Source organism: Dipteris shenzhenensis, chromosome 22 (genome assembly GCF_047967505.1).
Source record: "Dipteris shenzhenensis isolate YYH24624 ecotype China chromosome 22, Dip_SZ_1.0, whole genome shotgun sequence".
Lineage (NCBI taxonomy): Eukaryota > Viridiplantae > Streptophyta > Polypodiopsida > Gleicheniales > Dipteridaceae > Dipteris > Dipteris shenzhenensis.
Window position 1 is genome coordinate 36,582,162 of NC_141617.1, and position 144,179 is coordinate 36,726,340.

The following is a 144,179-nucleotide window of genomic DNA, read 5'->3' on the forward strand; positions in this document are numbered from 1 at the left end:
AGTGCAGAAACTATTTGTGTAGTTGTAGATCCCATTGTAGATCTCGTTGCTGGTGCTGTCACAACAGGTGGAGTAGAGCTACTGGTGGTTGGATCATCCAATGGTCTCAATGTAGATCCATCGACATACTCCCATATGTCCTAAAGTACAAGAATGGTCTCCATTTGATATTTCCATGTGCCATCATTGGAGTTGTCTAACTTAATAGATGCCTCCAGATTGAGGTTGCTAGTCATAGACATGGTGCAAAAAATGTACTCAAAGTGTCATGGAAATCACTGTATGAATCAACTTGCAAAACATTGACTGTGCCAAGTGAAATCTGAACTGTCGGTGAAGATAGAACTACAATATATAAAATCTGATCTATATTACAAGGCTTGTGGCAATCATGATGGGAATAGCCAAGAGGCTTTACAAGGTTGAAATGATATGCACAATGCCGTGAAATAGCCATATCGGCTTTACAATGGTGGCATGTGTGTGAAATCAAATAATATGCTATCTGCCCACTTGATAATCGGCAATGCCTTTGAACTCTAAAATTTGCTCCTAAACTAATGATGAATGTTAGGTTTCACGTAATGTGATGATGTGAAACCATATGTGAGTGTATGGATCAGAGTAGGTACTGATTGGGAATTTTAGGCATGGTTTAGATTGGCAACTTGGGGAGATTCAAAGTATCCCCTCTATGGCAATCTAGTCTACTCTGATCTAGATCTTTACCAACCATCGATCGATGAAAGAACAACAAATAATTCCTTTTCTTTTGTTCTTTTTAAGTGTTGGGTCAGATGCATTGATGTAGAGGTGAATGTGCATGTAGGAAGTGGATTTGTCCCGCAAAGCTCAAATGTGAATGTAACTTGCACTAAAATGTGCACATGATGTGATGAGCATTAAAAATCGAGCAACTTTCCTTTTTGGAGCATCCTCAAATTCTTCCTGGATCAAGAGATACGACTTGATCTAGGTGGAGGGGCAAAAGGAGTGCAATGTGCTCAATGATGATGTGTCATTGTGGGTCACATGCAGCGATGATGTGGCACTGTGCTTAGCAAGAGGTGTGCCTATGAAGTAGTGTGCTAAGGTGGCAACTGTGTGCGCATGCAAGCTGTGCAATGTGCCTGCAGAGTGACAATTGTGCCTGCAGGGTGTCAAGGTGCCACATGGCACTAATGATGTGGCAACTGAATGGGATGCTAATGTGACAGTGTTGATTGGTCAACTATTGATTGATGAGGTGGTAGTTGACTATTAACTAGTCAAAGTGACGATGTGGCTGTTGACCAATTAGAAGATGACATGGTAGTTTGTTGACATGGCCTACCACCGTGGCAAATAGGGATGATGTGGCAGCCTCACGGGGCTACTAATGTGGCAGTCAGCTGAGGTGATGATGTGGCAGATAAGATCTACCACATGGCAGATAGGTATGGATGGCCACGTGTGACTAGGGTGTGGTGACCCTAGGGTAGGTGCCATGTGTCAATAAGAGAGCCCTTGGGTTGAGATAAGGTTTGATCTACCGGGTGTTGAGCTATGGACTACCAAAATCTTTAAAGATTCAAACAGAATCTTGAGAGATTTTTTCTTCTCCATTGAGTGTCGTTGAGCTCGTTGGAGGCTTGGAGTTACTGTCATCCATTGTTTGTCATAGGCAAAGCCTTCTAGAGTGTAGATTGTTGAAGGCAGCTCGTTGGTGCTGCTTGTTTCTAAAGAGGGTCGCACTGGGCACTGGGCACTGGGCGCTACTAGAAGTGGTCTTTGGAGCTCTGTGAGCAGCTAGGCTAGCACTATGAGTAGTGCTCCTTTCGTCGATGGAGGTGAGCGGCTATTTGCAAGGTGTTGCAGAGTTGCGCTGAAGGTTTGGTTGGAGCTAGGTCTCGCTAGAGAGGGTTAATGAGCCATTGCAGATCGTGGGCGTGGAAGGAGACCCGTGCATAGGCATTGATTGCGGGGAGCCTTTGCTATTAGGTCATTCTAGACTGTAGGCTGGTCATCATACAAGCCGCATAGTTGAAGAGGCTATGGCAATCGTTTGGCGAGGCAGGGCAGCGCTGGAGCATTGATGCAACCATCTTCATTCTAGGAGTGCTCGTGAAGGAAGCTGAAGCAGTTGATGGTGCGGCCCATCTACAGAGTTCATTGCCTGAAGGCTTTGAAGAAGGTCATTGCAGGCATTGAGCTACGAGGAGCTTGGGCTTAGAAGCTCTATTGGTGGCTTTGAGTTTTTAGAGAAGCATCGATGGTCATAGAAGAGGCTTGCAAGTGCTGGATAGCCTTACTCGATGTGGAGTAGGCGTATGGCTTGCCTTGCTTGTGAGTAGCAGGGTGAGCTCGCTGCTGAAGGCGGGGTCGATGGCGGCTCAAGGATAGCCTTTGTATGAAGGAGCTAGTTCTATCTCGGGCTATGGTTGGAGGCTCCTTGCACCATTGCAGAGCCACAACGGCTTGTTGATGGCCTTGTCTTAGAAGCCAAGCTTTCTCAAATGGCAAACTGAATTAGAAACTCTCTCTCAACTTAAGAAGCTCTCAAATCAGAGCTGAATGGATGAGATTCATGGAAATCTCAGTGGAAATGAATTGTAATGAACATAAGTCTCTCTCTCCCTCACAAGAAACTATCATAAGCACTCAAGCAATGAACGGAAATATGGGACATAAACTTTTCAAATGGACGGAAATTATATCACTCATTGAAAGTGAAAGAACTCTCGATCTCGATCTCTCAATCTCTCAATCACTCTCACAAGAAGGATGGTGCCTCAGCAAAAGGGACAACCATGCTCTGATACCATGACAAAATATGAAGAGGGGAGAGGAGAAGAGTGGAGATGAGGAGAGAGGGCGCAGCTAGAGAGCACACCACAAATGACTAATTGTACACTAGATTTAGTTGAAAATGTAGAATATATACAAACCCATTTAGGGTTAGGGTTAGGGGATCTAACCCTTTCCTTTATAGCACTCTATTGGGTTAGTGCTATGCACATACAATCATGTGATGGTGCTATGCACACATGATCACATGATGTTGAGTGTGAACTCTCAACAGGTAGCTTGCTGGAGGCAATGGAGCATCCCACGACCTCCACAATGCTTCAAGGAATGTAGCCTAGAATCGCCGAGTTCATAGAGAGACGCGTTGCTACTGGCGATGGCGTTGATGCAGAAGGCATTGGAGCCTGGCGTAGAGTCAAGGGAGCTTTGGTGAGAGAGATGTTGGACTGCTGGTCGTGGTTGTCGAAAGGAGCTCAAAGATCCACCATTGGCAGTCATGCAGCATGGGTTGGCGGACAGCATTGAAGGTCCTGAGGGTTGTGCTTTGGAGCTCTAGCAAAAAGAAGCTGGTGTTGGAGGAGCCTAAGAAGGCCTAGTTGTTGTCATCCATCTGATGTTGGAGGCCCTAGTTGTTGTCATCCATCTGATTGTAGAAGCTACTAGAGGTGCATTGTAGCCTTGTGTAGAGGCGCGTAGAAGCTGTAGTTGTGCTACTGAAGACATCGAAGCCCATGGAGGAGAGGCTGGTCGTTGAGTTTGTGGAGTGGTCATCTGAGCTAGTAGAGTGCCTTACCAAGTTGCTGGAATTATGGGAGCTGGGATGAGCGAAAGCAGCAAGCAGTTTGGAGAGGTTCCCTTGCTTAATAGGTGCTTCAAGCTCGAAGCTTTGCATTGTCGTTTTGATAAATGTCACTACTACAAGCCATGTGCTGGAGCTAGGCTAGTCGAGAAGCTATAGATCTCACTTCTCTCACTCACACTCCCTAGAATCTCTCACAACTCATAGAGGAGCATTTCCTCTCATAGGAAACCTTCAAAACTCTCTCTCAAATTCTAAGGAAATAATAACACAAATCTCTCAATGCAAGAGATGTATCTCGGATCTCTCTTTCTCTCGATGAACTAAGAATTCCTCTCAATAGAACAAAATTCCTCTCAATGAAATGAACAAAAATATCTCAATCAAATGGATGGAAATTCTCTCTCAATAAAGTGGAAATTCTCTCAGTGAAGAGAATCCTCATGATCACTCAAGAATACTCTGGATCACTCTCACTCTCTCAAGAATCGCAATGCCTTAGTGGAAGGCAAGGGAGCTTTGATACCATGACAAAATATGAAGAGGGGAGAGAATAAGAGTGGAGATGAGGAGAGAGGGCACAGCTAGAGAGCACACCACAAATGACTAACTGTACTCTAGATTTATTTGAAAATGTAGAATATATACAAACCCATTTCAAGTTAGGGTTAGGGCATCCAAACCTTTCCTTTATAGCACTCTATAAGTGTTAGTGCTATGCACATATGATCACATGATGTTGAGTATGATCTCTCAATAGAACTGACTCAATGCTAATTTGATGTCTTGTTTTGATCTTGCCTTTCTTCAGTTGACTGTAATAACATGACTTTGCATGAGGGGCCATCTAGTTCATAGGCTTAGATTAGCATTGAGTCAAAATCAGAGTGTAATAACAATGACTTTTCATGAGGGACCGTCTAATTTGCATGCTCAGATTAGCATTAAGCTAGAGATAGAGTGTAAGAACATATCAAACTATTAGAATTTTTTGATGACCAAGAAATTCTCCCATGGTAGCCATCTAATCGTATGTCATGGCTAGACGATGATGTATATGACCACCTACGCTAGGTTGGGCTACCAGCAAGCTGGGTGTATGAGCCACTGATCCTTCCCCCTCATCTCATCGAATTATTATGATCTTGGCTCCGCCGATGACTGAGAAATTCTCCCATGGCAACCATCTAATTGAATGTCATGGCTAGACAATGATGTAAATGACCGCCTATGCTAGGCTAGGCTACTAGCAAGTTGGTTTCATGTGCCACCACTCCTCCCTACTCATTCCATTGAATTATTATGATCTTGGCTATGATGACTGAGAGATTCTCCCATGGCAACCATCTAATCGCACGAAAGGGCTTCTAGAGGAGAGCTAGCATACACAGAATCACACCAGAGATAGGATTTCATGAAACTAACAAGAAAAATTAGCTCATTTGATGTGTTTTGATAATTTTGATACCGAACATGACTAAATTTAAATATTTCCAGCAAAAGTTGTGAATCTTTTATAAGCCCAAATTGGTGTCCAGAGGCGACCTCCTCTGGATGTCAATTTGGGCTTTAAATAAGTTCTTTGATTTCTTTTTTTACTCTCTCTCTCTCTCTCTCTCTCTGCCTCCCATCATGATTATTTGTCTTTTTTTCCCACTATTTTGGGTAAATTTTTTACACTAAAAGGGCTTCTTGAAGAGAGCTAGCATGCACAGAATCACACTAGAGACAACATTTCGTGAAACAAACATGAGAATGAGCTCATTTGATGTGTTCCAATTGTTTTGATAACAAATATGACTAAATTTGGATATTTCTAGCAAAAGTTGTGAATTTATTTTTAGCCCAAACTGGCATCTAGAGGAGGGCGCTGGCGCCCTCATTTGGATGCAAATTTGGGCTTTAAAAAAATTCATTGATTTCTTTTTTTAGTCCCCCTCTCTCTCTCTCTCACACACACACACGCACACACACACACACACACACACACACACACACACACACACAGACAAATGTCCATAATGCTAAAACATTTGCCCAAAATGGTGGGAAAAAAAGACAAATCATCAAGGCAAGAGAGTCTCTCTCTCTCTCTCACACACATGCACAAAGGCCCAAAATGCTAAAATTTTTGTCCAAAATGGTGGGAAAAAAAGACAAATCATCAAGGAGAGAGAGAGAGAGAGAGAGAGAGAGAGAGAGAGAGAGTAAAAAAAGGAATCAAAGAAATTTCTTTTAGCTCAAATTGGCATCCAAAGAAGGGCACCGACCCCCTCCTCTGGATGTCAAGTGCATGCATGAGAGTGGGGGTAGAGAGAGATGTGACAGAGTTAGACATAAATGGAGATAGAGGTCTATACGTAGGATGAAGAGAGCCTTATCTAGACGGAAATAGAGAGCCTCATATGAAAGCACTATCTGTGTTATATGAGGATTTATAGGTTGAGGATTGCCCCATACATGGGTTGTCTAGGTGGAGGGTTTTAGAAATTTGGCAGTCATCATCATGAACCATTGTCTGGTCTTGCCATAGGCTTAGCCTGAAGGCATTGGCTTTCTCTCAGTCTCCAATATTCTTGAATGTTTCACAAATCTATTTAAATATTTCTACATGGGACACTGACCCAGCCCACTGGGCACTAGAATTGGATCACAAAGTTGGCTAGGCCTTATAGCTTGCATGGGTGGTGCACTAGGAATCAGGATACTTATGTTGGGCACACATCTATATGGAACCAATGATGAATATGGAGTGCCTTCTAGGCCTCCTTCCCAAGTTGGATATGGTGGAGGCTAGGACACTGAAACCTAGGAAGTGTATCCTCCCTTGCTTCATTCAGATCATTCATCTATCTTGCTAAGCCTTGTGGCTAAAAGAGGGAAAGATCCCTGGCATTTTGGGTTCAAGGGTGCCACTGTAAGAGGGCTCTCCTTCAAAGAAGCATAGATGTGGTGTGGGATTACTAATCGGTACCATGGGAATTGGTGCACTGTGGATGTCTCTGACATAGGTGGTTGTATTGGGGCATGCAGCTCCACTAGCACTCTATTCTACCTAGCACAAATGGGTTTACCATATATGTTGATTCTGTTAGACCTAACATTCCCAACATATTGGAGATATTCTCTAGTCTCCAAGATGTTGTGGTGGAAGGGGTGGGGGACTGAGAAGCTAGAGTTAAAGAGCCATTAAGGTCCCAACATTTGGATTCTCTCCCATCTCTCCATCGAAACTCATGGAGTCTTCAAATCTAGATATATTAGCTTGGGAGGGTTTGTGTATTGAGTCTGAGATTAGGAACGATTTCTAGGATTGGATTGACACAAAACTAGGTAGGTAGCTTGACAAGATTTTGTTAGAAGCATTATCTTCAGGCTTAAGCTCTACTGCAAGCACCCTACCAAATCTCATGTGCATATCATTATGTGAGCACCTCAAATAGACAATGATAGTCAAAATATGCCTACCTGGAGTCAAGATGCTAATTTAGCACACTGTTGGTGTTAACTCTGCTTATTATCTACCCGATGGAGAGACATGTAATAAAATGTTACATCTACTAGGAACCAATTTACGTTTTTGAGAATGATATCTACACAAGGGGTGGCGTAGCACATAGCTCTCTCCAAAATATTCTAATCTTATAATCATCTAAATCTGAATCTGAATAGACTATAAATGTTCATGGCTATGTTTTCCTATCTTTGGTTTACTTCCAATTTGTTCTTCATATTGCAATCTGAAATGAGAGAGAGAGAGAGAGAGAGTTTGTACTTGATTGTCTACTGATACTTATTCTAAGACAAGAGAAGATTGCAGAATGAGGTTTAGCCTTTGCATTGTAACCCATTTCAATTGAGTACAAAGTTGGATTGTTCAAGCCCATCAACATTGGTGATCCTGGTTGTTGATCTCCCACTCAATTTTGGTTCGATGGGTGGCTTGGAATTGAGGCGAATGGAAAAAGTATGTGGTCTACGCTTTTGATTTTAGAGGCATTGAGAACCACAATAATAGAGACTTAAGAGCTATGACAACATTGGTGCAGCCCTTTTGGTAGAACAGTCTAGTCAAGGCAATGTTTGTGAAGATAAGCAGTTGACGAGGGGATCTGTTCACAAGGCGGCAAAGAGAGGTGGCTCATTTGTGCAGACAAAAGGCACATAGTTGCTAACAAGCAAGCATCACCAACCCTTCAGTCATTGACAAGAGCAAAGATCTTTGAGTACTAGATTTAGTGTTTATAGAGGTATGTCATTACCAAACTGTAGTGTTGCTATATTTTCTAAAGAGCATATGTGTAGAAATGACTTCACTGTTTAGGTGGAGAATTGGTGGATCCTACAATCTGAGAAGCAGTGACATTGTAAGTGCAGTAATCATATAGGACCTACCAAATTCCATGTAGCACAGGAGGTCGTTCTTTATAGAGGATCAGCATTATGACACACATGAACTGTGTGATTGCTCTGAATGTATTCTCATTAAGGACATATGGGAGTGTTCATAGGAGGTCATTTGGCGGTGACATGACCAAAGGGTGTGATAAAGGAGAAGCTATCTAAAGAGAAGAAAACAAAGGACAAGCAACTATGTTAAAAAGATTAGGAAGAGGTACCAACATTAGCATTAAAGGAAATACAAAAGATGCATGCTAAAGAGGTGAAGACTCCAATTTGGCAACCAAAGGAGAAATTGTAAGTTTGATGGGTGATCCAATAAAAAGTTTGACACCAAGTCCGACTAAGAATTTTGACACCAATTCCAAAGATTGAAATGTGGAAATAAAAAGTAGGGACCTCAGGGAGGACAACCTCTCAAAAGAATTGTTCCAAGCCTTGAAATAGGCATTAATCAAGATCACACTAAACAAGTTGTTGAGCTTGGCTCTAGCATTCCAGGAAATTTTTATCAAAAGATTTTAGAATGAAGCTAAGGAAGATAAGGTCAAGGAACCTCTACATGAAGAAGAGGACCCTGACAGTCAAGAAGACCCACCTGTTTGCAGGTGGAATCAGATAATGTGGACTATAAGGTCTCAATAATTAAGGTATATTCTAAGGCTAGGAGATAACAAGAACATTGTTGGATGGGGGATCTGGTATGAACATTCTGCCTAAGAGCATGTATGAAAAAACGGGGTTGAAAGAATTGGAAGAAGCACCATTTCAAGTCAAAATGGCATATCAAAGATGATTTCAACCACCGGGCATTATCTGGAACCAGCAAATCGCATTCAGGGCATGGCATTTCGATTGTTTTGGCATGGTATGATGAAATATTCCAGTTTGTGGAAATTGACATCCCTGATAAGAATCTATCTAGAGACAGACACAAGTAGCTAGCTATGCAAAACCCAAAAATCTGCATTATAGTAGGGCAGTTGTATCACTCCAGAACTTGATACTTAGGCATTGTGTGCCTATGAATGAGCAAGAAGTAGTACTACGCATAAAAGCACAAGCAAAGAATCACTAACAACCCAAAGTAATGAATCTCAATTTTTATGGAAATGTTTTAAGTGGAACTATCTCTAAAGCAAACCCCAGAACAAAAAATTAGACCTAAAATCAAACTTCAAGCTTCACACCAAAGAAATCTATTATTATGCATACCTAAAGGCATTGTACAAAGTAGTTTGTATCATTTGATGGAATTAAAATCTTGGCCAAATTTTGTGGTGAATGTAGATTCTAGGACACACAACAAGGTCAACACTCTAGGTCCTAGATCATGCTATTGCCACTTATTGACCATTGGATCTGACCTTGACCCCTAGCAGTATTCTATGGGAAACTTCATGGCTTGCCCACCTCTCGTGGCAACACACATGATCCCAACCTCTAGATTCACTCTAAGTTGCATTGGCAGTTGTTGTCTTTATGCCAACATGGACTTAGGTAGAATAGAATGTGTGTGTAGAGTAGCAGCGGCAAAGCTCCGCTTGTACTTGCATACGGCAAGAAATAATCCCTATTAGAAATCCAAGTTGCATGTTCTACATGCAAGTTCTACATGCAACTCCTACATGCAACTCCTACATGCGAGTTCTACATGTGAGTTGTACATGCAACTTCTACATGCAACTCCTACGTGCGAGTTCTACATGCGAGTTCAACATGCAACTCCTACATACAACTTCTACATGCAACTCCTACATGCGAGTTTTACATGCAATTCCTACATGCGAGTTCTACATACAATTCCTACATGCAACTCCTACATGCAAGTTCTACATGCAACTCCTCACTACGGGTGAGGATTTGGGTGAGCAACATGAAGAGGATGGAGAATCGATGTCTTACATGATAGCATTGGCAAAAAATCTCCAATCGAGCTTCAATCCACTAGAGTTGGAAGAAGCCAAACAGATCTTTCAAGCAGAGGTTTCTCAACGCGAGGGAAGTTGCCACCAAAGGGTGGTATGAAGTGGGTTAGAAGCATGTTGCAAACTTTGAGCCCCAGGTTGAAGACATCAGGCCCAGCTCAAGCGGTTGGCAAGAGGAAGGTCCTACTTCTTCTTTACAGGCAAGGTACCAACTTTGGAGGAGCTCGAACAGGTCCTAGCTAGTTTTTGAATGTGATATTCCAGCCTTGGCATATATGGAAAAATTCATTGGTAAATGATTTTTTTGGTGCGCTTTATTTCGAAAGCTCTTTGCTACAATGATTTGAGTAGTTCCTTCATGTTTACCAGTGCTTTAGTGCTTGTTATGATCTCTCCCACCTACCACCACTTGTCTCATGTTGCAAAGTATCCTCACCATTGACATTTTCCAAAAACCATCAATAAACACTTTTGATGTTGTTATGGCTCCTCTTTGAGCTTAAGCTTCAAGAAACGTCTTTGATTGACCTCTCTTGGTCGCAAAAAGTATGTATTTGTGCTACTAAACTCAAATTTGTGCACACAAAACATGCATATATTCCTTTTGCTAAAGAACTCCTAACTCTATAGACTTTTTGCTCATACTTATTGACCTAGTTGATATAAAGATGTACCATTCACAATATGATGAAGGGTGTGTTTGCAGATTTGCTTTAATAAAAATAAGCATGAAATTGCATTTGTTTTTTTAAATTGCATTTTGAGTTGGTTTAAACTACACTTGTTTTGCATTACAATGTAGTTTATCCATTGTCCATGTGGCACATTAAAGATGTCCCATCAATTGGATGGGATTTTTGGATACCCATTCTCAAATACAAATAGAAGATGATAAAGGCAATAATCAAGGTGGATTTTATATATCTTGTATGAAGGTGATATGAACTTTATATATATGATATTAACATGATTTCCAATTATCTTTATTAGCACCACTTTATGGTACGCACCCTATGGTATGGCATGAATTGCAGGAAAGTATGCATTTCTAATTGCTATTTTCCAATGATAAAGCAATACTAGGCTTGTATGGAGCTACCAATGTCCAAGGAATATTACCTCTTAATCCAATTTCCAATCCCTTGGTTTGGACGCACAATACAATAGCTTTGTCTTGGTAATGATATTTGTGACATCAAACTCATATATGCTAACTAAGCAAGAAGAGTGGGGGTTGGTATATTTAAGGGATGGGAAGGAATGTATACCTATAATAAGGGGTTATTTTTGTTGCATGCATAGGGAAATGACATACCCTTATTTGGCGACCTTTAAAATGTGAACTTTTTTTCTCTTATGAACCTCTCTATCAAGGCCCTTCACAATGTATGAAGTCTGACCATGTCTGTGCACGTTTTATTCATTTAAATAACTAAGTATAATATATTATCCACAATATATGACTCATGTCTTTAATTCCTATCTCTATGTGATGCTCATTATTATATGGTACATCATAGATTTAAAACAACTGAGCAAGAATTGTTTTTGTCTTACATAGGTACTAGCATGCTTCTTGATGCACCCTAGGTTTCTAGCCAAACCAACAGCCTTGGTAAAGGTTTCTAGCCAAGCCAATGGTCTTCTTAAAACTGAGAAATCTACCTAGTAAATGATCGCATACTAGTAATTTGGCTAGTAATGATCACATACTAGTCTATGACAAAATGCTCGCTTCTTTAGACAAATAAGTTTATTTTCCTAATAAAAAAGACACTTGTTTAAGATCATGAATGACATAGTATCTTTGAGAAAAAACCATGCTTTATCATATGAAGATTGGAATATTCATTTGGCTTCCTATGAAATAATCGCAAATTGAAGATCATTTGTTGGTTTTCTCTGAAAGCTATTTGCGGACTCAAAAGTGGGATATGTAGGTGTGTTAATAGTGGATTTATGGAAGTATGACATGTAGTCTCAAAATTCAATGCCAAACTTGGCACCTAAATGCATGTGCCAAGATTATTTAGAATTCGGTGCTTGCCTTGAGCACAAAATAATCTCCCTTGGTAGAGAGATCTTGTGAGCTTCCATGTGCTAATTCACTCCCTCACGGTCAATAGTTTCTTCCCTCTATTTTGATGAAATATGTAGGAACTAAGTTTTCCAAAAGAATGTGAAAACCAAATATTTTCTTATTTATCTTTTAAACACCCTTGCGTCAATGCACTTGTGCTCCTCTCTAACTGGTTTGACAAATTTGGTCAACTATCTCATTACACAATTTTTAATTTTAGAAAAAATCAATAGGTGTGACATTCTAACTATGAAATGAGAAAGTATTTATGTACATTTTTATAGTGATCCTTAAACATAGCTTGATTTGGTAGGTGTCCTTTTTGCAAAAATAATGGATTTGGACTTCTAAAGAGAAGATATGGTAGTTATGTGGCTTTAATACATTTTTCCTTTCCGATTCAACTACTAATACCTAGTATCCTCTCAATTTTCAATGAAGGCAATTTCAATGACCAACAATGCTTGTTCAAGAGTGCTTCTTTCTAGTTGTTCCACACGATATCATTTCAATCACTGATCACCTATATTCAAGAGTCAAAATGCTCTCAATTTACTGCAATAAAATTTTAAGTATTTATTGATTGTCTGGATGACTTGCCTTTCTCCTTTTATGTGGATGTGGTAATTGCGTGAATGAGTGACCATAAATGGTTACACGTGCAACCTTGTGGCAATGGAGAGCATTGAATGGTGAGGGGAGAAATGAATAAGTATTATTATTTGGTAGGCAAGTTAATGTCTAAGGGATGGAAGTAGGTGGGTGGAAGAAAAGGAGCATGAAATCTATGATGTAGGGGGGTCAACATGGGGAATTGGGCAATTGGGGGGAGAGAGAGAGAGAGAGAGAGAGAGAGAGAGAGAGAGAGAGAGAGAATTTTGTTGGTAGGTTGGAAGTGAGCTAGAGATATATACATGATTATACATTGTCACCTAGGAGTGGCTTGTTTGCATTAAGCGATCATCAAGGAAGATCGTAGAGTGGTAAGGGGGCTTGGTTGCATCGGCCGATCATTAAAGAAGATCCAAGAATGGTAAGAGTGGCTTGGTTGAATTCTTAAGACACACTAGGGATCAATATGGGGAAAAGACTATTTTACAGATAGATAGATAGATATATATATACATAGAGAGAGAGAGAGAGAGAAAGAGAGAGAGAGTGAGAGAGAGAGAGAGAGAGAGAGAGAGAGAGAGAGAGAGAGAGAGAGAGAGAGAGAGAGAGACAGACATATGTGATAAGGTATAAGAGGGACTTGAAGGCTTGAAATTTGTTAAGGTTCAAAGCTTAAAAGTCAAGGGCTTAATGGTGAGGAGATTAAAAGTAAAAAAGATGAGGGTACATGATGCGGTGTTACAACCATACATGTTGCTTAAGATGTAGACCCTTGGAGCTCTCACTTACGATTTGCAATGCTAGGGTTGGCAACCATGTTTTCATTAAGGGTGCAGGTTGACTGTGTGATTTGATCTTTACCCTTTATCTAGTGAATGGAAGTTTTGTGAATGTGTTGTGAAAGGAGGGAAGGTGAACTGTGGTGAGGAAAAGAAGCCAACTATCGTTGTAGCTACTCACCCCTTGATTTGGATGTGTATGAAAGTTAGAGTGACTTTGATTTCTATAATGTAAATTTGTGGAAATCAAGGAAAAGGTTGCTTGTAAAAAAGTTCACATTAAAGGAGATAATAGTTGATATATAGCCACTCACAATGCTTTGGAGCTAATATAATATATAGTTGCTTGTGAAAATGAAGATAATAAGTCAATATCTAACCACTTGTGAAAATGGTAACCGCTCGTGATGCTTTGGAGCTCCTTTGGAGGCCAATCACGCGCTGCTCTTGGTTGGCCTTGCAGGGTGAAACAATGTTTTGTAAAGTCACGCACATGGGAGCACCTATGGATAATCGAGGACAACTGATGGCAAAGGAGTGTGGATGCCTTGGTTTTCACATAACACGAAAAACAAATTCGTTGCGAGTGTGGACTAAGTGCTATTATGGAATCCTGTAGCATGCCAAAGCTTGCACAACAGATGATGTTGCCTAATGCTTGGGGGTGGAGGAGGGGTGGGCATCGTCAAACAATTCAAAATCGAGCCAAGGGAAGGGACACGTGTGTTGTAAGCTGGGTGTCAGAGCGACCACTCTATGACGAGGGTGTGTAGTGGGGGATGTTGTCAGAATTACTAGACTATATTATAAAGATTTGCGGTAGGCACTCTTTCCATCGTAATTACTAACACGAAATTGAAGCCAAATCCTACTATCTTATCAATTGTTTAAGGAAAAAAAAGAATGAGTAAAATAGTGGACAAAAGACACGACACAGGGTCCATTAGGACCCGATCCTCCTTGCAAATGTCGGGGGTGGTGATTTATTATTGATTTTGTGATGTCCATATTTTGGAAGCTGAAGTCTAGCAAATACATGAATAAGGCGATACAATAATTGATCCTTGTTGCAATTTTTACAATATTGTCACATGGACTACAACCATATGAATAAAGGTGCAGCCATCCTTTAATCTTGCATCCATTTTGGATCTCCTTAATCCCTCACATCGATAACATGCATTAAACAAGAGGAATGTTGTAAGAATTCAGATTGAAAACAAGAAATTTTGAATCGACCAGTAATTGAAAATATTTATATTATAATATATAATATATAATTATTATAACCACACATAGTGTGGGCGGGGAGGCGGTGCGCTTCCTTTCCCAAAGAGTTATAATCCAAGGGAACGGGCCCTTCCCTGGGTGCCGAGATAACGTCGAGAATATAAACGTCGAGAATATTAGTGCTGAGGATAAGTATCGCGAATGGATAAGAAATTGGCATATTACCTGAATGTCAATAGTCGTAATCGTAGTCGAATGTCGAGAGATAATATCTGAAAAACTTGCCAATGTGACCCTGAGAGGATTTGCGTGTGTCCTTGAGCAGGATGATTCCAACATTCTCAGATCGTTCAGTAGGCTCTGGACAACACAAAAAGACAACTATCATTAGAGGAAGTCCGAAGTAGAGCAAGTAACATTCTCACTCTCCACTTAGCCACTCCACTTAGCCAGCGTTACGTGTCTCAACCTTGGGAAAATAGGAGTTTGATCACTATAGTAAGTCGAGCTTTTAGGCTTGTGAGAGTAGAGCACAAGGTCATCGTGAGGCTCTCCAAAGCTTCACATGCCAATAAGCCCAAACTTGCAAATCAAGTAGACCATCTCTTGAAATCGAATAGGTTTGAAAAACTTTTATATAGTCTTTTTATTGTGGAAAGCACCTATATGCTTTTAGTGCTTTAGTCAAAAGCTTAGCTTTTACATAAAAAAGGATATAAGATGAAAATAGATCAAGGGCTTAGATTCATGACAAGTGGCTCACGGGGGTGTGAGAAAACCCAAACATCTCGCTAGGCTGGTGCCGAAAATATATATAGACAATGATGTTAGAATTACTATACTCTATAATTAGAAATATATAAACTATACTACAAGTAAGAATATATATATTATAGTATAGAATATATATATATAGATATGTTGTTAGAATGTGGAAGTGGAGCTCACCTAAAAACGCACTTCCAAGGGGGCCAGGGTGACGGGCGATAGCCGGTGGGAAGGCCTGGGGTGGAGGAGGAGCGACCGGCACGTGGCAAGGGGGGAGCGTTTTGAGGAAGTCTTTTTTTTTTCTTGAGATCTTGTTCTTCGTTAGGCTTCTTCTTCAATTCATTCTTCTTCTTCTTCTTCTTCGTCGTCGTTTTGATTCCTGATTTTTGTTCATCTCCATCGCCATCTCTGCCCCTTCTCCTCATCTCCATCTCCATCTCCATCTCCATCTCCATCTCCATCTCCCTTCTCCTTCTCCCTCCCCTCCCTCCAACCTCTCCATTTCTCCCTTTTCCTGCATTTTTCTCCCCCTTCCATTTCGCACTTCCTCGCTTCTCCATCATCCTCCCCCCCTCCCGTTTCCTCTTGCCCCCTTTCCCGTATCTCCCCGTAGCAATCGCGTGCCGTTTCGGCACCTTTACGTTCTGCTTTCAAGAGTTGTTCTCAATCGTACTTGCTCGAATTTAATGTCTTCCATTTTCACTACATGAACTCCATTCACACTCAACCGCAGACATCGCTTTGCACGTTTCTTGACGACCAATTGCTAATCGTTTCCGTAATACGACCCGCTGTGATAGTAGGAATTCCACGTGATAACATCAGTGACCGGTTTTCGGTCTGAAACATTTTGGGAACCAATTTTTTATAACATCAGTGACCGGTTTTCGGTCTGAAACATTTTGGGAACGTGTTGCACATCCACGAAAGTACCGAGAGCGGGCGAAGGGGCAGTGATAGTTAAGCCAACAAAGATGGCCGAACACTGCTGCGGAATCACGTTTTGGCTTTACCTTCTCATCATTACGGGGCTGGTACTTTTCGCTGGCATGATGTCCGGGCTTACACTTGGTTTGATGTCGTTGGGGCTTGTCGACTTGGAAGTTCTCATGAAATCTGGCACGTCGCAAGACCAAAAATATGCCGGTAAGCTTAGTGCTGATGGTTGATGACACTCGTGTTAGTATGCTTGCAAATTGCACCGATGACTCTCCCGTCTCTATATTGGAGTAGCGTCGTAATTAACTGCATTACGTTGGGTTCGCATCTTAAAGTACTAAATTCTGACAATTGCGTGCTATCTACGAATGGCCAGCTAAAATTCTCCCAGTGGTGAAGAATCAGCATTTGCTGTTGTGTACACTTCTGGTTGGGAACTCTCTTGCTATGGAGGTACGCTGCTTTTTCCGACTTCCCACAGAACTTTCACAAACTTTTTTCCTGGCGAAGTAAGCAGTAGTTTTTTATGTTTTACAGGCTCTTCCGATATTTCTTGATGCACTGGTGACCCCTTGGGGTGCGATCTTGATATCAGTGACCCTGATTCTAATGTTTGGCGAGGTGAGTGCTTTCATGCCTTCTATTCACAGGACCGCATCAGCCTTTTATTTGTCGTAAACAAAGTGCAGTCTGAATCTATGAGTTTCATGGAAGGATTGGATAATTTATTGTCGTTCTGGGGATTGGTTGTCTCAGATTCTCCCTCAAGCTGTATGCTCTAGGTATGGACTAGCGGTTGGCGCTGCAATGACTCCAGTAGTTCGTGTGCTGGTCTGGTTGTTCTTTCCCGTAACATATCCCATAAGCAAGGTATCTGGCCAGTTTGGCTCACATGTCATCACTCTTTTTGTAGTCTATTTGGGCACTTTATAAAGAAAAAGAAAAGGGTCCGCTATTAGCTAATTTCTGTTACAACTTTGTATGACCAGCCTTGCGTCTTAGTTAAAATTTTGTCAAAAACAAAAAAGGAGCTTGTCAAAATTGATAGATTTATTCCTAGACCAACTAGTGATCCAAGACTGATCCTGCCATTGCCAAAGACCAATTAGACTGGACAAAAATTATAAATATTCCTATCATTTGATCAAGCAGAATGTGCAAGATCAACTCAAAACAGTCAAGACTTCCAAAGAACTGAACAGGATCTGCATACATGGAAACTTTCATCATTCAAGGCTTGAGTACAGACATTGTGACGCAACGCTTGTTGGTACACCTTTTATAAAGGCACTCTGTATTACTAGCCGTTTGTCTTAGTTAAAATGTTGTATGTCAAAATCAGAGGTCTTTTCTGCCAAGAGAAGGTAATTCATTTTTTGATTGTTAAGTTGTCTTGTAGATCCCTTTTTCCATACGACTCCCTGTTTTTAGAGAGATACAGGGCTTGTAAATAGAGAGGAAGTTCAAAATTTTTACCATAGATGGAGCAGATACTCGTGAAGTATTTGAGAACATATGTTCAGAAGCTACATATTTAGACGATGTTCTGATGCATGTCTGTCTAATACACGTAGCCACACAACATTTTTTATTTGTACACACTTCATGGCTCCCAATAGTGGCATCTGGAAGTTACAAATTTCTCAATTACTGTTTCAATGAATAGCAGTACAGCACTTGGTGTTGCAGAAAAAGTGAAAAAAGAACACACAACGAAACAAGTCTTATATTTGAGTGTGAGAGAGAGAGAGAGAGCGAGAGGTTTTTATATTATTAATTAGAAATGACAGCACTATTTTACAAACAATGCAAGATCTGAAGAATCAAAGCCAAATTACAAAGTTTATAGTCAAACCCCTCTCCTAGTTCATGTCCAATACCCTATACTAATGATTCATTCAATTCCTATTGGTATTATATTTCTGTTTTTTTTGAGTTTGTTTTTTTGCCCGTGTTTAAAACTAGTTTCCCTTGTGCTTGAAAAGCGGTTGAGAATGAAGCCCCCTTTGTTTTATGCAAGTCTCCATGATGGCTGAGAGGAAATTTCAATTTCAGCTGTGTTTTTTGTGACAGCATTTTCTGGAAGCTTAATAACACAGTTTCAAGATCTGAACTGAAGGCAGAAAAGGTATTGTGGGGCCTGAACGTTTCAAGGCGCAATGGAACAGAATAGGATGACTCTAAACGAGTGCCGAGTTAGCTGAGACCGGGCAAGTCCGACGTGCTTGACAAGCCGGATTTCTTTAGATTGTTGAGGTTTTACTGTTATGATATCCACCTGTGTCCCACCTTGCAAAGCTGGAGCCTGGTCTATGCCATAAACCTTGGCGTCCCATATATAAAGCTGCCCGCCTGTGCCACCTGCACTCATGGGAAGCTTCCCAACATGGATTTTAAAAAATACAATCTCATAAAAAATTTATGACTGTGGTGACATGATCGTACATATATCAATACTTTTACCACTTACTTTATTTTGCAGCGTAGGGCATGCCATTGTTATCTGAGTGTGATGACTGTGTATTTCACTGAATAATGCATTGACATGAAAAATTTATTAGCAGGTTTCTTGGTGATAGATTGCAAAGCCTGATAGAATTGGGACCAAGCTTTTCTTTATGCTAATGAAGTTCCATTTTTGAGGAGAACGAACGCCTCCTTTATTAAATGCACCTCTTTAGTTTGCAATTATGCCTTCCAAAAAGACTGCTCTATGGTGCGTCCATGCTATTGCTCTTTTGAGGTCATGATTGCAGATTGCTGCTGCTGTATAGTCTCTGCTGCTTGCTGGCATTCGCTGCTGCTGAGAATCATAGTCTGCTGTAGGGCTGGCTGGTGGGGCTGTGCAGGATGGGTGGACCTGCTATATAGTGCTGCCATGTATTGCTGACATCACCCCTGCTGATCCTCACTGCTCCTGCTGGCCCAGCCTGCTGGCCCAGCCTGTAATGAAGGGGAGAAATGGGAAACTAGTGAGAGTTTTAGTGGGAAATTGGGGACTAAGGTTGGGGACTAAGTCAACGCGCCAACCACTCATGTACTATTGATTGATTTGAATCTTATTGTACCCACCTCCCTCTACGTGCCTACTTTCTCTCTCTCTCTCTCCCCCTACTTTCCTTTTTTCTCCTCCCAATCTCTCCCCCCTTCTTCTCTCTCTCTCTCTCTCTCTGTCTCTCTCTCTCTCCTCCTTCCTCTCCCCTACCCTCTCCCCCTTTCTGCCATCTTTGGCCCTTCACCAATTCTGGCCCTTCCCCTTCGCTACATTGGTACCTGAGCACTGACCCTGGCACCAATGCTTCCCCAATTTCACCTTCACTTGCCCACTAGCTGTGACAGCAACGTCAAGCAGCATCAGGAACAGCACCAGCTCGCCAGCAAGCGTGCCAAGTCCAAATGATAGGCTGAGCGGGCTTCAGCGCACAGGCACCTGCAACCTAACGAGCAATGCCAGGCATGTTCAGCCAACCTGCTAATCACAGAGATTTCCACCCGAATCAGCAATTTATGAGCAGCATCGAAGTCTCTACGAACCAAACGACTAGACTAAAGGAGCTGAATGGCGACAACGAACTATACTCGCCCTGATATTTGCTGCTCTCGCATCCATACGCCCATGTCACCATTAATCTCCATGGCCGCCGTCCCCTCGCACGCACTGCCATCGCGCCCTATTCTGCCCAACTCCCGCACCATCTTCCTCCTCCTGCGCCACTTTTCAGCCCTATAAAAACCTTAGAAAACAAAACTAATTAATTCTTAGGTTACATTAGCCGGGGTTAGTTTGTGGTTCAGGTTAGGTTTAGTTAGCTAGGTTAGTTGGGCCAACTTAACCAAGATTAGGTTTAGGTCTAGTTGGTTTAGTTAGTGTGGGGATAGGTTAGGTTAGACTAACCACCTGTCCTAAATATTCTAGAGGTCCTAGGCTAGGAGTCCTAAGTGTCTTAGGTGACTTAGGGACTCCCCCTTTCCCAAAAAAGAAAAAAGAAAAGGGAAAAGGAGAAGCCTTTTCACAGCCTCTTTTGAAGGCCAGCTCAAGGATTGGTTAGGTTTAGTGTGCCCACACCCCCATTTGGGCATTTGGGCCCCATTTCGAAGCCTCTTTGACGACCTTTCTCTCGAGCTTCTCCATTGGTCTTTTCATGGTTCTACACACTATATTAGATTGGGAATTTCTTTGCAGGGAAAGCCACATTCGGGCTTCCTCTCTCTTCCGTGATAATCACCATTGCACGCAAGCGTGCTCCTCGTGATGCATTGCATGACAGTGATGAGGCTGCTTAGCATGAGCAATTGACTTCCATAATGGGTGCATCCACTGGCGGTACAATGATCCCTTCAACCTCTCTCTCTTGCATCTTGAGAAGCGCAGGCACATTTTTTGGATGCCCCTGGTTCTATGCTCCAGGGTGCTTTCTGCTAGATTAGACAACAGTTCAGCCAACAGCTCACCACGGCCATGGCTATGGAGGATACTGAGTCTTGCCTAGATGGGACAGCAGATTGGTCCGCAGATCACATCTGCCATTGTTATGCAGGATAAGGGTAAGCAGCCCGCACCCCCGCATGGGGATCAAGTAGATAGCCATGATGAGTTTTCGAGCCCACGTAGCAGAGGGTTTATGGCTGATGCACGTTGTGCCTATGAGCACCCGTTTTCTGGACCCTTGCATGTATCCTAGCATGGGGATTATCTTGATTTCGGTGATGCCTTTGCTGTGCCGCAGAGCACTTTCTTGATGGATGCTAGGCCACACAGTTTTCTGCTTCTACACAGGCCGACCCGTCTATATTGGGCCAACCTTTGGGTATGCATCTGTTCAGTACTGCACCAATGAGTATGTCTGGATTTAGTTTTGGGTTGCAGGGTAGTTGGGAGCGAGGTCAGTCCTCTTCTCAAGCTTCTACTGCGCCATCTTTAGAGGGATGCCTTTGGGAGGTAGATCCAGCCAGGGGTCTTCTATGGCTCCGACAGTTAACACTTTTAGCCAGACACACCCTGTGCCTCAGGCAGTTGGGGTTACTATGCAACATAATGCTGTTAATGGGTACCAATTGACCACAGATGATATGCTTTTAGATGCCTTACTCTTACCGGACTTTGCCTCACCTAAGCACACGTCAGATACAATCCGTGCACATGACGTACTCCCCTTCCTCTAAAAGCTCACTCCTGAGTTCAAAAGAAAGTCCGGAAACTCTCTTTGAAGGTTAGTCAATGTCTCCCATGTAACGTCCTCCTCGACACGATCCTTCCACTTAATCTTGTATTCAGTCATAGTCCTATTTCTAACTTGACGTTCATGAAAGCCAAGAATACTCTCAAGCTCGTGTGGAATAAAGGTTAAATCTTCAACCTCTACAAGTTCTCGAGGAGTAACTTCTTGATCCTTAGCACCCAGCACGTCTTTCAATCTACTGACATGAAAGATTGGATGAATCCTTACATTAGGAGGCAAATCTACTTCATAAGCAACTTGGCCAATTCTTCGGATAACCTTGAATGGACCACAATATCTTGTGGATAACTTCCTAACCTATCCAGTACAGAGACTCTTGGATTCCTTGGGAATACGCAAGTATACCATCGTTCTAATAGAGAACTCTCCAGGCGAACGATGTGAAACTGTAACTAAACCAAAGAACAGCCCTCAAACCAATTGCAAATTCCTCTTGGGCTCCCGGGCACGTCTTGCAGGTGCTTACAGGCTTCAATCCACGCGTAGAAACCAAAATTGCAGCAAAGGGAACACTCTCGAGCTCAAAAACTTGGCACACAATCCAAGACAGTGTCACGATCTGTGACGTATTACTCTCTCTTTCTAGACTTATGGATGCTTTAATGAATGGACACTTGTGGAAGGGTATGACCTTTCGACGGGACACTTGCCCTTTCGACGGGACACTTCCTAATGAGGCACAACCCTTCACAAGAGAGATTCTAATGAAGAGACATTCCTATTGTAATGTACCCTCTCATCAAGGGTCACACCCTTCACAAGGGGTACACACCTCTTCATGCACATACCTTTTTGGAGTACACACCTTTTCATGTGTGACTCTTCACTCTCTATATAAGAGAGGCCCAATTGTATGGATGACACAATCACATCCACCCTACAGATATTCAAGCAATACAGTTATTCCTTGTTCTCTGCTATCTCGGTCTTTTTTCTGTTCCTTAGCACATTTCTAAATATAGTAAATCTAGGATTTCTTACAGTGGTATCAGAGCAAAATTCGCTCCTGCCTGTAGGAAATGCCCCCACCTTCTAGCGCTGATCTGATACATTTTTACCGCTAGAAGGACATCCGTGCACATTGTGCATGGAAGAGATGGAGAGGATGAGCGTAAAATTTTTAAACGCCTAACCGGCCTAAAGTCATCCTGGCCTCTCCATCTCCCTCACATCACAAGTTGATGTGAATGGACACGACCAAAATCGTGTCCTTTCAGGTGCTTGGGCTGTCCCAAAACGAAGGGACACACCTTTTCCACCATGGGACACACCTTTTGGTGATGAGTCTCGACTCCTCACTCATGGGACATACCCCATCGTGGGCAAAGGGACATACCTATTCATGCAGGGTCGCATCCCTTTTAACAATAGGGACATATCCCCTCATGAATAGGTGCACCTATTCCAAGGGTCACACCCCTTCGAATAGGCACACCTCCTAGGCCCCAAGTACCTACAAAAGGGTACCTAGAGGGGTAAAAAGGGACAAAAATTAAACCCATCCCCTACCCCTAGGTTTACCCTAGCTACCCTAGGGTTAAACTAAACTCCCAAATTAATTTTTGGGCAATTAACCCATTGGGCAGCCCCCAACGAAAAGAGGCGACCCTCTTCATTGCACCGTTGCACCGTACGGATCTCGAGAAAATCCTTGCGCAACCAGCCGTACAGCCCTGTGCCATTTTTCCGTACCCTCCCTGCGCAGTTATTCCGTACAATCTGTACGTATTTTCGCTGCCCTGCCGTACAGCCTACGCAAGCCTGTGCAAGCCTGCCGTACAGCCGTACGGACAGCCACCCTGCACAGTACGGACCTTCCTGCGCACCCCTGCACCAGCCTGTGCCGTACTGCCCGCAGCCCTGCGCCGTACTGCACGACCAGCCCTTGCGCATTTGATTGGCCTCGCCAGCGAAGCCCCGCTCCTGCCTTTTTCCTGCGCAGTCCAGCCCTGGGCAATGCTCTAAGCCTCGCCAGTGACAGCCTGCTGCCCTCTCCTTGTTTCGCCATTTTTACCCTGCCATTTCAGCACCAGTTGCAACTATTCTCGCGATGAAGACAGCCCGTTGACAGCCCGGACCAAACAAGCCTCGAGCACTCCTCGCAAAACACTGCAACATGGACCTCCGGACAACGATTTGCAGCCTTCTTCTACGCAATCACTTGGCAGATTAAAGTATTGCCAGGTGGAGTCTTTCCAATCTGCTTTTTTACGGATTCTCTTTAACAAATTACAGCAAATGAAAGAATCCACATTAAAGCATGGAAACCCCTGGTAATTCACCCGGCCATTCAAGGACACCTCAGGCACCTGCTGCTACACAATATCGTGTTCAAATTGCACAGCCAGCCCATTTTGGAGCCTTTGCATCTTGGGTCTTCTGTGTCACGTGCCCTCCGAGTGACTTGGATCACATCCTCTACCTTCTGCGTGAGGCACCTCAGTTACATTATTTCCTCAGCACAGTACAGGTTGTGTTCCACGAGACACAAAGATATCCGGAACACGATATTCCTCAGGAGTTTGCTGTTCATTTTTGGAGAGAGTTTTACCCTTCACCTTCGGCATCCCCAGGGTACTCTCCACCTCCTTCAGCTCCCCGATATCCTCCTCTATAGGGTGTACCTTCTCCAAGTGAGTATTTACATCCTGAAGGCACTCCCTCTCCTGGATATCCTCCTCTTCCGACAGCAGCTCCTTACCCTTTTTCAGATCCGTGGACTCTGCTACCTACCCCTGTCTTATCACGAGCAGTAACACCTTTTTCAGAATCTCCAATGTTACCTCAGACAGGACCTCCCTTATCAGATTTCCACGGGTGGTTCCATCCTGCCTCGCCTGCCCCCTCCAATATGAGCAACCTCAGGGAGCAGCCCGAATCCTCTTCCAGGAATGGTACAAACTAGAGCGCAAGTTCGCGCTTTTCTCACAGGGATTTCCGACATGTCGCACCGCTCGCGTGAAGCCTCTCCCGAGATTAAAGAATCAAGTCCCAAAAAGACCCCTGAAGGCAATGTCCAAAGTGAATCTCTATTACAACTTCAAATATCTCAGCTTCAGGACAACATCTCCGACCTGGTTCAAAAAGTTCAACAACTCCAAGATTCTCGAAGTCCAGCACATACAGAGGACGACGTGACGCAACCCGACGACGATGCGGACTCTTTCCCACCAGAGGTAGAAAACACTGAACTGCGTACTCTCTACCGATTACTTCAAGCTTCCAAAACAAAACGACTTGACGTCAAACTTTCGGAAGCCTACACTGGTCAACGTAATCGCCGAACTGTTGACCAATGGCTCGCTAAAATGCGCATGTATTTTGACACTGTTGACCTCACGGAAGGCAAAAAGATCGCCTTGGCAGCCTCCCTCCTGAAGGATACAGCATTTCTATGGTGGCAAAGACGCTTAAAGGACGGAAAAAGTGTGTTAACATGGGAACGTTTTGAACACGTGCTCCGTAAGCAGTTTGTACCTGCCAATGCGGACTTCCAAGCACGTTCAAAACTCCGACAGTTGGAGCAAACGGGTTCCCTGTCTTCTTATATCTCTCAGTTCACCACATTGGTGCTGGATTAACTGAGGATGATCGCCTTCATGCTTTCATCTCAGGCCTAAATCCCTCGTTACGCATTGATGTTCTTAAAGCAAATATCACCACCACAGATGGCGCTATTGCTTACGCAGAGCGCATTACAGATTTCCTAAACACAGGGAAGCTGAGTGCTAAACGCACACAGAACTCTCCTATGGCCAAAGGTGCTCGCCCTCAAGATAACACCAGGTTTCGCAAAAACTTCGGTAATCAAGGTCAGCGACAGTCTCAAGATCCCCAGAAGCCTCAGAAATCATTTGCTGGATTCCAACAGAAGCACTCCCCCAAGGATCGTGTTTCTTTTTCTTCACAAAGTCATTACCGACATCCCCCACATAAAGGTGCGGCCACTGACAAGAAGAATAGCTCCAGCACAAAAGGACTTTGTACCATCTGTACAGGCGACCATAGATGGTTCGATTGTCCCAAGCGACCAAAGCAAAATTCTAATATGGAACCTAGCACTTCCCAAAAAGAAGATGCTACCTCAGCACAAGACAAGAAAGGCAAAGCTGTTCGAATGGCGAATACCATCCACCTGAGCCTTGCCAGCAACCCCGAACCTTCCCTGGCCACTCAAGTACTTTGTGTTCAAGGATCGATTCGTGGAACAACAGTCACCATCCTCATCGACAGTGGCTGTTCTCATAATTTCCTAGCCAGTTCTGTGGTCGATAAACTTCGGTTGACCACCAGTCCTAGCCTCATGGACTATCAGATTGAACTCGCAAATGGAACTACTTTCTTGTGCAACACCAGGATCAAAAACTTGTCTTTTCGCATCCAACATTATACGGACAAGTTAAACTTCGACATTATGCCTCTTTCTCGGTACGATGTCATACTTGGACAACAGTGGCTCTACGACTATGATCCATCAATCAGTTTTCGCAGCCATACTATCCAGTTTGTCCACCAGGGAAAACTTATTAAGCTAACTGGTTCTAGGGATTCTCCTTCAACCCCAGTTGCCTCTGCCCTACAAGTAAAGAAGTGGGTTCGTAAACGCCAAGCAAAGACTTCACTTCTGTTGGTTACAGCAGTAGAGGAGACACCAACAAAGGATCCTCTTGAATACCTCAACCAACCTTTTTTCCAGCCTTACCTGGATCTTTTTCCACAGGAATTGCCAAAGCAGTTACCACCTCGACGACCAGTGGATCACCCCATCGAACTTATTCCCGGCAGTAATCCACAGTCGAAACCTCCTTATCGGGTTTCTTACACTCAAAATGAAGAAATCCAAAGACAGGTCACCGAGTTACTCGACAAAGGTCACATTCGGCCCAGTCGCAGCCCTTTCGGATCTCCTGTATTACTTGTGGAAAAAAAGAATAAGTCTATGTGCCTCTGCATCGACTACCGAGCCCTCAACAAGCTCACTATCAAAAACAAGTATCCATTGCCTCGCATTGATGACCTTTTCGATCAATTTCTACATGCAACACACTTCTCCAAGATTGATCTTCGTTCAGGTTATCATCAAATTCGTATACGAGAAGGCGATGAATACAAGACAGCTTTTCGAACAAAGTATGGACACTATGAATGTTTGGTCATGCCTTTTGGGTTAAACAATGCCCCGGCCACATTCATGACATTAATGAACGACATCTTCAGGCCTTTCCTCGATAAGTTCGTCATCGTTTACCTCGATGACATCCTCGTTTTCAGCAAATCCCTACATGAGCACAAACAACATCTTCACCAAGTTTTGAAGTTCTCCGTGCAAATTCTCTCTACATCAACATTGAGAAGAGTGAGTTCTTCAAGACCCAACTTGAATATTTGGGACATGTTATTTCAGCTCAAGGTATCTCTGTGGATCCCAAGTCGAGGTAATCCGAAATTGGCCTACTCCTAAGAATGTTCATGATGTCCGCTCTTTTCTCGGATTGGCAAACTTCTACCATACAAAGGTCTATCAGTTTTCCAAAATCGCAGCTCCTATGTCCGAATTATTGAAAAGCACAGCAATTTTTCAGTGGCTTCCCGAAACAGAGTATAGTTTCCAACAACTCAAGCAAGCACTCACTACCACACCAGTTATGGCTATTGCTGACCCAAATCTTCCATTTGAGGTCATGACCGACGCTTTTGACATCGCTACAGGAGCAGTCTTGATGCAAGAAGGCAGAGTTATTGCTTTTGACAGCCATAAACATTCTGATATCCAAACCCGATATCCGGTTTATGATAAGGAGTTTCTTACTGTTGTACATGCTTATCGCTCTTGGAAACATTATCTCATGGGTGCCGACTCTGTGGTCAAGACAGACCATCACTCTCTCAAGTATATCTTTACTCAGCCAGTCATGAACGCTCGACAAGCACGCTGGGTTGAGTTTTTGGCCAACTTTCACATGACCATTGAGTACATACCAGGACTACGCAATGTAGTTGCAGATGCTCTCAGCAGGTTACCTCTAGCATCAGCCATGGTAATCTCTACATTATCTGTGGATGTTCCGAATTCATTCAAAGGAAAGTATTTCAATGATAAAGACTTCGGCACCGCAGTACAGGTTCTTTCCAAAGATCAACCTTCGACTTCCAAACAAAAGATTTTCTCATCCTATTCTTATACGGACGACCTTCTGTATTATCAAGATCGCGTCTGTGTACCACATGACAAGGATGTTCGACGTCTTTTGTTAAAAGAGCATCATGTAGTTCCTTATGCTGCCCATCCAGGCATCAATAAGACTTATCGGTTACTCAGTGCAACATACTACTGGCCTCAGATGAAAAGAGATGTCATCAAAATGGTTACATCTTGCTTATCATGTCAACAAATGAAAGCAAGTCGACGACTTCCAACAGGACTTCTTCAGCCTCTTCCAGTTCCAACTGAAAGGTGGGAAAGTATTTCCATGGATTTCATTACAACACTACCACGATCTTCCCGAGGTAATACTCAGATTATGGTAATTGTTGATCGCTTGTCCAAAATGGCACACTTTGTTGCTTGCAAAAGCAGTGCACAGGCCCCGGACATAGCCAAACTCTTTATACAACACATCTTCCGACACCATGGATTACCCAAGAATATCATATCCGACAGAGATCCTAAGTTTACCAGTCACTTTTGGATTTCACTGTTCGAATCTTTGGGTACAACTCTACTGTTCAGTTCAGCTTACCACCCAGAATCAGATGGCCAGACTGAAAGAGTCAACCAAGTTCTGGAAGAAATGCTTCGACATTATGTTCAGTCACGCCTCGCAGCCTGGGAAGAGTATCTACCACTCCTTGAGTTTGCTTATAATAACTCTTTCCATAGTGCCATCAGCATGACTCCATTCCAAGCAGCTTATGGACACACTCCGATTGTACCAACAAATTTTGTACTTCAACATCGAGTGGCCCTAGCTGACCAATTGGTTCAAGAAATGCAAGACATTCTACTGCAAGTCAAGGATCATATGCGAAAAGCGCAAGAGCGGTATCAACGGTCTGCCAACAAACATAGACGTCACCTGGAATTTAACACTGGTGACATGGTGCTATTATTTGTAGCCCCACATCGCTATAAGACGGTTAAGTCTGTGTTTCCTAAGTTGCGACCAAGATACTATGGACCTTTCCGGATCGTCAAGAAAAATTCACCTTTAAGTTATAAATTGGAATTACCACCATCATGGGGTAAAATCCATCCAACATTTCATATTTCTTGGCTAAAGACGTACATTCCAGGCGATGAAGCAGTTCTTCCTGCAGGTGATTATGTCCCAGAAATCGAAGACGATTATGTTCTCCTTATTCCTGAGCGTATTCTGGACCATCGACAGCGCGAGACTCGACATCGACTTATCACGGAATTCCTTGTTCTTTGGCGAGATCTGGACGACTCCGACGCTACTTGGCAGTCTGATGAAGACTTACAGCAGTACCCTGATCTTTTATAGCAGTATTTTCAGAATCTACCATGATATTTTCTACATCAGTTCATTATCTCCACCAGGGTCTTCTTTTGAGTGGGAGGGGATGTCACGATCTGTGACGTATTCCTTTCTCTTTCTAGACTTATGGATGGTTTAATGAATGGACACTTGTGGAAGGGTATGACCTTTCGACGGGACACTTGCCCTTTCGACGGGACACTTCCTAATGAGGCACAACCCTTCACAAGAGATATTCTAATGAAGAGACATTCCTATTGTAATGTACCCTCTCATCAAGGGTCACACCCTTCACAAGGGGTACACACCTCTTCATGCACATACCTTTTTGGAGTACACACCTTTTCATGTGTGACTCTTCACTCTCTATATAAGAGAGGCCCAATTGTATGGATGACACAATCACATCCACCCTACAGATATTCAAGCAATACAGTTATTCCTTGTTCTCTGCTATCTCAGTCTTTTTTCTGTTCCTTAGCACATTTCTAAATATAGTAAATCTAGGATTTCTTACAGACAGGCTCTGTAGAAGAAATCGCAAATTGCTCCTGCATTAGAATATATAACCAAAACTTGAACAAAGCATGGAAACTTTGAAGAGCTTGTTGAAACGTGATTGCTGACAAGAAGAGTAGCTGGGAGATGAGGGAGAGAAGCAAGAACATAGCACTAGGGGCCAGAAAGAAGTGCTGGCCCCCCCCGAAGGTCTTTATTGTAATAGAAAATAGTCTTTGTACAACTGGCTCTTCACAAGAGCATGAACTGAGTACAAAATTGAATGATCTTGAGCTCTTTGGCTCTTCTTTTATAAACTTGGCCTAGCAAAAAGCTAAACCTGCTTTCTGAAAGCTATTTCTAGCTTCAGTGCTTTTTAAAAGCTACTTTATGCCTTTGTTCTTCCTAAAAACTACTTTTATACAAAAACCAAGCTTTCTAGCTTTTTCTGCTGCTTTTAGGGCTTTTCTTGAGAATTGCGCTGCTTTTTCTACTTGTTTGCCTAGTCGGGGCCCTCCTCCATATAAGCGCCCACTTTTTAGATGCATTTTGCCTTTGGTAGGACCTGCTTTTTGCACTTTTTCCCTAATTCTAGGGCTTCTTTGCACTTTCCTTGGTCCTACATTCAACACTTTAATCCGTTAAAGGTTAGTCTAATGCATGCATTCTAGTTCTTGGACTATTTGTAGTCCCTTGTGGCGTCCCCACAGTTCTCTTTTTACTGATGCAAAGCAATATAACTTATTCTTAGTTAATTAACTTAACCATTCTTTGACCAAAGTCAATTCTAATAAAGATTATTCTTTATTTTCTTGGAGAAGCCCCAACTGGTGACATCCCCTCGGCTTCTAAACAGTTGTTCTCAACTGAAAAGCTTCTTGATACAACTGTAAAACTTGAGGATACTTTGAGAAGTAGTCCTCATCTACCCACTTGGCATCAAGTGCGTTCTTAAACTTGACAAGGTATCTACGGATCACCTTGCCTTTGGGTCCTTTCTTTTCTGTATGATATACAATTTGTTCTGGTTGGATAATCTCCTCCATCTCTTCCACCTTAGGTGGCTCTTCTCGAACTGGTTTTGTGGGTTCTGGTCCTTGATACTTCTTTAGAAGACTCACATGAAAAGGATTGTGAATCTTCCAAGTCTCGGGCAGCTCTAGTCGAAAAGCGACTTTGTTTATGGGCTCACTAACCCGCAATAGCCCATAATATCTTGGAGACAACTTGGGATATACTTTCTCTTTTCCTTTCATCTTCCTGAGACGTGCTTTTTCAAACTTTAGTAATACTCAATCTGCTTCTTGGAGGTTCATCTTCCTTCAGTGCTTATCTGCTGCCTTCTTTTGCTTGTGTTGAGATCTTTCAATTGCTGTCCGAACTTGGGAGAAAGCTGTTTCTAAGTCTTGGACATACTGGTCGGTTGCAAATATCTCATCCTTTGTTCTGAGAATAGGTGGCAAAATCACCTTTCCATAAATAACTTCAAATGAAGCTTTTCCAGTGGAACTATGAACAGTGTTATTGTATGCAAATTCCACAAGAGGAAGATACTTTTCCCCATTCAATCTTTTGCTCGGAAGCATAACACTTGAGAAGATGCAATACCGTGGTCTGCCTAATGGTTTTTCTTACTGGAATGAAATGGGCCTGCTTGCTGAACCTATCAATGATAGTCCATATTCCATCATTCCTGTTTCTGGATCTCGGAAGATCAAAGATGAAATCCATAGCAATACTTTCCCATGGTCCCTGTGGTATGGGCGGCGGCGGCATGAGAAGTTCTGGGGTCTTGTGCTTGTCATACTTTACCTTTTGGCATGTAAGACATTCCGTTACAAACTTATGAATGTTTTTCCGCATCCCTGACCAAAAGAATTATCTCTCAATGGCCTGAGTAGTAGACAAAATGCCTTGATGCCCTGCATAAGGAGGAGCATGACATTCTTCCAAAACTTTGGCTCGCATATCTTGAGTCACACAAAGGTGATCATCTTTCATGAGAAACCCGTCTTTCAATGTATATAGACTGGATGATACTCCTTGCTGAATATTTCTCATGATCTCTCCGAAGTCTGGATCCTGTAAGTAGAGCTCTTTCATGGCCTCCAAGTCCTGATGATATGCTATGGTGACATTATTCGCTTTAGGCCTTCTGGATAAAGCATCTGCAACACTGTTCTGAGCTCCTGGTGTATAAAGAATCTGAAAATGAGACATGGACAGGAAATTTGCCCACTTCATCTGCTTTTCGGAAATCTTGGTCTGAGTCAGGAAATACTTGAGACTTTGGTGGTCAGTCTTGACCGTAAAATCAGCTCCAAGAAGATAATGCTTCCAAATAGTTACAGCATGAATAACTGCTAACATCTCTTTCTCATAAACACCGAGAAACATCTCTGCACCACTCAGCCTCCGACTTTCATAAGCAATGACTCGGCCTTCTTGATGAAGAGCAGCTCCCACACATTCTCCACATGTATCGTAATCCACATCAAATGGTTTCCGTAGATCTGGAACAATGAGAATGGGCTCAGTTGTTAACTCTTCTTTGAGAGCATTAAAAGCTATCCTTGTCTTTCTCCCCATCGAAGACTACATTTTTCTTGGTCAAATCATGTAAGGGGGCTGCTATTGCAGCAAAGTGTCTGATGAAGCATCTGTAATAAGAACAAAGTCCAAGAAAATTGTGTACTTCATGTACCGAGGTGAGCTCTGGCCATTCCTGTATAGCTCTTATTTTAGCTAGATCCATTCGAATCCCTTCCTTGGAAATAATGTGTCCAAGATAATGAATCTCGTCAAGAAATGACTCACTCTTTTTGGCATTTATAAAAAGCTTATGATTTCTGAGTTCTTGAAACACAGTAGCCAAGTGCTCTTTGTGCTCTTCTTCTGTCTTAGAAAAGACCAAAATGTCATCAAAGAAAGTACCTGTAAAGTGCCTATGGGATCTGAAAATTATGTCCATCATTCGATTGAAAGTAGCTGGTGCATTGGTAAGTCCAAAAGGCATCACCAGAAACTCATAAAGTCCAAAAGTAGTCCAAAAAGCTGTCTTGCGGACATCTTGGGGCTGAATCCTTATTTGATGATATCCACTTTTTAAATCAATGCGGCTGAAAATAGAGGCTCCTTTCAATCTGTCCAAAATATTGTCCATGTGAGGGATTGGAAACCGGTTCTTGACTGTCATTTTATTAAGAGCTCTATAATCCACACACGTGTGATAAGAGCCATCCTTCTTTTGAACTAAGAGCACTGGAGAACAGAAGGGGGGAGAACTGGGCCTGATAAGTCCCTTTGAGAGCAAATCATGTACTTGTGCCATAATTTCTTCGGTCTGGGCTGTGCTCACACGGTAAGGCAACCGATTTGGAGGCTCACTTCCTAGAAGGAGCTCTATGACATGATCTTCAGGCTCTTCTGGTGGAAGGTCTCCTAAAGAATCTGAAAAGCAATCTTTGAAAGATTCTAAAAACTGAAATTTTTCTTTTTCCAATGGACTTATTTCCACATGGGGTTCACCCTCTTTTTCTTTAACAAAAACCATGTACGCAGAAATTGCAGATTTTTTTGACTTGGCAATGGAAATATTTGATACAACTGGAATGGTCTCTCCTTTTCCTTTCGCCAAGATTTTGTGTTGCTTTTTCCGATGCTCAAAACTGAGAGTTCTTGCTTTAAAATCAAGAACCACCTCCTTTCTATTGAACCATGGCATACCCAAAATTGCATCATAATGCTTGAGAGGTGAAACATAAAACTCCTCATGGTCCACATAATCCTGTACATGAATCCTAAGTTTTCCAATCAAAGGTGTAACTTTGATTGGATCCCCTTTGAAGACATGCTCTGCATCCAAAGATAATCCCAATTCTTTTGTTTTAGTTCCTAGCCTCAAAGCTAGATCTTTTGAGATGAAATTATTGGTAGCTCTTGGATCAAAAAGAATCAAGGCATTCTGATCTCTTACTTTACCCATGCGAGGCAAAGCTCTCTGTTTTCTAGTTCTGTGGTTCTTCCCAGCATATCTGGGATTCCTCTTGTCACGGGCTTTGGCGGTTCTTTTGGTGTTTTCTCCTCCCTTGGACCCGCAGTCCTATGGGGGCACTGGGCAGCCACATGCCCTGGTGTTCCACAACCGAAACACCCTCGGCTTCTAAGGCTGAAATATTTTTGAATCTTGAGTTGGTGGTACAACCCTCACACCCTTTCCTTTTCCTACCATAGTCTGAAGAAGATCTTCCCTTAGCAGTTGAACCATTGAAGCCGAATGCATCAAATCTCGGAGCTTCGTCTTCTTTGGATCAATGCTTACTTGTGTCCGTATGTTGGGAAGCAATCCCGCTCGATACTTCTGAAGCTTTGTCTTTTCTGAAATTTATTTGAAGGGCGTGATTTGAAGATAGGCTGTCCAAAACTTTTGATTATATGTGTTGATGGTGTCAGTGGCTCCCATGCACATACTTTCCCATGCTGTATGAACGTTGTCATAGAAATTCTTAGGCAAGAACTATTCATAGAACTGCTTCTTGAATTCTTTCCAAGTCTTTGGAGATTCTTCCGCAACACGAAGAGCTCCCCACCAAGCACTGGCACTATTTGTCAGATGAGGACTCACAATTTTTAACTTGGACTTCTCATGATAGTGCCCTGTTTTGAAGGCTATGTCAAATTGACGGATGAACTACAAAGCTTTCTAAGTGGCTCCATACTGTCCATCGGATCTTCTTATGCGCTTATGATGGGAGCGTCCTTGGGATTTAGAAGAAGATGAGGAAGAGGAAGAGGAAGAAGATGAAGAAGAACTAGAAGAAGATGGGCTTGAACTGGGAGTTCTCCTTCCATGCTTTCGACTTCGTCTCCCGTGTGGCTTCAAACTCCTCCCTCGTTTTCTTGAAGTTTGACGCTTCTGGCGTGATGCAGGACTCCGTGAATTCTCCCTAGAGAAAGGAGAATGCTTAGAAGACTCTTTCAATGGAGAAGTATGAGAAAGCTCTTTGTCTCCCTTTTCTTTTCGTGGCTTTGACCCTGGATAGGACATCATCTCCTTGAATAATTGCTGAAATCGAGGTTTCTTCTTAACATAGTTGCACGAAACGCCCGTTTCATGGGCAGAAACGGAAATGCCGAAACGAAAACGGCGTTTCGTATTTTCTGTTTTTTCACTAACCCTAAAAACGGGATTTCTTTCGCCGCCTTCGTCTTTCGCCGCCTCCCGCCTGTTCTACTCCTCTTGTGCATCCTTCCTCCTCTCTCCACCTTCTTCAAGCTCTCTCCATCCCATCCTTTGCTCTTGGACCTACCCTCACCTCCATCCTTCTCTGAGCTCTCTCCATCCTCTTCATCCTTTGCTCCATCTTCTCCATCCTGCAAGCTGCAGCCTGCAGCTTGGCAGCCTGCTCTCCTGACTCCATCCCTCCATCCTTCTTCTCTCCATCCTCTCTTTAATCTTACCTTCTACCTCTCCATCCTCCTCCTCTCCATCCTCCTTCACTTCTACCTCTCCATCCTCTCCATCCTCTTTTACCTCTATCTCTCCATCCTCCTTCTACGGTCTATCTCCCATCCTTTCTCACGAGTCACTTGTGACCTCTCCATCCTCCTTCTCACCTCTCCATCCTCTTCAATGCCGGGAGATGCTTATTGGGTCCATGTCTCCCTCCTGGATAGTTATAAAGGAGGCGGTGACTCCAAGAAGTGGAGATGCAACTATTGCGGCATAAGCAAGACGGGGTCTGTCACACGGGTGAAAGACCATCTAGCAGGTGTTCCCAGCAAGGATGTAGGACCTTGTGAGTTCGTGCCTACTGCAGTGAAAGGTGGCCTAACAGAATGGAAGCGTGCGCGTATGGCAGCCTTGGCTGCAAAAAGTGGAGGACAAGGGCTGCAAGATGAAGAAGAGGTTGCTGACACTGAGCCATTGGATGATGCCAGCACATTGGGTTCTGCAAAGAGAAGTAGAGCGGCATCAACTACATCGAGCGCGGGTCCTACTGCCACAAGAACACCCTTGCCACATGGATCAATTAGTGTGGATGCTAGTGCAGGGAAAAGAGGATCACTGCAAAGGTCTAGCATTCAAGCACGCTTGCAAAAGCAAGCAGTGAAGGAGGCCACTAGTGAGCTCACAAAGCTCTTCATACAATGTGCAATACCCTTTCATGTGGCGAAGACTACACGATGGAGGAAGGCCATGAGAGCCGTAAGCCGCATTGGGTATGAATGGGAAGGGCCTACATATGAGGCCTTGCGGACAAGAGAGCTAAGAAGAGAGAGGGAATGTGTGGAAGACCAAATGAAGCCCTTGAAAGAGACTTGGAAAAAATATGGATGCACACTCTTATGCGATGGATGGTCAGATGCACGCAAGAGGAATGTGTACAATATTTTAGTGTCTTCTTGCAAGGGAACCATGTTCTTGAGAGCCATAGACGCTTCCACTGCAGGTACAGTGATTACAGGGCTGTATATTTGGGAGCATTTACGGGCAGCCATTATGGAGATAGGTGTTGAGTATGTGGTGCAGGTGGTGACAGATAATGGCAGCAATTGTGTGTCAATGGGTGCCATGTTAGAAGATGAGTTCCCTAAGATTGTGTGGACACCCTGTGCCTCACATTGCCTTGATCTTTTGATCAAGGACCTAGGGAAGATACCTTGGATTGATGCCATCTTCTCCACAGCCCGCAATATCGTGAAGTTTGTCATGAAGAGACCCAAAGTCCTCAGCATCTATCGGGCTTACAGTGACCTTGAGCTATTGAAACCTCCAACCACAAGGTTTGCTTACATGTTCATAGTGGTGGAGAGGCTTGTGCGAGTGCGCCAGGGCTTGTTGCGCACGGTTGTGTCTCGGGAGTGGGGAGATTGGGATGATAGAGGCCAAGCAAAGTCTATCAAATTTTTTCGCATGATCATGGATGAGTCTTGGTGGAATCAGGCGGAGGCATTAATCAAATCGATTAATCCTATCTACACGGTGCTTCGCATCACAGAGATGGAGGGAAGCACATTAGGGCTCTTGTACGAGTTTATGGACAAGATTGGAGAGGCTCTCAACAGAAACACTTCCCTATCACCTGATAAGTAAGAGTTTTTACTTTTGTAATATGTATAATTATTGCAGTTACTAAATGGCAATTTGTTATCATGAAGCCTGGAATTTTCAGATATATATTATGTATGTACTATTATCTATAGTCTATGAATTTTGCATGCATAATGCATTCTAATTTCTTGTGGCATGATTTAGGGTTGAGTCCATCCGTGCTATATGGAATAAGCGGTGGAATTGGTTCCACCGCCCAATCCATGCGGTGGCACATGTATTGCATCCGCTCTGGCGCAGTCAAGAGCAATATGAGAATGACGAGTTGGAGGAGGGGATGCAACAGTATCTACAAAATTGGATGGGTGGTGACTTGGAGATGCAACGAAGACTAGAGGATGAACTTCTATTGTTCCGCAATCACAGCCTCTCCTTTGGTCGACCTACGGCTAGGCTCCGAGAGACACATTTGCAACCTGTCTCCTGGTGGGAGAAATATGGCAACTGTACTCCTACTTTGGTAAGAGTCTAAGAGACAAGTTCCAACGCCACTAGTTGGAGCTTAGTCGTTAAGTAATTTGAAGTTTTATCTACTACAAATATGTTTAAAGTTATCAAGTTCCTGATACTTATCTCGGCTTAATTGGCTTATGGCAGAAACACCTTGCTATACGTGTTCTCTCACAGGACTGCAGTTCCGGTCCTTGTGAGAGGAACTGGAGCACTTGGGCCCTCTTTCACACAAAGAAGAGGAACAGATTGAGCACGGCTCAATTGGAGCGGTGGGTGTTTTGTCATTGCAACCTTCGTCTCCTTGAGTTCACCGCCGGCTGCCCCGAACCTCGCCAAGTGAATGTAGACAAGGTGGACGTGGAGAAGATGAAGGTCATACCACATGAAGGCAAAATTTTAAGAACGCATGAGATATCCCATGGGAGGAGCTGGACATATACACCATGTTGTATGAGGAGCTGTCAGCACCAGCACACCACACACGATCATACACTCAACCATCTGGAGATGGTGCTAGTACTTCAGTTGCACCCGATGGTCCTGATCGTGATGTTGATGATTCTTCTTCAGACAGTGACACAGATGCCTCGAACTTATCTGAGGACGCAGAGGATGACGATGACGAGGAGTCCATGGATGATGCAGATGATCAGTAGTCCTGCTGGTTTTTTTTATATCATCCATGAGTGCTTTTATTTTGAGTCTTGCATGACTCATGAGTCATGATCATGAAATTTGTGGACCATGAATCATGATCATCTATGGAGTCTGGACATTGAATACTTTCAAGTTTCAAGTTTCAAGTTTCAACTTGTGTGCTAAGTTTAAACTTTTAAGTACTTCAAACTTCTAAATTTCAGATTCTTGTAATGCCAAACTTGTTAGTCACGACTCATGATACATGTTGATTTCAGATTATTGAAGCATCATTCAAGAATTTAGAATCATAGAGGCATGAATCATGAATGATGCATTGATGCTTGAAGGCTGAAGCCTGAAGCTTCAGCCTTCAAGTATAGATAATTGTAATTTGTATTATGTATGATTTGCACTCTATTGATAATTATATTATGTATAAAAAATAAATTTTTATACATAAATTGTATCATATTGCCGTTTCTTCCGTTTCCGTTTCGGTGGGGCCCGGAAACTCCGTTTCTTCCGTTTCTTCCGTTTCTTCCGTTTCGGCTGGTAACTATGCTTCTTAAGAATCTGGAACTCCTTGATCTTTTCTTTCATGAATCCTTCACTAAGATCGTCCTCAGGTCCCTTAGATTGCTTCTTGAAAGCTGAACCGGGCCTCTTGGAAGCTGAACTCCCTTGCTCTGAAACCACGACTTCTTGTTCTGACACAACTAATTGCAGAGCTCCACTCCTCTTTGAGGTAGTAAATGCGTATGGGTGAAGATGGGAGCCGGCCCAATGCGCGATGAAGTAAGGGTGGGAGTGGCTTTTAGTTGTATCTGATACCACTGAAACCGTAACTAAACCAAAGAACAGCCCTCGAACCAATCGCAAATTCCTCTTGGGCTCTCGGGCACGGCTTGCAGGCGCCTATGGGCTTCAATCCACGCGTAGAAACCAAAATCGCAGCAAAGGGAACACTCTCGAGCTCAAGAACCTAGCACGCAATCCAAGACAAGCTCTGTAGAAGAAATCGCAATTTGGTCTTGCACTAGATTCTGTAACTGAAACTTGAACAAAGCATGGGAACTTTGAAGAGCTTGTTGAAACGTGATTGTTGATAAGTAGAGTAGCTGGGAGATGAGGGGGAGAAGCAAGAACATAGCACTAGGGGCTAGAAAGAAGAGCTAGCCTCCCCCGAAGGTCTTTATTGCAAATAGTCTTTGTACAATTGGCTCTTCACAAGAGCATGAAATGAGTACAAAATTGAATGATCTTGAGCTCTTTGGCTCTTCTTTTATAAACTTGGCCTAACAAAAAGCTAAACCTGCTTTCTGAAAGCTATTTCTAGCTTTAGTGCTTTTTAAAAGCTACTTTATGCTTTTGTTCTTCCTAAAAGCTACTTTTATACAAAAACCAAGCTTTCTAGCTTTTTCGGCTGCTTTTAGGGTTTTTCTTGAGAATTGCGTTGCTTTTTCTGCTTGTCTGCCTAGCTGGGGCCCTCCTCCATACAAGCGCCCACTTTCAAGATGCTTTTTGCCTTTGGGGACCTGCTATTTGCACTTTTCCCCTAATTCTAGTGCTCCTTTGCACTTTCCTTGGTCCTACACATTGCCACAAACAACATTCAACACTTAAATCCGTTAAAGGTCAGTCTAATGCATGCATTCTAGTTCTTGGACTATTTGTAGTCCCTTGTGGGCATCCCCACAATTCTCTTTTTATTGATGCAAAGCAAAAGTAAAACAATAAAACTTATTCTTGGTTAATTAACTTAACCATTCTTTGACCAAAGTCAATTCTAATAAATATTTTTCTTTATTTTCTTGGGAGAAGCCCCAACTGGTGACACGATGCCTATTAGCATAGAATCTATCCCTGTCGTGGGCACTTTTAATAGACTCCTTGGCAAACTGCAACATCTCTTGCATGTCTTGCAAAAATGTTTTTGTAGCATCACTCTTGATTCCCTTGAATCCGACCATTACTAGAGATTTAGGTTGAAACCCGTACATAAGCATAAAAGGACTAAAACCAGTACTAGAATGCTTTGCACTATTATAAGCAAACTCAACCATGGGTAAGCAATCTTCCCATCATGACTATCTCTTGGAAACATATGCACGAAGCATATCCTCTAGAGTCGATTCACAACTTCCGTTTGACCATCAGATTGTGCATGTTCAGAGGAACTCAAACTAAGAGTGGTATCCAACTTGTCAAAGACAAGCGTCTAGAATTCACTTGTAAACTTAGAGTCCCGATCACTTACTATGTTAGCCGGTAACCCATGCAGACGAAACAATCGGTCAACAACTTGTTGAGCCAACTCAGTCGTCGATGTAACCATGGATCTAGTAGGTATAAATCTAGCCATCTTTGTTAAGCGTTCCACGATAACCCATATGGAGTCATGACCCTTGCGTGTTCGTGGCAATCCCATCCATGGAAATGCTTTCCCACTTATTACCAGGAATATCCAAGGGTTGTAGCAACCTCGCGCTTCGAATGCATTCTGCCTTGGTTACTTGACAAGTACGGCAACCTACCACATAGTCCTGAAGAAATTCTCTTATCTTAGGCTAGTTAAATTGTGTTTCACAAGAGATAGTCCAAGGTGTCCCACACTAGGTGCTTCATGACACTCTCGAAGAATCCAAACACATTTGGTACATAAAATTTTCATTTTGGGGCTAAGTCAAAACCTTTTGAATTCGATCTTCATCAATGCTAACACCTTCGCGAGTAATCTTGTGTCCTAAGTAAATGATATGTTTCATGAAGAAATTGCATTTACTAATCTTAGCATACAACTTATTCTGGCTTAATAGATGATCAATAGGATCCTCTAAAGTCTTGTTGTAAACTAAGATATCATCCAATAACACAACAATAAACTTGCCAAAGAACTCTCAGAGCAAGTCATTCATCATCTGTTGGAAAGTCGCAGGAGCATTGTTGAGATCCCAAAACTGCTTCCTAGCTGGAAGCTGCACCTCGTAGGTCTGATCACTAGGCGTCTTCTGTAGCTTTTGCACAAGTTTGTGGTTAACAAAGTTGTGAGAACTACCTAGCTCAAAAAGATTGTGAATCCGTGTCCCTTGGATCTCACCATAAGCCCGGTAGAGATCATGGGGGCCAAACATTGAATTATCAAAAGAACAATCACAAGAATGAGGATGGGTGAGGACATTGACACAAATACCTGTCAAAGTAGTATGAGCAGCTGTCTTTGATTTCGTAGGTGGTCCTTTGATCTCCGGTGTAGGTCCCTGTGAGGCTCTAGGCCTCTTCGAGCAATCAGCCCGGGTATGCCCTTGCTCCTCACAAATGAAGCATCGCCTTTCCTTCTGAAGCCGAAGCGAATGGAGGAAGCACTACTTGCTGCCCTTAGCAGATTTCTACTTCTTCTGACGAGGAAGCGCTACTTGCTGCCCTTAGCGGATTTCTACTTCTTCTGACGAGGATCAGAAGATCTCACTTCTCCGATGCTAGTAGCTACATTGAAGAACTTTCTTTTGTTCTTCCCTTGGGTCTCGGGTGTAGTCAGCGTCTTGGTTGAGGCCATTGTATCATCATAAATGCGCGCGAAATGTATGGCTTCCTTCAGGGTTGAGCTCTTATTGTTCTTAACTTGCAACGTGTATGAATCGGGTAAGCCGGCCACAAAGAAACTCAAAAGGGTCACAGGATTCATCTTTGTAGCGCGGGTCTGAAGGTCATGGAAATTTTGGAGATGGGTCTCGAAAGTGAGGCTCTGTTTGGTCATATCCAAGGCCTTAAACTTAGCCACGATGTCATAATCATCTTCCTTTTTTTAGAAACTCAGTTCTAAAGGCTTCTTCGAACTCTGCCCAGGTGGATGGTTGAGGCCTCATTGCCTTCCACCAGAGTAGAGCCTTCCTGGCTGGGTATCCAACTGCTAACTGTATGCACTTGTCCTGCGGCAGGTAGGGGTAAAAACTGAAGTGGACCTGCCATTTATGTAGCCAAGTATCCACAACCTCTTTCTGCTGATCCTTCTATTCCCCCAAGAATTGCACTGGGGTAATATTCGGCCCGAGAATAGAAGCCATCGCATCCATGTGGGTCAAGGTTTGAACTTGGGACGGCATGGCAACAATTTGCTGGAACAATTGGTCATGGTTCAAATTTAGGAGCGCAAACTTTTTATCCAATCCCGTTAGGAATTGGTTGATGGCGTCTTTGTAACTAGATCCTCATAAACATCATAGTTGTCCGCTTCCATATCACATTCAGACATAGGGGAGGCTTGATTGGAATTAGTTACATTCTGATCCACCTTAGGGAGGTTGCTTGCATCAGCCATGAGAGAAATCAATAGAGGAATACCCAAAAGGAAAAAAGGCTTTGAACTACAAGACCTGGGAGAAATGGAGAGCTGTTCAAGCGCACAAAGTGAAGGCGAACTGCTGAACAATCACTAGGCTGGTCGAATCCTTGGAAACCACGCTGGAATAACCATGCCAAGTCTCACTCTCTGTGACGTACCAATCTAGGATCTGATGAACTCCAAGACTCCAACACAGTGAAGCGTATGTCCAACCAGCAGTGAACTATATGTGAGACTTGTACGGCCGGCGCACAGCAATGAAGTGTAGAAAATATGATGAAGTTGGTGCGATGGGATGGCAGGAGGCAGGGAGGAGCGGAAATTCCAGGCTATAGCGCAAACGAATGAAGAGCTGGCTACCAACAAAATAAGGGTGCCCCCTTTGAACGCAAAAGTCATAGGTCTTTATTCCAATTGGTGCCCTAGCTTTTGGAAAGCATGGCGAGCCAAATCTAGTGGCTTGTTTTTAGGGTTTTCTTGGCAGAAAGCAAAGTTACTTTTTTTGCCTTCTCCATCAACTGACGGAGATTTCCCTCATCTCTTAGGGTAGGTGCAAGCATGCCCACGCACCTGTAGGATTTCCTAAAAGAAATCCTCACCCTGATGCTCTTCGCCCTATCAATGCATCTCCTACCAAGAGGAATCAGCTTCCAACAAAATTCGCATGCCCCTTCTTCTACAAATTCTCGTCTCTCTCTCTCTCTCTCTCTCTCATTGTTTAGACCCGAGATACGTCCCACGGGAGTCACGGTGGCTCTGGTCTTGCATCGAGCCTCGTCCAGGAGACCGAGACACACGGCACCCCTTGACGGGCGCCAACATCCCATCACCAGCTATGCACCAGCCAGGGCAACATGACATACGGAGGATTCCGCTCCGCTCCAGTCCTTTTCTTTCATTGTTACATCCAGATGTATTTGATTATGTATGATTAGACTTAGGATTCAGCACGGGTGATGATGCTCGTTTCAGTAGCTCAACCCTTACTATGATTTGTATCAGGTTTTCTTTCAGTCTCGTAGACCCATCGGTCTTCCGAAGACTCTAATAAAATTTCTTTCTTTTCTTTCTTCATCGAATTGCTATTCTACCGCCCAATTAGGCACTAATCCAACCAGACTCATCCTCCCTCACATGGAAACCACAACTTCCAGTTGACGAAACAGTTGGATTTCAAGCCACCCAGTGCAAAAAACGAAATCTGCTTTTATCCAGAATATCCAAACAGAATTCGCAATTACCTCCAGAAATTTGCCATCCAAGAGTGGCTCTGATACCATCTGACACGACCACGATTGCTCCTGGAAATCCGGAATTGCACACAAGCACAAACCACCGATCATAGAACCACAAAGAGAGGCGCAAGCATGCTCACCACCCATCCAGGACCAGTAGAATTCGAGCATCCCCCCAAGCCACAGGCTGGGCTGCTGGCACGAACACCTGCATCCAACCAATCCACAACATCCTAGCGTCCCATACCACCAGAAGGCGCCCATAGGGCCTTAGGACTGCGCTGGGAATCCTACTAGGGAGGGGCTGGGGGCTATTTATAGGCCCTCCCTCAGCCCTGATTTGGCATCTCATTATGGAGGCTGTTGAGCAGTTGTGCCCAGCACTTGAGCAGCCTGTTGTGCAGAGGTTTTCCTCTAGGTGCAGAGGGTCTTTTGCCAGAGATCACTTGCAGTTCTTGTGCTTCTTTCTCTCCCTCTCAGTGTGGTGCATGCTCTCTCTCTCCATTTCTGTTCATTTCCGCTCCATTTCTCACAGCCCCATCTCCAAATCTAGGTGCAGCTCTAGGCATGGCACCCCATTATTCCTCAGCCATTATAGTTTTGGTGCTGGCTTTTGTTATAGCCCAAAAAAGGTTGCCCGTGAGTCAGATTGCCTTGCATGTGGCATGTGTAAGCACATCATATTTTGTTTAGCATTGGTAAGTGCAACGGACTCCTTTAATATGCTGTGTGAGTTGACAGCACCTTCTTCAAACAAGGATTTATACCTAGAATTGGGCTTTCTCTTTATTCTGTCAATGCCCCAATCTGCATAAGAAAATCCCGGTGATCTCCCATTAATTCCATCACTCTTTTCTCATACAGCTTGATTTATCGTCCCTTTTATGTATCTTAGGAGTCTCTTCAAGCATTGGCATGCTTATGACTTGAATGCACACTTCTCAACCCGGAAAAGACATGCCATAGCTCCAGCTGTGGTTCGTTGTCACCACCTCCAGATTGAAGTGAGTTGTTAAGGTGGGATTCCTCAGAACGAGAGGTTATGAGGGTAAGTCGAAACATCGGAGCAACTGCGTTCGAGCAAGCCCATAGTTCGAGCGATGTTTGTGAGGAACTTTGTCTAAACCTTTAGTAGCAATAATTGTTCTACTAAAAAAAATGGTTGAATTTACATGACACTATCAGATATTTTTTTAACTTATTTTTACAAAGATAAAACTTGCTATTTGGATAACTCATAAATCCATGAAAGTCAGCAAATAATTCAATGAATACCAAAGGGAAAATTCTTGACAACATATAAAGAGAAAACCTATAATTCGATAAATAATAAATGCATGCAAGTTAGCAATCGTTCAATGGATACAAAAGGGGAAATGTTGCAATGTCTACACCTGGAGGTGGTCACTTACAATTATGTAAGGTAGCACATGAGTTGAAGGGGTTTCTTTATTTTGTGGAGTAACATACAAACAACAATAGTCCCACCCATGATATAGAAGCTCCTCCTAGCAAAACCCATCACAAATAGCTATTTGTAGCTTTTTATGCTACCCATATGATTTGATCCATTTTGTACATGAAATGATCATATGAATAAAATGTTAAAACTATGGAGCTAATAAATTGTTGATCACCTTATGATCATGATGCTAACTAAATATAGATCACCTTCATATGTACATGACCATGTATACACCTCTGGGATGGAGGGAGGAAACCACGGACCTGAACTATATATGAGAAAAATCCATGGTCATAAGAAAATATAAAGTTTGATAAGGTCTAGCCCTAATGAAACAAAGATAAGTACAAACTTTCCAAAGCTCTAGAATTTTGGCACTTTAGCATGATAAATGGATTCATTCATATCTTTCCGATCATTGTGACTACAAACATGACCATATTTGGAGTCAGATTGACCAAGTTATGGCCCAAATAAAATTGGCAGGAGGAGCCTCACAAGAGGCCGCGATATCGCGGCCTCCTGGGAGGCTCCTCCTCCCATTATTTTTTCCTTGAAAATGGAAATTGCACAAGAAAAACACATGCTTTGACTCCTTTCTTCCACCCCTCCTTCCTTGACCTTTGCAAAACATAGCCAAACATTTTTAGAAATTGTTGTTTGTTACGTAAGACAATTGATTACTCACAATATCATGGGTAGGACAACAACCGTAAAAGTAAGCAATGCATGATACTTTTTGAACATAAATCATCACACTAGAATGTCAAATTCTATGAAAGTCTTCGCTCGAACCGCCGCCTCGCTCGAACGCAGTCACTCGAATTCCGGTAATCCTCAGGTTATGAGGAACACGTCCTGCTCAGATGACGAATATATCATGGACTCATTAACTTGAGCCTACTTAAGTTGCTTTAACTCACAAAAGGAAGGTTGAGTGACTACTTAGTGGAGCTCCATGACTCACGAAAGGCGTGGTGTGACACCACAGATGCAAAGGGAGTGTCAATGTGGCACTTGTACTCATTTCAATGCTTCATATCATGTATAAGGGCCTCATGGACTTGAAGGCCTAAATCAAATAAGGTGTCTTTTTGATTTCATCATATTGGTGTGAATGATTCTTTAGTTTTATATTGTCAATCATATACTTAAATTAAGAAAAGAAAAGAAGAGACATACAAAAGTCTAATGAAAGGACAACATAAGCATTGCTTTGCTTGGTAAATGTCTTTACCTTTAGTTTTTCAAAAAATTTGTTAGCTTATTTTTCTTCTCTTTTGTTTTCTCTTTTATTTTCATTGTAGAATTTTGGACTTAAGATCAACAATAATCTAAATTTGTATGATTGCATATATTCTAGTCTTACGAAGGTATATATATATTTATAATGAAAGGAACTTCAAAGCCCTAGATCAAGAAAGGGTCAAAACAATGTATCCTAAAGCCAAGGAAGTTTGCATTTGAGGTGGTAGGGTCACTTGTGATATGTTTCTATTTGCTGCTTTTGTATAATATAGGATATCCATAAATCTCAAACCCCCACCCCGCCCCCCCGTGGGCACGTGCTTCTCTTTTGTCAAATCCCTCGTGACAAAGAAACCTTTTTTTTCCCATCCTAAAGAGAAGTATGCTTGATGCTATTTTTTGTGTTTACCTCCCTCTTTCATTAAAATTGCTTGCCATTATATAAAATGCTTTCAAACATATGTCCTCTTTTGCAGCTCTTGGATTTTGTACTTGGGAAAGGCCATGTTGCTCTGTTTCGTCGAGCAGAGTTGATGACTTTGGTCCACATGCATGGAAATGAGGTAGGCTGTCCATTTTTTGTGTGATACTTTGCATAGTATTGTTAACATGTATTGCAACTCATGATCACATTTCAATGACTAATTGTCATAAACTAGTTGGATATTTCATAAACATGCCAGTGGTATTTTGATGGATGTGTTTGAGTCTATAATAGTCTTCTTTGCACCATTTGGTTCTTTAAGTCTTTTGATTAGAGGCTCATAATGGCTTTGAACGTGACTCTCTTTTCTCATGAAAAGCGTTTTTGTAGATCATAGTCTCTGAATATTGAATCCAAGGATCCCTCAATTTAGGAAAGTTTTAGTATCTCAATGAAGCATTATAAAATTAAAATATGTCAAGAGTTAGCATCTTGAATTGACTAAAGACTTGGTACTTGTGTCAGGCTTAAATGCATCTTTGGGTTTTCAAAAAGGATGCCAATGTAGTTCTATTTTGGATTGAGTAAGACTTTTTTCATCACACCATCAAAGTGTGCCTAATGTCCTTTATTTTGGGTTCATTAATATTTCTTAAAACAAGGAAAATATTAACGGGGGCAGGACACCCTAATCATGGCCTGAGAGGATTGCCACATCAGCAGTGAATGAAGATGCCACGTGGGCAAATCTGAGAGGACAAGGGTTTAGCAAGCTGGAAACTATTGTATTATGATCTATCCGATTTCGGAGCATGATATATACATACCTTCTGGCTGTATATATTCTCTGGGCTTGCATGTGTCTTTGTTATTTATGCGCACATATCTTGTGCTAGGTGATTTGAAACCGGCCTCTAATCACTCAGAGGGCAGTGGAACTAAACCTTTAATCACTTCAGCACTTATATACAGCTCACAAAGCATATATCACAACCATTAACCATTGAATGATCACCATTTGGCATTTACCCATTTGTTCACAAACAAAACCGTTGAAAAAGGGATGGAGGCTAGAATGCCCCTGCTTAACAAACATAGACAAGTGCACCCAATTGGCCCCAAACACCGTGGCGCCCCTTTCGGTATTTTATATTTCACAGTGAAATGATTACAAGTTGCATCTGGGAGACCTTCCCTGCATTTGAGCACGCAGCCCCAATTCATTGAGCCTTCGCAAGGCTTTAAAGCATAGAACACCATCACATAAGTGCACTTAACCCATAGGCTCAACCCAAAGGCATTCTCTTTTCCGAGTGCAATTCCATTGGCTGTCCAGATGCATCACACTGCACCCCAGCTGCACTCTCTTTGAGTGGTTTCCAGATGGTATTCACAAAGCTTTTCAAAGCTCCAACAAAGTACCCAACCAAAGAATGACTCATGTAGCACTGCTTGGGCACCTGTGAACCAAGAAAGAGGTGGCACACGAGGCCAACCAATAGCTTATGGCAAAAAGAAATTGCAGCAGCAAAATCACAACTCACCAAGCCCTGAAAACTTGAACCGAGTCCTCAATCGCCAAGAGGACATAGTAGCCAATGCCCAATTCCATTCTTAGCCAAAGAGGAGTGCAAAGGCATGAAGAAAGAGCATTTACAAATGCGACCAGCAAGAATTCCAATGAAAAATGCGAAAAGGAGCACTTCTGTCCCAAAGAAGTGGGAGTTCTTGGGCTCAAAAGAAGCGTGCTTCAGAGAGGAATACATTGAGAAGGTTTTGGAGAAGTTTCATCGCCGGAAAGTCCTCCAAAACTGAGAAAAACCAGTCAATTAGTGCGTGAGACCACTTGAAATTCAAGAGAAAGCTGTAGCTTTGCAAGAGGAGAGTCCCAGGAGGCTGTAGAAGCAAAAAGGTCCAAAAAAAGCCACTTTTGCAAATTCCACCAGCAAAAGAAGTGCTCAGCTCTGCCCATTCTACCAAACGCATGGAGCGAAAAGCATATCACTGTGAAGGGGAGGCAGAGGGGAAGCCATCGGGCCAAATGGAAGTCGAGGAATCCAAATGGGTGAGGAGTTATGAAGAAAAACGGAATTCAGCTGAAGGTACATGGAACTCTAGAGCCACCTGGAACTCTAGGGGGGCCACTGAAGGTACATGGCCTTCTAGGGGGCCCATTAAAAATGCCACATGATCATTTCCCAACAACTACTCTTTTAATTTCTTGGAATGCCTTTGGGTCTAGGGATTAATTACGCTTATATGCTAGGCACCATGCCGCGTTTAATTACACATTATTAAGCCCACACTTGGACTTTTAAAACCAAAGTTGTCACGGTCTTGTAGTACATTAAAGTACTTAGAATTTCATGCCCTCGTGACATACCCCTCTCTTGAAACAGCAAACCATAGTTTGCTGCCCCAAAACACAGGAGCGAGCATGAAATATAGCATGAAAGAGTATACAAGAAAGCCGCAGCTATAGTATACAGAGACAATGAAAATATGGCTAGGAGAGGCATGCATCTATCCATATACACTGCTCAAAATATAGGTGATCCTCGGCGATCAATAGTCAAGATGCATCAATATCATGAAGTCTCACAGCAGAAATACTGTGAGCTCAGTATCTCAGATGAAACATATAGTGTCATCAAGTGACCTCATGAAATCACGGTGAGCCCGTCTGTACTGAGGGAGTGGAGGTGCTACTCCCCTCTCGAACACCAGCTTTCAAGGTAAAGCTGCAATATTTCAAGTGAATCTGCTAGTTCACCTTCCTCCATCCATTTCGCATCAAGTGATGGGTAATTTTGAAAATTTACCAAGTAGCGACGGATAACTTTACCCTTGAGCTTTCTATCTCTATGTGCGAGAATTTGCTCTGGGACCAGAAGTTCATCCTGTTCTTCCACTTCAGGCTGCACCTCATCAGGTAAATCCTCAGGAATATCTCCATGATATTGCTTTAACAAGCTCACATGAAAGACATTATGTATCTTCCAATGCGGAGGCAACTTCAGCCTGTAAGCTACCTCGTTTATCTTTTCAGAAACCTGGAAAGGACCATAGTAACGCATGTTCAGCTTTATGTACAACCTTTCCTTGCCTTTCTTATTTTTCAGCCTTGCCTTCTGAAAACACAGCAAAACCCAATCACCTTTTGTGAATACCAATTCCCTGCGGTGCTTATCTACTGCTCTTTTCTGCTTGTCCTGACTTCTTTGCAAGGCATATTTGATCTTCTTGTAAGCCTCTTCAAGGCTTTTCACAAAATGATCAGCTTCGAAGATTTTCTCTTTTGTATGCAAAATGGGAGGTATCTTCTTGGCACCTTCCACTATTTCAAAAGGTGCTTTACCTGTGGATGTGTGCACCGTGTTATTATAAGCATATTCCAGCAAAGGCAAATAATGCTCCCATTTGCTTTTGTGGTTTGAGACATAGCATTTAAACATATCCAAGATGGTAGAGTTTTCCTGCTCCGATTGTCCATCAGACTGAGGGTGAAAAGATGACGAAAAATTCAGTGTAGTGCCTATATTTTCAAACAGCCCTCTCCAAAAGAGGTTGGTCATCCTCGGATCTCTATCATTGATTATGGATTCAGGCATCCCATGATACTTGAAGACATGCTGCAGAAACAATTTGGCCATTTGATCTACTGTAATTTTCTTTCTTACTGGCACAAAGTGGGCTTGTTTGCTAAACCTGCAAATTATTGTCCAGAAGATCAAACACAGAATCCATAGCTATGCTTTGCCATGGTCTATCCGGAATTGGCAAAGGGTGTAACAACCCAGGTGCCTTCTGCCTGTCAAACTTTACTTTCTGACAAACCATGCATGTTCTCACATATTCTTCCACATCTTTTCTCAAAGATGGCCAATAAAAGTATTGCTCCATTGCTGTAATTGTTGCTGTAATTCCCCTATGTCTTGCATATGGAGGAGCATGACTTTCCATTATGACTTTCTGTCGCATCTGATCAGTGACACAGAGTCGTCCATGCATCAAAATGAAACCCTCTTTCAACATATGGTGATCATGCCTTTGACCATCAGAAAGCTGATCATAAATAGTTGAAAAATCAGCATCATCAACATACTGATCTTTCATCACATCTAACACATTGTTGTAAGCAATGCTCACTGCTGAAACACTGGGTTTCTTGGAGACTGCTTCAGGCTGTGGTTTCCTGGAAAGTGCATCAGCCACGACATTTTTGTTACCCGGCACATGTACAATTTGAAAATGAAACATTGAGAGGAAGTTAGCCCATCTCATGTACTTTTCAGATAATTTTCTCTGCATGAGAAAATATCTAAGTGACTGATGATTTGTCTGCATATAAAAATCAGCTCCAAGAAGGTAATGTTTCTATGTGGTCAAAGCATGTATCACTGCTAACATTTCCTTCTCGTATGTCTACAAGTACAATTACTCTCATATGCAACCTGTAAGGCAACTTCTTACTCGTAAGCATGACTATGCCATCTTGCATCAAAGTGCCTCCTATGCTGTTTCCACATGCATCACAAGTTACAGCAAAGGGTTTTGCAAGATCTAGCAAGATAATAACGGGTTCAAAACACAACTTTTGCTTCAGCTCTTTAAAAGCTGCATTTTCCTTTGGTCCCCATCGAAACGGTACAGCTTTCTTTTGTAAAGCATGCAAGGGAGAAGCAATTTCTGCAAAGTACTCTATAAACCTCCGATAGTATGAACACAACCCAAGGAAGCTTCTGAATTCATGCAGATTTTTCAGAATTGGCCAACTCCTTATGGCCTCAACTTTTGCAGGATCCATCTTGACTCCATCCTTTGACAATAGTGACTGAGAAAATGAATCTCATGCATAAAGAACTCACTTTTCTTGGTGTTTATTAACAGCTTGTGTCTTTTCAACTCTTGAAACACAATAGTGAGGTGTTTCTTGTGTTCGTGCTCATTTTTAGAGAACACAATGATGTCATGGAAGAAAGTGCCCACAAACTTTTTGTGTGCTCTAAAAATTCTATCCATCATTCTATTGAAAGTGGCAGGTGCATTAGTCAAACCAAAAGGCATCACAAGGAACTCATATAAGCCAAATGAAGTGCGGAAGGCAGTCTTGTAGACATCTTCACGCCGTATCCTTATCTGATGGTATCCACTTTTAAGGTCAATACGACTGAACATTGAGGAACCTTTCAACTAATCCAATATATCATCAATGCGTGGAATTGGAAAATGGTTCTTAATTGTGACTTTATTCAAAGCCCTTTAATCAATACACATTCTCCAACTGCCATCCTTCTTTTGCACAAGCAACACAGGGGAACAATAAGGAGAATTACTTGGCTGTATTAATTTCTTTTCCAAGAGTTTCTTCACTTGTGACATTATCTCTTCCTCTTGTGCCTTACTGACACGATAGGGAGGTATATTAGGCGGTGAGCTTCCTGGAATTATATCAATTTGATGATCCTCGAGCCTCTTGGGAGGTAATTCTTGAGGAAGTGCATCTGAGAAACAATCTTGAAAATCTAAAATAAAAGCAGCCCTTTCTCTATCTAAAGCAGAAAGAGTAGAGCCTTCCTGAACTGGTTGGCTGTCCTCTTTGACAAAAATCAAGTATGCTGAAATATGATGCTTTATTACATTGGAACTACAAGAAGCTGAAACTATAGGGATGGACTCCCCTTTCAACTTTACATCAAGTACATGATTTTTGCCTCTATGAGTTAAAGAAATCTTCTTGTTTCTCATCTGGACATCAGCCCCTACCCTGTACATCCAAGGCATCCCAAGCAAAGCATCACACTCTGGCAAAGGCATAATGTAGAAGTCCTCTGCATCCTGATATCCCTGGATATGCATCCTCAACTTGCCAATGATAGGAGTAGCAGGTGTGTTGAGTTCAGGGTTGGCCATATCACACATGCCGGATGGCCCCATTTCCTCAGGCTTGATGCCAAGCCTTCTTGCCATATCAAGAATTATGAAATTCGCCTTTGCCCCAGAATCAAAGGAAAACAAGCAATTCTGATTTCTGATTTTTCCCCATGCTCTGCACATCTCAGTCTTTTTCGTTTCCTCTTCATCATGTGCATGTGGCAAACTCCAGTCTCCCAATCACATCTGGAAGAAGTCCTGCAGAAGGTTTAGGCCTTTTGCCCTTCCGATCAGCCTGTTTATCACCATTCTTATCATCATATAACCTGTCTCTTTTCTTGAATGGGCAATCATAAGAGTGGTGTCCCTCTCCTTTGCATATAAAACATTTGTTTTGCTCCATGAGTGACTTTTTCTCTTTATCAGATAACTTGGTACGGGGCTGTTTATTAGCGTGTCCACGCCTTTGACCAACTTTGAATTGGGCTTTTCCTCCCTTTTGAAACAGTCGTTTGCCATAATTTTTATTTTCAGATTTGATGTCCTTATCCTGGTGTTTGGCAGCCCGTTTGTTGTCTTCTTTCTTGCTGTCCACCATAAAGCCAAAATTCTTCTCCTGCATCCATGCATATGCTGTCCTTGCATTCTCAATTAATTGAGTCATAGAACCCACCTTGGTTTTGATGCAATAATCACGTAGCTCACTAGGCAATCCACAACAGTACCTTTCTATTTGCTCTTTTTAAGAAACATGCCTGTAAGAGCTCAATGGCAGCAAAACATCCCAAAACCTCTTGGTGTAATCATCAAGATTCTTGCAAAGTTTGTATGACAAGTCATGCCAGTGTGAAATTACTTCAACTTCAAAAGTTGGAGTAAGCCAAGTAGAAGAGAACACTTGCTTAAATTCCAGCCAAGTAGCAGGTGCATCTCCATGAAGCATAAGGTTGGTGTACCACTTAAGTGCATTGCCTTTCAAAAATGTGGCAACCTTTCTCATCTTGGATGCTTCTGTAAACAAACCCCCAAGAAATGCAGCATCAAACTGTTGAAGGAATGTGAGGGCTTTGTACCTGTCCTGTACTCCATTATATGTCTCAAACTTGACATGAGAACCACCATCCTTAAATTCTTTATATACATTTGATATTGGCTGTCCCAAAGATGGCTGTATTTTTGCAGCATTCCCTTCACTAGGGAGAGCCATGCTTGGCTGAACATTAGGCATGTTAGCATATGCTGTGGCTTGCATGCCTGGCTGCATTCCCACATTGTCATACATGGCTTGCTTTCTATGCCCAATTGGCGATGAAATCAACATAGCATCAAAGATAGAATCTGTACCAAAATATTCAGGTTGCTGCCTCAAATATGGCTGAGGTGGCTGAGCCACATTTATGGACTGCACATTATTATTTTGAGGAGTAGAAGTACCCAAACCAAGGCCTTGTGCTGGCTGCTTATACTGTTGCACTGGCTGTACTTTTTGTACCTCTTTCTCAAGTGCTCTTTTGGGGGATTCCTCTCTCTTGGAAGTCACTTTCTGAGTCATTTTTTATGGCTGTCCCTCATGGGAAACTGATGCATGAGTATGCGGTCCGCTATGAGAAGTTGATGCATGTGTGTACTCACTCTTTCCGTGCTTGTGCTTTCTTGATTTCTTCTTCTTCTTGGCATTTGTTTGCACAATCTGAGCCAAATTTCGAGTCAGCTGAGTCAAAGCAGTCACTGTACTTGCAAGCTGTGCATTCAACATAGTAGCATCATCTGACTCATTGCTAGAACTAGTATCATCGTTAAGCTCAGTTGTAGCTTCATGTGTGGCCTGCTCAAAAGGCATTTGGTGTGCTCCCCGCAGCTGTACACTAGCTGGATCATTAAGGCTTTCCTGCCTTCTCCTTTGAGGAGCTCTGGAGCTCTCTTGCTCATGGGTACTCACCATGTTTATGGTTGTAATATTCAACTGTCAAAAAGTGCAGCAAAGATATCCTTCCACCAAACTACCGAGGCCCACCTCTTGAGAAAGAGTGTGTGGTATCTCAGCAATGGAACCAATGAAACCGGCCTCTAATCACTCAGAGGGCAGTGGAACTAAACCTTTAATCACTTCAGCACTTATTTACAACTCACAAAGCATATATCACAACCATTAACCATTGCATGATCACCATTTGGCATTTACCCATTTGTTCACAAACAAAACCACTGAAAAAAGGATGGAGGCTAGGATGCCCCTGCTTTAACAAACATAGACAAGTACGCCCGATTGGCCCCAAACACCGTGGCGCCCCTTTCGGTATTTTATATTTCACAGCGAAATGATTACAAGTTGCATCTGGGAGACCTTCCCTGCAACTGAGCACGCAGCTCCAATTCACTGAGCCTTCGCAAGGCTTTCAAGCATAGAACACCATCACATAAGTGCACTTAACCCATAGGCTCAACCCAAAGGCATTCTCTTTTCCGAGTGCAATTCCATTGGCTGTCCAGATGCAATCACACTGCACCCCAGCTGCACTCTCATTGAGTGGTTTCTAGATGGCATTCACAAAGCTTTTCAAAGCTCCAAAACAAAATCAGCAAAGTACCCAACCAAAGAATGACTCATGTAACACTGCTTGGGCACCTGTGAACCAAGAAAGAGGCGGCACACGAGGCCAAAAAGAAATTGCAGCAGCAAAATCACAACCACCAAGCCCTGAAAGCTCGAATCAAGTCCTCAATCGCCAAGAGGACATAGTAGCCAATGCCCAATTGCATTCTCAGCCAAAGAGGAGTGCAAAGGCATGAAGAAAGAGCATTTACAAGAGCCAACCAGCAAGAATTCCAATGAAAAATGCGAAAAGAAGCACTTCTGTCCCGAAGAAGTGGGAGTTCTTGGGCTGAAAAGAAGCGTGCTTTAGAGAGGAATGCATTGAGAAGGTTTGGAGAAGTTTCATCGCTGGAAAGTCCTCCAAAACTGAGAAAAACCAGTCAACCAGCACGTGGGATCACTCGAAATTCAAGAGAAAGCTGTAGCTTTGCAAGAGGAGAGGCCTAGGAGGCTGTAGAAGCAAAAAGGTCCAGAAAAAGCCACTTTTGCAAATTCGACCAGCAAAAGAAGTACTCAGCTCTGCCCATTCTACCAAACGCACGGAGGGAAAAGCATATTACTGTGAAGGGGAGGTAGAGGGGAAGCCATCGGGCCAAAAGGAAGTCGAGGAATCAAAACAGGTGAGGAGTTATGAAGAAAAACGAAATTCAGCTGAAGGACGCTGAAAAACCAGACCAAAATCTCAACAAAGGGAGAAGATGAGAGAAGAAACCACACATGTGAAGTTTAGAAGGCCCAGGAAGGTCCACGAATGGTAAAGGAGCATGTAGAAGGCACTAGAGCCACCTGGAACTCTAGGGGGCCCATTGAAGGTACATGGCCCTCTAGGGGGTCCATTAAAAATGCCACATCATCATTTCCCAACAACCTCTGAGCACTCTTTTAATTCCTTGGAATGCCTTTGGGCCTAGGGATTAATCACGCTTATGTGCTAGGCACCATGCCGCATTTAATTACACATTATTAAGCCCATGCTTGGACTTTCAAAACCAAAGTTGTCATGGTCTTGTAGTACATTAAAGTACTTAGAATTTCACGCCCCCGTGACATGATCTCTGGGAACACTCCGGTGTAGGCTTTGACTTGGCAAGCAAGCTTGATTATCTGACAGGAAATGGGAAAGTATAATGCATTCATGTTGTCAATACTTGAGCTGTAGACCTTCATTTTTTTTAAAGGGTGGTTACAAGACTTAAGTGATGTGAAAGTTGCGTACAACCTTGGGTTAAGGAAGATTTTAATGCAATTTTCATGAAGTATTTACTAGCCAAACCTGTAGCCCTATACAGCACGAGAGAAAGAGGGATTGAACAGACACGAAGACTACGGGTTGCTGTGTTACACATTCAATGGAAACTAGCTTCTCTACATAGGGAAAGACTTGCATAAAATTGAAAGAGGGTGGAGAGGGAAGGAATGAGAGCAATTCACAACATCATGCTGGGTCCAATTCCGACCCACCCGTTTTCTCATTGCATCCATGCATGTATGTTAAGGCACTCTGATTGGATACATTTTTGTTATTGCACATGGAGGCTTAACATTGACCCTTTTGAGAGGTCAAAGGGTCGACTTCTCCTTCACATCTCTCACCTCCTCACCTCCTCCTCTCCTCTCAAACTATGATATGTAGTGGATTTATTATACTCTTGCAGCTCGTTGCTACGTTTCTAATTCGTGCATTAGCAAACGATGGGATGGTCAGGAAGAAAACTTCATCCTCCAATATTAGACCAATTGGCATCACAACTTGCTATTAAGTTTGAACTATAGTATCCACCAACTTTGGCTCTACCAACTTGAGTCACAAGTTTGCTAGAATTTTTAAATGCCCAAATACCATTGTCATGTCTAAAAAACGAGTCATCATCTCATGGCCTTGATTGATGATCATTCCATCCTCAAACATACAAATGATCATCCAATTGTCCCCTTCAATAACTTAGATTCTTGTAAGCAACTTGTATCAAGTGTTTGTTCTCATCATCCGGCACCATCCATAGATTTGGTCGTTGAATGTTGCGGAGAATATCTTGTGGGAATGAAAAGGAGGAGGAAGCAAGAGTGAGCAAGAGCAAAACGTTGAGTGTGCGATAGAAATTTAAGATGAGTACAAGTGAGAGGATAGTTTTGTCCAAGTGACAAAACTATACTCACCCACTAACTGTGGTTAGGAGGGAAAACCTCCTAGTGAGGGAAAAAATGCCCCTAACTTACTTATTAATTACATTGGCCACTGCCTAGAATATGCCAATAATTCTAACACCCCTCTGCAGTGCCAATGTGATGTACAAGGAAGTGATCAATCACCAAAAGGAGATAGGTTCAGGACACTGCGAAATGCCTCAAACTTCTCAAGTGGAAGTGCTTTGGTGAAGATGTTTGCAACATTGTCATGTGTTGATACATAGATCATACTGATCTCCCCTGCATGCAACTTCTCTCTGACATAATGATAATGAACCTCAATGTGCTTCGTGCGAGCATGAAACACATGATTCTTTGCCACTACTATAGCACTCTGACTATCAGTGAGAATTGGAGAAGGACTCTTTTATAAGAGATGAAGATCAAACGACGCAACCAAACACATTCAGGTATTGCTGTAAAAGCTGCCCTGGACTCAGCTTCACATGAGGAATAGCCACTGTAGATTGTTTCTTGCTCAACCACGAAATGCAAGCTTTGCCCAAAAAGAAACAAGTACCACTACTAGACTGCCTGGTGTCATAGTCTCCAGCCCAATCTGAGTCACTGTAAGCATACATCTGCAAGTCACCCCCCCTGGGGAAACATCAAGCCATAAGACTTTGTGCCTTGCAAATAACGGAAGATGCCTGAATCAGCTTTATGCTGATGTGTGCGCTGATTTCCATGTTGCTTTTGCTGCCCTTTCCCTTTGGGCTTGAACTTTGAAAGCATGGCATGCTCGCCAACCCGTGTTGCCATGTTCTTTCTTGTGTGCTCTTCTTGCAACAAGAGTCCTACCAACTCGTGAAAAGAGAGAGGATTGCTGCTCCCCCTCAATGACAAATTCAGCGAGGTATGGAAACCAAGATAAGACTTAGGAAGAGAATTCAAAGTGGTAATCACCTCTGAATCCAAAATAATCTCATCTATATTCAGCCAGTGTTCCCTTAAATCCTGAAGTTTTGTGAGGTGAGCAAGAATATCCCTCATCCAAATGTGTATGAGATAGCTCTCTCTTCAGGAAGGAAACTCTGGCATCATTTCTTGCTGCAAACATGCTCTCTAAAATCTCCCATGCTGCCTTCAAGGTCTTGCATGACTGAATAGCAACCTCTGCTCCTACCACTTGTCCTACATTTTGACCTGTACCCCTGCCTCCACCTGTAGGAGTGACAGTGAAGCCACAGTTTTTGGCCTCGTCTCATCTCCATTGACATAATCCCACAGATGTCTGCCAACCAAGATGTTGCGAACCATTAAACTCCACAAGGAGTAGTTGGTACCATTCATCTTATCCTCTTGTGTGAGGGCTCCAAAACCTCGTTGGGGTTGTTCTGAGCCATATCTGCCAGAAAACTAAAAAATGCAGCAAACTAGACAAGTAAAATCCCTTCTTGGTATGTAAGATGCACAACCAAAGTCTGCCAAAGATTCTGCCCAAAATGACAATTGCTATCACAGCCTATCAAAGGCTTGAAATGTATCAAAAAGCTCTGCAAATGCCCAAAATCTGCAAAGTATATCTATCAGCAAAAAGTAGCAAATGTCTGCAATGTGACTCACACTGAGTCCAAAACTGCTTGCAAAGCTCCCAAATAATTTGCTAACTGCCAAATTGCATCCAAAATGCAAAGGCCCCAAGTTCCTGCAAGAAATTGCACCTGAAAGAGGGCAAATCGATCAAAAGCCCCAAATTTTGCAATTATCTGCAAAAGCCCCAAATTTTGTCTGCAAGATTGCAAGAAGAATAAAAAAGCCCCAAATTTCTGGAGCAGATTCTGCAACTTGACTGCAATGCCTGCAACAAATAAAATGTCCCAAATTTCTTTGCAAGATCTAAGCCGAACAATGGCTATCTGGAAAGTGATTCTGCAAAGAAAACCTGCACAATGTACGTATGCCATAGAAAGGAACCGATTCCAAGGACTGTACGGATATCCGTCCTGTGTACGGACTGTTACATAGTCACTCTACGGAACAAACAGTACGGATGGGAAAGTATAGTAGTACGGATGCACGGCGTCTGGACGAGAAAGTACTACAGTACGGATGGGATGTACAACGTTTGTACGACGACCGCAATGTACGGCTTCCATGTGCTGGGCTTTGTACGGGGGCAAGGACAATGGGCTGTACGGGCAGTCAGTGGCGTACGGGACTGTCAGCGTCGTACGGAATGTCAGCAATGGTACTAACTGGTGTTGGTACGGACTAGCGTATTGTACGAATTGGCACTGGTACTGAAATGTACGGACGAAATCTGTATGTCATACAGACAACCAACAGCAATAGTTGTACGGACGAACAACATGAAGGAACAGGAGAAGATTGGGTTGGAGGAAGGAGGTTGGAAGCAGGAGCTTGACCAGGATCTGATACCAAATGTGGGAATGAAAGGGAGCAGGAAGCAAGAGTGAGCACGAGCAAAATGTTGAGTGTGCAATAGAAAGATAAGATGAGTACAAGTGAGAGGATAGTTTTGTCCAAGTGACAAAACTATAGTAACCCACTAACTGTGGTTAGGGGGAAAAACCTCCTAGTGAGCGAAAAGTGCCCCTAACTCACTTATTAATTACATTGGCCACTACCTAGAATATGCCAATAATTCTAATAGATCCGTGTGGCTACTCCCCTTCATCGAGAGCCCCTTCAGAAGCCTTGATATTGCATCCATGTCTTCTAATGACGAATTCCTCTTATGAAGGAACCATGAATCCTTAAAGGTCACCACTGTACTCTCTAGTTAGTGGCTCTCTAGTCTCACATGAAGTTCTAGACTAAGTCTACCATGCCTCTCTCTAGCATATTGCAATGAGGCCTCCTTGACAGTTGCCTCGAGGCTCATGACACCACATCACAACCATCATGTGGTAGGTGCCAATTGACTGTGCAACCCACCTCCATTGCCCAGCTGTTTCAAGCCCCATCCATTGCCAGGCTGAGAGTTGAGCCGCCACTGTGCCACGACTATGGGCTGCAACAAAAATCCCACAGGGGACAGCTGCCCCCATCATTGCACATCTATTACAGGTAGTGCCGCTGCAACAACTGTTGGAGATTGACACTATGAAGCCATCCAATCATCATCTGCCCTGTCAAATGTATGGGCAAAATCAATGTTGCGATTCACATTGCACTGCTTGTTGTTTTGCATGATGGAAGGGTCAGGTGGTGCAAAACCCACTGCCATGTGTCAAGGGCTGAGTGGGCATGAGCCGCTTCTCTCTTCCCAAAAGATCCCACAGGGATAGTGAGGTCTTCAGCCTATTTATACCAACCACCTCCCATTACCTATTTGCCTATGGGACAACTCCCAAGGCCCCTTAGGTACATGTCCACATTACAACATTAGCCCAGGCACCCATTCTAGGCCTTGCTCCACATTAGATGAGAGAGAGGCTCATGCACCTTCAAAGAATAATGTGGTTTGTGGAGGAGCTTTTTGCAGTTTTGTAAAATAAGGCTCTTCCCATATGTTTATTGATGATTATAAGCAGCAAATATGTGTTATCTGGTCCTTCATTGATAGTTGATTTAAATATAAAACTCTGATCAAACTGTTTTCTTTTGCATCTCATTGACTTGCAGGCTGGGAAAGGTGGGGAACTCACACACGATGAAACTACAATTATTACTGGTGCATTAGAATTGACACAGAAAACAGCAAAAGATGCAATGACGCCAATTGCTTCAACCTTTTGCATCGATGTGAATGCAAAGCTTGACATGTATGGCATTTTGTATCTCTGTTTTGTGTTCTGAGTGAATGAGAAAACTATATCGTTAGTTCTAATTGTCACCTTGTTTTCCAGGAACACAATGCATCTAATAATGACGAAAGGACACAGTCGGGTTCCAGTCTACTCAGGGACACCAACAAATATAATTGGTCTCATTTTGGTAAATTATATTACTAGCATTCTGGATGCGTGACATGTTCAAAAGAAATATTTGTGAACAGTAACTCCTCTGGGAGATTCACTTATTTAGAGCTCTAATTCTGTAAGAGCACGACCTCAAAGTTAAAACAGGCTTGGGCTGTCTTTCTGCTATGCCAATCCTTGCTTTGAATCTCCAAAATCTATGGCCATTTTTTGGGTTTTCCATATGCTAATTTTCTATGACCATAACAACAGGCTTAGTTGTGAGGATTTTTCACTTGGTTTGTTGACGTTTGTCAACATGCTGACTGAAGGGAGGAAATCACTTCAAAGTCTTCTTTGATCCTCTAAATGAGAGAAAACTATTAAGGAACGCATCAAAGCATAGGCTTTTTAAAAATTGTTTCAAAGACTGGTTTCTCTTCTTTTTCTCAGCTGCTGTCTTCTCACTTTGCTGTGTCTATTCTCCATAAATTGGACATGTGGGAAAACATTCAGGCTGGTTCGAACAGCATGATATTAAGGTTATGGTATTTTGATACCATGCTATAGAACTGTCAAAACATATCCAAAGACTGGAGCCCTGATTCGCTGCAGATATGCAACAGAACAACAATGTAATAATGGTATGGCAAGGGATGTGTAACGAAGATCCTGTCATCTATTTATACATAAGCTTATTGTCTTTGTCACTCCGTCTGTACAGCAGTGGCATCTGCCATCGGCCCTCATCTGCTCCAACCAGGGGCCAATGGGTAAGCCCTCGTGTGCTACCATCCAGAAGAAATAGGAAATCTTCCATGGTCGCAAGCTGGACCAGAGGTATGACTAGAACCGGGGAATGATCTCCCTGGGGACCTCCTGCTGTCGCTCCCTTGAGGGGGTCCATGCTGCTGCCTCCAACTGTAAATGGCGCCCTATACAGGTCGTGTAAGAGAAGAAAGCCACCTCCTCCACCCTGTCAGAGTGCCCTACACGAGTGGGCCAAAACCACTTCCCTAGATCCCACTGAACGTCTTTAAGAGGACACCCCTCCCATAACCATAAACGTAGTGAGCTCCCTCCTTGTCCGAGAGGATCGTATCCGGGTCAATGGTCCAGTTCTTGCCCAGCCGTCCCACAATCCTGATCCTCTGCCAAGTAAGCCTATCCATAGCATCCTCATCCCTTTAATCACTATCCAACTCTGCTAACAAAAGGCCTCCCTCCCCTACTTTGTAGAACCTGCGTCGGAAACGGCAAAGAGTCTTCTTAAGGAACTATACCATGAGAGGCGCTCTGTTTATGCATTTGTTAGTGTACTAGAACTAGCAACGATCAAACATCGCTATCGGATTTGTCCACTTTTGAGAATGCAAGCATTTGCAATCCTAGCAGATGATAGAGAACCATGAATTAGAGGCAATTCACATTTTGCTCAGTTTGAGGAAAGAAGGGCAAGGTAATCAATAAATTTGCCTATTTGTAGGCAGCTAGATTATTATGCATGAGACACTCATTTGTTTGAGTAGCGAAGGTGATGTGTTATTTCTCTTTTAAAAGCACTTTTACAAGGAGAAACCATGCCCTTACATGCCCATTATAAAGATATAGGCATAAAGTGCATACAGCTGCTGGCAATGGTACACTTCTATACCTTCCAAATGACAGTGTACTCTATGGCACTACCTTGCATTAATCTTACTTGTGTTACATTGAGGTTATTTTTATGGCCCAGTTTGGAATGCTAAAGCAATCTTAAAAGAGGAATACAAGAGATTCGGGAAAGAAGGATGCCTCGAGAACTAAACAAGATGGATATGGTTTGAGGGTGGGTGAAGTTGATGGTTTGAAGCCTGACTATTTTTTGCAGTCCTTGGCTTCTTACACCTTTGCAGTGGGGAAGGAGCTTGTCTCTTCATTGAACGTCCCATGTAGAGTTGTGTCAAATTAATACTTACATAATTTTCCAATGTGCAAGTAAGGTATCAATAAAATATTTGATGTGTGGTTTGCTTAAAAAACTTATCATTTTCCTTTTTAAATATCTATTATTCACTGATGCTTTATTCTTTTGCAAGTCTCCTTTATCAGCTCAATGAATTCTTGTATGTATGAGTGGTTGCCTGTAGAACCTTTTGAGAACTTTTATTTTTATTGATTCCACAAGCTAGAGTTGATTAACGTCATAGTGGATTAGGATTAAGGACATCTTTTAGACCATGTTTAATTACAATGAGCTCTGAATTGATTTGGTTTAACAGAATCCATCCACTTTCATGATGCTTATCAATGGGTATTGTTGACCTTATAGGTGATGTCCTTGGATACCTCTCTATGATCACACCTCCCAGTTGGGGTTTATTCTTGCAGCCTTGAGAGATGCTCCTAAAATAATTCAAGAGCAGAGATAGGCAAAATGATTGGAAAAGTTTGATTGGCCAGAGCCATCATGAAACGGCATGAACCAGATCAAATGATGTTCACCGAGAGGGACCATCCTCGTTGCACATGGAGGACAATGGGATGGATGATTCGGACTAAGGATAGGAAACCTTTCTGCAGTCCATGAAGGCATTGTGGTTTGTTCACAAGAATATTCTTTCACCAAGTCCTATATGTACCCCACAAATCACGACAGTCAATGATAGAAGTTATAGCAACGGGTTTCGTACAAACGTTGGTGGATTGTCAGAAACCATACTTCGTAAAGACGGATATAAAGATCATAGCTACATGGGGCTTGATACTGTCGAAAACTGTTGTATTAGACAAACCTGACTTCTGAGATTAAGTTATGTAGATTGCTTATGTTCATATAACTTACCTTGTGAAGCTCTTTCAGTTGGAAAGTGCAGTTCATTAAATAAAAGTTTTCTAGAGGCAGTTCATGTGGAAACTTGTCCCTTTTCAGAAATAAATCTGTCTTTCAAAGGTAGGGGTTCTTTGCACTTCTAGATGAAACTTTTTAAGGCCGTAGTGGCCTTTGATTCATTTAGCATGGCTTCACATTATGACCAGATTCATTTAGCATGGCTTCACATTATGACCAGACAATATTTAATCAGGGCTGAGTCTGCCCTTCACCTCCGGAGTGCCGACAGAAACTCAGTACGAAGACTTTGTATAAATGGATGCTCAAGGTGTGTGGATTTGTATGTGTGAGAGCATATTTTTATACTATGGTCTACACCCACTGTTGGGCGCTGATGACGTCAGTGGGGATGTCATAGTAGCTAGTCCCTGCTATGCATGATGGAGTTTATGGTTTTCAACCTTGTGAGTGACTCTCATGAGATTGAAACTGCACTATGTTGTGTTTTTAGAGGATGAGTTTGGGAATGTTCCTGGATTCATCTAGGTATATAAATATTTGATCATTGCTGCCTTAGGGAATGTGAAGGTTGGCAAAATGCAGCCATTGTTGGGAAAGAGTCTCAACAAGCATACTATAGATCACCAAGAACGAGACCAAAATCTGCTGGGTAAAATGCAGAGCACTTTTTCGCATGCGACTCATGTGGTGCTTTGAATTGGAAGAGAGTGAGTAGAAATAGCTAGATTGTGTAAGGATTGCATAAGGGGATTTACAATTTAATGTGCATTTTTTCCGGACTAGATTTCTCCAAGGTCAAGATGTTATAGTTTGAAGGGTAGAACTGGTGGCTTGTTGGCTGCTAATGATGATTAGTTGTATGGGCTGTGACATCATAGCCTTGAGTTTATTCAAGGGACTGTCTGAATCTGAGGGAGTACAGTGTTTTTAGAAAAGTCTGAGTAGCTGGTACATTGTAGAGGACTCCCGCTATGACGGTGAAACCTTGACCTCGATTGGTGAACTGGATCTTGTCTTGGACCATGAGTGCCACAACAATGCAGGTCCAATATCTCACTTTGTGTTGGGTTCTTCAATCAAAGTCTGTATTTACCCTTTTTGCAGAAGCATGCTTGATCTTGTATCGTGATCGCTTTGTCACAATTTTTTAAAGGGAGGAGGCGGGACTCTGTGGGGCACCTCAGCAACTTGATTGTGAGGAGCCTATCTTGAGCTTTGACACCTTGAAAGGGGTTCTAGTTAAGTCTATCAAACTGTTTACCTCAGGAAGATGGTTATACTCTTGGTTTTGTTTCCAAGCAATGGAAACTGGTGGTAATTGTGGAATAGAGAGGGACTCAATGATGTGCATGCGTGTCTATGTGTATATATACATGTACACATATGTGTTTGTGTTTGTGTGTGTGTGTGTGTGTGTGTGTGTGTGTGTGTGTGTGTGTGTGAAAAAAGTATTGCTGGACAGCATGGGTTTTTTTCAGGATATGATATATTCTATTCAGGATCGGAACAATTCTCTGGGCTGTGCATTTTAGCCAGACATGATCTGCAACCCTTGATAGCATATAATGATCTAGGTGGACGATGGATGATTATCCAATGTATGATCAATGGAGAGATTTTTGAAATAGGATCTTTGTATGCCTCTCAAAATTCAGCTTCCAGAGCTCAAATGTGGAACTCCATAAAGCAATATCCTTGGTCCTCTAATGCTCTACTTTGTGGTGATTTCAACAATTCTCCTCACTGGAAGGACAATACTACGCATAAATCACATATGCTGCCCTCTGAAATCCAGCAATGGGAACACATGACATCATCACTTCGATTTGCAGATTTATGGACAGCAACTCATCCTTCAGTGATGGGATTTACATATCATCATAATGCTTTCACAGATCATTGGGCCAGGCTTGATAAATTTTATCTCATTCATGCTCAGCAATATGATGAATATACATGTCAGATGTGGACTGATTATTCACAACAATTATGTGATCACACTCCACTTTGGCTCACCCTTTCTTTTGGTATGCCTCTGGATGACTTGCAGCTCTCTTCAGTCAGAAATTTACAGGTTAATCAATTCTATCTTTCTCACGAAAAATTTCAGCATATGATCAGACTGGCTTGCAGGCCATTGCTATCCCATGCTCAGGAGGATCTGGAATTTGCCTGGATCTCTTTCATACATCGTATTCAAAATGCCATCAAGGAATATGGAAGATGGTACTTGGCAGAAACCAGACAGCATATCCAGTGGGCAAAATCATACAAGCAGTATCTTGTACAGATTAGTCATCAAAGATCTCTATCTGATTTTGAGCAGCATTTATTATCTTGTGCTTCCTCTATAATTGATGCCAATGACAAACGCAAGCTGTCTAAATGGCAGATTAGGGCCAGAGTTAAACCTATGCTAGATAAGGGCTGTTCCTCTAAATCTTTTTTCCGGAACTTACATGCACACAGACAAAGCCAATCTATCATGAGGGTAAGGAAATCAGATGGTCTCTGGACCCAGCCTCTCTCTCAGCTTGAAAAACAATGTCTGGATCATTTTCAGCTCCTTTATTCTCAGCCATCTTCTTCTGCACCTCAGGTCGCATTGGCTCGTAACAGATTTACTGAGCTTGTTTCTCCCATCGTCTCCCCGCAAAAAGCCTCAATGCTGGAAATGTCTTTTTCAGATGATGAATTGGATGAAGCCCTTAAGCATTTGTGTAAACATAAATCCCCTGGCTGGGATGGTCTGACGGTTGAATTTTTCGAAGCCTTTTGGCCAGAAATGAAGGGTCTAATTCTGCAGTTTATTAATGCAGCATGGCAGCACCAACATCTTCCCTCAGCTTGGAAGCATGGTCTGGTTAAGCTTGTGCCCAAAAAGATTCTTTGTGAGACTATGGATGACTGGAGACCAATTACTTTGATGCCGGTGATATACAAACTGATTGCCAAAATGTTGGTACATCGGATAAAGGATATCCTTCATGATGGACTTCATCCCAGGCAATATGGTTTTGTTCCAAGACGGCACATACATGACAATATCACTAACACTCTTATCGCAATGGAATATGCTAAATATTCAGATCAAGATGTGTTGGTCATGCAGGTGGATGTGGCGAAGGCGTTTGATACAGTACATTGGGATTATGTCTCTCAAATCATGCAAAAACTTGGTTTTGGGCCAAAGCTATCTAATGTCATATATTGGCTTTATTCAAATTCTACTGCACAATGCTTTATAGGGAAACATTTGTCTGAGTCTTGGACTCTCGAATGTTCGGTTCGACAAGGATGTCCTCTCAGTGCCTTGCTTTATGGCATCGCTTCACATCCTTTGCTTCTTTATATGGATCACATGGTTGATACTGGACAGCTAGAGGGGCTTCAGATTTTTGGTTCACGACCCTTCATAGCGCAGGCCTATGCAGATGATTCATTCTTCATGCTAAAGAACAGTCCATTGGAGATTCGCCTCTTGATGGATACCCTTTCAGATTTTGGGTTGGCAGCTGGTCTTAAAATTAATTTTCAGAAATCAAAACTCTTGCCTCTCAAGCTTTGTGATTGGCATGCTATTCGTGGCCGGGCCAGATTATTCAACCGGAAAATATAGTAAGACATTTGGGTTATCCTATTGGCTGGAAAATCAGTAATAAGCAACAAATGTTGTGGGTGTTCAACAAAATTCAGGACAAATTACAATATTGGAAGATTTCCACATGGCCTCTGCATGTACGGCTTCGAATTGTCCAGTCTATTGTTCTAGCTTATGTTCAGTTCTACCTTCCTCTATTATATTGGTCATCTCGAGATCTCTCATCTTTTATGTCTCAAGCCATGGAGATTTTTTGGAAAACCAAGCTTCATAAAAAAGCTTTACGGTTGCTCAAAATGGACTTGCTTTGCTCACCCAGAATGCATGGTGGTTTGAATATAATAAACATCAAATATCATGTGTTGGCAAGAAAGATCACTATGCTCAAAACATTCTTTCAACAAGAGCAGCCTTGGTCTATTATGCTAGCAATTTTGTGTGGTCAGATGCGCACACATGCTTATGGACATTGGATAGTAGATCCATCGGAAGTAGTACTTGGAAAATTTCAAGGTAAAATCCCTGGTTGTCCATTTTCTAATTCCTTGATTCAGGATTGGAAGCAAGTACTCTCTCACATCAAATGGTCTCCTCATCCTGCTTCTCTAGCATCATCACTCAGATTGGAGAGCATTCATTGGAGTGCTGTGTTTTCCTCTCCCCTTGCTGTTCAACAACCCATCAGAGCTTACAATCTTATGAAAATGGGTATCCGGTTCATTGATGACGTTGTAGATATGCAAGGAAATATTCTCCTTTTTCCAGCAGCATGTAGATAATACAACCTGGCAATGCATCATAGACCTATTTGGAAAGCTATTGCTGATCTCCTACTTCCTCTGGTTCCGATTCCGACATTGAATGGCAGTGACAGGCTTCAAGATTGGCACCTTCAGTCTTCAAGTCCAAGCATTTCTTCTAAGCCTTTGCAGTCATTGACATCTATACAGGCTTATAGATTAATATTACCTCCTCCTTGGATGCCCATCATGCTAATTCTTTATGGCATCTGAACAAATCATTAGCCTGGTGGAAAGAAAGATTGCAAATGATATGGAAGTTGAAAATGCCATTGAAGCAAAGACTATTCCTATGGAGATGTATTGTTGGTATTCTCCCAGTGGGAGTGAAATTGGCTAAACGACGAATAGCTTCACCTCTCTGTCCAAGATGTCACCTTGCATCGGAGAGTATTCCGCATTTATTGTGGTTTTGTTCATATTCCAGAGACCTTCTAGATAGAATCTCCTATTTTTTATCTCTCAGATTTCCAGCACACAGGTTCTACAGGTTTTTCTAGATGTATGGCAAACTATCAGCTTCTTTGTCACAGTATTCTCTCTTCTTCCACTGGATCAGATACTGGGCCTTATGGACCCTCTGGCTGCAGCGCATCTAAGCATATCTGAATTCTCCTCTTCAGCATCCTTATGAGTTTTTCAGAGCCTCATTAAGGCAGTCTTTATATGATGCCTTACATGAGGAAGATTTGGATGTTTCTTGTATTCAACTTTTCTTTTACTGTTTCTGAACTGTTTCTGATGGATAGGGCTGTAGCTCTATTTTGAGCACGGCCTGGATGTAAATGAATGTTTTATAATATAAGTATCTTGGTTCTACAAAAAAAAAAAAAAGTGTGTGAAAAAAGTGTGTGTGTGTGTGTGTGAGTGAGAGTGTGTGTGTGTGTTGGTGTGTGTGTGGAGAGGGGAGAGAGACGAGCCTCGACAGGTTCCCGTACAGACTCCTCGCATGTCCGTACACCTGTACGGTTATCGTACGCTCACCGTACGGCCGTACGGTCTGGCCCGGCACTTCCCTGCGTAGCCCTGAGTCATTCAACCGCTGTTCTCATCGCCTTGCCGTACCTTCTCTGAAACCCTTTTCGGATGTCCGTACATTTTTGTTCTTTTCCATACAGCCTGCTTTCCCCGTGCCCCGTTAGCATCCCCGTCCAGTCTTCTTCCTCCGTACAGCTTTTGCGCGCCCTATCAGCACCCCCGTACCGCTCAGCTTTTTCGGTACAGCCCCTCCGTACATCCGTACATTCCGTACGGTTCCGTACAGTCCGTACAACTTGTACTGATTGCCCTGTATTATTTCCGTACTTTTTGCTTGTACAAACCCTGTTGCACAGTTCTGGTTTTTCCTGCTATTTCATCAATCTTGCCTTGTTTACCTCCATGGAAGACCAGCTCAAAAGTTATTCCTGGAAGGACTCGTCCCGGGACTCCAAAAGACAGCAAGTTGATTTCTCTACTGCAGCCTCTGTAGATGCTCACTATGTTTTTGACATGCTCAAAGATGAATTTCACCACAGCCGGAAGGAGTGGGCCAAACCTCCCCCGGCCCTAAAGTATAAGCTGAAGCTGCCCTCTTTGGTCGCTCCTCTCCGAAAGTTCTCTCAGCAAGCAGTTATCATTTTCTTTCCAAGGAAGTTACCTTCAACAAATGATGTGGCTCAGTGGGTTCAGGCTTTGTTGGGAGGTTGCTTTGTTGAAGGAGTATACTTTGCTTCTCGAGGTTTTTATGAAGTGCACTTTATGGATGCCTTATATCGTCAGCAAATATTGGAGATGTCACCTCTATTCTATGGCAGACAAATGATGCATGTCATGCCATGGTCGCCAAATAAGGATTATCATGGTCTCATTCGACATCACTGCCCTATATGGGTTGAGGTAGTGGATTTTCCGGATTATATGAGGGCTGAGTTACCAAGTCTGGCAGCTACTTTGGGGCAAGTTGTATGCCCACCCCGTCCTTCGGGTAATCGAAATCGATTTTGTGTTCTTTGGGATACGGATCACCCAACCCCTCCTTCCATTGCGGTAGAGGTGGAGGATGTTCCCTTAGGTGAAAAATATTTCGACTTGAAATGGGGAGTATTTGAATGTGCATGCTTCACATGTCATAAATTTGGCCACCTAGCCTCACAGTGTCCTGCAGTCCTGCATCAACTCCCACCTACAGCTATTGCTCCAGAAAATACTTCCCCTCCAACTTATGGTCCGGGGCCTAAGGCTATGCCTAGCAAATTGGGTGATGTGGCATCTAAATCTGTCCCTCTCAAAGAAAATGTGGTTCAGATTTCAGCCAAGCAAAAGGATAAAGGAAAGGGCAAAATTTCAGAATCTCATGCCTCTCCCCAGGGTGCCTGGCAGCAACCCAAAAAGGTATTTGTGCTCAAGCCACGACCGTTACAATCTCGCCATTGGGATGCCTCTACTTCCACCGCTGGTCAGGCCTCTACCCCTGCTGATAGCCTCACTTCTCAACTGTGGGTTGATGTACTAAAGAGGGGCATCCCTGTATGTGACAATGATGAAGATTATAGAGCTAATGATCCAGGAGGCCAGGTGGATGTTGATGTCATGGCTGAGGCCTGACAGCTTATATCTTTACTATGCTTTTTGGTTCGGCTGTACATACCTTCTATGTTTACTTCAATCACTTGCATTACATACAATGTTCAAGGTCTTTGCAATGTCAATAAGTGGAGACTTTTTTGGCACTATGTGCATAGAATGCACCCCGATGTAATTTCTTTACAGGAACACAACCAACACTTCTTGGCTGGCCAGCAAGGCCACTTTGCTGGTTATGATATCTTTTATGCTGGTACAATGCACTTTTCGGGGGTCTGCATGCTGGTGAAACATGATATGCAGCCCGTGGTTACTTACAATGACCCCTAGGGTCGATGGATGGTGATCAGATGCACCTATAATGCTGATCTTTATGAAATAGCATCTGTTTATGCCTCTCAAACTTGTGCGACAAGAGCTCGAATGTGGGCCTCCCTCAAACAATATCCATGGCTGTCCAATGCCTTTTTGTGTGGAGACTTTAATAACTCGCCTGCCATCCAAGATAACACCACTCATCGTTCTCACATGATCCCCACTGAGCTTCGACATTGGGAGGATATGCTTTCTTTCTTGCATGCAGAAGATTTATGGCTCTCAACAAGGGATAGAGATATGGGTTATACATACCATCACAATGCCTTTACTCATTACTGGGCTCGACTTGACAAATGGTATTTGTTGCATGCTCAGCAGTATGCTAGTTTTACATGTGCACTACGGGTTGATCATTCCCTCTTGCTATCTGATCACTTTCCAGTATGCTTGACATTATCTATAGCACATTTGACAGATGATATGCCTTTCTTTGGTCGTCGCCTACTCCATGTTAATAGTGCTTATTTGCTTCATCAACAATTTCAGAACATGGTGAGAGTGGCTGTCCGCCCCCTCCTCTTACATGCTCAGGAGGACATGGATTTTGCTTGGATTAGTCTTGCTCATCGTTTGCAGGCTGTTATTCAAGATTATGGACGGAGTTACATGGGAAACTTCAGGCTTAAGCTGAAATGGGCCCAATCTCACAAGCAACAAATGGATGCAATCAGCTCTTATAGGCAGCTCACCTCCTCTGAACAGGATTCTTGTGCTTATGCTGTTCATATCATCCATCAAAATGATCTTCACAAATTAAAGAAATGGCAAATCCGAGCTCGCATGAAACCCTTTTTGGATAAAGGCTGCTCCTCCAAAGCTTTCTTTAAAAGCCTGCATGCGGATAGGCGAAAGGAGGATGTTTGCAGGATCAGGCAAGATGATGGCACCTGGACCACTTCCAAATCAGAATTGGAATCACAATGCTCTCGTCATTTCCAGCATCTCTTTTCTCCTCAGCCTGATCATTCGATGCAAGTGAATGCAGCCAGGTCTCAATTTCTTATGCATGTTCAGCCTATACTGTCTCGGGAACAGGCTCATGCATTGGAGCAGTCCTTTATGCTTCATGAACTGGATGATGCTTTGAGTCATTTACGTAAAGGCAGCTCTCCTAGTTGGGATGGATTGACTGTTGAATTTTTCCGTGCATTTTGGGGTGATCTCAAAAACACTCTTCTTCTTATGATCAATCGTGCTTGGGCAGAACAATCTCTTCCTCTTTCTTGGAAACATGGCCTTGTCAAATTGATCCCCCAAAAAAGGTTGTGTGAGACAATGGCTGATTGGCGGCCCATATCTCTTATGCCAGTCATTTACAAACTCATTGCCAAAATCATTGTCCTCAGGGTTCGATTTATCTTGCAAGCAAGACTTCATCCCAGGCAGTATGGGTTTGTTCCCAGAAGGCAGATTACTGACAATATTTCCAATGCTTTGCTTGCAATTGAGTATGCCAAATATTCCAAACAAGATGTTCTCATTCTGCAAGTGGACATTGCAAAAGCATTTGATACTGTCTATTGGGATTTTATTTCTCAGACCATGCATAAATTGGGATTTGGCCCTCGGCTGGTCCATATTATTTACTGGCTCTACTCCCATGTCATTGTGCAGTGTTTGCTTGGTGATGGGTTGTCAAGAACCTGGACTATGACCTGCTCAGTGAGACAGGGTTGCCCTCTTAGTTCGCTACTGTATGCTATTGCTACTCATCCGTTATTGTTGCATATGGACCATCTTGCAGACACAGGGCACCTTCATGGATTGCAAATTTCAGGAGCACAGCCATTTCTTGGCCATTTCTTGCATAGGCATATGCTGATGGTTCATATTTCATGCCCAGGAATTCTCAAAGTGACCTCTCTCATTTGATGCAGACTCTGAATGATTTCGGCATAGCTGCTGGACTGCATATTAACTTTCAGAAGTCAAATCTTCTAGCATTGAAAGAAGCTGATTGGCATGCACTTCTCTGGCCAGGCCACATTATTTCATCCCATACCATTGTGAGGCATTTAGGGTATCCCATTGGCTGGAATATTACCCCTCAACAACAGCTTAAATGGGTGCTTCAAAAGATTAACAAGAAGCTGGAATATTGGCATTTGTCCACTTGGCCTCTACATGTTCGACTTCGGATAGTGCAGTCCATCATTATGGCATATGTGCAATTTTGCTTGCCTCTTCTTCCATGGTCTATCAAGCAGTTGGCTTCCTATATGTCCCAGGCTATGGAGATATTTTGGAAAAGCAAATCTCACAAAAAGGCTTTGTGATTACTTCCCATGCAGTTTGTTTGTTCTCCTAAGACTCATGGGGGACTGAATATACTCAATCTTCAGTTTCATATGTTAGCAAGAAAGAGCACTATGATTGCTGATTTTTTCCAGCAAAAACAGCCATGGGCTATTATGTTAGCAGCTATGTGTGGAAACATGACGTCCCATGCATATGGGCATTGGATTACAGATCACTGGGAAGCAGTCATGACCTCTTTTCAGGGGAAAATTCCTGGTTGTCCTGTTTCTACTGCTTTTATTCACGATTGGAAGAAAATTCTTTCTTATGCTAAATGGTCAGGTGCTTCTTCCCATCATGGTAATTCTATTCGCTTGGAAAGCATCCATTGGAGCAAGGTGTTTGAATCGCCTCTTGCTTTATAGGCACCTATTAAAGCATATAATATTATGAAATTGGGCATAAGAATTGTCAGAGACGTTGTGGACCAACATGGTTATGTGCTTTCATTTCCACAAGCTTGTAGGACATTTTGCATCATTGCCAACTGCTACCATGATGTCATTCCCTACCGGCTGTAGAGAGGTATACCAATCCTTCCGACTGGTCATGTGACGTGATGCACCACTGTCAATGATCCAAGGTTCATCCGCAGGTACATGAACTACCTCCGTGCAAATCTCCTCAATTGCTATGAACAGCTCTACTGGTACTACCTGCGCACTTGAGGAGATTTGCATGGAGGTAGTTCAGATGTTTAGATGCTTCTCATCTCAGATGTCTCCTTTCCTCCTTTTCTTTCACTGGGCTCGTTTCTGGCTACTATGGACCATTTGGACACAGAGATTGCATTCTAGGATGAAACAACAGTTTCCTCAGGCATATGCCTTCTTCAGAATGTCCCTCAAGCAATCTTTATATGATAGTTATGCTGCAAAGGACTTGGATGCTACTAGTCTTGAAGTGTTTTCTGACTGTTTTTGAGTTCTTCCATTAGGCTCCTTTTGGAGTCTAATGCCATGTACATTGATTTCATGATAATAATATAGCTACTGGTTTCACAAAAAAAAAGTGTGCGTGTGTGTGTGTGTGTGACATCTTCTTATAGTTTATGAATAGTAGCGATCTCACTTTGGGGCAGCAATGAATGTACATTCTTCTAAATGAGTTTTTCTTTTACAAAAAAAAAAGAGTGTGTGTGTGTGTGTGTTTGTGACAACTGGTTTTCACCACACACAAAAAAGTATGTGTGTGTTTGTGTGTATAGATGCATTACAGGGAAATTCGGAGTTTTTCCATTTGTCAAAAGTGTTTCGAAATCCTTTAGCTTGTATTTTATTTCGTCTAAAGGATTATCTATGGTGGACTCCTTTATGGTTAATCTGGCAAGGCTGTCCTCTTGTTGTAGTTAACCCTCAAGTTGGGCTGGGGGGGTCGGCCCAACTTTGACACAATCCCAGCACTCCTGAAACCTCTGATCTGCAAGCAAACACAAGAACACACCAACATGAGGAAACTGAGCAGGCTGCTCACCACCCAACCATGACATCTACAAGATGTGATCCCGAATCAAGAGATGTCCCCTCCGAGCCACGAGTTGAGCTACTGGCACGAACTCCCAACCAGATCCTAACCAGCCTGGTGTCCCATACCACCAGGTGGCGCTGTGAAGCCTGGGATCTACTGCTAGGCCTTGGGCTATGCTATGATGCAGGCGCGCGTCCGCGACTCAATCCAGGATCAGACCTAGCACCTGGGAACGAGACTTGCTCCCATCGGCTCACTGAGAACTGAACCTCTGAGCCCCTTATATAGACTCGGGCCCCAAGCGCCAAAAATAGCGAAGACCTCTAATTGGTTCGTACCCCTTGCCACTCAACCCGAGAATCAAGCCTGCCTAGCTCTAAGCCTCCCCAGGCTACCTGAGCTAGTCTTGTGTACCCAGTACACGTTGGATACCAATCCGTGCACATGACATACTTCCCCTCGTCTAAGAACTCACTCCTGAGTTCACTAAAAAACCTGGGAATGTCCTCTAGAGGTTCTGTAATGTCTCCCATGTTGCATCCTCCTGAACACGATCCTTCCACTTGATCTTGTATTCTGTGATAGTTCTATTACGAATCTGTCTTTCATGAAATTCAAGAATACACTCAGGTTCGTGTGGAATAAAAGTCAAATCTGTAACTTCCATTATTTCTTGAGGAGAAACAAGTTGATCATCTGCACCCAATACTTCTTTCAGTCTATTGACATGAAATACTGGATGTACTTTAACATCAGGAGGCAATTCTAGTCGATATGCAGCTGGTCCAATTCTTTTAATGACCTTGAATGGACCACAGTATCTGGGGGATAACTTCGGAACCAAACCAGTACTTAGGCTCTTGGATTCCTTGGGAATTCACAAATATACCATCGTTCCTTCAAAGAACTCTCTAGGTGAACGATGTCTATAAGCATAAAATCTGGCCTGATCTTGGGCACTTCTAATAGACTCCTTGGTAAACTGTAACATTTCCTGCATGTCTTGCAAGAAGGTCTTTGCCGCATCATTTTGGATTCCCTTTAATCCAACCATAACTGGTGACTTAGGTTGAAACCCGTACATAAGCATAAAAGGACAGTAACCAGTACTCGAATGCTTTGCACTGTTATAAGCAAATTCTATCATAGGTAGATAATCTTCCCATGGAGACTGTGTCTTAGAAACATATGCCCGAAGCATATCTTCAACCAATTGGTTGACCTTCTCTGTACTACCATTAGTTTGTGCATGATCTGAGGAACTCATACTTAGAGTAGTTTCTAACTTCTCAAAAACAAGTGTCCAAAAGTTACTTGTAAACTTGGAGTCCTTGTCACTGACTATGTCGGAGGGCAAACCATACAGCTTAAACAAGTGGTCCACAAACTCGTGAGGCAAACCATACAGCTTAAACAAGTGGTCCACAAACTCGTGAGCTAGGTGAACAACTGAAATAGTTGTTCTAGTAGGTAAGAATCTAGCCAGTTTTGTCAGACGGTCGACTATGACCCAAATGGAGTCATGACCCTTGCGCGTTCGAGGCAAACCAGTAATAAAATTCATGGAAATACTTTCCCGTTTATTACCTGGAATTTGCAATGGCTGTAATAAACCTGCGCTTCTAAGGCGTTCTGCCTTAGTAACCTGACAAACCCGGCAACCTACCACATAGTTTTTAATAACTGCACGCATCTTAGGCCAATAAAAGGTATGCTTCACAAGAGATAGAGTCCGATGTGTACCCGGATGTCCAGCACTAGGAGCATCATGACTCTCCCAGAGAATCTTAGATCGAAGTTCCAGAACATCTGGCACATAAATCTTTCCATTCCGGAACAGCAAGCCGTTCCTAATCATCCACTGACCTCCCGCCGCCTGTACCGTAGGGGGCACAATCCCTGAGTCTTATGGAGCTCCCATCTTGGACTTTCTACCAATAAGAACTGAAATGACTATCAGTTGCGCAAAGCCCTCTCAAGGATTGAAATAGATTTGAGGATATTTTCATAAATAACATAGCATTTACAAACTTGACTCAACTTAAGGCATCCGCCACACTATTCAATGAACCCTTGCGATAACGTATTTCAAAATCAAAATCTTGCATTAATTCTGTCCATCTAGCTTTCCGTCCCCTCAATTCAGACCCATCACACAGATACTTGATTGACTGATGATCGGTCAATACAAGAAACTTCGAACCATACAAGTAGTGTCTCCAAACCTTCAGGGCATACACTACTGCATAGAGTTTTTTTTCTAGTGTGGGCCAACGATATTGGGTGTCGTCCAGCTTCTTACTCTCAAAAGCTACAGGTCTGCCCTCTTGGAATAAAGCTGCCCCAATCGCAAAATCACTCGCATCGGCCTCTAAAACATAAGGCCGGATAGGATCGGGTAATGCAAGAACGGGTGCTTCCTTGATAGAAAACTTCAAGGTTTCAAAAGCCTTGTTCAATGCATCATTCCAAGAGATCGGTTGGGTAGACCTGCGTCCACGACCTTTGAATGTTTGTCAGGGGTGCCGTGATGTGTGAATAATCACGCACAGACTTCCGTAGAAATACCGTAAATCCTAGGAAAGAACGAAGTTGTTTCACAGTCTGAGGGATAGGCCATTCTAAAACCTTCTGGATACGATCCAGATCAATGCTGATACCTTCAGAAGAAATCTTGTGTCCTAAGTAAATGATCTCCTTCATAAAGAAGTCACATTTACTCATCTTGGCATAGAGCTTATGCTGCCTTAGAATAACTAAGACAATCCGGAGGTATCCTATGTAATCCTCTAGCGTTCGGCTATATACCAAGATGTCATCTAAGAACACTACAACGAATTTGCCCAGAAAATCTTTTAACAAATCGTTCATCATTTGCTGGAAGTTGGTAGGAGCATTGGTCAAACCAAAAGGTAATACAAGAAACTCGTAGTGGCCATACCTAGTTCGGAATGCGGTTCTATCTATGTGTTTAGCATAGATACGGATTTGGTGATATCCCGTATGCAAATCAATCTTAGTGAAATACTTCGCTCCGGCCAAACGGTCTATTAGATCATCGGAACGAGGTAGAGGGTATCGATTCTTAATTGTTACTTTATTCAATTGTTTATAATCTATACACATTCTCCATGTAGTATCTTTCTTCTTTCTTAAGAGGACATGTGCTCCCCAAGGTGATTTACTTGGGATAATATAGCCCATATTCAAATAATCATGTAGCTGTGAAGCTAACTCATCCTCCTCAAGCTGGCTCATCCTATAAGGTGGAACACTAATAGGTTGAGCCCCAGGTACTAAGTCTATGCGATGATCTACTGCTCGTTCTGGAGGTAAAACTTCCGGCAGTTGAGCAGGGAATACATCCATGAAATCATCTAACAACGTTCTTAATTCATGGTGTTCAAACACACTTAAATCATTCTTATTATTAACAGAGACAACAAATGAAGAAAGCGGAATCAAAACACACTGATAGACATCATAATGAGAAGTGTTTAATATATTCCAGAGCTGCATCACATATACAATAGGTCCTTGAGAAGAGGGAATGTTATCACACTGAATACAAAATTGGGTGTCCTTATCCTAAAAAGAAAGAGTATGGTCCTTCCATCCAATCCGAATATCGTGGGTTTTAAACCACTCTGTTTCGATTAACAAGTCCACATGCTCCAAGTGTGACATAGCATGTAAGAGCCGCTGTGTAATCTTGAATCCGGATAGAAAGCGCTTCAATCTTGCGATCCCAAAATTGCTTCTCAGCTAGAAGCTGCACCTCATAGGTGTGATCGCTAGGTATCGTGGACAGCCCCATCTTTTGCACATGTTTGTAATTAACAAAGTTGTGAGAGCTGCCCGGGTCAAAGAGAATGTGAACTCTTTGGTCCCTAACTTCTCCATAAACTCGGAAAAGTTCATGGGAACCAAATAATGAAGTATTAAAAGTGCAATTACATGAAAGTGGGCAGGTAATGACATTTACAGAAATACTTGTCATCGAAACTTGATTAGCTCCCTTAGCTTTGGTACCCGGACCCGCCTGGAGCTTCAGTCCCGGCGCTTACTTCTGGTTCTTGCGCTTAGGACAACCATTCTTAGTGTGGCCCCGCTCCTCGCAGAAGAAGCAACGTCCTTCCTTCTTTAGCTTCAAGGTACGAAGGAAATCGGCACGACCATTCTTCGCCTGAGTCAAATGTTCCTTGGAGGCGTTGTCAATAGACTTCGACTCCCGGGTACTAGTGGTAGACTGGAAAAAAAGAAACTTCCTCTTGTTCTTCCCACCCGTGTCGGCAACTGTGGTTCCCTTTGCATTGGCCATGGTATTATCATAAATGCGCGCGTAATTCATGGCCTCTTGCAACGTGGTACACTTGTTGTTCTTGATCTGTAACTTGTACGAGTCAGGCAAACCATCCACAAAGAAACCTAACAAGGTCACTGGATCCATCTTTGTAGCTCTGGTCTGCAAATCGCGAAACCTCTGAAGATAAACCTCAAAAGTCAAATTCAGCTTGGACATATCGAGGGCTTTGAGCTTGCCTACGATATCATAATCTTCCTCCTCCTTCAGAAACTCTTTCCTGAAGACCCCTTGGAATTCTATCCCTATTGCAGGCTTGGGTTGGAGTTCCTTCCACCACAATAAAGCCTTTCTTGACATAAACCCGGCTGCAAGCTGTATTTTCTTGTCATCTGGATAAGGGTGAAATTGGAAGTGTACTTGCCACTTGTGCAACCAAGTGTCAACAACCTCCTTGGTACGAGACTTTGGTCTCCGGAGAAAGGATTTGGAGTGATGTTCAGACCTAACACTGAAGCCATGGCATCCACATGCGTGAGCGCCTGAACAGTGCTAGTCAAAAGTGTGAGTGTAGTCTGAATCCCTTGGAGTTGCTGTGTCAACCCCGTTTGATTTGTGTTAACCTGCTCAAACTTTCCATCAAGAATAGTGGTGAATTCATTGAAGGCTTTTTTCGTAATCAGATCATCGTAGAGACCCTGGTCATCCTCCACATGGTAGTTCATATCTTGGTCTCCCATCGCAAGCTCAGGATCTATAGAATCAGCCATAAAGGATGTGGAGTGAAGGAGCTCGGAAGGCCAAAGGGAAAGGAGAGAGAGTCGTGAGGAAAGGAGGGGGCAGCAGAGAAAACGGAATCTCGAAGCAGGCAGCAAACAATGATCTGCTTGGAGATTTCGTTAGAGGGGAGAGCGTTGAAGCAGAGGAGCAGCAAGGTGGCGAGTAAAGATAGTTATGGGATACATGCAATGATTTAGTACCATCCTTCTTCCCGCCAGGTTGGATTGAAAACCTCTCCACTTTTCTAGCTTTGTGCTGAACCTGTTAAGCACCCAATCCCATCGATCCTTCATTGACACCTCAAAGCCCATGGGTATTCCATGCAGTCTGAAAACAGTGCCTTTTTGGATCAGTTGACAACCCAAATGATCCAGCTCATCTTGAGCTTTTCCACTGCGCGTGCAATAACCTGTTTTGCTATGATTGATGAGTGAGCCAAAAGCTAAACAATAAGTTTCCAGGCATTCCATAACTTCTCTCACGTCACGTGTGGAGTTTCTAAGAATAAGATTGGTGTCGTCCGCAAATTGCTGCATCACCATCTGCTTATCATTAGGCAACTCAATTCCTTTTAATGAGCCCTCAGAAGTTTTTTCTATGAGCAAGCAGCCCAACAAGTCCGCAGCTATAGCATATAGTAGAGGGGCGATGGGGCAACCTTGCCTAATGGATCTTTTCAACTGAAAAGGAGAAGACATCTCACCATTGATGCACACCTTGGCTGAGGCATTGGAAAGCAATAATTTGATCGCGGCGATGAAATTAGGTCCCAGACCCATGTCTTTCATGGATTGTAAAAGAAAATTCCAATCAAGCCTATCATAGGCTTTATCAAATTCTATTTTGATGAAGCAAATGTCTTGCCTAAACTCCCTAGCGCGCTCACAGCCCTCCCAAATATTAACAATGGCCTCTAGGAGGTGTCTCCATTTTATGATTCCCTTCTGTTCCTGTAAAATCCATCTGTCCATCTTGTGCTGGATTCTTAGTGCGAGTGCCTTGGCAAAGATTTTGTAACTGCAGTTAAGCATCGTCAGAGGTCTCCAGTTCTTTATTAAATCTTTTCTTCCGTCCTTTGGAATAAGTTGAACTATTCCACTGTTTAGGTGATTAGGGAGAGAGGAGGTGGAGATACTTTCCTGCCATACCTCCAGAAGTCTGGGGCCTATCCACTCCCAAAAGACCTTGTAGAATTCAACGGGTAAGCTGTCTTCTCTAGGGGTTTTGCCGTCTTTCATGGCCATCATTGCTTCCTTAAGTTCACCCAGGGTAAGAGGAGCTTCCAAGCTCTGATGGTCAAGACCTGTGACAACCCTTTGTCTTGTGGCGTGGCATCTATCTGCATCATTTTTTACGAAAGATTCTTAAAGTGTTCGCAAATGTAATCTCTGTTCTCAGTATCCGATTGTGCCCAACTATTTGGACTGACTTCTAAGGAGTGGAATTTCCTCTAACATTCTCTTTCTGCGTATAATCTTGAAAGTTTTTTTGGTGGGCCTATCAAGCTTACTAGCCCACCATCTTCTGGTGTATAGTTTGGCTGATGAATATCTTATGCTTTCCAGTCTGGCTAATTCGCTCTTAGTGAGACGAAGCTTGACGTGCGCTTGCATGTCACTGTTACGTGCCTGGGCTTCAAGAGCGTCGAATCTCTTTTGGACAGTGGCTATTCTCTGACGTCGGACTTTATCTCTAAGCTTTCTAGCCTGCGTGAGAACTTCCTGCGTTTTAAGGACATTCCTAATCCAAAAGTCAGCTGCTGACTCATCAATGAGTCTAGGAGCAATCCAAAGCTCCTTCACTTTATCTTGATCAGCCTTAAACCAGGATGGGGCTCTTGTACCTGACTCAAAGTCACACTGAAGGAAAAGTGGTTTGTGATCAAAGAATGCAAAAGTGGATTAGATTGTACTTTTTAAATTAGAAGTATCTTGGAGGAGAGTTTGAGAAAGATAGGCTCTGTCTAAACGTGCTTCTCTCCTTGTGGTCCCAATCTGCCTGTTGGACCAAGTGAAATCTCCCACACCAATCGTGTCAACCAAATGGAGAGAATCTTTGAGGTCGCTCCAAGAGCGCAGTTCAGATCCTCTCATAGTCACATGAAAACGTGTTTCGACGTTTCGTCATGAAACATTTCGAAACACGACGAAACACTCAGGATGAAACACTGTTTCGCTCAAATCTTGAAATATTTTTTAAAACAGTTTTTTTCCATTTTTTCAATGATTCAATGTTCATATATCTAGATTCTAGAATACATATGCTTTTCAATCCTTAAAGATTGATTTATTTGAAGTTGAAAGCTGAAATAAATTTGAAGAATGTGTTGGTGTTTTATATATCCTTTTTGGGTGTCTTGACTTATATTCCTCTTTGTTAACTCTAAACTTGAGTATAACATATCTTAGTAGCCAATAGCCTTGAATATATATATTATCATTTCGAAACCTATCCGTTTCGTCTGACAACATGAAACGAAACGATACGAAACAAAACCTGTCGAAACGGCGAAACAGACGAAACATCTCTTGTGACTATGGATCCTCTTAAGGTATTACCTTTGCCCAGCCATTTGTCAGTACTTTTTTCAACCATGTTAAAGTCTCCTATCAGCACAACATCGTCCTCGAGATTGGATAAGGACTACCAAGTAGTGCACCTCTCACGACAGCTAGTAGGTGCATAAACTGAAACTAACGAGAAAGAAATGCCCTTGAGTAGGCATTTCAAAAGAGTCCATCAGTTGTCAGTGTCAACAACCACATCTAGGACACTCTGAGAGTAATGAGACAGAATTCCAATTGCACACCCCCCTCTACCTTCCTCATGGAGAGAGAAGGTTAGGGTGTGAGGAAATGATGCTCAAATGAAGACATGACAAAGACTCTCATTCATTCATCAAGTATGACAAGACAAGTGAAGTACAAGCCTTATGTAGGCTACTCACTTACACTCTAGCACCTAGTGCATATGGGATAAGTCCCATGATGACATGTGGCACTCACACACATAAACTAGTACTAGATCACCTAGTACTACACACTAACACTTCACACCAACACACTCTTTGACTATGATATCTCCAACACTTCCCTTCAGAGCAAAGAGGTGTGAGACCCAACATGCAACAGTAGACCGATCCCCCCTCCACCGCAATACTACAAAGAGCAATCCAATTGCCACCTGTTTTCTTCCAGCACCTATCTTGGAAAGTGAAATATAACATTTGGCGGGACATGTGGTACTTGGTTGTCCTTACATACATGGCATTGAAACAGATCACCCTTTTCTTCACGTGACCTACTTCCCCAATTCACTCCAAGCAATCCCTCAAGGGCATTCTCATGTAGGCACTTACATGACCACATGGTTTTTGTTCTGTGCATTTGGATATTCTGAAAACAAGAAGCAAAAATGTGCAGAGGCATAAACCAAGACAACCTTACCCATTTAGAGCCAAATGTAAACTTCATGGCCATGTCCAATTATCCAACACCTCCCATGTGATAGTGACTTCTCAGTCACCTTGCGACCGGCAAGGGCAAACCATCACTCGTCATCCTCCTTACTCTAAACTGGGTGGTTAATACCATCAACCAAAGTAAAATACAATACAATCATTTTTGGGGGACAACCTAGGACAGAGGACCTCTTATTGACTCTGCAAGCATTCATTTTAGAGGGACTACTCAAGATAGAGAACCTTTAACTCAAACATAATTCATTTTATGCAATAGCAAGGGCAGAGAACCCATGATCCCGAAGTAGCTACCACACAAGAGTGTGCACATCCTGATGCGAAGAGAATTGTTGGTGAAGAACCAGGCGAGGCTGCCCTCGAATGATGTGTCGATGAAGGCCATAGGAGCAACTACCAAGGGACATAATGTCATGACTCTCAATGTGCCGATCGGAGAGTCACCGAATGCGAAGAAGAGCCTCGGAGGCTCCAAAATGTAAACCCTGATCAAAACGCAGCAAGATTACACCTCGAAATGAAGCAGGATAGCTCCACAGTGAAAATCGGCTCGCTAGAACAGCTCTAAATGCTTCAGAGCTCTTGTAGATGTTTGTAGCAGATAGGCGGCGGCTGTAAATGCTCTAAAATACATACAGCAGGGCCCAAAGTCCAAAGGCAGTTGCTGTAGGTGCTCCAAAGCGCACACAACACTTAGCAAATGCTCCGAAATGCAGAGGCTGATGAATTAGAGGCTAGGAGCAGCCCCGAAAGTGCTCTGTCAAAGGTGGTTCTGCAGCAGCAACCCTAGAACAACTTGAAAATGCAAGCAGCAGCTCCAAAACTGGTCGAAAATGCCTCCAAAAGTGATGAAAATGTGCAGCCAATGCCCTGCGGGTGGTCGCCTCTTCTACAACAGCCTGCAAACCCTTAAAACGGCAATGAAACAGCTCCAAGATGGCTTGAATAGCCACACGTGTAGGTGTGCCTTGAACAGTGTGCCGACCAGCAAGCTAGGAGGCCGCCAAGGGAGATAGAGCACTCAAGAACAACTCCAAGAGATCCGAAGGGTGGCAGTAGAAACTAAACGAAATGAAGTGGCTATGGAGGAGGCGAAAACAGTAGGTAATGGCTGCAAGAGAAGGCAAAATAGAGGCGAAAATGAGGCGGCTGCAAGAAGGAGGAAGCTGAAGCAGAATTAGGGTTAGGGCAAGGGTGACGAATTAGGGTTAGGGCAAGGGTGATGTGGCAGCTATGGAAGGTGGCTTTGATACCATGTTAGACACATGGTGAAGGGAGAGAGAGAGAGAGAAGGTTAGGGTGGTGAGGAAATGATGCTCAAATGAAGACATGACAAAGGCTCTCATTCATTCATCAAGTATGACAAGACAAGTGAAGTATAAGCCTTATGTATGCTACTCACTCACACTCTAGCACTAGTGCATATGGGATAAGTCCCATGATGACAGGAGCTTTTTCGAGGACAGCAGTTCCTCTACACGTGGCACTCACACACATAAACTAGTACTAGATCACCTAGTACTACATACTAACACTTCACACCAACACACTCTTTGACTATGATATCTCCAACATTATCCTGCACAGTTGTTATATAATGCCATCTTTTGATGTTGTAGTTGCATGTCTCATTTTTGGGAAGTGCCTTTTGTAATATAACACAAATAGAAATTCACCCAAAAAAAGTATGTGTAGATAAATTATTATTTTGGATCAAGTCTACTTGTTATAGATGTGGCTTTTGTCTCAATGTCAGAAACACTTGACAACATTTTTTACGGGGGGAGAGGGTGTGCACGCGTGCGCATGTCCGTTTGTGGTGTAGGCAAATCATTATTCTAGGCAAAGCCTACCAGTTGTAGATGTGGCTTTGTCAATCAACACCTCAATGCCTGAAACATCCGACAACTTTTTGGCAATCCTCACAATGGACAGCTTAGCCCTTCTTTTTTAGCTGTTCTCTCTTTAATTTCTAGGCAATATTTTATTTTGGTAATTCTTTTTCTATGAAGGAAATTCCTTAAGATGTCTTGCTCTGTAGGTAAAGAACTTGCTTACAACTCGCCCTGAGGAGGAGATGCCTGTGAGACAACATGCTACAATACGGAAGATCCCCAGGTTTTTACCAACATATTTTGGTGATCTTTTATTCCAGAGTTTACTGAATCAATGACAATATTCTTAGCTCTATATTTTGCTTAAAATGTTGGGATTGCTGGTGCCGATTATATTCTAAAATGGCTCTCTCTCTCTCTATATATATATGTGTGTGTGTGTGTGTGTGTGTGTGCGCACGCGCGTGTGTGTATGCATGCATGTGTGTCTGGACTAATGGTGGGGGTGTGTGTGCGCACGCGCATGCGGGTGTGTGTGAATTTTTACAAAGCAACAATCTAAAACTGGAGGATGTTGTGCTTGATCCTCCTCCAGTTTAATCTTGTAACTTTTTACTTGGCTGCCTCATGACTTTTGCTCTGAGGCTTTACTACTTATTGATGGGTTTTTACCTCTTCTTGGGGTTTCTCACACATAAATAAAAGATTTCACTAAAAAAGTGTGCATATAGTTTGGAAATCCAATCCACGAGATAGAGAGGTGATGCAACCAAGAATTCAAATCAACTCTTATATTAAGAACCGGATAGGACAGGATGACCAGCAGCTCACCATTACTATGTTTGTTGCTGCATACAATGATATTGGAACTCACGACTCTTCTAAGAACCCTACGAACTTGAGCGGCTGCTTTACGACCTCTACTGACATTAAAACTTTTAGAAAACCCGAACAAAGAGAAGAATCTTCAGGCGACTGCTGCCTTTGTAGAAGGATCCAGAGAAATATACCTTTGTAAGACTAGAATAAATTCAATCACAAATTTAGATTTGTGTTGTTCTAAAGTGAAAATTTTAGTTATTGGGGCTTCTGCACCCGCGTAAGATATTTCGATATAGTTGAACAGATGATCACCACTTGGACAAAAATTTAAAGAATTTGCATGTCCGCTAAGGTGATAGAAAAATATACCTTTGTAAGACTATAATATGTAAAAATGTAGAATTTTTTTTGGCACTGTTGGGGCTTTTGCACCTGCGTAAGATATTTCCATATAGTTGAAAGCTAATCACCACTTGGACGAAAATTCAAAGAATTTGCATGTCCGCTAAGGTGATAGAGAAATAATCCTTTGTAAGACTAGAATAAACCCAATCGCACAAATTCAGATTTTTGTTCTTCTAAAGTGAGAAATTTTTTTAGCTGTTGGGGCTTTTGCAACCGCGTAAGATATTTCGATATAGTTGAACAACTGATCACCACAAGCTGTTGGGGCTTCTACACCCGATTAAGCTCACTATCAATATTATATGAGTGTTTTGATCTCAAATTTGGTGTACATACTCTTATATTTTTAATCTTTCAAATGACCAAACTTGTGGTCCAAAATAATTTTGGGACCCTTGCAAATGAAGTTATGTAAAAACGTCAGTATGGAAAAATGTACCCACGCGTGCTATATCTCTGTGTAGATTTCGACGTCCAAACTGCATGTACATGTTAATTGTATTTCGGGATGCTCAAAGAGGGTTCAATCTTATCGGATGCTTTAAAATCCTAACAATTAGGTGTGCCAGATAGTTTGGATGTGTCCAAGACCAAGTAAGACACTTGGTGGACTTCTTGACTTATGTCAAGGATTTGCGACCACATTGATGTTGGTGGCCATGGGCAGCCAACCATTACAGCTTTGAGCAGCTGGTCACTTTATTGTTGCACGAAGAGCAAAGCGTGCTAATTGGAATGCCTCCTTTGCTACCTATCATAAGGGTTATGCAAAAACAATAAAGCCTTGTAGGAAACCCAAGCACAATTATGGTAGCACTTCGGATGCCAACAGGAATGAATGCCGAAATTGTATAGAATTAGATAAGAAGAAGAAACAGTCTAGCCTTGCAGTTATTGATGCTTCATCTGTTCATGACAAGGATGAATCAGCCAATGTTGCTCATCATGATTGGGCCTTTATCATTACATGCCAGCACAATCCTTCTATTCTTGATTCATGTATGGCAGTTTCTGGTGCATTCAACGCTTGGTATTTCGACACTGGTGCTTTTAAGCACATGACTTCTTGCAAGAAGTTGTTTCTTTCTTTGGGTTCGTAGATAGACCTTAGGTTCTAGAGTATGGCATTTTGTCAGGGTTAGAGATTTTTAAGGGGCCACATGATGTTTCAAGCCCCCACATACATCCATCATGGATGAACGGGATGGTTGCCACATGACACCATTCTATTGGTCGGTCTCGTGTGGCCTTGCCATGTGTCACACATACATTCACTGTATGGGTGCTCATTTTTTCAGTCTCATATCCTTCATAGAAGTTAATAAACTTTTTCTTGAACAGCCAATTAGATGCAAACATTGCATCTAGTGCATGCGTTTAGTGCATTTTGGTTGGCTACACTGTCTTAGTGTGCTGAAGCTTTGACTTCCATGAGAAGCCAGTGCGAACCTTCTCAAGAAGGTTCTCCCTTCTCACCTCACCACCTCCTTAGTTGGTTTTCTTTATTTGGAGTTCATTGTGCATTTGCAGTTCAGTCGCTGCATTTTCAGTTGTATGCTTTCATCCTAGCGAATGTTGTCATTTCAGTTTGCAGCAATCCACATGTGTGCATCAATTCCTACCTGTATGTGGAGGGCACTGCAGTCTAGCAGGCCTCCATTCTTGTTTTCTTTTAAAGAGTCATGTTCTTACAGCCAGTGAGCTGGAAGAAAGATTGGCTGAATGAGAAGCCATTTGCCAATTTGGAATGGAGGGCCAACTTGAAGCTTGTAAGTGGACAATCTGCTGGCTGCAAGACCTTGAAAGGGAACTAAAAATCTAGAGGTAGGAGAGGGTGAGGGAGAGTGAAGTGTGGAGACGGAGTGGAAAGGGAGGAAGGGGAGGAAAAAGGTGAGGCGGAGAGGGTTGGAGAGGATAGGATGAATGGAGCAGTCGTAAAGACAATTGTACAAGTGTACAAAATGCAAGGAGGGGGGGGCGGGGGGGGGTCGAGGAGGGAGGGGGCAAGGTGGATAACTGAGTTGCTTGCAATTTAGAGAAGTCATGAAACTTAAAGCAATTTTAACATCCGATAGCCAAAAGGACATTATTGGAGAGAAAAGCGGAAGATTCACCAGTCACCCCATTTTTCCAGAGAAAATGTCAGTTTGGAAAGTTCAAGCATAGTGACATCACCCCTAATATGTGCATACATCGGTTCTCTAGCAAATGTGGACAAAAAAGGACTAATGAAGATTTGGAGTGTGAGATGTGTGAATTGACGATTAACAAAGAGAACCCTTGTAAGCTTAACAATGACAAAAACAGCTCTCCCTTAGTGATTAAGTCCTCATAGATCAGTGAGTACCATTTCTTAGCCACAAGCTACCGTCTGCCCTTGTGAAGGTTGTTTTGCAATTATTGTCAAGTATGTCATACCCCCTTTAAAAAAAAAAAAAGTGATCTTGTATTATGTATGACCGAAATACAAATGTGTGGCAAGAAGGTATTTCTCCTTGGAAGCACCACTATCACACAGAATGGTGATGCAATGTCATCGGGATGGGAAGTGGATAGATAGATTGTAAAGGATGAAGGAGTACAATCGTTGTGTGCTCATATGTGGAAGAAGTGGGAGTTTTGAGGACAAATTTGGCAAGGGGTATCAATGCTAGTGCATATTACATGTTGGCATACTGAGATATCAATGGGTGGTCTCTAAAAGGTATATTACTGTCAAGCGAAATGCACATTTGGTAGCTATACATTTGGGTACAATTAGTTGCAGTGGCAAGGTAGTAGCCTTAGGGGTCCCAAGGATTGGATTTCCATTTTCTAGTACTGAAATTGAAAGTGACCTTGGTGGGTGATCCGAACCAAAGGTAGCAGAAATTTACCATATTGAGTTGTGATAAGGAGTATCATGGTTACTAAGTTGGATAATCTGAGAAATCATCACTAGGATAGTATGAAGGCTATTTGTTTGGGAAGATCATCTAAGTCGCACTCAAAGACCAGCCATGATAGTTTATATGCAACCGGAATTTGAAATATTTAATGCCATTTTTTATACATGTAGGCATTCATGCTGCTCGTCACATGCTCCCAAATTTGTCCTATTGTCAGATTATATTTCTATATACATGTTTATCATTGCGCATGTCATGGCATTCCTAGCCACGTGTAGTGTATGTGCTGTGCTTGTGAAATTTTTGCTGAGTTTTTGCATGTTTTGCGTTGCTCTCAATGGTAATGTTGAATTGCAAAGACAGACCATGGATTGCTTTGTTTCGAAGCTCAATTTTTTCTTGGGAGTGTCTCTTGTGATGATGTTGTTCCACCTAACAATGGCATGTAAGATTGAAATGTTTGGCATGAGTTCTGGAAGCAAGCTCTCTCCATCTTTGCTATTGTTGTTTAACTGTTTTAGGATAGTGCTATATGCGATTTCTTAATCATCACTTTTGAAATGTTTCTGCTGCATGAAGGGTTGAAGAAAACATGCCACTGTATGATATCTTAAACGAGTTTCAGAAAGGACACAGCCACATGGCAGCAGTTGTAAAATATAGTAAAGACAAGGTGGATGCTATTAACAGGAGCAAAGAACTGAAGAACCAGGTAGACAGAAGATTGAGTAGCTCAAGACAAAAGAGGAGAACTTCTGAGGCTAAAGTTATGCAAGGTGTGCTGGAGTTTTCAATGGCTTTCTGGAAAGAAATCTTGTTCAAGCTTGCTTGGATTTTTGGGTTTACTTTTGGATTATGCCCTTGGGATCTCTCTTAATCAAGCCCTGGTATGCTTGAGAGTGCAACTTGAGGTCAAACATGAACATGGTTGATTCTAAGCTTGATTCTAAGCTTGTTTGGGATCTGTGATGATCTACAATTTTGAGCTATCAATGTGAAATTCACATTTTTTACTGTAAATTCACTTGTTTTCCAAAGAACTCTGTCCATGGCTTGTGGTGGATTGATTGTGTTAGGATACTCCTTTTTTTTCAGTAAATCAATTGCAAACATTTATTTTATTTATAAACCTTTGTAGAGAGTTGTTTTGATCAAATTATGCATGCAGGAGCAGGCACGTCCATGACTGTAGCATTGGACATCCCTGAAGAACAGAATTTGGCTGAACCTGGAAATTTAATATTGGTGAAACGGAATCCTCTGAGTGGGTCAGGTCTTTCTATTTCAAGAAAAGATAATGATGGGACACCAGAAAATATGAGTCAAAGAGGAGGTAGAAAATGGGAGCGCACAGGTCAAGGTGATATTCTGGACATAGGTCAAGAATCTCTTCCAAGATTTCCTCAAGATGAGGAGGTTGTGGGGATTATCACAATGGAAGATGTCATAGAGGAACTCTTACAGGTATAAATTTGTATGGCATCGTCCACCTGTTAGCTATGAGAAATTGAGAGCAATTTTGCATGGTGTATACATGTTTTTATTTAAGGAATGTGCATATATGCTCCATCCTCTGATGTTTCCTTTGCACTTTTCTTTGTCTTTTTTACAATCTTCGTTAATTATATGGATCACAATGGCTTGCATGTCAACATTTTATGACTCCTGAGGCAAAATGGAGAGATTGATGCAGGAAATGGTATTTTTAAATGTCATTTGTCACAATGCATCTTCAGTAGTTGTGTGTTAGAATTATTTAGGTTGGAAGTGCAGAGTAGATTTCTTTTAAAAGAAAGGTGTGTAAGGACAAAATATGAGTGAAGGTGGTCTATCAGCTTCTCTTAGAAAGGGAACATAATGTAAACTAATGGGGGTGTAAGGCCAAAATAGTAGTGCGTCTAAGGACAAAATAAAAGGGTCATAGGTGGTTATGTTACCTTCTCGTAGAAGTCATAAGGGAACAGAAAACATTCTGCCAAAAATAATGAGAAATAAGAGGGAAATATGCCGAGGCTAGAAGAGAGTTTCATGCCTCAGGATTTAGCCCTCTTCTATGGTGATTAGGGTTCACTTACCATGCATGCTTACACGGATTGTGACTGGGCAGGTTGTTCTGACACCAAAGTGTCACATACCAGCAATTGTTTTTTGCTTGGCACTTCATGTATCTCTTGGCTCAGCGAGAAGCAACCAACAGCTGCTACATCTAGCTGTGAGGCTGAGTACAGGGCAGCCTTCACTGCTACAGTAGAGAGTGTCTGGCTTCGACAGTTACTTACAGATCTTGGTATTTACCAAACATCCTCCACTATGGTCTACACTAACAGCTAGAGTGCTTTGGCCATTGCACGTAATCCAATGTTTCATGCACGTACCAAGCACATTGAAGTTCACTATCATTATGTTCGAGAGCGGTTGTCAGTAGGAGACAGAGAGTTGTCCTACCTTCCCACAGAGGACAACATAGCAGATATGTTTACAAAGGCACTTCCTCATCCAAAGTTCGAAGTCTTCCGACAGGGTTCCCTTTGTTACATGATCTGACATACCTTGTACATTCATAGGTGGCTATATCCTTTTGGATGAACATGTGCCACCATGACTAGAAAATACCAGGTATTCTGTGACATTTCCAGAATACTTCAGCCCATACCATGGAGGGGGGTTTGTAGGCCATCTTCTCCCAGTTCTAGTGATGCCCTATGGGCCTTGGTATGTGCTTTGTAGGCATAGTTATAGGCACTTAGTGTTTTAGTGCCTTTTATGCCACATAGGACATTTAGTCCTATGTGACACGTAGGACACTTAGTCCTAGGGTCTACCTTCAAGTACTATGTACTTTTCATTTTATCTAATCTAGTTGACGTAACAGTCCATCTCCTTGGACTCTTGTACTTGCTCTTTTGCTCATCGCCCCTACATACTTGCCATACGAGTTGGTCAGATCTGCATAATAGGGCTGCATCAGTAGCTGAAACAAAGATAAGAGCCAAGAGCAGTATTGGGGACTGATTGGAAATCTATCCTTCAACAAAAGAGATGACCTTGCGATCTACGAAATCAGAGGGTCTTTTTCATCATGGCTTCATCAAAAAAGGGATCCAAAAAAATAGTCACAAGAGAAGGGGCAATTATATCTTGAGTAAACAACGGGGAGAGCTGTCACAATGATGCAGCCCTTTACATGCGACAGCCCCTAAGTCTGATTGATAATGGGGCTATGATGGCAAGCACTCCAAAGGCCCCATGGTGAGTTAATTCGTTCACTATTAGGTGGCTACTAGCCTCTGAGATATCTGAAGACTCTCTTCACTGCCTGCCAATGTTGTGAACTGGGCATGTGCATGAAGCTGCTGAGCTGAGATACTGCATACTGTAAGTCAGGTCTGGTGTGACATAAGTAAATGAGACATCCAACAGCTTGCTGATAAAGAGTGATATCACATGGTGGGCTCCCATCATGAGCTGAAAATTTGAAGCTAGGGTCCACTGGTGTAGAGATTGGCTTGCAATCCTCAAACTGAAAACGATTAAGGAGCTGTCCAATATACTTGGACTGTGTCATCATGATACCCCCCTCAACATGAGCAAACTGAATGCCCAAATAATAGTGTAGTTGTCGCTTGTCTGACATTTCAAAAGCCTGATGCAAATCAGCCTTGAAAGCTGCAATATGTTGAGTATCTGGGCCCATGATTAGCATATCATCCACATATAAAACCAGCACTAAAAAATCAAATCCACTCGCACAGACATAAAGAGTGGGCTCTGTGGGGCTATTCTGAAAACCAAGGGATAGTAAGTGTGCATGAATTTTTGCATACCATGCCCTGGGTGCCTGCTTCAAACCATAAAGGGCTTTTCTAAGCCGGCATACCTTGTTTTCAGAATTAACAACCTCAAAGCTAGGAGGTTGTGTCACATAAACTTCTTCTTGCAGATCCCCATGAAGAAAAGCAGTCTTGATGTCAAGCTGGTGCACTTGCCAATGGTGATGGGCTGCAATGGCGATGACACATCTAATAGTAGTAATCCTAGATGTAGGAGCAAAGGTCTCCTCAAAGTCAATGCCTTGTTGTTGGGCATACCCCTTTGCAACAAGACGGGCTTTATGTCAATCTATGCTGCCATTAGGTTTCCTTTTTAAATTGTAGACCCACCGGGTACCAATGGCATGCTTGCCGGGAGGGAGATCTACTAATTCCCATGTGTCATTTTTGGCAATGGATTGTAACTCAGCTCTCATTGCATTCATCCACTCTTTGCTGTCAAAAACATCTTTATGGCACAAAGGCTCTTCATTGCAAGTTGTAGCAAAGAGTGCAAACTCAAGAAAGTGACCATGCATCTGTCTATTCCCTGATCTTGTCCGGGCAGCAAAAGGTTGATCTTGTTTGTTGTCCCTCAATGTATCAAGAAGCCATCTGGGAACTTGCCTTTGCTGTCTATTGACAGCTCTTTCTTCAATCACTGCATCATGAATAGTGGGATCATTTTGTACTGGAAGAGAAACCTGCAAATCAGCATGGGGTACTAGCTGATCATTGCTTGTTGGAGGGCTTGCAGGAGGCTCATGTTGCTCATCAAAGCCCCCCTCTGAGGAAGGCAGACGTAACCAAGAGTCAAAGGCATCAAGCATGTCAACTTCTGGCTTAGCTTTGCAGTCCACAAGAGGAGAAGCCGAATGTTCAGCAAAGATTACATCTCTATTGACAATAATCTTCCCAGTATTTGGTTGGTATAACCTATACCCTCTGCTCTTCTGGCTGTAACCAATAAATATGCATTTGATTGCCTTGTCATCAAGCTTATGTCTCAGCTGAGATGGTACATGAACATATGCGAGAGACCGAAAAACTCTCATGTGTGAAAGTGAAGGCTTCCTGCCTTTCCATGCTTCATAAGGTGTAATAGTCTTCAATGCCCTTGTAGGTGATCTATTCAGCACATAGTTGGCACACATCACTGCATCAAGCCAAAATTTATTAGGCAAGGACTTGGCCTTAAGCATGCATCTGGCCATCTCCATAGTGGACGTGTTCTTCCTTTCAGGAACAGGATTATGCTGAGGAGTGTAAGGAGTAGTGCATGAGTGAACAATGCCCCGTGAAGACAAAAATGCATCAAACTCTTTTGACATATACTCTCCCTCCCTATCTGTGTTGAGGGTGACAAGCTTGCATCCTAATTCATTCTCAACCATATTCAGCCACCTCTGAAAGCATGAGAACACTTAAGATTTGGCTTTTAAAGCATATACCCAGCAATATCTTGTGAAGTCATCAATGAGAGTCATGAAATATTTGTACCCCCCAATGGCATTTGTCCTCATTGGGCCACAGACATCACTGTGCACTAGCTGCAATTTCCTTTGTGAGAGTTTTGGACAATTCTTTTGAAAAGGAAACCGATGCATCTTACCCAAAAGACAACCCTCACACACATGTTTGGAAACTGTGTGAATTTGAGGTACATCATTTGCCATGTCCTGTGAATGTAACTTGGCAAGAGCTCTATAATTGAGATGATCCATTCTCTCATGCCAAAGATGAGTTTTAGCAAGCTGTGAATCTGAAATAGCAAATGCTTCAATAGAGAGTGCAGCTGAGTGATCATCAAGGTGATAAAGCCCCTTTTTCAAAGTGCCAGTGAGAACTATGGCATTGTCATCACGAAGATCATATACTAGGCATTAACTTGGGAGGGATCAAAGGAGCAATGGACAGCCCATGCCCAATCATCATGGAGAGCATGTGCATGTGAGGCATTTGCTGGCTCATGGGATTCAATTGCATGCGAGGCATTAACTATCAATCCTACTTTCTTTTTCTCCGAAGCAATGTGCTTCCTGCATTCTGAAATTTCATGCCCAGGCTTGCGACAATAGTTGCATCTTTTCTTCTTTGACTTATTTGCTGTATTTTTAGATGCATTGAAGGAATTACCACTGTTCGGCCCATATTTAGGCTTGCCCATAGGCTTGGAAGCCTTGCCTCTTCCTGTCTGCTATGAAGCAAATGCATGATCAGGAATAATAGCTTGTCTATTAGCACGACTTTTCTCTTCTTGCAAAAGCAAAGTGACTAGCTGATCAAAAGAGTAGTGGTCTGGATTACCCATGGCTACTAATCGAAGGGTTGTAGCAAACCCTTGGTATGTATCTGGCAGTCCATTCAATGTGGTACTGACAAGCTGAGAATTTGGCACCACCTCATCAATGTTGGCAAGTTGTTCCATGAGGTCCGTGACCTTTGTCAAGTATGCATCCATAGAGTCACCTTCATTCGTACTAACTTCTTGCAATTGCCTTCTTAAATATGCAACACGTGCCTCATTGCGAATATGATAAAGAGAAGCTAATTTGTCCCAAGCATCCTTTGCTGTCCTGCAAGACCGGATGTGTGGAATAATGATTCTCTTGCATGATAAAGCAATAGAGGAATGTGCATTTGCATCTCTTGCATCCCATCTTGATTGTTCCTGAGTTGGAGGACAGCAGCAGGGGTGCTAGAGGATAAGGCATGAGGAGGAGTACCCTCTGCAGAGGGACCAGCAGTAGGGGCAGCCACTGTAGCATTGGCTGGCCTCGGATCAATCCCAAAAACAATATCCAAAAATGCCTTGCAACAAGAATATGTTTCATGAGATAAGACCACATCGGATAGTTGGTGCCATCCAACTTATCATTTTCATGAAGAATGCCAAATAGATCATGATTGTTGCCAACCATTGTAAATGGGATACCCTTAAAAGAAGAGACCTGTTAACACACAAGCCTCAAGGCTATCACTGCAAAGAGCTGGCTGTCCAAAAATGACAGCAAATGTGTGCAAGTAAATGTTTCTGCAAATTTTCAGCCCAGATCAAAGGGCAAATGCAAATTTGACCCAAATGTGACTGTGTCAGGCAATGTTCACTGCAAAAACAGCAAATCTGGCAAAAGCCCCAAGTTTAATGAGGGCAAATATGCCAAAAATAGGGCAAATCGATGAAAACCCCAAATTTTGCTGAGATTTTTGCAAACGTGACCCAATGTATTGCATCAACAGCTTAACAAACCATAGAACATCAAGAGAGATAACAAGACAAGTTAGCTCTCTCCTTGGAAGGGGAATATTCCTTGGGAAAGTATTCAAAAGACGCACAATCAGAGAGGGGTCTCCTTGGAGACCTAGAAAGAAATAAAGACAATCTTTTAATCAACCTAGAGTCCACCAAGACTTTCTCCAAGACATGCATTAGATAAACAACCAAAGGCTTTCTCCAAGACCATGCATTAAATGTTGAGACGTGCTTTGGGAAAGTATTAAGAAAGCTCAAGTCAAGCTAGTTATTTGAATCTACGTAGAAGGAAAGTGGAATTTGAGGAAGCTGAGAAAGTTTAGTTGAAACTATCCGGAGTCTTCTAAATCCTAAAGACTAATGAATGTCCCAAGTTTGTCTCCGAGGTATTGTGACCCGTTTACAATAATACTTAAGAGGATTGGTGAGCTTGCTTACAAGCTATCCTCACCAGAAGGATGTAGAGTGCAGCCAGTATCTCATATTAGTCGTTTGAACAAATGACTACTTGAAGATGAGAGTCTGGTAGCAGGGAGCTTCTCGTAGACTTGATTGAACCTTCACATGAGACAAAAAGAATTCTTGATGTTAAAGCAAGGTTTACATGCCAAGAATAGTTCAAAAGAGAATGCTACCTGTTAGCAAACTTAAAAAAGCTATTCCCCAATATTGTTGCCGAGGATGCAATTCTTCTTAAGGGGGAGGAAATGTTACATCAATAATAGTAGGTAATGACGGTTGCCTAATTGTGGGCTTGAATAGTCTAAAGGGTTGATAGTGCCTAGTTAGGACAGTTAGCACAATTGGTGCCAACTGTCCTGAGAGTGCTAAGCGTCCTAAGTTGGCTAGCACATATTTGGAAAGTAGTCACTGGGCTAGGGGGGACACTTTGTGCATCTGGTGGCTACGGAGAGCGTACCACAGATGATAGCATTGAAGTTAGTGTGGTCTCTCCTATCACTTTCATCATAGTCTGTTCTATGTGGTCAGTGAGGACAGTAATCTAACACCTCCTGTTAGCAAATGCCAAACTACGACATACAGTTGAGACAGTTTTCCTCTGGATGGTAAAGATACAAAGATTTGTGAGGGCTTCATGACCTTGCGTTGTTACATCTTCTGCGCTGATAAACCATGACAACGAAGTCCTTGCCATTTCTGCCTTGCCTATGCAAAAGGATTGCTGCAAGGAGGGTCTTTGTTGGGTCAGTGAAATACCCCTCGCACTATTTAACTAGCTGAGGTCCCAACCCCTCTTTGTTCAAAACTGGGGGGAATAAAGCTGAAACCAGGAATTTTAACAAGGTAGAGTGCAATTCCAAGAAGGTAGATGATATTCTAACCAATTCCTGTGTTGTCTGTCCAAAAACTCTCCAAAGATGTACACTGCTCATCCTTTTTTCCTTATCTACTGCTGATTCCCTCTATGCAAACAGGAGATATTGTAGCCTCCAAAGAGCTGTTTACATTCTACGGATCCTGAAGAAGAGAGAGGTAGTCATGGTTTGTTGCATCCTTCTTATCAGTTGGTCTATTCCAGCTTAATGAGTTATAAGGGGAAGACATGAAACTGTAGAAGTGAGATAGAGTTCCGATTTCTATGTGAGCATGGAAGAAAGTCCATATTCTAGTCATTCAGAACCTGAATACAGGACGTGGAAGGCACTTGGGTAAAGTGTTTGACAGCTTGATAAAGCTAGTGATGACGCACGCAACTGGGCCCCAGTTTTTAACATCAGAATTCTGGTTGCTTCATGCTCTAGGCTTCAATGATCAACCCTGCAAGATATGTATATGCATACCATGATAGATATATGCGCTTTTATTGGATATCACATAGATATATGCTTCCAGTGCCTGCAAGGAATGCAACATATACATGCATGATCGCGTACCAGTGTCGGTGGCACCCAACTTTAGAGGAGTCCAACTTCTTTGACTGATGCTGATCTATTGACTCTTGCATGCATCCACAGTTATGGATGTGTGCATGCATGGGACAGTTTCTTCCTAATTCTGCTAAGTGTGCGTGTTAGTGGTGAATGTGTAACTATATTCCCAGCCTTACTGTCCAGATTGAATTGCCTTCTTGAGAATTGATTTTCTTGACTTTCTGCATCTCTTCAGTATTTCTACTCATTTCTGTTTGTCTTGCTTTGCATAAAAAGTGCAAGTGAACAGATTTTGAGAAGCTTGTAGCAGTTGAAAAAGATGTAGACTTAATTGTCGAAGGCTTATTACTGATATGTAAATGGTATTTGCAGGAGGAAATATTGGATGAGACAGATGAGTACATCGAAGTCCATAACAAGTAATTTATTTCTCTTGTTATTTGAAGTTTCAACCCTTTGTTAGGGCTTCTTTGTGTGTGAATCTTTGATATAGGCTTGTGTGACATATTTTCTGTCCTTCTTTCAATCAATTTCAGGATAAAGGTGAACATGTTGCCCCCTGGAGGAAGATCACCCTTGTCACCACTTTCATCATCTCTGCCAACAGCTACAATCTCGCCTTTCTCGTCCTTTCATCATACCCCCACAATAACTTCGCCAGTAGCATCATTTCAGCCTACTCCTGTGGCAGATTCACCTCCTTCGTCTCATTTACAAGCACCAAGGACGACACCTACAGTCAATGTCTCCCCCAACACGTCAGTTCCCTCATCACCACCGCGGACTGTTTTGAATTCATTTTCACATAATCCAGAGGAAAAAAGCAGCAAGGATCAGGTGGGCAGCTCTCCCATTTTAACAAGGTCTGAGAAATATACATCTCGATTAAGGTGTGCCATTGAGCTTTTACTATACTGTTTTGTTCACTCTTTTGTCAGATGACCTTAGCACACCTGGGATTGGACAGGCAGTATGTTTAATTTAGAACTGTAGCTAACGAAAGTTTTGGTGGTTCATTCTTGCAAGTCCTGTCTGATATTCTGATATCTGTCACACCAGTAGTTTCCACGAGGTGTGCTAGACACCCTCAGTTTCCCCATTGGGGGGGGGTGTCATTTTCTATTCAGTTTTCTTTCCTTCGTCTCATAGTAGATGTTAATAAATCTCTCTCTCTCTCTCTCTCTCACACACACACACACACACACACACACGTTTTTTTTGTTGTTGTGAAAAATTGAGTTGCTTTATATTACAGATTCACCATCCGAGAATAGGATGATGGAAAATACATCAAGAGAAAACCTCAACATAGCATAGATATACATCATGATCTATGTACTTGGTCTGCAAACAATCATAGAAGGATTGCTGTAGAGAGTGCCTAAAGAAAGAAAAAAGTGAAAAAGTAGGATCACTAAAGACTGTATGATTTCGATCCTTCCATAGAGTCCAAAGTGCCCAATAGCGAACCCAAACAAAAAATAAATCAAACCCTATCTAGGTGGGTGTATCCCAAAGATCTAGAAAGACTTTCCATAGGTAAGATTTGGAAATCGAGTTTGTAAGTACAGCTATCCCAGAAAACTGGTAAGTTGAAAGATTATATCAAGAGAAAATCTCCATGTAGGACACACACACACACATTTTTTGGGGTGAAAACTTTTGAGTGCTTTATATTACAAGATAGCTATCCTAGAAAAACTGGTAAGCTGAAAGATTATATCAAGAGAAAATCTGTGTAGGATAAATATACATCATGATCTATGCGTGAGTTTGCAAGCAATCGAAAAGCGATTCTCACACACACACACACACACTCTCTTTTTTTTTAATAGTGAAATCTTATATTTCTGTGTGGGAAACCTCAAAAAGAGGTAAAAACCCACCAAATAAGTACAAGAAAAAAATTTACAAGTAAAGCCTCATAGCAAAAGTCATGAGGCAGCCAAGTAAAAAGTTACATATTAAGCTGGAGGAGGATCAAACACAGCATCCTCCAGCTTCAAATTATTGCTCTGTAAAAACTGATGTAGTGATGAAACCACACCATCAATAAAAACTAGCTGTTTTTTGCCCTTGTGATTCTTCTTGATATAGGCTGGCACCCGAAATTTTTGAATCACAGGGTCAAAAACCTGTTGTAACATGGGATGAAAAGATTCCAGTGAAAAAGGCACTTCTACATCTTGAACAAAAGAAGACTTTGGCACAAGCATCAGAGGCAAAGGAGCTAGATCAACATCTGTATCCTCTGACGAAAGAGCTGCATCTGATAAAGCAGGACGTGGCATTTCAGCTTCACTTCGAGGATCAACTTGAGAAAGAGCATGTAGGGAGTCGGATCTTGAACTTCTTCAGCAAGAGAAAGATTAACCTATGATTTTTCTATCTTCCTCCAGTAATGCTTTGGAGCGGTAAAAGAAGGCTTATCTAGTAAAGCCTTAGCAATAACCGGAGGGAAGGAAGAGTAAACTTTATTGTTGAAGAAGGAGCAGGAGGAGTGGTCACGAAAGCCGAAGGGCAAGCACGTGCAAAATGACCAACCTGCTGGCACCGATAACATGCTGTAGGAAAAGAGGCAAAATGCAGCTTTTGATGTGCATCGAATGAGCAAATCCCAAATCAAGATTTAGAGTAGAGGGCACGGTCTGCATCATATCCCATAAAATACAAAGGCAAACATCCCGAGTAGCCTGCAAAAACTCCTGTCTCGGAACATGTAGAGGCCTCCCCAAAAAAGCTGCAAGAGTAGGAAGATGCTGAAGAAGAGGCAGAGGCAACGCTTTGAGGGTAGTCCAGACTGGACAGTGAGTCAGAAGAGAGGCAGACGGATCAAATAGTGGATCCCAGGGCATTACATAAGCAAAGAAACCAGCCCCATGAATACCAACACGACTGACAAGTCGCTCCACCACATCAGTCGAAGAGCAGTGGGCATAATAAAAACCTTTGCCCAGAAAGGCAATGCTCACTTAGTGCAACTTCAGCCCAATGATGGAGTTGAGCTGCAGATAAAACCCTGCCCATAAAGTAGAGACAAACCCCAAACTGCTGAGCCTGTCGAAGACCAGAAACTAGAAGGGCAGAGTCCAAAGAACAAACAAGCTATGAACCCGATGAAGGAACATCTGTGACAGAAGCAAAACACATCTGGCGAAGAAGGTCCAGTTGAAGGGAAGACGAAGGACCATCCGCGATATCCAATTTTGCTGATTTAACGAAGGTGGAAGGAGGCAAACCACCACGCTTCCGTTGAAAGAAGACACGTGTAGGAGGAGCAGAGGCAGAAGGGGGGGCTGAAGCAGAGAAAATGAAAGAGCCATCTGTCGGAGTAGCAGGAAGAGGGGAGGAAGAGACATCAGGAAAAGGCTGTACAAGACCTGGCGTGAGAAGAGCAAAAGGCTGCAAAGAAAGAGGGGAATACGAATTTGGTACAAAATCTGGCTGTACGGACATGGGAGCAAGTACAAAAGAAGAAAAAAGAACGGGTAAAGGAACCTGTACGGACAACCGTACAGCAGGTATGGCCTATGCAGGGGCAAAGGAAGGGGCAAGTGTAGACGAAAGATGTATAGGGGCTGACAAATGGGGTACGGATGCAGGCGCAACAGTAGTAGCAGGCTGCAGGGAAGGTACAGGGGCGGACGAGGGAGGGTCTGAGCGTGCCATCGCACTCACTCACGACACACACACACACACACACACACACACTTTTTTTTTTTTGGTTGGGTGAGAACTTTGAGTACTAAAAATTACGAGGGAGCTAACCTAGAAAAGTGGGTAAGCTGTAAATGTACATCAGGAGAAAATCTCCATGTAAGACCAATATACATCATGATCTATGCATCGTGTTTGCAGACAATCGAAAAGTGATTGCTGCAAAGAACGATGGAAAAAAACAAAAGGAGAGAAAACTGATCACCAAAGACTTTGTGGTTTCTATGTTTCCAGAGAGTCAAGAGTGCCCAATAGCGAACCCAAGTAAAAAATAGTTTAAACTCCGGTGGTCGAGGATAGATCCCAAATAGCCTGAAAGACTTGCCAAAGGAAGCCTGAGGAAATCTCAGTCGCAATCTCTGCTGAAGAAAAGTCAAGAAGCTCCGTGTCTCAAGGCAATGCCAAAAAATATGAGAGAGAGATTCCCTTGGAGCTGAACATCTATGACAAATAGTTGGAGCAATATGTCTGCATGATAAGAGGTGTCTAGACGGAATAACTCCCAGCACAACACGCCAAAGAAAGGCCTGTTGTTGTAAAGGGACGTTGGAGTGCTCAATCTTTTTCTCCACTGTTTGATTGGACGATGCAAACGCCAAATTTGATTAGCCTTGTTTGATGCCCGCTTCAAACGACAAATGGATGAGTGTAGTGGAATAAGAGTCCAATCCTGAAGTGTGTCTTGAAGTTCTAATGGCGGTACTGGCTGAAAAGATTGAAACATCCAAGAAATGACCTGCCATACAGGACGATAATGCATCCCTAAACCATATTTCCAAGTAGCCAAAGGGAAAGATAAAAGAGTGTCATCATCCTGAATGACATTTGCCACAGAGGAAATCCCTTTTGAGTTAAGAAAATACGAGTGTCTAGGCTCCTGCAAAGCTAAAGGCAGAGAATAGACCCGTGACTAGTGGATGCTCTCAGCTCTCAAAGAGTTACCTTGTAAAGAGTCCCGGCCATGCCAAGCCAGATGTGAGAGAATATGTTCCCAATTGAGAAACATTTGAGAAACAATAGGGCAACCTTTGATTGTGCCTTCAATACTGCCCAAAAGAAATGAGGGCTGCCAATAACTAAAAGCAGTAGTAGTAAGATGAAGAAGTAAATAGCGCATCATAGCAGCCCAAGGGTGCTTACCATGTAGAAGCCATAACATCATTTTTCCTTTATGAGCCTGAATGTGCACATGAATGTTGAGAATATTCAAACCACCATGCATTTTTGGCGAACATAACCTCAGTACAGGGAGTAGGCACAAGCATTTCGTGCCATGCTTTGAACGCTAGAAGATTTCCATGATGGCAGACATAAAATATGTGAGATCTCCTTTGGTAAAAAAGATCAATGGCAGATAAAATTGAATGTAAGCCACCAAAATAGATTGAACAATTCTAACGCAGACATGTAAAGGGCAAGTCGCCAACTTCCAATATTCTAGCTTTTTCTTTAGCTTAACAAGAACCCAATCAATCTGTTGACGATGAGAGATTGACCAACCCAGAGGATAACTAAGATGACGTACTAGCTGGTTGGGTGGGACAATTTCTCCTAGCCAAAGCAGAGCGTGCCAATCTTTAGGATGCAAAGGCAACATACGGGATTTCTGAAAATTGACATGGAGGCAAGCAACAAGGCCATACAATGAAAGAGCCCACATGAGCGAAAAAAGGTCCCTTTCAGTATTGTGTGGCACAAAAAAGGAATCATATGCATAAGCCCGAGCAACCAAAGGGCGACTTCCAGGAATATCCAAGCCATATAACATGTAAGTGGCCACCAAATGGTCTATGTATTGAAGCATAGGATGTTTGGCGATAGCATATAAAATAGCACTAAGAGGACAGCCGTGGCTAACCGAACAACGGAGTGTCCAATTTTCATAAGTATCCCGAGACAAGATGCATGCAGCTTTGCTGTCACTGTAAAGCCAAAATATGATATGCTGCAATTTCTGACCAAAGCCTAAAGCTCGCATGGTCTGAGCAATAAAATCCCATTGGATGGTGTCAAAAGCGTTGCAATATCTACTTGCAACAAGAGAACATCCTGTTCTGTGTACTTGGCATACTCAATCCCAATATAGGCATTTGCAATATTGTCAATCTTGTAAATAACATGCATTAGAGTTATAGGTCTCCAATCAGCCAAAGATTCACACATTGGCTTCTTGGGCAAAAGTTTTACAAGCCCTTTCTTCCAAGAATCCGGCATGTGCTGATGATGCCAAGCACTATTTATCATCTGCAGCAAAGGAGATTTGAGGAGATCCCAATATGCTAAGAAGAATTCAACTGTGAGACCAACCCAGCCGGGAGATTTCCATTTGCCACATGATTTGATAGCATCACTTAACTCTATTTCAGTGAAAGGAGCTTCCAAATCCAAAGCCTGTTTGGGTGAGACAATGGGAGTGACATGCTGTAATAATTGCTGCCTTGCTGTGAAGGGGTATCTGCTTTACCAAATTGAGCAACAAAATGATGAACACAAGCTTCGGCAAGCTGTGCTCAAGAAAAAGTCCAAGCACCATCAGAGAGAAGAACCCTGCAGATACTTTGAGAGTGCCTCCCATAGTGCGCGCCCCCGCCCCCCCCCAACACACACACATAGGGCACTTGGGACCTGATGGAAGGACTGCAATCATAGGGTCTTTGGTGATCCCCCTCTAGCTAAATATCAGTTCTTTCGAGCATCTCTACGACAATCATTTTATGATTGTCTACATGTGCGGGATATAGATTATCTTCTTGTCGTATAATGACATCTTCTAATATTTGTAACTAGTTGTCCCTTTCTTTGGGACTGTTCTTTGTAATATAATGACAAATAGATTTCTCCCCCCCCCCCCAAAAAAAAAAAAAAGAGTATGTGTGCATGTGCACACACCTGCGCACAAAACGTGCATCCGTGTGCGCACATCAATGTATGCATGTTTATGTGTGTGCGAACGTGCATGCCTGTGTATGTACGTGTGTATGAGCTGAAGCTACATGATGAATGTTATGTTTAGTAATTTGTAGTGGTTTTAATACAACTAATGGGCACCCTCCTCCCCACCTCTTCGCTTTGTCCTCTCTAATTCTTTGTGTAGGCTATTTCCTTCTAAATAGCACTAGTATTTAATGTATATTTATGTATGCAATGATTGTAGGAACTTCATATTTCACATGGAAGCTAAATGATGTTTGAAGATTTGAGGAACAATCTTGATTTCAGTGCAGCCCAAATAGAAAGACATCAATTGCACCGGGGTAAGTTGACCAGTCTTGCTTCTAAAAAGAAATCTTGTATTGAGTCGATATAAAGTATAAAAATAAGCCTCGTCTTGCTCCCCCCTTCGCCCCCCACCGCCACCCAAAAGAAAACAAAACCCAAAAAAGGGAAAAAAGGAAAAAAGAACAAGAACAAGAAAAAAAAGGAATTACTTATTAAATGTTTGAAAACCTATACATTGGGTAGTTAAGACCAGCTCTTTGTGATTTGTGTCTTAAGTTTTTAGATTAGCGTCCAAGGTGAACTTGGAGCCAATGCTAATAGCCTTTTGGGAGTGACTATACAATCATCGGATTTCTTGATCCACAAAAATGTGGAAATCTTGGGAAAGCCAAGTCTTGCAGACTTGGGATTGATGCTCACAAGTTTGTTGGAATCCTCTTGTCCCATTGCAAGATTTGGCATAGGGTGTAAACAATATCCAGCCAAATGCTTTATTGGTCGGAGCTATGACTATGTGCCCATTAGATCCCTCAATCCTTGGAGGCTTAGAAAGGTTGTGTATGTCAAACCTTTGTCTACAACCCTCCTGTTCTTACTCCCAAATTGAGCGGAGGGTATAAACAACATCCAACCACATGTTCACTAGGATGATCATTGGTCAAAGTTGTGGCCCCAATTACGAGGCTACATTGATGTGTTCGATTGCATTACGGAGGGAGGTAGGAGGAGGCGTTTGAAGGGGAAGCAGAAGAGGGGCGTGCAAGAGAGGACCGGGGGCATGTTAAGTCATTCAAATCTAAGGGAAGTGAGGGACCCAATGAAGCCTCCATAGTCAAAAAGTCTTAGAAGTTGATGAGAGACTATCCATGACTTCTTACAATAATCACCTTTGAGCAAGACGACAAGTGTTCGTGGTTGTGTATGTTTCTTTTTTGATGTCCTTGTCTTGAATCAAGCTCCCCTGGATACTAGATGGATTTGGTCTTAACTGAATGGCAAGAGAGGTGTGTGCCTTGGTGGGCAATTAGCCTCTCAACGTTTGTTTTGCAAGGAAGTGTGTGCCCTTTGAAACCTTTGTGCACTTTAACCAACGTATTGAACATTTTGCAGAGGGAGGGGAACTTGAAACCAATGAAGAAGCCTCGATAGTTGGTATATCAAAAGCTAGTGGAGCCTCTAACGACTTTGAATCCATGGACTTCTATAGTTGAGCAATGATGGCCGGCATTCTTAAGTATCTATATTTCTTTTTTCTTACTTCTCGCTTGGATTAAATCCCTCTGTAACGAATGTTAGATAGTAGAATGAGAGGTGTGCCTTGGCTGCATTTGGCCTCTTGACATTTGTATGCAAGGGAGTGTATGCCTGCAAAATGTGCACGCACCTTGATGACTTTGTCAAACTTTCTACTTTTGAGACATTGACTTATTCAGCAAGCAGCTACCATCTTCTAGAGAATCTTGCTTTCGCTCTTTCTCTTTAGAATGACCTCTCAAGAAGGTTGTTGGGATTCTTTCTGCATAACTACTTACACCTAAGGCACTTCCATTCTCCATGAGTACCAAGGCTGTAGTCATGGCCCCCCTCAGGACTATTCTAAAGTGTGCTCCTTAGGATCTAACAATGTCTCGTTATCCTTGGAAATCTGAGGGTCACTAGAAAGTGGCACGTATTGTTTGGTGTCCATTCAATTCTTAGTGAAGCCATGATAACAAGGAAAAGCACAAGCTCAAGTACGTAAGAGTCCTCTAGAGCTAGAGTAGTGGGCTTTCCATTGAGGTGAGTTGGAAAGAAAGAGCCCCTTTCCATACATGGTGATGTGCGGGATATTTTGGGCAAAGAAAAAGTTGATTATATTATAATCATATGTTTTGTACAATGATGTCAAGCTTTGACAAAATGTTCTTCTCTAGAGAGGAATTTCTGTCTTGCATACAAGAAAATCACTGACTAAAAGTGGGAAACATCAAAACTAGTGACAAAAATAGAGAGGAGCTTGAGCTCAGTTTGACAGTTTTGAACAGTAATGTGCGGGATATTTTGGGCAAAGAAAAAGTTGATTATATTATAGTTATATGTTTTGTACAATGATGTCAAGCTTTGTCAAAATGTTCTCCTCTAGAGAGGAATTTCTGTCTTGCATACAAGAAAACCACTGACTAAAAGTGGGAAACATCAAAACTAGTGACAAAAATAGAGAGGAGCTTGAGCTCAGTTTGACAGTTTTGAACAGTAAATTATGATCAAGTGTTGATCTGCTTGTTGAAGGCTGACTGTGCCTCATATCCTGATCCCAGGATGCCTCTTTGTCCATCCAAAAAAGAGAAAGTATGCTGCAAAAGACTTTACGGTCAAAAAACTGACAACCTTTGCTGCTGCTGTTCTGGCAGCCACCAAGGCTGCAGCAATCCTGGTAGCCAAAATTAATGCAGTGGACCTGGGAACAGAGGAACAGTACCATAGACAAAGTAAGTGCAAGAAGAGGCTCTCTAAACAGTAGGTTCTGTTTTGACAGGGAAGAGGGATGGAAGGAGCTGTGCTTGCATATCCACCCCTGAGTTGGAGCATCTCCTTGCATCCTGTATGTGTTCTTCCAGCTCTGCCTGGAGTTGTGATACCTGGTCATTATAATTATGATATTCTTGGTCCAATAAGAACTTGGCTTGGACCACAGCACATAGTGATCAGTTAGTAAGAGCATAGCATTCACACCAATTAACAAAGATCTGTTCAGCATGCATGACCTCTTCATTGAATTGAAAAGCATTTCTGGATATCCAAATAAACCATAGTGCATAAGCCCTGATGTGTGCCCATGTGGCATAAGGAAATTTGAGAGCATCTCCCAAAAGAATAGATTTCCAGTTTATTGGTTCACCTATTCTTAATTGCACAAATTTTGAGACTTCTCTTGCTCTGGGGCAAGCTATAAACAGATGGAAGATGTCTTCATTGATGCCCACACAGTCTCCCTTACCAATGCTGAAGCTTCTGCAGTGGGTCTTGACAGCCTTGTGTAGGATTAACCATAACAGCGTGGACATTTTCTCAGGGATTCTTCTGTCTTAGATCAGCTCAAATCTGATAACCCATTTTCTTTCATTGTCAGAAGTGTTCCATCTAGAGTTTAGTTTAGTAATAATCTCATCTATGCCTTCAGATGGAGTGGGTATAGGTAAGAGGGTTGAGCTGCCTACCCATCCAAACTCTCCAGGGAAATTGAGAATTCTGCCCCCTTTCCAAATGATGTCCCCCTCCCACAACTGAATTCTGCCCATCATCAACTCTTGGTCTGAATTGTTGAGTCTGAATTCTCTTCTTACCAAGTCTTCCACCTAAAATTGGTCTTGTCCCATAAATCCCACTTAGCTGTTGTTTGGTGAAAAAGGTAGAAACCCACATTGAATCTAAAGCCATAAAGCTTCCTTTTCCAGAGAGAATGATGTGGCTTTTTATCTGTTCAAAGGCCCCCCATAGGGTTTTCCAAAGTAGTGCATGGTTTTGGGTTCCCTATGGCTGATAAAAGGGGATAGTCCTTCCATCTAGAAGCTCTGTGAGGCCTCACATGCTTGAAGTTCCTAAGGAGGAGATCAGCCCAATCACTTTCAGGAGTAGTGATGGCTTTGATTAGCCTAGTAGTTGCTAATTTATAGGCTGCTAGCTGTATATTTATAACACCCAAGCCTCCTTCCTTTCTTTGTCTAGTGCAAAAAGCCCACTTGACCTTGGCTATTCTTCTTCTAGTGTCACTTCTCCCCCAGAAGAAGGATCTACAGATTCTTATGAACTTTCCTAAACGTGTTCTGAAAGGATATCAGCATGAGAGAGAAAATATACTAATTGGGTATATGCAATGGTTTAGTACTACCCTTCTTCCGGCCAAGTTTGCCTGCAATGCCCTGAGTCTATCCATTTTTTTTTAAAACCTCTCTAGGAACCAATCCCATCTGTCTTTCATCTTAACATTGAATTCCATAGGGATACCTAACAGTCTGAATATTTGCCCATGAGGAATTCTCTTACAACCCAGCGGATCCAGAAAGTTTTGGGTGTCTCCAGATAACAATGCATAACCTGTTTTGGAGTGATTTATTTTGAACCAGATGCATTACAGAATATATCCATACATTCCATAGCTCTTTGTATGTCTACATTTGTGTTTCTAATGGTCAGAGTAGTATCATCTAGTTTACAAGCTGCTTTCCTGAGGGAAGCTCTATACCATTGATTTCACCTAATGTCACCTGCTCTTTTATCAACCATCCCAAAGCATCAACAGCTATAGCAAATAAGAGAGGTGCCAGTGGGCATCCTTGTCTTATGGACCTTTTCAACATGAAGCTCTGAGACATCTCTCCACACACACACACCTTTGTAGAGGCATTAGAGAGTAGAAGAGCTACATAAGAGGTGAATTTGGTTCCCAGTTCCAAACTGTTAAGTGACTGAAGCGGAAAATCCCAATTAAGTCTGTCATATGCCTTATCAAAGTCTATTTTAATTAGACAGATCTCTTGATTGCTTTCTTCATGAGTGCAACCTTCCCATAAGTTGATGATTGCTTCCAGAAGATGCTTGTTCTGTATGAAGCCTTTCTGTTCCTTCAAAATCCACTTGTCCTTTTTGCATCTCAGTCTCAAACAATTGCTTTGGCATATATCTTGTAAGAACAGTTTAACATAGTGAGGGGCCTCCAATTTTTTAAGACTGTCCTATCCCCTTCTTTTGGTATAAGCTTAATTACCCCTCCATTTAAGTGCTCTGGAAGAAAGCCGTGTTTAGCACTCTCTCTCCAAATAGCTAGTAAGGAGGGTCCAGTCCCAAAAGAACTTGTAGAATTCTGCAGATAGCCCATCTTCTCCAGGTGTTTTGCCATCAGCCATTGCAAAAGCAGCCTCTTTAAGTTCCTGAAGGGAGAGGTCAATTTCCAGATGGTTTCTATCTAAGTTAGACACAGTGGTTTGTTTGGCTGATTGGCGCCTATCTCTAGCCTCCAGGACCTTGTTATCTGTTATGTCCACTGTACTCAAAAGGTTTTTGAAGTGGCTGACTATGATGTCCATATTTTCTGCTTCTGATTTAACCATTTCACCATCATCCTATTTCCTCATGATTTCTTTTTTTTCTAATCCTCTTGAAGTTCTCCTTGGTTGGTCTGTCTATCTTGCTTGCCCACCAATCTGTGAAGTAGATCTTGGCATTTTGTAACTTGATTTGCTCCTGTATCCTGATTTCTTTTCTTTTGACGAGTAATTGGTGTTGAGCATTGAGATCATTACTTCTAGCTCTTTGTTCAAGTACTTCAATCTCCTTCTTAAGCTTGTCCATTCTCCTTGCTTTGATGGCAGCTTTGTTTTTTTTTGCTTTCTTTAAGATTGTCTAGACCCTTTCAACAGCATCTTTCCAACCCTGGACAATGAATCAGCTGCTGCAAAGGAAAAGCTCCATTTGTCTATAATCTGTCTTTGGACTTAAACAAGGAGGGGTCAGCTTTAAATCATGAGTTTCCTTTCTTCCCGCTCCCCAAACCAATACAACTAACACTGGCTTGTGGTCTGATAAGGTGAGAGAGGAAAAGGTTGATTGCTTGACTTCTAGAGCTTGGTCAATCAGAGATTGAGCAATATACACTCCATCTAGTCTGGCTTCTCTCCTCAGATGTCTGTTGCTCCATGTGTAAATGCTGGGAGTCCCAATGTCCACAACTGTAGATTTTCTTTGAGATCTTCCTATATTTGTTGTTCATGACCCCTGATTATTGATCCCTTCTGCACCCATGTGTCTTTAGCATTCTCCACCATATTGAAATCCCCTAGGGCCCATAATAACACAGTCACTTCCTAAATTCAACATTGAATCCCATGTGGCTCTTCTTTCCATGGATCCTGTTGGAACATATACTGATACAGCTGTGAAAGAAAAACTTTTCAGTTTGCATTCTAAAGCAAGCCATCTGTGATTTGAGTCCTGCATGCATTTGATGACACAATCCTTGTAGTGTGAAAGTATCCCAATTGCAGTGCCACCTCTACCTTCCTCATGATTTGTGAAGTACCATATTCTTCTACTATCAACATTTTTTAGTCTGTTTTCCAGGGTGTCATTAGTTACTTTCACCTCTTGTAACACAAGAAAAGTAGAAGACAAAGAGCTGTCTCTCAGCCACTTGGCTAGTTCCTGACTCCTCCAAGGGTCAGTTAATCAACAGACATTAAGTGTGAGAAAAGTGAATGGTTTATTTACCATTCTTACTCTTCCCCTTTTTAGCCTTGGGGACTGGGCTTTTGGGTGAGGCACTCTGACCCTTTACTTGGGAGATCTTTCTCTTGTTCAGAGTAGTGGCTTGACGTTTGGCAGGGGCTCCAGTAGGCTTATTCTATTTTTGTGCCAGAGGGAGTTCTTCCTATGATTCTTCCAATTCTGATTCACTCATACTGGCATCTGATTGATTTACATCCTCCTCAAACTCTATGGACCAGCCAGGTTTGATTTCAGCTTCTTCCATTTGTGCATCCTGTATCCAGAGCCTCAAAAGTATTGTTAGTTTCCAGAGGAAATGTTACTCTCACCTTTTCTTGCTGCATAATAGGCTTCTTCTGATCATTTGCCTTCTTGCCTGTACTGTTATCTGCCACTGTTTCTACATTTTTTACCAGATCTCGATTTTTTGGCCTGCCTTTGACAGTCCACTTTGGATTGGGAGGGAGATTGGCCTGTTGTTGAGCTGGTTCCTAAATTGGTCTAGGACCATTTCTCTTCAAAGGGAAACTTTTGACTGTGTGAGTTGATAACCCATACAAAAAACATGAGTTAGGAAGGTTCTTGTATACCAAGGGCTGCTCCATATAGATACTCCCATTTCTATTGACTATCACCAGAGTCTTTGGGAGCTCCTCAGCAGTGTACTGTCGACTCTTTCCTACCATTGGAGTCAATTTTGATTCGGTTGTAGAGATCATGCTGTCTTTAGTAGTGGAGGTCGTCAAGCCGGATGGAGTTAAAGGAACATCCAACCTAACACACACCTGAGGGTGACCTCTAGGATTAATGAATTGCTTCTTTTCCACATCTATCACTTGTCCTAAGCTTCTAGATAGATTAGGAGCTTGGTTCACTAAAGAGAAGGGAAGGTCAAGGAGCTCTACCCAAACAGGTACAAAGGTGGATCTAGGCTTGTCAGGGTTGAAGTCCTAGGACCAAAACTCTACATAGAGAGGTTGATGCCTAATAGTCCAGAGAGCATGGTGAAGAGCCTTCCAGGCCATATCCTCTGTTTCAAAAAGGAAAAAGAACCACCCTTTTCTTAAGAATCTAACACTAGTGATCACAAGTCCTTTTCTTATCCAGTTGTTTCTAAGCCATCTCTCAAGAAAGGCAGCTGGAGGTCTAGGACCAGGAAGATATCCTATTAAGGCATGAGATTCAATCCAATCTATGGATTGCTCAAGCCTATCCTCATCAAGAAAAGCAACCACTTTACCTTTAGGAGATGGCTTCTCCTCAACTTCAGGCTGTTGAGTCTCCGATTGATGTTGTCGTGGGTCTTATGATGCAAAGCTTTCAGCTTCTCTTCTGTAGTCTGGTGCCTTGGTTCCTCCACTTGTGTTTGCTGTCTTGGGGCCTCTGTTTGCTCCATCCTTGGGTTGAGAATTGGGAGTTCTGCCTCCTACATCTCTGTCTGCATTGTCCCCATCCGTGAAGCGGGGAGAGGAGCTCTTGGTGGGCACTTGTAAATTCTCTTTTTTTTGGCTCGAAAGGAGCCCATCACCCACGGCATCAGCATCAAAACTACCTGCTCTTCATTTGGTGACTCCTCCTGGTTCACCTACTGATCCCTAGTCATCTCCATTGGGTGTGCTTCGTAGTCTGAGGAAGCTGTGAGTTTCTCTTGCGCTTTCATGTTCTCCTTTGCTGACAGAGCTAGCAAAACGATGCGTGAAAGGGGGGGTGAAGAGCCTGCCTCTGAACTCCTGGACCACGCCCGCGTATCAAGGACTTGGAGCCTGCTTGGAGTTTCCACTGCCAACGGTTGGAGAGAGAGGGATCGTAGTGGCAGTTCTTGACGGTTCATTCTCTGAAGGTGGTGATGAAAACGTCTCTTTCAGTAGAGGAAACTGTGCAGGATCTCCATTCAGACGTCTTTGTCGAAGAGGTCTGTGTTGAATCCATGCAGGGGTGTTGTCACGTCTATAGTACTTTGTGAAGGAGCTAGATTTGAACGACCTCTACCTCTAGTGTCAATCCCCATCTCTCACTCAAAGGAGCTTTCTAAAGAAATATGAGATCTGCTTTCCACGCTTTAGGAATACGACCCGGATGTGCGGGATGTGGCTACTTTCTAATTTTAAACTCGAATGAAACCAATCAAACACTTGTCGAGAAGGTCTAAGGATGCCATTTTTCCTATAAGACCAAGGATCAATGTGCAAAGAACTTTTCTTTTGTTGGAATAAATTCCTTAGTTGCTTCTTAGGGGATCCGGAGTGAAAGAAATGTGGTAGATGGAATGGGCACGGATTAAAAGAGGTGGCGAGAAGGCCTAGTCACAATGCTGAGTGGAGGGCAAAGTTGAGGGAGGGGAAAGGGGGCAGATATGATGATTGTGAATTTTAAGCTATAGAGAAAGATTGGGTAGGTGTTACTTCTTCTAAGGGCGGGACTACTTGAGGAGAAGGTTGAGTGAGCAAGTGGAGGCATGCGGGTGGCTCATTTAGGAGCGGAGGAGAAAAGAGTAGTTGGAGGGCATATGGACCTTGCGGAAAATGTAAAAGAAGGCTCAGCCTAGCCATGGGCAAGCCATATGCAATTGCCTTGGAGATGGCTAGGGGGGTTGTAGGCTAGGGAGATGGAGGTGGATGAGGGACGCAATAGGGAGAAGCTACAAAGTTGCTTCCACAATTTGTGCAAGGAGGAGGAAGAGGAGGTCAATAGCTTGAGAGGAGTGGACATGAAGGGTGAAAGGGCAGAGGAGGGAGCAACTTAGATGAGGGTAAGGCTGAAGTGCAAGTGGGTGGGATGTCATATAAATGGTTGATAGTTGGGCTTGGTTCTTTTGTACGTATTTGTTGACTTTGAGAGTGGAAACAACCAGTGCTAATGGTCTACTGTGTGTTCAATTAATTTTATTAGTTGATTATTATGAACTAACTACACTTTGAAAACTCATCATGGGGTCATAAGTGTACAACCGCTATTGTCCAAGTATGTTGGTGTAGCATGGGGAGTGCATGACATCAAAGTCAAGCCTATCAACATAATGTGTTCTTGGGTATTGCATTAGATAGTAGAACTATCTACAAGCTTGATCTTGTAATGAAGTGACTACGAGATCTTCTCAAGTGTAAGCGCTATACTAAAGACCTAGCCAAGTAGTTTTACATGAACAACTGCTATTGATGAGATGGGAGATGGAGTGCCAAGAATAGAACAACGAAGTTGTAGGACAAACATTGAGAAAGTTGGTAAGCCGGAGTTGTGGCAAGGCCAACATGAATGGCATGGGCTGAAGCTTTCTTGTTATTGGAACAACCTAACTACATGTCTAATTGACCTTCAAAAGTAGAAGGTTCTAGATTAAAATTTGGTTGTTTGCTAAGACACATATGGCACTCTATCTATCTATGGTGACCGGAACATATGGTGCACAAATTGTTGGATCTGATAGGTTGGGAAGATCTTGTAGACAAGCCCTTGTGATGTGAAGGGGGTCAAATTGTTACAAAGATACATTTATAAAATACCGACCTAGTTGTGATCTTTTTTAGGCCAAATGAACCGTCTATTAGATTGATGTTGTGTTTTTCTTGAAGAACTTCACCAAATCTTGGAAAATTTGTTGGAGTAGGACATTTGATTGTAACCTTGTCGCTGGATTTTAACGAAGGGGGCAAGAATTCCTATTGTGTTTGGAATTATTGCTAGTTAGATCCTCATCAAATGGGGCCTTGGAGGTTAGATATTTGGTAAGAACTTCATGACATTGTTGCATAATCCCAAATGAAAGCATTTAGCTGAATATCATTGGTAAGTCCATCATTTGCTATCGTAATTAGTGCGAGCTTCAAAATCTCCATTGGTAAATATAGATTGCTTTTGGATTATGTGCTTGACTCTATCCCATGAGTTCACACGTTTGCCACCTCATAGGCAATATTGCCCAAATTTGGTTGAAATATAAGCCCCATCACATTTTCAAACAATTGACAACTTTCTCTTAGTACTGGTTCGCGCTGGCGACGTGGAGAACTCACTCCATGAATCTTCACTTTGCAGAAACCATCCTGTGACACTCCTTTTATAACCTATTTCTAGTCTTTATGAAGGATCTTGGCATCTTGATGATCAAAGTCTAACTTCATTCTATTTCGTATTATAGCGTGAATAGAGAAAACATTCTTGCACAGCTAAGGACAAGTACATCGGATAATATCTTGACCTGGTTACGAAGGATACAGGTCCTATCCCCTTCACCGGACATCTTAAGTTGGTCTCTAAAGACCTGTGATTCACAACTTACAAGCCTAATTGACATGTACCACTCTTGTTTGTTGGTCACGTGCTGCGTGTTGTCAACACACTAAACATCCTATGATTAAACTATCTGTTTGCTATCATGGGTATCTCCTCAATTTGGTAATATATTCTTGTAGATGAGCATCTTACCTGATCAATTATCAATTAAATTCCACCTAAGGTCACAAAAATATTAACTCCATAAGATTTCCATCATAGATGTGAACATCACATATAATTTCTTGAAAAACATAAAATAAATATCTCCACGACAAGGAACACCTCTCGCTAGTAAAACAATCTTGGTAAGAATCAATACATTACACTTCTTATGATTTACTTTATTTGCAAAACCATGGTTGACCTGTGTGATCACGTTTGATGCATGCCGATTGATATTAGTGCGGTAGTAAACAACGTAAAAAATCTCGAGCGTACGTCCGATGGTATGTTCAATATACTCAAAAAAGACATAGGTTTTAGAGTTTTAGAGTAGGTACTTGTACAAGCTTTTAAAACTTATTGAAACACAAACATGTTACATAGGCGCTCGATGGAGATGGAGATGGAGATGGAGATGGAGATGGAGATGGAGATGGAGAGGGAGAGGCTTGAGGAGACATGGAAGGGAGATAGCGTGAGCCTTGTCATTTGATGGAGATGGAGTGGGGAGACTCAAGAGACGTAGATGCTTAGGGTGAGATCATAGTGAGGAGAGAGGGAGTTTTATATGGAACGTTTACCACTTGGGAGGCCCAAAATCAGTTTGGCACCACCACAACCAACAACAAAACAAAACCACAAAACAAAAAAGTAAAAAGTAAAAAATTTGAACATGACATACGGATCGTACATGATGATCTGGAATAGTATGGAACATATGGAACATTCCCTACGTCGAAAGAGCGCAAACCTTTGTAGAACCAATAGCGCATTTGTGTAGAGCATGTTTTGCTATTTGCTTTGATAACTTCTATGACTTTATGATTGGAGAGATACGCTCTTGCCAATTTTAGTGGGTGTGGGAGGGAACTGACAATCCACAGTCAATACAACTAATCTATTGAGGTAAGGTCTAGCTGTGGAGCTCCAACTCTAGAGGGAATGACTATGACCAAGGAGCCAAAATCTACACAGCTCATCAAAGTGAAGTTCCAGGACCTTGAGGGTACCAAGGAAGAAGATCCCTAGAGTCACTTGCAGAGTTTATGCGATTTTTTCATATCAATGGAGCAACGACCAAGGATGGGTATATGAGTTACTTCCCTTGTACCCTAGATAAAATTAGCTCAAAGATGGTTCAACCAATTCCTAATGGGTTATGTTATAGACGAGCAACACATGTCTGAGGCCCTCCTTAGATGATTTAGACAGGAGATTAATGAGGAGGATGTCTGCACCAAGCTAATCAATTTGAAGCAGAAGAAAAATGAGTTCATCTAGGATTTTTTCTTGTAGATGTGGGCCTCATGTAATCATAACCCATAGCCACAAGCCTTGTAAAATCCAAAGATGAGTGGGGGAGCAGATTGGAAGAATAGTAGAAGGACAAACATTAGAAGAGCCTAGCAAGAAGCCCCTAGGGTAAATCATAGATCCCAAATAGGTGTTGAAACCTTGACCGCCCTCAAACTCCAACTCCCATAGTCAAATCACAGCAGTCTGGTTAGTTCGCACTTAGGAAACGGCCTGAACCCAAATTGCAGCACCTTTGATATGGGGCCCAAAAAAGGTAAATATAGTAGATGGCAGCTCCAAACTCGCGAACTGAAGCATCACCAGATCTGGAAACGCTCCTCCGGGCTGAAGATTTGCTGAATCTCCCAAATCGCTGATGTCCTTGCTCAATCTGATGATTCTTAGGGCCGCTGCCACCAAGGAAAGTGGCAAGACTGTGATCTGATACCCACTGAAACCTCCACCATCCTCAAAACTGGACTCATGTAGTCAAATCGTAGTCTAGTTAATTCACAATTAGGAAACAGGCCCCAAGAGCGGGCTGGAACCCAAATCTTAGCAAGGGAAATCAAGTCACAGCACCTTGGGGCAGATCACATATGGGGTCCAAAAATTGTAAATATAGTAGATGGCATGTCAGAGAGGAGAGGGCTATTCACAGGAAGCAAGAATTCCAGTTACAAACTCTGCTGGACAGCAGACTTTCAGCTCCTCTCCCCAATAGGACAAGGGATGGTTTAAGAGGGACAGGTGGAGCAAACTTTGTCGATTCAGCTTGGAGAATTCACTGTATGGTACAGATGAACCAAGCAGTCTTGAGGATGCAAAGTGGGTGTACAAGGTAAAAGGAAAATTTGATGGTACCATTGACAAATACAAAGCAAGGTTGGTTGCCAAGGGCTATTCTCAAGAGAAGGGGATAGACTATGATGAAACATGTGCCCCCACTTCCAGGTTGACCACCATCAGATGTGTTGTTTCATTTGCTGCTCATTTTTGGTGGAAAGTACATAAGTTAGGCTACTCCCAGGGCCTGTGGCAAAGTTAAGGGGATTAACTGCCGTAATCTCCGCTCGGGACGGATCCTCGTGAGAGGGTCCACCCAAGGCTTATCCTTCTGCCAGGAAAAGAAAACCATTCACAAATCACTATGCTGAAACTCCTAAACACGGCAAAACCCTTTGTATTCCCTGTATTACTATACAGAATTGTTCTCACTATTTGGCTTCGTCGATATCGATAGTGCTGTCTGATTATTCAGGCCGAGCAGGCCAATAATTTAAGGTTCCTCTATGAGCTTTCGTTGCCTTTATATTAGAAGCATTTGTTCTGTAATAATGCCTTAAATCCCTTAGGGTCAAGGAAAGTAGCACACTGATGACTAAATAGAGATAAATAGGGGCGAATTCATAAATTAAAAAAGAAACACATTCGGCTCGAAATAATCCCATATTCACACATCCATGGGTATATATAAAAACAGCCTTCTCAATGGGGACTCGCAGGAAGAAATGTATATGAGTCAGCATGTTGGTTTTCAGATGCCTGGTCAGGGACAAAGTATGCAGACGCCATAAGGAACTCACTCAGGGTTAACCTAGGATTTTATGGATTTCAGGAAGATGCTTTCATTCTTGCAACGTGAATTCAGGATTGCTCCACGTTTTTGCTCTCCCCTCCATCTCAACGTCTCACAGCATCTTCTCATATCATTCATTATTTAGTATGAGCCAGTAGATGATGTCGATAACCTCAAAAGTAAGGTCCCAAACTTTGTTTATTAGAAAGACAAGATGTCAAACTTTTGTGTCCAGAATATGTGTTCTCGTGAGAGAGCTCATGTTTATATGATTGATACCCCTAACATTGGGCCCTGGGTGAGCTAATGACTATCATGAAGAACTGCAGTTGTTTAAATGGTTTTATGCGATGGATGAGCATATTTTTCCAGATTCATTGAGACATAATTTATGCCAATCTCAAATCTACACATGTTTGTCCAGCCAAATGAGGATAACGAGTATATGACAAGTCTGCATATCATTGATATGATTTTGTCTATTGCAGGAAATGGTTCGTACAACAGAGAGCCTGTGATGTCCAATGTATATATAATTCACTTGAGATGAGTTTGGAAAGGTCCATTCCAGTTTTGCCTCAAGGAAGCTTTTGGGAGATACTAGAGGGTTCTGCTTCAAATGTTGCAGTCCAAAAGTGTGTCAGCCTAGCATGTATTAAAAGGGTATTGTACTACGAGATACAAATTTGATGGAGCAGCTCTGAGGAGCCTGAATAGGGTGTTTTCTGACAAAAAGTATGACTGAACAAAATGTTAGCACCGTCCTTACAGAATGCTTGCAGTCTGGCAGCTTTCTCAATTCAGTGTAGGTTCAGTATGATATTCTTGTATGTTCTAATTTTAAATCTATATCCTGTTAAAGGGCTGAACCTTCATTAGGATTGAGGGAGGAAGAAGCAAGATTTAGTTAGGTTGTCACTCATGGGTAAGTCTTTCTGCTTGCAGATTTGCTTATGAGATGAAACTTTGAGACAGGTTCATGGCCCATTATGTGTCAAATTTGGTGTATGCATGCAGTTCTGATTTCGATATTCCTTGCGTCTATTGGTTGCTTTATGCAAAGGTTCTAAAGGGCGAACCTTAGATTCTAAAGCATTTCCTAGTCCCAATCTCCATTAAATTTTTTATAAAAAAAAGATTATTTGTAGAGACTAGTGCTGCAAATTTTAAGGTTGCATCATTTTTATGCAAAAGCTAGCAAATGTGTTGTTATGGTAGAAGAGGTTGAATACTTGGGGCACATTGTGAGCAAAGTTGGGATCCGAGTGGACCCCACAAAGGTGGAATGCCTGAGGGAATGGCCACAGCCACTGAATCCCACCCAGTGATAGAGATGCAAAATTTATCGGTGATTTTTGGCAGGAATTATTAATAGCAGTGGGTACTTTACTCACTTCTAGACTGCATACCATCCTGAGATTAATGGTCAGTGTGAAATGGTGAACAATTGTGTAGAGGAATACTTGAGATATTTCTCAGGGGATAAGCGGCTTGCACTTGCTAAATTTTGCTATGACAACACTAGGCATTTCGTTATTGGCATGATCCCATTTGAGACAATGTATGGGAAAATTCAACAAGCACGAAATGACTTGGAGAGGATGGAAGATCTTTTGAAATTGGCTATACAAAGAATATGCAAGATGTCCAAGCCAAGCAGAAGAAGAAACATGCGGATAAACGTATGCGATACATGGTTTTCAAGGAAGGGGACTATGTGCATTTATGTCTGCACAAAAAATATATTGTGTCATTGAAAGGTAATTCCAACACAAAGCTTGCTCATTGGTATTATGGCCCTTACAAGATAATCAGCAAGATTGGGGAGGTAGCATATCAAGTGGAGATACCAAGAACCTTGAAAATCCACTATATGTTTCATGTGCCTTCGCGAAAACCACATGTAGGCTAGCATGTGCACATAATTTGAGAGCTGTTACCTATGGATGAGGGTCATATCCTCTATGTCCCCATGCGCATTGTGCGTTCCAAAGATAGAGTACTCCGCAACAGGTAATACATTCAGTACCTCATCAGATGGAAAGGACTTCTAGAGTATGAGCAATCATGGTAGACAGAGAACATTGTTCAGGAGTACTCTATACTTTACCAAGGTGATCACCATCAGTTTGTTGATCAGTACCTTTATCTTTTACCAGGTTGATCAACATCACTTTGATGTCTCAGCACCATTGTGTGACAGCCAGAACACGTAATTTTGAGGGAAAATTTATATGGGAAGGGATGGCTGTAATGAAAGGGGAAAAAGGTGCTAATATAGTAGCAGTCTAGTGGGAGTTAGAGGCAAACTTAAATGTGAAGGGACTATACAAGTCCATATCCACGACTCATTTTACCACTTTTGATATGACATCTAATCCTATCTACGTCCCCCCTCCTCCCTCCTATTTGGTCTCTCTCTCTCTCTCTCTCTCTCTCTCACACACACACACACACACACCGTCTCCTGCCTTCTCTCCCTCATTCTCTCTTGCTTCCACTCATTCTAGCCCCCTTTCTTTAATATGCCCCTACCCCCCTTTTCCACATATTGGAACAAGGTTTTTTTGTTAGAGATAAAGGGTTATATTTTAGTTGAGGAGCTCATGTCGTACATGAGCAGATTTGATTGGATCCATGCTTTTACCTCCAAAGAAAAATTAACGACTCATCATTTTACACTTGGTATGACTCTCCTTGTTGACTTAAAAGAGTCTTTTAAAACTTGCATTAAGCTCCCTGAGCATGCATGCATCATTAGTTTAGCCAAACTATAGTGTAGGTTGCTGATAGGCTCATTGTGTTGGCCCAATGTTTGTAAAGTTTTGGGCAACCCTTGACATGCTAGGATACCTTTCCACTTTGATCTTAGTTGTGTGCTCCCACTTAGACTCTTGAGACTTTTCAACCAAGCATGAGGCATGACTTGAAGGAGTGTGTCTAGGCCCATAAATATGTGTGAGGGCCTTGAGCCTCATTGCTTAGGTGTGAGAAATGATCCTTTTGTACATTCACAAGGGTTGGGAATTGGATAGAGTCATATTCCATTGTATTGTTAAGCACTCACCATATGTGGGATATCAGAAACCGTCACATCTAAGAGAATGGGCCCTTGCCCTTTAGGTGCTATTGCAAGGCGCAACATGATGGATTTTTTTTTTTTTCACAAGGGATGGCATGGCCAATGCCTCCAACATGATGGTTTCTATTTTTCTTTAGAGTGAATAGAGCCTTTTTAGCTGCGTAAGCTCAGAGTCCTAACTTCCTTCAGAGCACTCTCCATGTTTACATCATGTACAAGATGGTGTCAAAAATTCCAAGGGATTGCTTTATTTCTTGGGAGTTTGATCAAATGTCCCAAACTTGTCCACTCGATCACCAAGGTAAACATCTATAGCAAAAGTCATCTTTGGTGATCACTATAGGAAATTGTATTGAGTTGCTCTTTGACGTAGGAATCATGCTACTTTCCAACCCAACCTCAATTTAAGTTTTTATTAAGAACTAAATGTGTGGATCTAGGTGTGCTCTTGTCCACTTAAAAATTATAAAATATAGAACTTGGTAGTACACTAATCATGTGTGGAATTTAAAGTACCATCAATGCATCTTAGATAGCCTCCCCAATGCTTAATTGTTCATAGCATACATGTATGACCTCCAACATGAAGGAATGAAATACTTCTTCTTAACACCAACATTCCAAAGAAGATGCAAGGAATTAAAGGAAGAAAATCATATTAAACGCTTGGGAAAACATAATCCAATGTAGCCCAACTCTAAGAAAGGGATTTGGTCCCATAGCTTGAAAACGTGTACATGGAACCCTAGTGATCTCCATGGATTTTCTATAGTTGGCTCGAAATTTTCCTCCAACTTGATTATGGTTGCAATTATTTTCAAGGATGTGTAAAATCATTGCATGAAGTGTGATGTATGATAGAGAATAGGTTGAGACCATTAGCCCCACTAATCATATGTATTGCAACTAATATTTCCTTATGAACCATTTTCAAAATTGAGTCTTGACTTCATGGAAAGTAGTTCCAAAACGTGACTTGCTTGGCCTAAAAGTACTTTGTGGTGGCTATGAATTATGATAGCAAGTACAATTGGTCATGAAGCACATTTAAGTCCTCTACAATTGTATCATTTATGCCCCATTGACTTTGTGTCCATCTAGGGATCCACTCAATCAAATAACTAATGCAAGTCATGATATTTTAATTGCTCACTAGCATAAGACTTCACCTTTTCACAATTGGAGGTGCAAGACAAAGAAATAAAATGAAGTTCTCAACGGCAACATGCCACAAATGCATGTCACCTCCAAGGATTAAGGTGAAATTCCAAGATTTTAAGGGCATGTAGGATAAGGATGCACAAAGCAAGCAACTCGACAAGTAATGAGTGAGCTACTTTAGAACCTGACATCAAATGAAAGATGCATTCCTAAGAAGTTATATGAAGGAGATCAATGAAAAGGATACAAGGATAAAAGAATTAAAGCAAAAGAAGAATGATCTTGTGTAGGATTTCATGCGCTATCACTGGGAACACTCATCAAACAGTTGAGTACGATGCCCAACGGTACCTCAATGCATACTTGGTTGTTGAGTGAATCGAGTATAGATCTTTGGCGCTATAAATAGGGAATCCTATAAGGACATATGAAGACCTACTGCATTGAGCCATTGCTCTCAAGAATGGTAGTCCTAATACCAAGAACAAGAAAACCAAGAAGGACAAAGTTAGTGACAAGAAACTAGATGTACATGACTCACCCCATGCGAAAGATAATTTAGTGGTTGAGTTATGAAAAGCTTGGTAGAGCTTGGCATTAGTAGAAATCCCACACCACACAAGAATTGGTGTAATAAAGACTCTAGAATCAAGCACTTGAAAAAAAGTCCCAAGTAATGTAATGCAAGGCATGTGTGAAACCCAACCACATGGATGTGTTGGTATAATGGTAAGAGAGCAATCACTACCAATCAAGTCTCTTGAATGAGAGGGGAGAATGGAAGAGAAGCATGTCAAAAATAAAGGCCCTTATTGCAATTGGAGTCCTTAGAATTGTGAATTGTATCAAGACCAGGGAAAGAGAAGGAACAATCAAGGAAAGGCTAAGGTTACATGCCAATTTTGTGATGAAGGTGGCCATGTACAATCTGAATGTAAATATGGATAGAATACACAACTCTCACGCTAAGTGACATGAAACAGATCTCAATGCAAGATGTAGGGCTAGTGCTCACATAAGTCATCGAGCACCAATTTGTGCATGTCAATGTTGTAATGATCTTAGGGATCGGTTGTAGAGGGATCACCGAGGCCCTCTCACATTGAAATGAAGAAAATACAAAATCTCAACTAATGGACTTGAGCTTCTAGCACAAGCTCAAGTCCACTCATTGGCACATGGCTAGCATGGGATGAAGAGTAATCAAGATAGCACAGTCCAAAACCTAACAAAATTAATAATGTAGAAATCCCACTTAGCACACGAGGGAAATTATGAAAAGTTATCAAGAAGTCAAGATGTCACAAATAGCATGGAATAATTCAGAGACTTGAAAATTACCATAAGTTTTAGGCAATTAGTAAAGAGAGATCCTTATTGGAATTCATACTTTGTTAGAGAAGATGATAGCTTGCCTCACACTATCCCATCATTGCGAACCCTCTATTAGATGATGAGGAACCGATTATTTTGGTGAAGATGAAAAATACCACCATCAAGAGTGTAACTAGTGCATCAAGAGTCAAAGTCTCAAAATATTTTATTACCCCTGCTAGTACTGGACCTCAACCACCACCACCACGAATTACTCCCCTGAATCAAGTATTGGTGGAAGAGCCACCTAGTGATTGGGGCAACCTTGAACCTACCTTTAGTGGAAGTGGGTACCCCCAATATGGTGACAATGCAAATTGGTCTAGCATTATAAGTCACTATGTCAAGCAAGACAACCAGTTTATATCGATCTACCAAGCGCCACCAATTCCTCCAAACAACCTGGATAAGACACCACACATTCAATATCATACGTGTCATTGCCCCCACCAATCCAATGAGCTCAAGGGAGCAACTAATCACCATCTAATACACCACCACCATTGTGCATTGGGTGTGGTGTTGACCATCTTTTTAAGGATTGTCCAATGTGAAGGCAATCTAAGTTCACAAGCCTTAACTTGTTAAGCATTGAGAGAGGCCAAGTGTCATCAGTATCCTTGAATGTAATCACGAGGTTGCAAGCTAAAGCCCTTAATAAAGAGCTTCACAAATAAGCCAAAAGGGATAAAGCTAGCATGTCATAGCCTAGGGAGGCAACTGAATTAGCAGAAGTAAGCACCAAGGGTGCAACAAAGATTGGGAAGGGACAATAAGGTCATCATCCAAGATGGGTCGGATGAAGACACGGCCTCCCTAGCCACATTATCTTTTTCTGGTGGTACTTTCTCAAATGGAGGCTTGAACAATCCTCCTCTCAAAGCAGTCAAGGAATCACTAAGTTTGGCTCATAAGCTTCAACTAAAGAATCGTAAACCTTCACCATTTCAAGTGCATATGGCTAATCAAAGGCTAGTATGTTACAAGATGTATCCCTAGGCATTGGTGGCATTAATTTATAATGGGATATAGTGTCGGTCCCTTCACTACTTAGACAATGATGGTTAAAGAAGTCTATAAAGTGGTTCATGATTGAGAAACTACTATTTGGATTGAGGCCTCAAAAGTAGAAGTTTGATGTATCCTACCAAGAATCATCATCTATGAGATGTTGAAGAGGAAGATCTATTTTCCATCAACACTAAGAACATGTCAATGGAGCTAAGCATCTTTCCCATAGGAAAGATTAACTTTTTCCAAGTGGCCATAGAAGCTCGAATGCTAAAAATCTAGCCCAATACACACTGCACGTTTCTCATGGGTTGCACTAAAGACCATGAAGGCGAGCATACGCTAGGACTATTTACCCACTCAAAGAGGCCAAGACTGGTTTTCTTAAAGAGGCCCAAGAATTGAACCTAGGAGTAAAGGATAAGACTAGGGGTATGAAAATTGGTCAAGAACTATTTGAGGATTAAGGGGGGAGAGTAACACTAAAGACCATGAAGGGGAGCATACACTAGGAAAGACTTGATCCATCCAATTTACCCACTTCAAGAGGCCAAGTGCTTTTTCCTTAAATAGGCCCAATAATTGATCCTAGGAGTAGAGGATAAACCTAGGGCAATGAAAATCAGTCAAGAACTATCGGAGGATTGGGGGGAGAGAGTGCAATGCATAAGGTAGGTAGCTGTACACTATGCATTATACACTATATTTATTCATTATAAACATGAAAACCCCTAAGAGTTAGTTTTAGGATTAGGGTTAAGGGTTAGTGTTAGGGTTTGACCCTATACCCTTATGGTAAGGTGCAGTTTACACCATCCTTAACACCCCCTCTTAAATTGCAATGGGTAAATACATAGTGCATGTACAATCTCTTTTTTTGAATTTTGTTTAGTGCATATGATAGCAACAAAAATTGAAATAAAAAGAATGAAAAAAATCATAGTATGTGCATGTATGAACACAGTGACTATGTAGCGAAAGTTTGTACAATGAGTGCAAATTAAAGGACCCTATACACAAGTGTCCATTTTCCCCTCTTAAGTTGTAGATCATCCTTCGCCTTTGGGAACAAACCCCAAAGAATAAGCTGAAGGGATGAGGGAAGGATGCCAAAAAGAATAAAGTCTACTTGGATCAAAGAATAGTCAATCGAAAGATGGTTTCCTCAATAATTGTGTGGTATGACTGTGAATGAACATGTCATAAGTCTATGGGGACCGTGAATGTACCCTATCAAAAATTTTGGATCAGTATAGCTGAAAATATATGATCCGATAGGTTGTGATAAACTTCGGTTGTCACAAACTCAAAATATCTAATAGCATTGTTTGAGGTATGCTGCAATATAGTAATCTCTGTCAAACAATGTAGGTAGTGAAAGAGTGCATAGTCGGTATGCATAGAGTGATCTAGGGGCTGCATAATTGTTGCGGCTAAAGATGAAAGTACAATACTATGTTTTGTGGAAGAAGAGGCCCAGAAGATGGACAAGGTATGGCAATCTATCAAGCCTATACGCTTAATTTCCATGAGTTGTAGTAACCTGATGTGTTCTTAGTTGAACATCCATCGGCATGGGATGTAGCATCTGTCATAGACTCAAGGTTGAGTCAATAGTATAAAGACCTAGAAGCCTAAAATACAACTAAAAATGCATATATTGTACTTGAGGCATATGAGTTTCCAATAATGATGGTGGGATAGAACCATATCTTGAAGATGGGATTGAAGTTCTTACTCCAAAACAATTATGTACCATCAAGAGAAGAGTACCCATGGAAAGAAGAGAGATATGTATCTGCTAAAGTTTAAAAGCTAGCCAGCTACTGGTGATGTACAATGGATGGAAGAAGAGTTCTTTGCAGATTTTCCATACATACTCGTAGACTATAAAGAGGCGATGCAATTGCAGAAGTAGAAAGAGGAATTTTACACAAGAAAAAGAGACGAGAGAATCTATAAGAGTACTTCTACGCATTCAAGAAAAAGGGAGTGTCATGACAAGAGAAATTATTATTTAGTTAATTAATAGTCATTAGAACATTATTATGCTAGGCGGCAATTTGATGGTGTGGTTATACGTTTCTATAAGAGTACTTCTACGCATTCAAGAAAAAGGGAGTGTCATGACAAGAGAAATTATTATTTAGTTAATTAATAGTCATTAGAACATTATTATGCTAGGCGGCAATTTGATGGTGTGGTTATATGTTTGATCAAGTGGTGTAAATAGTACCGCTAAACTATGTAACATTATCCAATAATTATTAATAAAGATGTGCACACACGTGTCTATACCCTAGGGGAAATAAGGAAAGGGAAAGCTGCACTGAATGGTAGGTGCAAGTGTGCATAGGCTAAGGCTAGGTCTAAATGGGGAAGATGGAACTTGACTCTTGAGTGATCTCAAGGGACATTGATGACGGAGTACTCCTCTTCATTGTGATCATTCGTGGCATTCTCTCTACCACATTGCATTCATCCGCCATATCTCTTCCACCTTGCATATAAGTTAAAACGATGAAATGAGTACTCTAGAGTGAGTTTGCCTTTATCATAATGAGTTTATAACTACTTGCAATTAAGATCGAAATATTGCAAATTTTGAGTTTAAGGCTTTATTATTGGTGGAGACCGGTATATACTTGCCATTAGAGAGAGGAAAATGTCCTCCAAGTGATATGTTCAGATGATATGATAATCGATTTAGCTTGCTTTTCAAATAGGTGTAATTTGGAACTAATAGATAGTGTCTTCATAAAGTGGGAAGAGCAGGAGGTGAAAGGATAGAAGAAAGCAAGTGCTTGCATTGAACCATCTCTTACCAAGTCCATGAGTAAAGAGGCTATACATGTGAAGTCACTAGAAGGGGATATGAAGCCTTCCCCATGGAAGAGCATGCAAGGAATAAAAGATGAAAGCCTTATCCAATGAGTATTAATATAATGACTTGGTTCACACATTTTTGAATTACCTCCAAGATGGAAGGTATTATATTTGGTACCATTAATTTATTGGAGGAAATGAAAATAGTAACACTAATGTTTAAGTTGTAAAAGAGCATAAATTCACTTGGAGAGTAACAAAATATGTTAAGAAAGAGGCTTCACTAGCATTGCCTTTTAAAAATGTTTATTAACATGTATGAAAAAAAAGTCTTCATAATAAGTCACCTTCAAGAAGCATTAAAGATGTATCTCAATAGATTAAAATAACATGTGTGTGTATCAAGAGGGTTAGAGTTCCCAATATTCTAATTGCAAGGATAGGAAGCAACCATAAATAAATGTGTACATTTATTAGCTACACCTATATAAATGGTCAAAGTCTAAAGAAAAGAAATAAACTTTTTCCAAATGAAGACTAAAAAAGTACACATTGCACCTTTGTGATCATATGAAGTAACAAAAATAAAATTCCTTGTGAAAACAATTCACAAAAAATATACGCACATCATATCTAAGGAGCAGTGCTATGAGTACATTGAATTGTCCACCTGTCTTACTCATGGATAGATAGAGCCTTTCATACACGTGTGGATAGGGAGATTCCATTTTGGAGTGTGAACATAGGGATATGATAACCTCAATGAGATTGTTGTGTTACTAGCATAGCAATCGGCGTACGCATCTTTATTTCACCTACATGGTTTACAATTTATGGATCTTAAGTACATGCTTAAGTACATGGGACCACCTAATTTTTTTAAATATGACAATAGAACTCCATGTTTTCGTCCTAGGGTATTATCTGACAAATTCAAAATTGTAAAATTCAATGGCCTTGTAATGCTAGTATGTGCAAAAAAAACGTTTTTTGCAAAAATGATACAAATTTTTTGTTTTTAAAGGGAATCTTTCAAAAACTTGAAACGGCAACTGTGTAATGTTGCCATTTCAAATGTAACACCTTTTACACCGATGATAGGCATGCATGGACTACGCATGGACTAATGCTAGTCGGAACTAATTGGGTGATATGGGTAATGGCTCACTTTGTGGAGTTTAGTCTACTCTACAGCTATGCTAGTCAACGGCTAGACTACTACATGTTGAGTGTGAAAAATGTAGTTAAATGAAAATTATCTTTAAATAGCATGCCCCGATTGAATATGTGAACATGCTTATATCAAACCAAAAACTATCTATGTGCACTTAGAAAACTATGTCTCGTATAATCTAGGAAATTACAATGCTCGTTGCTTTGGCTATTTGAAAACTTGGGATCGCTTCTTAGTTCATACAAGTTATATTTCTTTTTTATTTAGATTTCATTTTTCTTCTTGATTCATACAAAATTAGATTTTATTTTGAGTCATGTCATACAAGGATGTGGCAATTCAAGCAAAACCCTTGATAATTGTGAAGAATTGTAGTTGCATCAAGCTTTTTGGCTTGGACTTGTGCTCTATAGATTCAATCTTTGCTCTCTCGATCATGATCTGAAGGTTAGATATAGTAATGGCCAAGAAGTATGCCATACTTTTTTTGAAACAATTTTCCCAAGATAATGGGATGGATTTCCTCTATGCTATAAGCACAAAAATCAAGGTAGATGGCCACAAACACGATGATGATATAGATATTTGATTATATACTATATCCATCCATGAAGGAATATATCTCACTCAATTTAAAATCCTTCTGTAAATAGAATCAAGAAAGGTCGAGCATTATTAGATCATTCAACTTCCTGTAGTCTACATAAAGAAATTCATTCTCTTTCACCATCACTACAACAAGAAATAACTAATCAAACTTATCCATATTATAGATGAAATCATTGCAAAGGACTTAATCTAGTTCTTTCTTGGGCATTTGACATAGTTTAATTGCATGAGATACATCTATACGAGATAGGTTGAGCATCAAACACCAATGGAATGTGATGCTAGTGACCTTTTGCAAAGAGTTGTTGAACATGAAGTTAGTACTTTGAGGTCTTGAGGATGGTGTAAATTGTACCATAAGGGCATAGGCTATAATCTTAACCTCAACCCTTAGGGGTTTACACACACACACACACACACACACACACACACACACACACACACACACACACACACACACACACACACACACACACACACACAGACACACACACACACACACACACACACGCACACACACACACACACACGCACGCACGCACGCATGCACACGCACACACGCACACACCCACGCACGCACTTATGCACATCCCATAGGGATGCCATACCTTGGTTCGGTTTAATAGTATTTGGCATGCTATATACTTATCCTTTGAGAAGATTTAGTGTACTAGGTTTAATAACTTTATTTTGGTTTACACCTGGTGCATGGGCCTTTCTACTATTTAAAGAAGACCCGTATGTGGGTACTTACAAGTGTACGAAAATTTGCTTAGATGCAAATATGCATACATACATACCACGCATGCATGGACACACACACGCATACATACATACATACATACACACACACACACACACACACACACACACACACACACACACACACACACACACACACACACACACACACACACACATATGTATGTATGTATGTACACACACACACCCACACACAAAACAAACTTGCTGACCTAATCTAAATGTGTTGGATAACTTACCCAAATAGTCCATGAAAGGCCATGTTTTCCCACATATTTTCACAATTGTATTCATCCAAGGCCACGCCGACCACAACCCCCCTTAATTTGTGCATGGATGCCCCGAGGATTATTACCTTGTATGAAGCCTCAAATATTCTTGAGAAAAATGCCAAAATGTTAAATAGCAATGGTTTTGAATTTGAGCCACAATTAAGTAATTCAACAACTCTTGTAGCAACACAATGAAGGGAAGAAGAGGTGATTTGAGAAATTGATTTACTAGGAAATTTTATGAAAATCCAAATAGATTAGCAAGAAGAGAAAGTATCCTGCATGCTGGAACACTAAGGTTCTCACTTGGGTAGAATTATACCGCTGCATAAATGTCCTCATGTTGAGGAATGATTTGCTAATCTAAGATGGTGGTGGTGATAATTGACTAGGAAAATTTATAAAAATCTAAATAGATTAGGAAGATGAGAAAGCATTTTGCATGCTAGAACACTAAGGTTCTCACTTGGGTAGGATTACACTTCAATGCATAAATGTCCTCATGTTGAGGAATGATCTACTGATCTAATATGAAAATGATAACTACAGCCAAGTAGTTTGCATTGAGACACAACTAGACCGATGCTATAAAGTCTTGATATTCAATCTACTACTATGAAATAGTGGTAGGAGCTAAGGTTGAGCCTTGAGGAGATGCACTAGTAATGGACGTTGGAATGAAATCACTTGAGGAGATCGATGCATTGAGGCATGTATCTTTGCATGCTATTGGAGATGCGAGAGCTCATATTGAGGACTTATCTGCAAATTTGTATGGCCATTCTTAAACTCTACTATGTATCTGCATCATCTATTACAACGATAGATGGAGTGACATCCATGCATGAATGTGATGGATGTACATCACTAAATTTAGCTTATGGTAATGTAGATGTAAGATCCTCATGCCAAGGGCCTGCTTGCAAATGTTCTTGATCAAAATGTGAAGGTTGATCCATGCAAGCATGTGATACATCTGTGTCCATTCTCTCAAGCTGTATGATGTATGAATGACATTATAAACTAGTTGGTACATATCCTTTGGCAATGAAAGTTTGAGTAGGCCCTTTTTCCATTGTTTCTGGTGGGCTATAATTTTTCAAGGGGGGTCCCACCCAAAAAAAGCCATCAGAGGGAGGAGGAATGGTGGACTAGTCCAAACACTACAAGAGGAATGGTGGACTAGTGGAGAAGTCCAAAGGATTGATTCATAGAAAAGATCCATTAGACAAGGCTGCCTTTGGCCCAAGTACTTAATGGTTTGTCCATTAATACCTTAATGGCCTTTAGAGATGGTAACCCAAGCCTAGGGTTTTTCTAAAGATTGATGCTGCAAGCTATCAAGTGCACTGACTTGTAGTTATTTGCAAATGATGTTATGGATCTATACCAATAAGTTCAGATGCCTTGTTGAAGGAACTTTGATGCTTTTGGCTTAGCCTTTGATTTAATTGATAGAAAAGCTATGCATTCTAGATCTCTTTAAAGAATAATTCATACTGGATTGGTAAATATAGCTTCAACTTTTTGATCAAGCTAGGTGTTTAGGCTATCCTCTTGGCTATGATGTGCCTCTAGAGCAAAGATTTGACTAACTTAAAGGTGACTTGAGAAATGGTGAGGGAGGTCATTGAGATGCTAGGATCCTTGTGCTATAGCATAGACTTCTAACTCAGTTGTATCTATGGCTCCAGCATGGGGGTTTCAAAAGTCTCACTAAATAATGCTTGAAAAAAGGAGGTAGCATGAAGGGAAGAAAAGGTTTCCTATTGTCCATTATTGGGGGTGACTTCTTGTAGATTTTATGGTGGGATAGTGGCAACAATGATTTTGAGCCTAAGAATCAATGCCTAGCAAGAAATTGATGGGAAGGTGAAAGATAAATTGATGATTCGTTCCCCTTTGATTTTGAAGGTATCGGATGTGGCTACAAGCTTCTGCTTAGCCTTTGACAAACCTAGATTACAAGGAGATCCTAGCCTTGTAAAAGACATATGGCGGGCTAGAGCACTTAAGGATAGAGGTAACCCTTTGGTTGTATTGATCTAAGCCAATCATGTTAGCTTTTGTGCTACAAGATTTAGCACACGTAGAATAAGGAAGATTGGATGGATGTCATATCTATGAGGAAGAAGTATTACCTAAACATGGAAGATGTTACGTTTTTGTATGAGATTGTTACTTTCTTGTATGAGATTGTTGATCTTGTGTTGGTGGCCAAACAACACAGTGTTGTCCAAGAGGTGGAGGTTGAATCATTAGAAGATTGGGATAGTTCATGATTAGGTTGGATATATTTAATCGTGGGAATGGTGCATGGAATGTCTTGAAGTCTGAGGCTAGTAGAGAAAGTAATGCTAAGAAATTTGGGTTACAAGCCACTTTGAGAAGCTTAAAGTCTTCTTGTCGAGAATCTTGCATCAATGATTATTTGTACTATCATACCTATCATGGAGTCACAAGACCATCCCTAACAAGGTGTAGAGTCATCAATGTATCTTATGTACTAAGAAAACTTATCCTCTTGACTTCATCACTTACTATAAGACAAATCCTATAGAGAAGAAATGTAGCCACATCCACCAAAAGTCTCTTTGTCAAGATAAACAATTATGTGTACAAGACTTGGAATCTAAGATCATTTTCATTGTACATGTTTAGATGCATTCATTCATTGACTACGGTGATACAAAGTGTTCCCCATGACTTGTGTCATTGCCTTGCTTCAAATTATTCTCCTAAACTTTGTAATATATAGCTTTTTAAAGCATAAAGTTGTTATTTTTCTTTGAATATAACTTGGATACATGTTTTGTTGATATTGTCTTATTTTTTGCTTGATGGTTGTAGATGCATTCTTATGTGTAGACAATGTAAGGCATGCAGATGATTCCCGTAAGAATGAATTCCAATCTAGTCTTGGATGAGTAAAATCTCCAACTCTGGATGATGTCATACTATAATATTTTAATGTGCAAAAGAAAGCATTTGGAGTGCTCAATGGAAATGCTATATGTGTGGTGCTTTCTTAATTTGTTATGCTCACTCTCTCATAGCGTGCTATAGACGGGATGCATCATTTCACCTATGGTCAGAATCTCATGGCATAGAGATGATTGTGCTTTTCATTTTGAAGGAAAATAAACAATTTCCTTTAGCCATTGCTACTATCAAGTGTTGTGTGAATGTTACCTTTGGGAGGTTCTTGATGCAGCAATAATGGTGAAAGAGAGTTCATTTTTGCAAACCCATTTAATTTTTAGGGTACATATTTTACCTTTTTAACCATGTCAAATACAAAAATAGAAATGAAAGTCCACATGAAGTTACAACGACAATATTTTGCCTTTATGACTTCAGGGCATCCCATTTAAATATGCTCAACAATATCTAAATGCAATCCATTCTTTTTAATTATAAGAAGGATACAACCCTTCTCCTTGCATTCATATAATTTTGCTTTATAATTTGTGGGAAAGGGACACTTCTTTTTTTGCTTCAAAAAAGTTTTGCATCTATTGTCGATGCAAAGAAATGCAACTATTGTTTTGGTCCTTAAATATAATGAAAAAGGAGGTAATTGTGAGTGACCCAAAATTATTATTAGGACACAATGATAGATGTTCATCTTTTCTTATTTTAAAATGGAAGAAATTGGGAGTTCTATTGAGTTCTTGATCTTTCATAGTGGGATAAAGGATGAACTATAGAGGGTCATGTTTATTGCAACTTTTTTACATCATGAAAGGTTTGCACCATATAAGATATGGGACTAGGCTTCTTGAGTAATTCAAAATATAGTTTCTTAACTTGGGTTATATTTGCAAAGGAAGATTAGAAGATAACATCAATATTTGCTTATAGGTAGGCCCAACAAAGTCCTTTACTTTCATAATGGTCAACTAGACAACTCTTTTGAATAGAAAAATGTGCCTTCAAAAGTCATCACTTTGTGCAAAGATTTGGTTTTGTTGCTCCAAAGAAACATTGCAATTCAAATTTGTAATATTGTAGAAACCTTTATAGATCCTTTAGAGAATATGTTGATGTAAATGTAAATGTGTTGAATATACACTTCTTTTTTTGCTTCATAATTTTTTTTGCATCTATTGTCCATGCAAAGCAATGCAACTATTGTTTTGGTCCTTAAATATAATGAAAATGGAGGTGATTATGATTGACCCAAAATTATTATTGGGACACAAAGATGGATGTCCATCTTTGCTTTTTTTTAAATGGAAGAAATTGGGAGCTCTATGGAGTTCTTGATCTTCCAAAGGTTTGTCTTGGTTGCTCTAAAGAAACATTGCAATTCAAATTTATAATATTGTAGAAACCTTTATGGATCCCTTAAGAGAATATGTTGATGTAAATGTAAATGTGTTGAATATCTTTTAGGAGAATGTGTTGAATATACATAAGAAATAATATGTTGTTGTAAATATGTGTGTGACTTCATTTGAAGAAAATGAAAAAATATTGCAAATGAAATTTATATTCTTCATGGGTAACTTCATGCACGCATGGATGCAACTCTTTAAAGGGCATCGTGCTAAATACATACATACTCACATTTGAAATGTTTGAGTCGTAAATATCTCGAAATCACAAAACTTGCTCAAATTTGATTTTGCTCACAAAACCTTGATTGGAGAATGTTTATGCCATTTCTAGATCAATTCTTTCATGATAAAGGTGTGCTCTTCAAATATTTGCATCCTCTAATTTTGATACTTATGTAAGAAATGTATTTTAGCTTGTTTAGGTAAAAGTTTGAGGCCTAATGTAAAGAGCTTACATGCTTGCATGAGGCTCAATAACAAATTAAAGAGTGTGAAAACATGGAAAAGGTTCTAATTGTATTGACTTCTTTTACTTTGGCAACTTTACGGTTTCTTTTTATCCCTAGCAAAATGCTCTAATTGTATTGACTTCTTTTACGCTTGCAAGTTCACCCTTTCTTTTTGTCCCGAGCATTCACAGGGTCTTCCTTAGAGGTGAAATGCTTGTAAGCCTACTGAATTAAAAGCAATATTTCTAGAAAAGCATTTTCATTAAATGTGTACATAATGCAACATTCCCCCACACACAAATACACATACACACAATATTAACTTAAAGGGTGTCTTTTGATCCTAAAATATTGATAGATAATGGATTTAAAAACTATCCCTTGAATGCACGCAATATATAGGGTTTAGATATAGTGACTCCCCCATGGGCTTAGAGTGCAAAAAGTTTTTATGTAACACGCGTGCATTGCACCAACATGCACGTGTATGCATGCATACACACGTGCGTGCACGAAGAGAGAGAGAGAGAGAGAGAGAGAGAGAGAGAGAGAGAGAGAGAGAGAGAGAGAGGATCAATCATTCTTTATATCCATGACACAAAGAGTGAGATCCAAAATGATTTTGAAACTTGTGTACATGAATTGCTCAAATGTATGACATTGATAGAGAAACTCATGAGAATTTGAACGGAAGAGAGGGTGCAAAAGTTTATGTCACCATGGGAAGATATGGGATACAACTTTGCAATGGGGACATATTGTGTGTGTGTGTGTGTGTGCATGCGTGCGTGCGTGCGTGAGAGAGAGAGAGAGAGAGAGAGAGAGAGAGAGAGAGAGAGAGACTTTATATATACATATTTTAGAGAGAGATGAAGAGGTAGGATCAATTATTTTTTACATCCATGAATTAAGGATTGAGGTCCAAAAGGACTTTGAAAGTTGTGCACATGCATTGCTCAAATGTGTTCACTCAAATGTCTGACATTGATAGATAAGACTCATGAGGATTTGAAAGGAAGAGAGGGTGCAACAAGTTTAGGCAGTGGCGGGGGGTAATCCAACCTTATATCATGGACAATAATTGTAAAGTACTCATCCTTTGTTTGGGTGAAGGGATGATGTAGCATGCTTAATCAAATTGTCCAATGAGGTGATATGAGAGAGTTTACGATGTAAGTACTCTGCTCTATAATCCATGTTTAATGAGCTAATTGAAGCTTACTATGTAGCGGCGACCCGTTCCTATTATAAGGGCTAGTGCAAAAGTCAGAAGTCTATTATTTCGTGTGGACGAAAGTTTGGCACCTTTAATGCATATGACGGAGCTTTTGACTAGGTGCCAGAGAGCTGCAGGAAGCTCTATATGAGCTGCAAGGATATATGTGGCAAGTGCTGATTGGCAGATCGCACACCAATGCCCAAATCCGCACCCTCTAGACCAAGCCTCGAAATTTAGCCACCAGCCTGGCATTCCAGGCCCAGGCCTTCGTGTGCCCGGGCTCTAGGAGATTGTCACGCGTTGCCACTCACTAAAGTACAATTAGAAAACAATCCGAAGCAATCACCCAATTTCACTGTTGGCTTGCCGCCTGACCATTGGAGCTCCATTACCTGTGCTGCACTGAAGGTCAAGGCTTTGCAAGTCTTTGCTTCCAAGTTCCGTTTCTTCTGCCTCCTCTCCATCGTTAGTGAACAAACGTGACAGCTTCTACTCCAAAGAGACAACAAGATTTTAGCTTTCCTAGACGATGGAGTGAAGGGAGACGAAATTAGAGCAACATCAGCACGGCAATTTTGTCCTCCACTGCTTCGATCTGATCTTTGCCATAGACTTGCCTTGATCTTTTGCCACTCACAATTCGCCTCGATCTGCACTCGCCTTGATCTTTTGCCACTCAATTCCCCTCGATCTGTACTCTCCTTGCTGTTCCAATTGTACTTACCCACGTAAAGCCCAATTGTCTCCATCGCATCCTCTCTGTCTCTCTCCGCCTTCCAACCCCCTGTCTTTCTAGTACGTTTCTCAAGACTCAAAGCTTTATAGCCTCCGCTTTCACTTCAAATATCCGCCACAAATCCACTCGCTCTGCCACCGAGCACAGACCTACGGAGCGACACGCATCAATCAAATCGCGGCAATGGGATGGAGAAGCGCCGGCTTTCTTTTCAAAACTTTCAATCTTGTGGCTTGTTCGTCATTTTCAATGTTTTTGTTTGCCTCTTTTTGGGGGGTCGGCTTGTTGTACATTTGAGTTCTTAGGGCCTTACGCGAAGGCCCTCTGCACAACTCTGTCCCATGCCCATGTTGTGGGCACTTTGGGCAGGTAAGCTTGAAAAGAACTTTCGAAAAAATGGGGCGATTTTGTGGTGAAATTTGAGGATAGTTTGGCTATGGAGGAGATAAAGACTCTCTCTCTCTCTCTCTCTCTCTCTCTCTCTCTCTCAGTGGTTAGGGCTCTGGTTCATATCGTGGTGTGTGTGTATTCGATTCGTAGGAGTCCTCAGATGAGTTAATTTACTTCATAGCAACAGTGCCAAGGAGACAAAATAACCTCTCTCCAAAACAAAAAAGAAAAAAAAAGATATTGGATTTAGGCAAATTTACCCTGGAAGGTGACCACATCTAAGATGCCGATGCCACAGTTTAGGCAAGGTGGTTTTCCTACTCCAACTTAGCTCCTTCAAAATTACTTGGACACTATTGAAGCAAAACCCAGTTTACCTTTCTCGCAAACCCCAAAAACCCACTTTACCTTAGTCCTCATCTAATCATCTTCATCCCTTGATACCAAGGATGATATGGAGACGATGCATCACATATCAAGATATCCCATTGCGCTCACTTCCCAAGCCTCGCCAAGGAGCATAGATCCATTACCCTCTACTGGAGCTTGTTTCAACATCATTATTGAGACCTTTCCACACAAGGCAGGCATCCTACATTAGATTTTATATACTTACACATGTCTTTGTGTAGCAACATTGAAAATGATTTTAAAAAAGGTATTGACTACCCACTTCATTGGCTAAAGAAATGGTTGCCCAATTGTTGGGCAACTAAGAGCTATTGCCAAAGCAGAGCCAAAACATGGGAAGGAGGTAGCTGACTCACTTTTTGGAGTCTCCTGAATTTCAGCAATCTGTATCTACCCCAATTAAGCATCACTATTGGCTCATCTCACTAACAATGGGTGGGCAGTCCTTGGTTTGTACGGGCCCTAAGAAAGATTCAAGGGCGATGTAATTTCAACAATCCAATCAATGTTGTAAAATTTTGTGGAAATAAAGATGGAGATCATGGATGGACTTTTAAAACTCAAAGAAGCAATGTCTCTTTACACAATTAGTAACCAAGCAAATTTGTGCTTGTAGTCTCGTTGAGCACATGTTTTCATCATGGACCATTGATACCTGTATATCTATACTATGTATAATTGATGTTGTTTTCTCTGTAGAACTCGACCCTCTCTCAATACATTCTTTCTCTACAAGTATTACCTTCAAAAAGTCCCAAAAAATGAGGTTTTAAAAAAATAAAGAAATTGTAATTTGTAAGTTACTTGGCAAGTGGAAATGAACACGCTATTGCCACGTGGCAATTTAGATGGTTGTGCGCACCTACCATGTGGTTATGCTCTACCCACCAAAATTTAGATCGACATGCGCACCTTCAAGGGTTGAAGACAACACCATTCTTATAACATTCAAAAGCCTTGACCAAGAAGCTAATAGTGATGCTCGTAAACTATAACCTAGGAGCATTGCTTCAATGTGTACATCATTCACCACTTGCCAAGAACTCCACTAGGTACAATTGTGGGGGTTAAAGGTCACTGTGCCTTTACCCCGGTTATGTACAATACTCAAACACATATATAAATGAATGAAAAAGAAGATTAGGGTGGTTCTGCACCCACCAAAACTTGTGGCTCTTTGTCTCTCTCTCTCTCTCTCTCTCCTTCTTCCGTTCTTGCTTCCGTTGAGAGCACTCTCAACTAGTATCAGAGCCCAGGTGATCTAGCTGAGCGTGCGTGAATGCTTGGAAGCTCAGCAGCTCTGTGGGAGGAAGGAGAAGCTCTGTGGGAAGCTTTGTGGGCGACTTTACTTGCATCCGAGTGTGCAGAGACCTTGGAGGAACCTTTGGAAAAGTCACTTTGGCTTTGCGAAGTGGTTTTGAGAGCTTGTTAAGTGGTTTCAAAGAAAAAGTCGTTTTTTGAGCTTTTCCCTGTTCCGTTCGATGACAGAGACTCTGTATTGACTTGTAGAGGCAACTATTGCTTGCTTTTGGTGTCCACTTCACTTCAGGAGCTTGGAAACACCTTCATTCTTGAATCTGGGATCATTTCATTGGATTTCTGACTCACTGTGTCAGTTTCTGCGTTTTTTGCCCGGGTGTTGGAACTCAAGTTTGGAGCAACCATTTGCAGATCTATCAGTTCCGATGGACTCAGAAGGTCCTAAAACTTCTATGTTGCTCATCATTCGCACTCCGGTGGAGTTTACTAACAGCTCTGTTTCCAAAAACGTTTTTCAGTCCGTGTGTTGGACCCAGTGATTGAGACCACGGTTTCCAAAACCGTCCATCCCATTGCGTTCCGGACGCCCAAAACCCCCTACCTATCAGTTCTTGCGTGATTCGGTGGAGGATTTTTAGAGTTATAGATCTCTGTGTATTCGATTTCGTCTCTCTGTTATGCATTTTTCATTCTAAGGTTTTGAACCTTAGATTTATGCCACATGGCAGTGGATAAGTGTTGACTCCCATTTCTCACTCATCGGTTGGGATTTTGGAGTTTTGGCAGAAGAGAGATATTTGCAGATTTTCTTGCTGAGTCCGATTATGCAATGGCACCCATGTTTTAAGGCATCTCAGGTTCTATTTTCAGTAGCGGTCATTACCGTGGGACTATGATTTCTTGAGCATACCTTATGCAGATCACTCTGGTTGCAGTTTGAGCAGTGTGTGCTCATTCGTGGTGTGCATTGGGTTGCAGTGGATGATTTATAGGCCATTTGGATGCTCTACGGTCCTTATTGGATGCGCTGATAGGCCCAAATTGCATTGTGGGATGCTATTTTTTATGGACGCTTTGCACATGGATGCTATTTTATGCTGAGGGACACCTTTGACACATTGCAGGTGATGCACTGATAGTGCTATGCTCTCTTGGATGAGATATTATTGATGCATATGCCAGTGGACGGTGTTTATGCTTGAGTCATTTGGCACTTATTGGCATTTTCTTTTGGGCCAGATTTGCTCATATGGATGCATAGTATATGCACATGAGTCAGATGCATCTTTTGATGCTTTGAGCTTTGAGTTTTGGTGATATTTCACTCTATTGTGGCATACACATTTAGGTGCACCTGGTATTTGGTGTGATTCTCTCTTGCAGACACTAGCATTTGGGATTTCGTTTCATTTGTATCATGGCATCCTCTTCCATGTCTGAAAAGGAGTTTTTCAGCATTAAAAAGTTTGATGGGACAAACTTTTCTTTGTGGAAAGAACAAATAAGGGATGTGCTTATTCAAAAGAAGCAGATTAAACCCTTGGCAGGTATTGAAGCTAAGCCTGCGGATATGTCTGAGGATGATTGGAATGAGTTGGATGCATTAGCAAAGTCTACTATTAGACTTCATCTTGCAAAGTTAGTTTATTTCACAGTAGTAAATGAGCAGACTACGGAAGATTTGTGGAAGAAACAGTGTGCCACTTATGAGAAGGAAACTGCCTCTAATAAAGTTTACCTCATGAAGAGGTTGTTTGAGCTACAGATGAAGGAAGGGGTCTCCATTGCTTCTCACTTGAATGAATTCAATATTATTTTCAACCAGCTTCAGGCTCAGAAGATGAATTTTGATGCAGACACTAAGGCAATATTTCTCTTATGTTCATTGCCATCCTCATGGGATACCTTCCGTACAGCTGTCAGTAACTCTGCACCTGGTGGAGTACTGAAATTTGATGATGTTGTGGGTAGCTTGTTGGCCAAGGAGATTAGATGGAAGTCTATGGATGGCAACAAGCAGGATGCAGCCTTAAATGTGCAAAGGGGCAGATCACAGTTCAGGGGGAAGTCCCAAGAAAGAGGGAAGTCTCGTAGCAAATCTAGGGCATGGAACATTGAGTGTTACCATTGTGGCAAGAAGGGCCATATGAAAAAGGATTGCTACAAGCTGAAAAGAGAGCAAAAGGATAAGAAAAAGAATGCAAATTGGGGTGCAAATCAGAAGGAAGAGAGTCCAAGGAAGGACAAAGGAAAAGTGAAGATCGAGAAGATCAATGCAGTCACACATGATAGTGACAATGACGTTCTCTTCATATCTAGTTTATCTGCAGAGTTGCTTACCACTTCAGATGATGCATATTCCCAAGATTGGATTTTGGATTCTGGTGCTTCATTCCATATTACTCCCCATAGGGAATGGTTCTCCACTTATGACAGTGGAAAGACAGGTTGTGTGCATCTTGGAAATGACTATGCATGTGACATAGTGGGAGTAGGTGACATAAAGTTTTCTTTTACAATGGGTCTGCATTTATTTTGAAACATGTGAGACATGTGCCTAAGTTGACCAAGAGTCTTATTTTAGTGGGTCAGCTAGATGATGCTGGTTTTCACATCACTTTTGGCTTTTAGAGTTGGAAAATTCAAAAGGGCTCTATGCTTTTGGCCAGGGGTGCCAAGTGTGGGACTTTGTATCCCTTACATGTATCAGGGGTATTTGATCATGTTGTTGCAATAACCGAGCAACCAAGCACTTCTTTGTGGCATTGCAGGTTGGGGCACATGAGCCAGAATGGAATGAAACTCTTATGCCGTTTGGGTTATGTACCGCATTTGAGTTTCTCTGATTCTGAATTTTGTGAACATTGTCTCTATGGGAAGCAAACTAAATCAGCCCATAAAAGAAGGGGAAAGAAAGAGTTTGAAATGCTTGATTTGGTGCATTCAGACGTATGTGGTCCCATGCCTACATGGTCAATAGGCGGGGTTGAATACTATGTGACATTCATTGATGATGCAACTAGGAAAGTGTGGGCTTATGCTATAGCTTGGAAGAGTGATGTGTTCCAGGTATTTCAGAAATGGCTGGCCTTGGTTGAGAATCAGTCAGGTAGAACGCTTAAATGCCTACGGACTGACAATGGTGGAGAGTATCTCTTTCATGACTTTCAGCATTTCTATGATACACGTGGGATTAAGAGGGAGCTCACATCCCCTCGTACTCCAGAGCAAAATCCAGTTGCAGAAAAGATGAATCGTACCATTCAAGAAAGATTGCAATGCATGCTTTCCAATGCAAGTCTTTCTGGTGGTTTTTGGGCTGAGGCAATGAAGACTGCAGTGCACGTGATCAATAGATCACCTAGTAAGAGTTTGGATGGTGGTATTCCTGAAGAGGCATGGAGTGGCAAGAAGCCCTCTTACTCTCATTTGCGTATATTTGGGTGTGAGGCATATGCACATGTGCCAAAAGAGCTTCGAAAGAAGCTAGATCCTAAGTCTAGGAAATGCATCTTTCTGGGTTATGGTGAAAGTGGAGAGATGGGCTATCGTCTCTGGGATCCAGAAGCAAGGAAGATCATACGCAGCCATGATGTAGTCTTCAATGAGAAAAAGATGCATAAGGCACCCATGAGGGATGTGGAAATGAGGAGAATCACTTTCCAGGATGTGAATCCACTTGCATATGTTGATAGACAACAAGCTGTCCATGCACCAAATGTGCAAGAAATGGTACCACCAAGTACTCCCACAGGTATACCATCAAGGGTAGATGATGGATCATTTATTGGTGGAAATGATGAGCCAAATGTGGCTGATATGCAAATGGGACAGCAAGCTGAAATGCCTTTGAGAAGATCATCTAGAGTGTCTAGACCACCTGATAGGTTTGTTCCAGGGATAGACTATGTGCTGCTTACTGATTGCGGGGAGTCTTCTTGCTACAGAGAGGCTATGATGCGTGGGGATCAACGCAAGTGGAAGTATGCTATGCAATCAGAGATGAGTTCACTTATGAAGAATAAGACTTGGGACTTGGTTTCTTTGCCACATGGAAAGAAAGCATTGCCATGTAAATGGGTCTACAAAATGAAGGTCACAGGTGATGATGTGCCTAGGTACAAGGCCCATTTGGTCGCTAAAGGGTTCAAGCAAGAGAAGGGTGTGGACTTTGATGAGATATTCTCTCCGGTTGTGAAGATGACCACACA

General features: G+C 41.9%; 1 protein-coding gene across 2 annotated transcripts; it reads left to right on the forward strand.

The window, feature by feature from the left end:
- The first annotated feature begins 15,842 nt into the window (after window positions 1–15,842).
- Window positions 15,843–119,886, forward strand: LOC147888056 (DUF21 domain-containing protein At2g14520-like). Of its 2 annotated transcripts, none has more exons than XM_087393414.1 (14): window positions 15,843–16,530; window positions 16,700–16,776; window positions 16,861–16,944; window positions 17,080–17,193; window positions 46,530–46,616; window positions 60,723–60,862; window positions 60,947–61,034; window positions 85,542–85,618; window positions 90,030–90,226; window positions 90,619–90,914; window positions 98,777–98,823; window positions 98,941–99,241; window positions 105,276–105,375; window positions 119,378–119,886. In XM_087393414.1, the coding sequence occupies exons 1-13, from the start codon at window positions 16,359–16,361 to the stop codon at window positions 105,300–105,302; spliced, it is 1,707 nt and encodes a 568-aa protein (XP_087249540.1). In that variant the 5' UTR covers window positions 15,843–16,358; the 3' UTR covers window positions 105,303–105,375; window positions 119,378–119,886. The 2 variants fall into 2 exon arrangements, with proteins under 2 accessions (XP_087249540.1, XP_087249541.1); XM_087393415.1 differs by having other exon boundaries at window positions 98,941–99,162.
- Window positions 119,887–144,179: the final 24,293 nt, after the last annotated feature.

Coding starts and splice junctions, on each gene's coding strand:
- LOC147888056 (XM_087393414.1), top strand. CDS start 16,359: ATGGCCGAACACTGCTGCGGAATCACGTTTTGGCTTTACCTTCTCATC. Junction 85,619..90,029: donor ACAATACGGAAGATCCCCAG/GTTTTTACCAAC, acceptor TGCTGCATGAAG/GGTTGAAGAAAACATGCCAC. Junction 90,915..98,776: donor TCATAGAGGAACTCTTACAG/GTATAAATTTGT, acceptor TGGTATTTGCAG/GAGGAAATATTGGATGAGAC.